The sequence below is a fragment of the Lampris incognitus genome, chromosome 1 (assembly GCF_029633865.1).
Source record: "Lampris incognitus isolate fLamInc1 chromosome 1, fLamInc1.hap2, whole genome shotgun sequence".
Taxonomy (NCBI): Eukaryota; Metazoa; Chordata; class Actinopteri; order Lampriformes; family Lampridae; genus Lampris; species Lampris incognitus.
Genome location: NC_079211.1, coordinates 34,719,783 through 34,863,961, shown reverse-complemented (window position 1 = coordinate 34,863,961; position 144,179 = coordinate 34,719,783).

Below are 144,179 nucleotides of genomic sequence, written 5' to 3'. Positions count from 1 at the left end.
CAACGTTTGAGAGGAGCATTGGGAAGGTAAAACAGAATGGATTCTCTCTTTTCAATAAGTCCGCCTGAAGCATTTGACTTTGGAGACTTTGGTAGTTGGCCTAATTGGATCCGACGATTTGAAAGATTCCGCATAGCAGCAGGACTAAATGCAAAGAGTCAAGAGTATCAAGTTAACTCGCTAGTTTACACTATGGGAGACATGGCGGAGGACGTTCTGAACACGTTAGCACTGACGGATGAGGACAAGAAAAAGTATGACATAGTAAAGCAAGCGTTCGATAAACATTTCATATGCAAGCATAATGTGATCTATGAAAGAGCTAAATTCAACAAACGTAGTCAGGAGCCTGGTGAGACGGTTGAAGCATTTATTACCTCTGTGCATAAACTGAATGAGCATTGTCAGTATGGAATTCTCCAAGACGAGGTGATCAGAGACCGCCTTGTCGTAGGTATCAGAGACCATGGACTTTCAGAGAAGTTACAGCTAGATTCTGAGTTGACTCTCGTGAAAGCTATCACAAAAATCCGCCAAAGTGAGGAAATTAAAAAGCAACAGCCTGCATTGAGACAGAGTAGCACATATGCAAACATGGATGCAGTTAGATTCAAGTTCAAACAGAAATACTCTCCACATGGAAAAAGTGGTTTTAAACCAAAGGAAAGAGTGCAAAATAATGCAAATACTAAGTGTGGCAGATGTGGGAAGACACATGAAAATTCATTCAATACATGTCCCGCGCCAGTAATGAGAGACGGTATCAATGAATCACACAACGCAGATGGTAACGTGCGGCAGCGGCCATTTAGTTGAAACAGGAAGAACAACCTAGACTGCAACGCAGGCAGACCGGAAGGGAGGCTTGGTAACTATAGCAACCACAACCACTACTGGCGTCACCCCTTTTTTTTCAAACTAAGACCCCCCCCTTCACACCGTACAACGATAACACCACAGAACACCAGGAAACATCACAGCTCAGGCTATATAACTAGACTTGTAAAGTAAGACAAAACATTATCACCAGTACACACGAACAACTGGCCTAAAGTTCAAAGTCCTCTAAATGCCGCGGCAAGCGCCGGCGACACTCCGAGCGTCGAGGTGCAGCATCAGGTGCAAGAGCAGGCACACGCTCGCCAGGGGAGCTCCCACCAGGCTCGACCTCGACGGGAGGAACAGTCTCATCCCCCAGCCTCATATCATTATCACAAGGCAGGCAAGGTGCAGGTGGGGGCTCGGCAATGGCTGGCGGTATGCCAGGGCAGTGCGGGGCAGAGTTGTCCAAGTCCTCATCAGACGCGAAATCGTCCGCGAGGGGTTCAGAGGCTGTAGAGAGACCTTCCACTTTGTAGCAGTCACCCAGACTGACCCTGTAGGAGGTGCGACAGAGTTGAGACCCCGTGAACGTCGGGATATTGCACCATGAACCATCCACGCTCGTGACGAGGTATCTGTCACGGGCCTTTGACTTATTCCGGTCACCATACCGGTACACCAGTTCACCAGGTCGAATGGCGGGAGGCTGGTGGCAGCCGCTGGAGACATGTTGCACAGCAGAGTCCATATCCAACGCGTAGAAGTAGCGTTGCACACCTGTCTTCAACTGGGTGCCGGTGGGGTGATCGAGCTTGACATGGAGAGAGGTCAGTATGCCATCGAGGACAGACCGAGGCACAACGATGAAATCCGTTGAGGCTGCGAGGGGTGTGTGCCGGTGAACAACTAGGAGGCCGTCCTTAGCCACTGTGGTGACGTTCAGGTAACGTGTCACATCACGAATGTTAGTCAGCTTCTTGGATGGACGCGTACCCTGACGAGGTGAGCGCGGGTCCGTCTGAGGTCAGAGCATCCTGCCTGTATGGCAAGCCAGGCCGACCTGTTAGTGAAGGGCAGAGGTAGGACAGGTCCCATGTTCACCCTGGCCTGGAACGGACCCACAGCGTCGTTATATCCTTCAAAGTGGGGATCAAACACTACATCAAACTCTCTATGCAGGGCGCGGAACTCATCTCTGATGTCAGCAGGCATGATGTCTGGGTCCAGAGCAACAAGGTCAGAGGACAAGGCTGACATGGTCGTCGGGGCCAGTTTGGGGGGATCAGCTGGCACGGCGGCGTCACTGAGTGATGGGACATATGTAGCGCGGACATGGCATGGGTGGTGGCTTTTCTGGACCAGCCGCGACTCGCCAGTGAGATTTGGAACACGGATCTTCCCGGACACACCCTGTAGCAAAGTTGGGGCAGGCCACTGCTGTGTGTCAGACTGGTCACATGAGACATTGACGTGTGGTTCAACAGCCAGCTCACTGTCCACATTGCACAGCTCAGGAGGCAGCTCGAGCTCGATGTACTCCCCTGGCCACACAGTAGATTTATCCGGAGCGTGGAGCACGTGCGCATGCCATACGGCACGCCTGTCCATCGGTGTTTGGAGGGTGCCGTAGCAGTATATATCCTCGCCCAAGCAGATGTAGTGATTGGCTGGTCTGACGGAGACGTCGTTCTTTTCCATAAAGGGAATTCCAGCCAGGATGTCAGAGTCGAGATTCTCAACGACGAGGCCCTCAAAATAGAGGTCATGGCCATCTCTCTGGAAGTGTGTCCATGTCTCTCCCAATACTTTCAAAAGGTACGAGCCAGCTGCTTGGAATGCGGACTGCGTACTTCGTGTGACGGTGACGCCCAGCCTGGTCGCACATGAGGCCCTCATCATGTTGCCTGTTGCCCCACTATCAACCGTGAGACGCACAGGGCAGTGTTCATGGAAGGCATCGAGGTAAGAGGACTGTTTGACACGTTTCACACTACTAGATGACGCTGGCTCCCCACTAATGCACTCCTCTACCTCATCATCAGTCTCGACCTGCTCTCCCAAAACCTGACGCGACTTTGCCATGTACATTTTATCTTGGGGGGGCAGAAAGGAACATTTGCTGAGGAAGTGATTATCAGGCCTGCCGGCACATTTACAAAGGGGACATGACCTCCTTGTCCGGACAGGGATGGATTACTTTGACTTGGGAAGTTCAGACACAGCTCCGGTGCACTGAAAACCGTAATGTAGACGAATAGCTTGCCATATGCCGTCAATACATGTGGAGTGCCTGACTATGCTGTGACGAGAGATTACAGGACAATAATTGGCTATCTGGCCCAACATTAGCTCTAACATGGCTACCTTCTGTTCTTTATTGCGACGTCAGGGCGAGGGAATATCTTCACCGTCATCTGTGAATCCCCGGACAGGGGACGTTTTAGACTTCTTCTCCCACTCCACGCCATCGAGCAGGAAGGGGGCAAACCCGGCGTCGAGCGACAGTATATAAAGCAGGTTCTGACGCCAGTTCGCAAAAGAGTTCACCGTCTCGGTCTTTGTTAAACACCACTGCTTCGGTGCTCCGTGTGTCGCCATGCTGCCCACTTAGCTAGCACAACTGTGTCTGAGCTAGCCCAGCTGCGTCTGGTGGTAGACGTAACTACCCTGTGATTCCCCTGGAAGGGCTACCGCGATTAGTTCGGTAAATATCAGTCCTCGGGACGTAAGTCTGGTAAGCGCTGCCACCACGCCAGTAATGAGAGACGATATCAATGAATCACACAACGCAGATGGTAACGTGCGGCAGCGGCCATTTAGTTGAAACAGGAAGAACAACCTAGACTGCAACGCAGGCAGACCGGAAGGGAGGCTTGGTAACTATAGCAACCACAACCACTACTGGCGCCGTGCGCACTGCTGAGTGCAAGAAATGTAAGAAAAGGGGGCATTTTGCCGCTGTTTGTAAAACGAAAATGAGAGTGGAAGAAATTAAGGAAAATGACTTGGATGAAAGCGTTGAGACATTGTTTCTGGGCACAGTGAATTGTACAAAATCCAACACATTCTGGCAGAAATCGGTCGCAGGTAATGATCAGCAGACGTTCAAGTTGGACACGGGCGCTGCAGTGAAAGCTATCCCGGCACATGTATTCACAAAAGCGACACGAAAAGCTGTTACCGACAACCAAAAGACTGTGGACCAAGTAACACTCCCATAGAGGTGAAGGGACATTTTACTGCGGATATTAGTCACAATGGAATTGTAGCGAAGCAGCAGGTGTATGTTGTGCCAGGGTTAGTGACTCCTTTGCTTGGCTTACCAGCGATACAAGACCTCTGCCTGCTCAGCCCTGTGCAAGCTATCACCGCAGCTGAGGTAAGCTACAAAGAACAATATCCCAGAGTTTTCACAGGCTTAGGTAACCTAGAGGGAGAATACAAAATTAAATTAAAAGAAAATGCCACTCCCTTTGCCCTCACTGTGTCACGCCGTATGCCATTGCTCTTAAGAGGAAAAGTTCAAGAAGCGTTAAAAAGGATGGAGGAAATGGGCGTTATTTCTCCCATAGAGGAAGCTACAGAGGGGTGCTCAGGAATGGCCATAGTACCAAAACCTAATGGAAAAATTCGAATATGTGTCGACCTAACCCGCCTGAATGAAAATGTGTGCAGGGAGCGACATATTATTCCAGCTGTTAATGAGACGCTAGCTAAGCTAGCTGAAGCTAGGATTTTTTCCAAACTGGATGCCACTGCCGGTTTTTGGCAGGTGCCTTTGCACAAAGATTCAGCCCCACTCACCGCCTTCATCACACCATTTGGCCATTATTGTTTTAATCAGCTTCCCTTTGGAATATCATCGGCGCCAGAACACTTTCAGAAGCATTTAACGCAGATGTTTGATGGCCTAGAAGGAACTTTGTGTCATGCGAATGACATCCTGGTGTTCGGTGCCACACCCAAAGAGCATGATGACAGGGTGCATCAAGTCTTGCTAAGACTGCAGCAGCGGGGCCTAACTCTGAATGGCAAATGTCAGTTCGCAGTGAAGCAGGTCAAATTTCTCGGATACATTGTCAGTTCAAAGGGCATACAAGCAGATCCTGAGAAGATTAGGGTAATTAGAGAGATGCCACCACCCAAAGATGTGGCCGACGTAAAACGCTTCATGAGGATGGTCAACTATGTGGGGAAATTCTCTCCTAACATCGCAGAGCTCACTGGGCCAATCAGAGAACTCCTGAAAGCAGAAAACATGTGGATGTGGGGAGCAGCGCAGCAGTATGCCTTTGAAAAGTTGAAAAACGAGCTCAGCTGATCTATTGTCCTTGCCCAGTACAGTCCAGAGAAACCGATCAGGGAGTCAGCAGACGCATCGTCTTACGGATTAGGAGGGGTCTTATCTCAGCTTCAAGAACCAGGAGACTGGAGGCCAGTGGCTTTCATATCTCGCAGCATGACTGAAACAGAGTGCAGATATGCCCAAATTGAAAAGGAGGCCCTCTCTGTCACCTGGGCTTGCGAAAGATTTCAGACCTACCTCCTGGGCCTACACTTTGTGATGTGAACCAACCACAAACCGTTAATCAGTCTTCTCAGCTCAAGGCTGCCAGATGACGTCCCACCTCGTATAATGCGCTTCAGATAGAGACTTCTGTGTTTTTCCTACTCAATTGTACATGTACCAGGGAAAAATCCTATTGCAGCCGACGCTCTACCAAGAGCTCCACTCCAGCGTACTGCAACAGAGGAAGACCTTGCACTTCAGAACGACGTGACAGCTCAAATCAATGAGGTCATTCAGCAACTCCCGGCCTCACCTGAGAAGTTGCCACAAATAAGAAGAGCACAAGAAGAAGATCCAGTGTGTAAGCAGCTGTCCTCCCTGATCCACACAGGGTGGGAAAGAAGCAGTTCTGCGCCACAGTTAAAGCCTTTCTGGCAATACAGAAACGAACTGTTGATGGTGGATGGCCTGTTGATGAAAGGAAAGAGAATACTGATTCCAGCAAGCATGCAACAGGACATCTTGGACAAAATTCACCAGGGTCACCAGGGAATGGTGAAATGTATGGCCAGGGCCCATGAAGCAGTGTGGTGGCCTGGGCTGACAAAACAGATCAGAGAGAATGTACATCCGTGTGAAATTTGTGCTAAAGAGAGTCAAAATGCCACAGAACCTCTGATGACCACACCCTTGCCATCACGCCCATGGGAACAGCTAGCAGCAGCTGACTTATTTGAGTGGAAGAAGGGTCAGTATTTAGTAGTCATTGATTACTATTCAAGATACATTGAGGTTGCCAATTTAATAAGCGCTTCAGCAACAGCTGTGATTGTGAAAATAAAAGCCATCTTTAGCCACCACGGGGTGCTGGATACAGTCGTCACAGACAACGGACCGCAGTTTGCTGCTGATGAGTTCGCAGATTTTGCTAAAGATTACAACTTTCAAAATGTTATGAGTAGCCCCCGTTACGCGCAAAGCAATAGGGAAGCTGAACATGCAGTAAAGACTGTGAAATCCTTGTTGCAGAAGAGAGAGGACCCTCACAAAGCGCTTATGGCGTACAGAGCAACTCCTCTTGCCCATGGAGTATCACCGGCGCAGATCCTGATGGGGTGCAACATCCAAACACCCCTTCCGGTGTGTCCAAGCACTCTCAAACCAGCATGGCCAGACTTGAGAGCTTTTGAGTTGAAAGACCAGGAGCTTAAAAGACAACAGGCTGAAGGATACAACAGACGACATGGAGCACGGGAGACACCACCACTCCAGCCAGGTCAGAGAGTTTGGATGCGGAATGTTCCGCACACAGGATTCATCTCTGGATCAGCAGGGACACCATGTTCATATGCGATCCAAACCTCAACAGGCAGTCTCCGAAGAAACCGTTCTCATTTGAGAGTAGTGCCTTCACTGTCTGGGAGCCAGCCGGACTGTGCCCTACACACCAGAGTCGGCAGGGCAGTGAAGCCTGTTAAAAGACTGAATTTGTAGTTTAGTGTTGTGAGTATACATGGAGCAGAATCACCTCCATACCACAACAGAGGGGATCAGGTAGTCTACCCTCCCTCTCAGTTAGGTTATGTGCTTGTCTTGATATGTTCATAGGTCCCAAAATAAATAAAAGAAAATGAGATGTGAAATGTCTGGATATGAGATGGGAAATGTGTGTCTAGATATGAGATGTGAAATGTGAAGTTCATTTAACCAGTTTACATATGCTCACGTTTACGGAGATGTTTAAGGTGCCAGCTGTTCCCCTGCCTTGTTGGTAAAATCAGCATTAGGCTTTATTAACATATGATTTAATTTTTCTGTAAAGATCCTGAAAGTATCCGTTTAAAAGGGGGAGATGTAGTGAGCAGGTTTTGATATGTAATGAGCGCACATGCACGAGTGTTAAGACTTGAAGATATGCCTAGTAAAAGGTCAACGTTATGCCTTGGTCTCTAGTCCATTCATTACGAATACAAGTACTATAAAGTACAAGACATCCAGATGAACTGATTCAACCTTCTTTGAGATAATCAGTGTTTATTCACTTACCTGTCAGTGGTTTTGATATTTTGGCTGAGTGGTGTATATATTTATTATTTAAAATGATAAACATAAGTATTATAGTCTATACCAGCTGTGAACTGCTTTGTACATGCATGACCTACCTACCAATCTGGTGGAAGGGATTTCTAGGATATTAGTGCAAAACAAGGCTGAAAGGTCACACACAGAGCTAGATGAAAGCACAAAATCATCAGGGATACTGTTGGCTATATTGTTATTAGCTTTCCTTTCCCCAAAATATTAAAATATGGCATTGAAACATAAATTAAAGTAATATGTTAATGTCAAAATTTCACACAAAACATCCTGAAAGTCACAATATTTTCACTAAGTATTAATTATTCTCTGAATTTCTTGAGGCCTATTTCTCATCCTATCCAAACTATGATAATAGGAGAGCTTTGATATAGAAAGAAAGGTTAAGCATCTTAACCTATTTTCAGTCAGAAAAGATCTCCCAGGGACATTTGAATCATGCAAGATGATTATTTGAGAAAGACCTGAAAATAACATATTTTAGTAATTCAATTCAGACAAAAGCCTGATTTATTTCTCGTGGATCCTACTTCAGATCGTACCTTAGCAGAGAGGTGGACAGCTACACACTAAACTGCAGTTTAGATGCCTTGCAGCTCATTCTTTGCATACCCATACATGTCTCTGTAGGAGTTGGACTTGTCAGAGCAAATTAATGTAGTGCTGATTCACAGAGTATTCACACCAATGTCCTTTGTACCATTTAATGCCTCTCGCTATTCCTGCTCTTTTTCTAATAAAATATATTTGAAATAAATAAAAAAACGTATCCTCTATCCACCACAGTATTTCGTGCCCTCTGAGACAGCCAGGATAAAATGGAGGTTAAGAGGCGAGTGAGAGGTGATAGAACACATAGGAAACCCTGGTGTTTATATTCCTATCCATCCTGACTAGCTGTTCAGTATCAAATACACAGAGATTTATCTCCACAGACACTTACTGTGCAAAAGCACATGATGCCCTTCCACCTGATACCCATATTACATTCACTTGCATGGGCTACCAGACTGTGTACTCTATATTTGTCTCATGTTACAACAAATATGCTTCAGTTCAACAGAGTTGTGTATTTCCGTGGTTTCTCTGAAGCAATTGTATTAAATCAGACTTTATAAACAGTAAAAAAAAAAAAAGTACTGGGTTTACACAAATGAAATGGAGATGCTTGTCAGCTAAATGAATCATAGCCTGGGCTGTTAAAATATTTTTATCAGCTCCGCCATTCATTGCCGTGAATATTTTTTTGAGAAGAAAGGAACTCCGGAATGAAGGAGACAGCATTGCTTTCAATTCCCTTTTTTCTCTCGCTTGCTTAGGATTTTTTTTGCAGAGTATTTCCCTGCCAAGAGACGACATGGCAAAGGGCTAACATGAAACCTATCTTTGGTGACGGGAAAGGAACTAAGAGATGCATTGTGCTGTCACTGAGTCAAGCCAATGTGAAATGTTTCATACAGTCTTCATATTGTAAAATATCATGTGTTTTTGCTCAACAATGAACCGAAAGGCGGAAAATACCGGGCTGTTTCTACTCCTTAGAAGCACCCAGGAGTACATCGACCTGGTTTTCTCTGAGACTGTTCCTTTTGAAGGTAAACACAGTAGGGGGGGGGGGGAAGTGGCTTGGGTCCCTCAGGCACTTTTGAATGAAAAAAGGAACAGTAGTACTTGGCATCATACCCCCTGCTTCTTTATTTTGCTGTGGCACTGAGGCAAAAATGCAAGATAATTAACAGTGACAAGAAGGCATCTATGTTGGGAGATGGCATGGAGGGTTGTCAGGTTTGAGTAGACTTTGAAATCTTTTTTTTTCATCTCTGCTAGCCTGCCCCACCCCCAATTGCTGAGCCAGTAAAGCTAACGCCAGAGGCAACACAGTGTCCTCTGACCACCACCAACAAAACACATTGGAAGTAATTGAAAAAGAGGCAAACGTCTCAGCCAATTAAGGCGAGAACTGCTGTGGAATTGCTGCCAGGCACAGGCTACAACAAAACAGGATAAAAATGGGGAAAGTGTCTCTTTCTGTGTTGGTGCCAGTCAAGTGAAAATGTGAACACCGCCTGCCCTCGCACAGCCATGAACAAGCTGCCGCAGGGCCCCAGGGAGCTCATTACTTAGAAGTCACTCAACAGGCCATCACTTTGTCAAGCCTAATTCTGTAATCAATCACGGTTGGTGTTTCTTGACCTCCTAGCTCCTCCAGCACCATGCCTGAGGAGCCACGAAGAGTCAGAACCATCAAACACATTATGGGAGTATTAAGAAAGCACTGGCCCTATAATTAAATTACAATCCTAACATGATACATTATGAAAACCTTAAAGATATAGTTTAGAATTCTTGAAGTCTATCCCTATTTTACACTCACTTGGTAATGAACCATGGTGAACCTACCACCATGCTACCACCATGTAGCATGGTGGTAGGTTTCACAATCATCCATCATTTTCTTCATAATGGACATGTAGCTCCATTTTGCCTTCTACAGTTCTATGTAATTAACAGGGGACAAAACAGTCTTTGGTTCAGCCAAAGCTAACATGCTACAGCAGTCTATTACTACAAATTTGAATGTTAATTGTAAAACTTCAAAGTAATTTTTACAGTTGGTTACAATCATTTCCTATCCTGATACCTCCTGCAATGCAGACTTAAGTGACCACCAGCAGGAGCCACTTCACCATGGCACAGCAAAGCAAACACCAAGAGGAGATTTAGCAATAAAAACAACTTGCAGATTTTTCAAACGACAGGTCAAATTTGCTATGATAGACTGCTCAAGCATCATGTAGCTTTGGCTGAACTGTGGAGTATTTTTTTTTTTAATTGTAATGAACAAGGATTTGTCCTCCATTAATTGAATTGAACTGCAGATAGCAAGCTGGGGCTGCATGTTCTGTATGAAGAAAAGGATGGATGGTCCGCAGTGGCGTAGTGGTCTAAGCATCGGCTTGGTGTCGATGCAGTTGCCCACTGGGGACTGGGGTTCGCGCCCCGGTCTCGTCAGATCCGACTATGGCCGGACTCGATGAAGCAGCGATCATTGGCAACGCTGTCTTCGGGAGGGGGGCGGAGTCGGCTTGTGTTCGTCATGTGAATGCGTCTGTGTGTGTCGGAAAAACAGTGGTTCGGCTTGGATTCGCCTTGTCACGAAAGCGGGGAGGCGTCTCCTTCGAGACTGCCGGCCGGAGAGATGCAGTTGGCGAACGCATGCAATACGAGGATGGGTGTTTGAATTAAAATAGGGATCAATTGGCCACTAAATTGGGAGAAAAAAGGGAAAAATCAGAAATAGATTTTAAAAAAAGAAAAAGATGGATGACTGTGAAAAGGAACCCTATCTATGAACTACTAATAGCGGCGAGTATGAAATAGGGGTAAACTTGAAAAATTTCAGAATATTCCTTTAAGAACACTTGACTAATTGCAACAGTTTAAAAATATAGTAAATTCATAATTTTGGTCTGAGATCTATGCAAGCTATTTGATCTTATTAAAGTGGGAGAAAAAAATCTGTTCTGACATGCCCTCTTGTGGTGGACACGTATTGGAGACAGAATTCAACCCAGGAACTAAGGGTTAAGTCATGGTTGCCCTGGCAGGTTAACGCAGGGTTAAGTTATGGTTGTCCAGCCAGTTTTCTGGTTTTTCTTGCCACCTCCGCTCAGTCGAGCTGTGGGTTTTGTTTGTCTCGCTGATTTACCGTGGATTAAAGAAAGTTGCCTACACGGCTAAAGTGTGAACCTACGGTCTTCTCCGTTACTTCGGCTCTACACTGGTGACCCCGACGTCGGTTTTCGGATAAGTTTTCTGAAACCACACACATTATGGCTACGAACGCCGTTGCAATTAAACTGCCGGTTCGGGCTGACAGCCATTGATTTCCTCGGGCACCGCATCACTGGGGACGGGGCAGTCCCCCTGCCCTCAAAGGTGGAAGCGGTGGCGGCCTTTCCGCGCCCCCAAACAGCTCGTGCGCTCAGGGAGTTCATCGGGATGGTGACATTCTACCACCGCTTCATTCCTCGAGCCGCCTTTATCATCCGGCCACTGTACGAGGCGCTGAAAGGCATGTCCCCCAACCAGGCGGTCGACTGGACAGCAGAGCGGGACCGTGCGTTCACCGAGACTAAAGCTGCGCTCTCCCAGGCTACCCTGCTAGCGCATCCTTCACCTACAGCGCCTATTTCCATAACCACGGATGCATCGGACTATGCTGTTGGTGCGGTTCACGAACAGTGGGTGGGGGGGGCTTGGCAGCCTTTGGCCTTTTTCAGTCGCCAGCTTACACCCCGAGAGCGCAAGTATAGTACTTTTGACAGGGAACTCCTCGGTCTCTGGCTCGCCGTCCGGCATTTCCGTTTCCTGCTAGAGGGCCGCGAGTTTACTGCGTATGTGGACCACAAGCCCCTCACGTTTGCCATGTCCAAGACGGCCGAGCCATGGTCCGCTCGCCAGCAGCGACAACTCTCCTACATTTCGGAATTCACTACCGACATCCAGCACATCGCTGGTAAGTCTAACCAGGTAGCTGACTGCCTGTCTAGGGCAGTGATTGGAGCGGTCCACCTAGGCCTTGACTATGCACAGATGGCTGCGGACCAGGCCACGGACCCGAGCATCCTCCGTCTCCGGGCCTCCGACACGGGGCTCCGCCTGCAGGACGTTCCTTTCAGCGACACAGGTGTCACCCTCCTGTGTGACGTCTCCACAGGACAGCCCAGGCCCATCGTCCCGCACAGCTGGAGACGCCCCGTATTTGAAGCTGTGCACGGCCTCTCTCATCCAGGCGGTAAGCCATCCGTGCGCCTGACCTCTGCTAAGTTTGTGTGGGAGGGACTTAAGAGAGACGTGAAAGCGTGGGCCGACTCGTGTGTTGCCTGTCAGCGGGCTAAGATACACCGCCACATTAAGGCGCCCCTGGAACGCTTCGCAGTGCCGGAGAGACGATTTGACCATGTCCACGTCGACCTGGTTGGTCCCCTACCCCCCTCCCATGGGTTCACCTACCTCTTCACTGTGGTGGACAGGACTACGCGCTGGCCTGAAGCTGTTCCCCTGGCATCCACGACGTCTGCTGATGTGGCCCGGGCTTTTATTGGGTCGTGGGTCTCACGTTTCGGTACGCCTTCCGACCTTTCATCTGACCGTGGGCCACAGTTTACCTCAGAGCTATGGAATGCTGTGGGTGAGGCTCTGGGCGTCAAGCTTCATCGCACTACCGCCTACCACCCTCAGGCGAACGGCCTATGTGAGCGCTTCCACCGGTCCATGAAGGCTGCGCTTCGGGCTACTCTCAAGGACTGCAACTGGGTTGACAAGCTCCCATGGGTCATGCTGGGCCTGCGGACCGCCCCGAAGGAAGACCTACAAGCCTCCTCTGCGGAGCTGGTGTACGGCACGCCGCTGCGAGTCCCAGGCGATTTCATGCCCAATGCAACGCGTCCCTGGTCAGCTGTGGACCAACGAGCCTCCTTGCTGGACGGGGTCAGAGCTTTCACACCCGTCCCTACCGCCCAACACGGCGCTCCGGTGTCCCAGGTGCCCCCAGGTCTGCAGTCAGCGGACTACGTGTTCATCCGTCACGACGCACACCGCCCCCCTCTGCAACCCCCTTATGACGGCCCCTTCCGCGTCCTGGAACGGGGAACTAAGCACCTGGTGGTGGATTTTGGGGGCACGGCCGAGCATGTTTCAGTGGACCGAGTTAAACCCGCACACCTGGACTTGACGCAGCCGTTGGAGTTAGCCCAACCTCCTCGTCGCGGTCGTCCCCCGGCTCCGCCTCCTCCCCCCGTGGAGGCCCGAGCTGCCTCTTCTGCTCCTCAGGCCGACCTCCACAGGCCCGCGTCAATGCCTCCCACAGACACTCCGGCCCCTGTTATCCGGAGCCGCCGCGGACGGCCTATCGTCCACCCGCGCCTGCCTGACTTCGATTACTAGGGCGAATTCTGGGGGGGCTCATGTGGTGGACACGTATTGGAGACAGAATTCAACCCAGGAACTAAGGGTTAAGTCATGGTTGCCCTGGCAGGTTAACGCAGGGTTAAGTTATGGTTGTCCAGCCAGTTTTCTGGTTTTTCTTGCCACCTCCGCTCAGTCGAGCTGTGGGTTTTGTTTGTCTCGCTGATTTACCGTGGATTAAAGAAAGTTGCCTACACGGCTAAAGTGTGAACCTACGGTCTTCTCCGTTACTTCGGCTCTACACTCATATTACTGCCCTCAATTCTGTGTGTGTGTATATATATAAAATTCAGTTTTCCAACTAAGAATTCTAATATCTGGTGTAGCGGTCTATATCCTTGAGGTCTGGAGTCGCGAGTGTGTCCCCCAACAGTGGAAAGATGCCAACATTGTGGCCATTTATAAAAACAAGAGACAAATCCATCTGCTCCAACAGTAGGGGTATTTCACTGCTGGCCATTGCAGGAAAGGTTCTAGCCAAGATCATGCTCCGCAGACTAACACTCGCAGTAGCCGAACAGGTCATACCAGAGTCACAATGCGGCTTCCGAAAGGATAGAGGGACCGTTGACATGATCTTTGTGACACGCCAGCTCCAGGAGAAATGCAGAGAACAGCACAAGGATCTATACATAGCATTCATAGACCTTTCAAAGCATTTGATACAGTTAACCGGGCCCTGCTGTGGCAAGTCCTGAAGAAATTTGGATGTCCACCCAAGTTTCTTACCATTCTTGGACAATTTCACTCCGGAATGATGGCCCGAGTGGTAGTGGGGAACCGCAGTTCTGAGCCTTTTGGTGTGCAGACAAGGCTGTGTGCTAGCCCCAGTCCTGTTCAATATCTTCTTAGTCTCTGTTACAACACTGTTACGAAGGAGGCTGGAGTTACCATTGACTTCAGGCTCGATGGAAACCTATTCATCAGGAGGTTTCAGGCAACCAACAAGCTGACCTCTGAGACCATTATTGAGCTACAGTATGCCAACGATTGTGCCCTGGTAGCTCACACACCAGAAGCTCTACAAAACACTGTCGGTAGTTGTAACTGCATCAAAGGAGAATGGGACTGATTATTAACACCCAAAAGACAGAGGTAATCTGTCAGTTGACTGCTGGCCTCCCAAACCACCCAACAACCTTCACAGCAGAAGGGCAACAACTGGCCACTGTTCCTGCCTTCAAATATCTGGGAAGTATGCTATCCGACACCTGCAAAATAGACGAGATTCAGCACCGCCTCAACATCTTTTGGCCGTCTAAGGAGAAGGGTTTTCCAAAACAGCAACCTCAATCTCCACACTAAAGTGCTTGTTTACAGAGCAGTGTGCATCTCCACACTATATGGATGTGAGGCACAGACCATGTACAGCCACCATCTCAGAAGCCTGGAGGCCTTCCATGTAAAATGTCTCCAGAGGATCCTCGGCATTACTTGGGAGGACAGAGTGCCACACACAGAGGTGTTGGAGCGGGCAGGCAGCTGCAGCGAGGAGTCTACCCTAAAACACCATCAACTCAGATGGCTTGGGCATGTTATCCGCATGCCCAGCGAACGACTCCCACGAAAAGTCCTCTATGGCCAACGCACTGCTGGTGGGCAGAAGAAGCGGTTCAAAGACCAAATGAAGACCACACTAAAAAGATGTCAGATCAACCCCTCTTCTTTGGAGGAACTTGCTTTCTGCCGCACAACCTGGCGCTCTCACATCTCAGAGGGAGTGAAGTGCATGGAAAACCAGCGCACACAACACCGTGTAGCAAAGCGTGCGAAGAGACATGCTCGCAAAGCTACCCCTACCAGCACCACTTTTACATGCCCGGTCTGCAACCGCAACTGTGCATCCGGGATCGGACTATTCAGCCACCAAAGGAAGAAGATGGTCATCATCGGGCACGATGGACAACCAGCAAGCAATATATATATATATATATATATATATATATAATGTACTTAATATATAAAATTCAGTTTTCCAACTAAGAATTCTAATATCTGGTGTCTGGGTGGTGTAGCGGTCTATTCCATTGCCTACCAAGACGCGAATCGCTGGTTCAATTCCCAGTGTTACGTCTGGCTTGGTCGGGCGTCCCTAAAGACACAATTGGCCATGTCTGCGGGTGGGAAGCCAGATGTGGGTGTGTCCTGGTCACTGCACTAGCACCTCCTCTGGTAGATCAGGGTGCCAATTCGGGGGGGGAGGGGGAACAGCATGATCCTCCCATGTGCTACATCCCCCTGGTGAAATGAAGCAGCTGGTGACTCCATATGTATCAGCGGAAGCATGTGGTAGTCTTTAGCCCTCCCTGGATAGGCAGAGGGGTTCAAGCAGCGACTGAGATGGCTCGGAAGAGTGAGGTAATTAGCCAAGTACAACTGGGGAGAAAAGTCTAAGAAGAAAAAAAAGAATTCTAATATCTGGTCTGTTACGCTCGCGCACCAGAACCTGACCCGTGTGGGGAACCCAAGACAGACACGAGATGACTTCAAAATCTACTAAGGGAGGGAAATGTATGGTGAAAAATAGGCGTTCTGTTAGTGGGATGTGTGAATAAACTATGTGTGGTGTCCCGTGGTTTGCGTGTATAACTATGTGTGAGTGTTTGTAGCCAATGTGTGGTGCGGTATGTAAATGACCAGGAGGTGTTGAAAAAAAAAAGTGCGTGCACCTGGCGAGAAAGTCCAGTCCGTGAGCCAAGAGGGGTTGTCCGAGAAAGTTCAGGTCCGAGATGTCAGACGAAAGGAGGGGTCCAGATAGAGGGACAAGGGGGGGGGGGTCGTCTTGGGAGGAAACAGAGACACGAAGATAAGACACGGGGGAATAAAACAGAATGCAAGGAACGCTTGTCAGAACTTTACCGCAGGGTTCAGTACGTCGAAGCACTGAGAGACGTTCTGGGAGGCTTCTTGTAGAAGGCTGCCTGATGGCAAACACCTGGTGCAGTGCAGCGCTCGTCTTCTCAGAGCGCGAGCCGAGCGCTCGGATGTTTCCGGCACGTCTGAGCTGGGGGAGTGGCTTGAACGTGCCGGGGAGGCAGCTCGGGGCGGTGTAACCACAACAGGACCCCCCCCCCCCTCCTACGGGAGACCGTCCGATGGCGTTGGGGTGGGCCCGATAGAACTCCTCCAGGAGTGCGGGGTCGGCCAGGTAGGACCGGGGAACCCAGCTGCGGTCCTCGGGCCCATAGCCAATCCAGTCCACCAGGTATTGGTACCCACGCCCCCGGCGGCGTACGGCGAGCAGCTGGTCGACATCCCAGACCATGTCACCACCGTCGAGGACCCTGGGGGGGTGGAGAAGCTTGGACAGGGGGCTGGTGGCTACCGGTTTGAGGCGCGAGACATGGAAGACGGGATGGATCTTGAGTGAGGTAGGGAGATGGAGACGCACCGCCGAAGGGTTGACGATGGTGTAGGTCCCGGGCCAGGAGCCATACCCTCTGGCCAGGTCGATAAGCTGGGGCCGGCACTCTCCGCCGGTTGGCGCTGCGCCGGGCCCGGTCTGTAGCTCGCAACATCGCGGCCCGGGCGGTCTTCCAAACGCGCCGACATGGGCCCGCCACCTCCAACCCCTGATGGGGGAACAGAGGGGGTTGATAGCCCAGGGAACACTCGAAGGGGGACAAACCGGTAGCCGAACTCTCCATGGAGTTGAGCGAGTACTCCACCCAGGGCAGGTACGTGCTCCAGGAGGCGGGGTTGCTGGTGGTAACGCAACGCAAAGCCGCCTCCAGGGCTTGATTGGCCCGCTCTGCCTGCCCATTGGTCTGGGGGTGATACCCGGAGGAGAGGCTGACCGTGGCCCCAATCCCCTTACAGAAGGCCTGCCATACCTTCGAAGTGAACTGGGGACCACGGTCAGAGACAATGTCCAGGGGAATACCATGGGGTCGGACGACGTGGGAGGCGAGAAGGTCCGCCGTCTCGGCTGCAGAGGAGAGTTTGGTGAGGGCAACAAAGTGGACGGCCTTGGAAAACCGGTCGACAATGGTGTCATTGCCTTGGGACACGGGGAGGCCAGTTACAAAGTCCAAGGCAATGTGGAACCAAGGTCGTTCGGGGACAGGAAGGGGGCGCAGGAGACCTGCTGGAGGGCGATGGAGAGCCTTGCTGCGGGCGCAGGCTGCCACAAACTCTCTGGTGTCTGCCTCCATGGTGGGCCACCAGAAACCCCTGCGGATGAAGGCCGCCGTTCGGTAGACACCGGGGTGGCAGGCAAGATGGCTGGAGTGGCCCCACTCCAGCACCTGGGGCCGGACAGAGGGAGGCACAAATAGCCGGTTCCGGGGTCCATTGCCTGGGCGCGCTGGGCCCTTCTCACCACTGATTCGATGACCCAGGTGACGACACCCACCACCCGGGCCGGGGGAAGGATGGTGTCTGAGGCGTCAGGGGACCCCTCGGGAAACAGACGGGACAGGGCGTCTGCCCTGACGTTCTTGGTGCCCGGGCGGTAGGTGAGGGTGAAGTCGAACCGGCTGAAGAGCCCAGCGCGCCTGCCTGGGGTTGAGCCTCTTAGCCGTCCGTACGTAGGTCAGGTTCTTGTGATCGGACCATACGATGAACGGCTGCCCTGCTCCCTCCAGCCAGTGTCTCCACTCCTCTAGGGCGGCGTGGACGGCCAGCAACTCCCTGTTGCCGATGTCATAATGCTTCTCCGCAGGACTGAAACGCCGGGAGAAGGCGCACGGGTGGAGCTTCTGGTCCTCCTCCGACCGCTGGGAGAGGACGGCTCCGATGCCCGTGTCCGATGCGTCCACCTCCACGATGAACTGCCTGCACGGGTCTGGGTGGGCGAGCACCGGAGCCGTTGTGAACAGCCTCTTCAGGGCCAAGAAGGCGGCTTCTGCCTCCGAGGTCCAGAGGTTGGAGGTGAGTGCAGTGAGGGGGGCGGGCACACGGCTGAACCCCCTGATGAAGCGCCGGTAGAAGTTTGCAAACCCCAGGAAGCGCTGGAGTTGCGTCCTGTTGGTGGGTCGTGCCCACTCCTCCACCGCTCGGGTCTTCCTGGGGTCAGTGCGGACGAGCCCCTTCTCCACGATGTGGCCAAGGAACTCCACGGAGGCGGAGTGGAACACGCACTTCTCGGCTTTCACGAAGAGCCTGTTCTCCAGCAGCCGTTGGAGGACCAGGCGGACATGCTGGTGGTGTTCCTCCTCAGTCCTGGAGAACACGAGGATGTCACCCAGGTACACCACCGCGAACGTGTTCAGCATGTCCCGGAGCACGTCGTTGACCAATGCCTGGAAGACGGCCGGGGCGTTGGTGAGGCCGAAGGGCATAACGAGGTACTCGAAATGCCCTAGGTGGGTGTTGAAGGCCGTCTTCCATTCATCCCCTTCCCGGATGCGCACCAGGTGGTACGCGCTGCGCAGGTCCAGCTTCGTGAACACCGTGGCGTGAGTGAGTGGCTCGAACGTGGAACTCAAAAGGGGGAGTGGATATTTATTTTCACCGCGATATTATTTAGCATTCGATAATCTATGCAAGGCCTCAGGCTGCCCTCCTTTGCCACAAAAAAGCCCGCCGCCACCGGGGAAGACGAGGGCCTTATTATTCCTGAGGCCAGGGACTCATAATTGCGCATAGCCTCCTTCTCCGGGACGGAGAGGTTATACAACCGACCGGTGGGAAGGGCGGTCCCGGGAAAGAGATCTATGGCACAATCATAGGGACGGTGAGGGAAAGTGCACTGTCTTTACTAAATACAGGGGCTAAATCGTGATAAATGGAAGGAACACCAGTGAGATCCGTGGGAGGAGGCACGGGTCTGAAGCCGCTGGAAGGGGAGTGGGCGGAGCGAAGGCAGTTGGCATGACACGAAACGCTCCAACCCAAAATCCGGCCAGTAGACCAAGAGATGTAGGGATCGTGCCGTTCCAACCACGGTCTTCCTAACACCAGGGGCGCGCAAAACCAAGAAACGGATAGCTTCCACGTGATTACCCGAAAGAGTGAGGGAAGCAGTGCTGTGTGTGATCTTACCAAGTGAACGACCATCTAGGGCTTGGCCTGTGTCTAGGGGGACGAGTGGAATGCCGGCCTGCCGGGCCAGCGAGATGTCCATCAAACACTCGTCCGCCCCCGAATCCAGGAGTGCACCAACAGACAGTGAGTGGTTACCCCAGGTGAGAGTGACCAGAAAAAGGTGGTTGTGCTCCTTCTTGGGCTGGGGCTGAGGAAGGGTCGTCAGGCTCACTAGTGAGCCGGGTCTTTTTGGGCAGGCCTTGATGTAGTGGCCCGACCTCCCGCAGTAGAGGTGGTCACGCATCCTCTGCTCCCTAACCTCCAGCGGGAGCCGTGACCGACCCAACTGCATGTGCTCCTCCTCCGGCCTGGATCCAGAAGCCACCCAGGGTTGCGAGGGGGAGTGTGAGGGTGGAGAGCGCCCACGGGACGCTGACCCAGGAAAGGCACCGGTAGGACGGACGGGGGTTAGTCTATGGGAGGGGCCAGCGCGCGGGGCGCGTTCCTGGCGCCGCTCCCGCAGCCGTTCGTCCATCTGGAGGGCGAGGGTGACGAGCTCGTTGAAGGAGGCAGGGCGGTCCCGAACGATGAGATCTTTGATGGGCTCGCTCAGCCCCCTCCTGTACGCGCTCTTGAGCGCAGTGTCATCCCACCCACTGTCTGCCGCGAGTATCCTTACCTCCAAGGAATAATCTGCCACCGACCTGGCTCCCTGTTGGATGGAATGGAGGCGGCCGGCAGCGTCCTGCCCGTCAGCTGGGTGGTCGAACACCAGATTGAACTCGCGGCGGAAGGCACCATAGTCCGAGGCGAGCTGTTCGGTATGGCCTACCGCCGCCATGGCCCAGCTGAGGGCTTTGCCGGTGAGGAGGGACATGACAAGGGCTACCTTGGTCTCTCCTGTCCTATACCTAGCTGGCTGGTGTTTGAACAGGAGCTCACACTGACCAAGGAAACCCCTGCACAGCTCGAACTCCCCACCGAAGGCCTTGGGGCAGGGGAGGTTAGGCTCGCACCGAGGGTTGACTCGGAGGAGGGGGAACGTCGGGACCAGAAACGGGGAAGCCGGAGGCCGAGCTGGGGGCAGAGACCGAGGCCAGGGCAGGGTGGTCGCTCATCCTGGAGACCGCTGTGGAGAGTGCAGCGATCTGCGCGGTGAGGGCATCTAACGCGCTCGTCGCGGCCTGGGAGCCGGACTGAAGATCGCTGATCTCTCCGGTGACAGGGGTGAAGGCAGTAGTAAGCTCTGAGCGGAGAGAGGCAAGTTGGCAACTGTGACTTCTTACTACTGCCTCTAGGGGGACGGGGCTCTGGGGCGTCACAGGGACCGTCCGCTCCTTGGGTTTGCCTGGGTCCATAATGGCTCCGACGTTCTGTTATGCTCGCGCACCAGAACCTGACCCGTGTGGCGAAACCCAAGACAGACCGACACGAGATGACTTCAAAATCTACTAAGGGAGGGAAATGTATGGTGAAAAAAAGGCGTTCCGTTAGTGGGACGTGTGAATAAACTATGTGTGGTGTCCCGTGGTTTGCGTGTATAACTATGTGTGAGTGTTTTTAGCCAATGTGTGGTGCGGTATGTAAATGACCAGGAGGTGTTGAAAAAATGTGCGTGCACCTGGCGAGAAAGTCCAGTCCGTGATCCAAGAGGGGTTGTCCGAGAAAGTCCAGGTCCGAGATCCGGGAAGTCGAGTCCGAAAGGAGGGGTCCAGATAGAGGGACAAGGGGGGAGATCGCAGGAGAGGTCCGGGGAGAAACGTGAAGGTCGCTGGGGACGAGGGAGACGCGGGGAGCCGTGGAAATCGCGGAAGGAGAGTCTTGGGAGGAAACAGAGACACGAGATAAGACACTGGGGAATAAACAGAATGCAAGGAACGCTGGAGGGCTTGTCAGAACTTTACCGCAGGGTTCAGTACGTCGAAGCACTGAGAGACGTTCTGGGAGGCTTCTTGTAGAAGGCTGCCTGATTGCCACAGGTGTGCCTGATGGATGATGGCAAACACCTGGTGCAGTGCAGCGCTCGTCTCCTCAGAGCGCGAGCCGAGCGCTCGGATGTTTCCGGCACGTCCGAGCACGGGGAGTGGCTTGAACGTGCCGGGGAGGCAGCTCGGGGCGGTGTAACCACAAGTACATTTCAATAGGCAGTGCTTTATTAAAATGAGCTCAACTGTCATGTGTCTCTCACTTAACTTTCATATATGTACTCACCGCTGGGACTTTACTTCCTTGTGTTATATAGTACATGTAATCCACCTGGCATGACTTACAAGCAGGACTACAGTGAAGATATTGCCCTTAATTTTTTTTTAATATGGTACAGTTAGAAAGGTCGCCCATCTTTACCTATTTTTGATTGCATCATGGGCTAATACAAGACGGTCTAGTATGTGGCTGAAAGTTCACGTCTTCAAAGGCTTTTTTTCAGCTTGTTGCTTGAGGGGGATTTCAGCAACAAGCTTCCTACAGGAGCGAGGTCTGCCCTGGGTGTCTCATCTCTGCACCGGTCTGCATACCTTCAGGCTACATATCCATATAAGACTTGCCAACAATCTAAGTTTATCCCCGTCACTTGTTGAGAAACAAACACTGATTAGATAGCAGAAATAATACATAGTAGTAGAGGATGTACAAGCACCCAAAGCCGAGAAAGGGGCAGATGTCCAAAAGCATTGCTGTATTGGATACACACCAAAGTTTTATTTGCAATGTGCAGTATCACGGGAGCAGAAAACAAAGTTACCACAACACAATCGATATGAGCCGTCATTCCTTGCATGAACTGAGGTGAATGATATGGCAAATGGAATGGAATTTTAATGCCTCTGTACTTTCTCCATCTCAGCGTGAAGGTAGTCTAGTCATTAGTCCATTGCATCGAGACCAGCCCAAGCTGAGAATTCTTTTAACACACCATCATTCAAAACCACTGGCCCTCAGTCATTCCTCTTGTAAGATGTTGCATTGTTTATGATCATTAGACTTCTCCAGAGCCTCATAATTGTATAGAAAAAGCTCTTGACCAATGTCATAACCCTGCATCACCATGGCAATGATTTGCTATGGCTCTGAACCTAATTAAGTAAGTGCGGGACAAGGAGGAAGTTGGGTAAACAAACTGAATCTATTCCATTAATGACTGTAGGCTCCCCTGCCACCCCAACACTAATTATCTGGTCTTACAGCAAGATTAGGGGAGAATAAAACAACAGGCCAAGTACCAGATTTTACTGACTGGAGGTTTGCTGACTGTTTAATCACAGGCCTATGGATCATACTGGATGAAAGTTCTCTACCACAAACAGCTAACATTAATGAAATTACTTGCAAAGACAACTATTTTTCAATGTGGCGGCTCTGCTTCTGACAGACTTGGCAACTGTTTATTATCATCGCTCTCTCTCCTTCCTCTCTCCATTCAACCATCCATCAGGCCAGTGAGACAGGCCAGCTCTGGTGCTCTTTGCTATATTATCCAGACTGCAGTATGACATAGGGAAGAGGAGGCTGGATAAGGGGATGTTGTGAAAGGGAGGTTATGATTTTGGTGTTTTCTTGTTTTTGTTTTTTTTGTTTTTTTTGTTTTTTTCACTTGAGCAAAGAACTAGTTGTATTAAAACGCTCCTCCTCCTCATCATCCTTCACCTCCTCCTTCCTGGATTCGTTCCTCCACTCTCCACCAGGATTCAAACAGCTGAAGGGACAGAAGTTGATCTTTGGAGGTCTAGCACTTCCCTGCAATTAATCTTTAATCTCTCAAAGCAGGACAACAAAAACATTTGATCCCCAGAGAGATGATTGATGTGGAGTTGTCACAGCCTCAAAGTCAGTGAGTCAGTGGTATACCTTATCACATAGACATATGGTATGTCCGGGTAAACCCACAAGGACACACATGCACACATATAGAAACTGAAGGTCATCTGTAGAAAGGGAAGCACAGTGTGTGCAGGTGCAATTGTGTGTGTGTGTGTGTGTGTGTGTGTGTGTGTGTGTGTGTGTGTGTGTGTGTGTGTGTGTGTGTGTGTGTGTGTGTGTGTGTGTGTGTGTGTGTGTGTGTGTGTGTGTGTGTGCATGTTGAGTGAGAGCTTAACTAATTTTATTGGAAAAAGCAGTATGGATACCGATGTGCCTCAGGAAATAGGGAGTGTAAGGTTTGCATCGGATGGAGTAATATTAACATGAGAATAATAAAGCGTGTCAATTGGAGATCACATCGGTGTGGCTAAGAGGTGTTGGGTGGGTTGTTCAGCCTACCCCAAAAAATAAAAGGTCCAAAAAGTCCATCTAAATTGTATTCATGAAACCAAGGAGCAGTTAGCATTGGAACAAAATGAGCTCATGACCATGAAATTGTTTTTTTTTCCCCCACTTTTTTCTCTCCAATTGTATTTGGCCAATTACACCACTCTTCCGAGCCGTCCCAGTCGCTGCTCCACCCCCTCCACCGATCTGGGAAGGGCTGCAGACTGCATGCATCCTCCAATACATGTGGAGTCACCAGCTCCTTCTTTTCACCTGACAGTGAGGAGTTTCACCAGCGGGATGTAGCGCATGGGAGGATCACACTATTCCCCCAGTCCCCCCGAACAGGTGCCGCAACCGACTGGACAAGGCACTAGTGCAGCAACCGGGACACATACCCACATCTGGCTTCCCACCCACCGACATGGCCAATCGTGTCTGTGTGGACGCCTGACCAAGCCGGAGGTAACACAGGGACTCGAACTGATGGTCCTCATGTCTGTAGGCAACGGAATAGAGCACCACGCCACCCTGATGCCCCTAAAATGTGTTTTAAGCCAGAAACACCCATTATTTGTCAATCCTGCAACTTAGTTTTCATATGTATTATAGTGTGATCGTAGCCATAGTAGGTCAAAGGCCGGCTTGCATAATATATCCTGTGCTTAGAATAATAGACCCACCCGATTTAGTAGTCTGGCAACAGCGCTGGAGGAGAGCTCTGTCTTGCCATTCTTAAAAACAAGGTTCGTCTGTTTCCGTTCTCTGTTTTAGAGAGCGTGAATACTGTTTGTCATTTACTGAGCAACAGGTCAAAGGAAGGCACTTCATCTGTCGATTAACTACATCATCACTGACTTCTCTGTCGACAAATTTCTCTCATTGATCTCTTGTGGGGAACTGTTGTATCCAAGGCAAGTTTTGCTTAGCATCTACACTCTTTTTTTCAGCAATGCCGTATTCACACTGACGAAGAAAGACCATCCTGCGCAGACACTTTGGATCTGCTGAGTACAATCAGAGCCTTCTGTTTTGCTCCCCATCGGACAAGTTGGTGCTTTAGCGGATGCTAAACCTTAACACCGAGAGGAAGAATACTCCCTACTATGCAACGAAAGCACACACCAAAGGGTGAATACACTGCAAGCATAAATTCTGTTGGATATCATGACAGCATATCTTAAATATCTGGGAGGCTTCAACTGATTATGTGCAACAGATGCTGTGCAGAGATAGGCGCAGAGTATCTCTAATGAGCGCTTTGATCTAAACACGAGGGGAAACACTTCTTGGGAACATGAACTCAAAGAATCAGCGTCTTTAAATATTTTATTGGCTGAACTAGAGTATCAGTGTCGTCACAAAGAATCCATCTCATTTACGTTTGCGCTACACACATTTGAGTTGAAATCATATTAAAGAGCTGAACTGGTATTGGCCACAATGAATATTATAAATGCACACCTGTGGAGGATTCAACTCTATTCAAGGCTAAAACTGATAAATAACTGAGTTTTAAGTATGCATGAGGAGATTATATGTGGATGAGAAAATAAGGCTGAACAAAGATATTGTTTGACTTTGATTCTTCATTGACACAATTATTTTACATTTTTTTCTAAATGGTTCAGAAGGGAGTGAATTAGGGCAATGCATGTTTCCTGCCACTGTGTTATTTCCCATTATTTCCATCACCCCACTGTAATTCATCAAATTAGATGGCCCTGTACTTACCCACACTGACATCATCACCCCCTTGACATTGCAAGGGGCTTTTTCTGGTCCAAAACTGCATTAGTATGAGACTCTTAACTCACAACTAATCATTTTTTGTTTATTTATTATCTTTTTATAAATCAAACCAGCTATACTCATTTGCTCCAGTGGCCCTCAAAAACAGAATTTATCATTCAAATGTTGACCAAATCTGGCTAAGCGCAGGCAGTATGGGCCACAACAGGGGAGGGCATACGTAGTTCCACACTGCTGATTTATTGTCATGATGCACAAGACATCAGTGTTTCACACGGACTCAAGCCATTTATCTTGGAGTCTTGGACTCACAAACCAATCTTCAGTCCTAGGAAAAATGGACATTGAAAAAGGGAAAAAATAGTATGTTGACTGAGTAAATAAAAAAATTGCCCTCAAGGCCTGAATTCATTGCCTCTGAGCATAAAGATGAGTTGATATCTTGAGAAATGCTGCGAGTTTCTTTGCGTACAGTGTATGGTGTGGTCTGCGCTGGGGTTTGCTCTGTGTTTCCGCAAGCTTGGCTGAGTTAAGATGGACTGCCATGCGCCGCTGCTGGAGTCCGGCCCAGTTCTGATTTCACCACAGTCAGAAAGCAGACTAACATGCTTAAGCCAACACGCCTGGAGGAAAGGAGCAGGTTTTACCCAGCATATGGGAGCTCACTGGGGGACTGAAAAGCGGGCTGTCTCTTATGCCCTCTGTACCTGCAGTCAACTATTAATCCTCATTTCTCTCTGGCTAAGGGACTCCTTTTTGGACCGGTGTCGGCAGCAAACAGAGAGACAGGGCTAGCGTGAAAGAGGAAGGTTGACAGGAAGAATTAGAAAGATGCAATGATTTTCCCTAGCTACTGACCACACAATGTTGTTGTGTTCCCCAATGACCCAGGAGAATTCATACAGTCTATCTCTGACAGGAAGAAAATTCTGCTCACTGTACCATATTAAAGTGGAGAAAATCGAGATGGGTGAGAAAGAGGTTGGTCATCTCACATGGTGCTGGGCCATATGCTCTGACCTCTCCATTCAATCTAGACAGCTTTGGGCTTCTTCAGTACACAAAATTCTATAGCTGATATTTCATTTTCTGTCTTATCTTATCAGCCCATGTATCAGAAATGCTGTCAAGGGACAGAGCTTGTTGTTATTATAAGTTGAGTGGAGGGGCAAATGACCTGCATCGACACGAGGAGCCAACCCAAATCAAAAAGCCACTTGACACATTTTGATGTGCATCTTAGAATTGCTGAAGCCCATCAAAAATAATATACCCTGATCTTACTTTCTATAATTTATTTCTGATTTTTTCCCTTTTTGCTCCCAATTTAGTGGCCAATCGCTCCCTATTCTAGTTCAAACACCCACCCTCGTACTGTATGCATTCGCCAACTGCATTTCTCCAGAGCCGGTCCAAGGCTTTATGGGGCCCTAAGCAGAATTTGATTTGCCCCCCCCCCCCCGCCTCACCCAATAACTGTCGCAACTGTTATATTTTGTTAGCTAATGTTAGATTAAAGCACTAGCCATATAGCTAGCTAACTATGCTAGCTGACGTTAGCTCACCATACCTTGGCTCGTTTGAGGCATCTATTTAACTAATGTTATTGTTAGTGAATGTTCATGATAACATGCTGTAATTTGGTCATGGAAACATACCTTTATCATGCTGTTTTTTTGGCCTCCTCTGCTTTCCTCCTCTTTCACTTCTCTGCACCAGACAGATAAACCCTTTTAGGTGACATACTGCCACGATGTACTTGCTTACAGTTATAATGCGCATGAGCCTGACCCCAGATCTGATATAGACAGCAGAAATGATTAAACCAGTAGCATTAATTTGTCAGTCTGTTAACAACATGATATCAAAATATTTGGTTTTTGTTTTTTGGTGATTACTACTGATATGATATATCACACACACAAAAATATATATATTTATCAACCTGTCGTGTTTGACATTTCAAGTGCTCTTGGGGCTAAGTGACTGCTTAATTCGCTTATGCCTTGGGCCGGCTCTGCATCTCTCCGGCCAGCAGTCTCAAAGGAGACGCCTCACCACTTTCGTGACAAGGTGAATCCAGGCCAAACCACTGCTTTTTCCGACACACACAGACGCATTCATGTGATGAACACAAGCTGACTCCGCCCCCCTCCCGAAGACAGCATTGCCAATTATTGCTGCTTCATCGAATCCGGCCATAGTCGGATCTGACGAGACTGAGGCGCAAACCCCGGTACCCAGTGGGCAATTGCATCGACACAACGCCGATGCTTAGACTGCTACACCACTGTGGACCCTTATACCCTGATCTTAATACTAAACAATATGTCAAAGGCTTAATCACATTCAAATACAGGTATTGTTATGGTCAGTGATGTGGAGCTTGTTTCTTTGGGGTTGAGTGGCATCAGTGACTAATTGTCCATCAGTGTGTTTTTTTTCCAAAAGCTCTTCTGGGGTGAGAGATGAATGCTGATACTGTCACACCTCCCCTCTGGTACCAGTTCATCATCGCCTTCAAACCCCCAATGACAGCCAAACCCCCTCCCCCTCCACCAATTGGTGAAATATGACCCATAAAACTCCATACCAATATAAACACATGGCTGTCAGCTGATATGTGAATCCAATTGTATCCTTCTCTGTAATGGGTGTGTTCAGCATTATGATATTAAGGCAGCTAGTGACAGCATCAGTCCCCACGGCTTCAACCTCCACAGAGCAAGTTTTAGCATCCAGGGTGGACCACCTTAGCACTGAATCTCAACACACACACCTGGGCAAAAGCCCAACACCTCATCTTATCTTAGAAATTTACCGACACCATGAAGAAAAATACAAATTTTCATGTGAGGCTGTGAACTGACCAGTCTTCCAATACATAATTTAAATATTAAACAGGTTGACTGGTTGTATGTTTTCTGGCAGATTTTCTATAGGTGCAAGCCATATTTAAGTAATGTCTATTTCCACATGGCCTGAGAATAACTTTCATCAATTCACTTTACTCCCAGACCTGCTGCAGCCATACTGTTTACCATATACCTACAGAATTGATGGGCCAAGAACAAACTAGGCTCTCGCTTGTATTGTGGATAGACATATTTACTATTTAATGTTAAATTCAAAGTATGTCTAGTCCCTCCAGCCTAGGGGTTTCTGATGTGTGGGTGTTTTTGTACTCATAACTGTGTATGGTGCATGCATGTATGCATACCTGTGTCATATGACACCTGAGACGTGTCAGAGGTGTGCATACATTAGTGGTGCTTTTATGTTAATGCGTGATGGCATGATAAAAAACAGGCATGGGGGCAGTGGTGGGGGATGAGCCTGTGCTGATAGCACTGTGGGAGTGAGCGGTGTAGGTACATGAACAGTTGGCATCAGTTGAAATCTGGGAGAGAGACAGGCTGCTGACAGGGAGATTATTTCCACCAGCTCAGTAGGGACTGTCCACTGCGGCTGCATGGCTCCTTGGGGACAAGAGGTCCACTCAGAGAGGCTGTTATGCTGGTGCAGTGGGGTTTGACGTGGAGTGTGCACATTCACATTTCACTTGCTTATCACAATGTGTCACACAAAGACACACATGGCAGTAAGTACCTTCATCATGTGATATGTAATGCAGGAACACAGTGATGAAGCTCCCACATGTGTCGTTTTTCACCTGAGGAAAACTGCGGGCTGGCCCTGTTAAGTGTAAAATACTCCATTTGGTGAGTTAAAAACATGGAACATGGGCAGGAGTGTAGGAGAAGAAGAAGCGAGAGATGAGAAAGCAAGGAAGGAGCAATGAGGATCTTACTATGTGTCATTGATTGTTTTGTTTTGTTTTTTTACTCCCTGACACCTCTGGCCCTGTATGAGTTCATTATTATTCTCAGCTCTCTTCAAGATGCTATAATTTACGTATTAAAATCCTCAACAGTAGCAAACTGGTAATTTTGAGGTAATGCATTGAAGATACCAGGACTCTGGAAGATACCCCTCTACCTTCCTGCTGAGCTGATGAATGCCTTGCCAAAAGCCACAATCACTGTGGCAGATTGTGACGCTATTTGCACATAAAAATAGTGGACTTTTTCATTTCATCATGCTGTTTTTATTTCCTCAGGGTTCACAAAATAATCGACGGGGGCATGTGAACTGTCTGAGACCTCAGCCTGCGGCCTGAGGAATGGCTCAGATTGGGCTGGCCCAGGTAGAGATTTCCTCAGCGCACAGACGAGGCTGAATCAATGAGCAGTGCAGTGAAATGCAGACAGCAAGTCCCATTGGGAAGGTGTTTGGATGCAGAGCCACAGGCGGGGCTGGGATGTGAATATAGATGAGGACTCGTATGGTGAGCAGGCTGCAAAGGCTCAAACTAGCATGAGGGTGATTAAATGAGCCCTGACAGCAACCATAGGGGTCGATGTCTACCAGTGTTTTTCCATCACCCCTATTTTTGCGTTATAATTTGCCCCAATTGATATTAGTGGTCTTGTGATGGACTGGAAACCTGTCCAGGATCTCTCCCTGCCTTCCATCCAATGCCTGCTGGGATAGGCTCCAGCCACATCTGACCCTAAATTAGATAAAGCAAGTTAAGATGATGGATGGATGGATGGATGGATGGATAGATGGAAGGATGGATGGATGGACGCATTGGATGGAGGAGAGTGTTGAGTGATGGCATCAAGGAGGATAATTTGAAGCCTTGTGGACATTCAGGTAAACAACAGTAAGACAGGATTTGAGCATGAAGCATGTGTAGTCCAGCTGACTGACATTTCAAAATCCCGTCTGAAAAAAAGAGTGCCAATATTTTCTTACACCTTCCTCAAATCTCCTCAAGCTCCACCTAATCTCGGAATATTAGAGATGAGCAGAAATAAAATAGACCACTGCTCCAAAGTGAGTGCTCATTCAGAAATCATGGACTTTTATATCATAGCATGTCATTGTCTTGGCAAGACAGGGAAAGAGAAAAAGATATTTTCATCAGTAAGATAGCCAGCAAGTATACAACTGATCATGAAGAAAAGGAGTGCAGCCCCTGTTTCAGAGAACTGAGAGAAAATCATGTTTAAGTGAAAATTGTAGAAAAATCTGAAGAAATTAAAACATATGATTGCAATGGCATTAGACGTTTAAATTTCAACATTTCAGTCACTGAACTGCCAATGAAATGAACCGAAGGGCTAACTAGGCATATTTTAATTAATCTTGTATACTCCCAAACATCTCATATTATTTCACTGGTAAAAAAGAGTCAAAGCAATATAGCATAGAGTCTAGTAAAAGCTGTTTTGCTTTTCTCTTGAAATGCTACACCAGTGATGTATCACTTCCATACAATTGCTGACCACCATCAATTCCTCAAGGGGAAACTTAAAAAAGAAGCTGAAAAAATGCTGGTCAGAATGATGTGCTGATTGCAGAAAAATCCCCCCAGTCATCCAGCAGCACACGCATGGCTCTAGCCAAGCTTGGTGCAGTAAACATGCTGGTACAGGGTTTCCTTTAAACTTGAACAGTGGATCGTTCATACTAGATAGAGCTGTTTTATTTGTTTATGAAAAATTCTGCATAGTGGGCATCTTTAAGTGAGTGTGTTTGCACTAAATGCAGTGAAAATCCCCACCTACCATTTACAGCAAAGTCCCTATGAAGGAAATGGAAAATTACAAAGTTACTAGGAGGTTCCTCTTCTCAATGCATAAGTTATTCTGAAGGAACCCAAGCTTCTAATATAAAGTAGTCCTGGGACCAAATGAATGAATGAACACCGATTTTTATGTCAAGTCAAGTCAATTTTATTTGTATAGCCCAATATCACAAATTACTAACATGTAACAGAATACAGCCCATCAGGACAGACAGGAATTGCAAAAACACATAGAGACAGACACTCATATCCAGGGCCACCCATTAAGGGGGGAGGGGGAGGGAAAAGCTTTCTGGGACCCAGCTGCTATGAGGGGGGGGGGGGCAATGGAGGCCAGCAATAATCATGCTTATCCTAAATATAAGCAATGGTAATGGCAATACTTGCCATTGATGTGAACTGGCTAAACAGATGGAATTTTTAAGACATTATAAAGGACTTTGCATTCAGTAACACAAAGATGGCTGTATCAGAGGTAAAGATGAAGCCATAAGGTAAGAAACTGTATTTTATACTAAGAAATATGTGGTGTAAGTGTAGCAGATCTTTGTTGACCTAGGTGTATCGGTGTCAAAGAGTTCTATTATGCTGTGTGTGTGTGTGTGTGCGTGCGTGTGTGTATGAGACAAATAACCATGCCTGCCCCCACTAACTCAGACTTCATATGCCCAACGTGCAATAAATCTTGTAGATCAAGACTCTACAGTCATCAAAGAACACACCGTTAACGAGGAGGAATGTCATCATCGTACTCGATGGACTACCAGCAAGCAAGTGTGTGTGTGTGTGTGTGTGTGTGTGTGTGTGTGTGTGCCTATGCCTATTTAGTCCCCATTACTGAGTAAGTCTCTCAGTTTACATGTATGTGTTTAATGGGAGAGAGAGAGAGAGAGAGAGAGAGAGAGAGAGAGAGAGAGAGAGAGAGAGAGAGAGAGAGAGAGAGAGAGAGAGAGAGAGAGAGAGAGAGAGCACATGCATGCAGTGATATGATTAAAGCAGGTTGGGGGGGCATTCTCTTGACCTTTTCATGGGCCCAGCCATTTCTGTGGGCGGGCCTGCTCATATCCAGTGAGACTTAGAGAGATGTCCTTTTATTCAATGCCAGAGTCTCCCAATAGATAGGGATCAACTAGCCAGGATGCCACCTTATTAATAATAGATGTTTGGTTGCAGAGGTTTCATCTTGTCATTTTGTTTTGTTCGTCATTATTTAAGCTATTTTTAGTCATAAAAGTGCATTTTTCTTTAGTAGAAGCTGGAATGGGGACCCTTCAGGGTACTCCATCTCATTTACAGAAGAGTAATGGCTGCTTTTTCAGACAGGCAGTAGTTACAGATGTCCATGTACCCTGTACCAAACCACTGAACCACAATTTCAGCTCCCTCCATTCTCTCTACGGGAAATATGCTGAATATATCAATCTCCAGAGTGATGGGTAAGTTTGTGAAGGGGGTTTAAAAACTGCATATTCGGATATCTATACATCAATCATTGACAAAATTGAATAATATCACTCGCTCTATTATTGATTTCTCATTAAAATTATCATCAAATGTGACCTTTTAAATACTGGAAAGTTGTTATGGGAATGCTTAGTGTCAACAGGCATTATAGATATGAGATGAATACAAATTTGTGGTGATACTATTGTCAGCTGCAGTATTCAAGGCTGCTCTCAGAAGCAGCAGTAAATACAGTAAATAATGATGTTTGCTGCATCCCTCAAGTAATCCTTCATGGCTGGTACTGTGCTTCTTCCAATTGCTTTCCCTGGCATTGCTGGAAAGAGAAAAATGCCAGAATCACAACAAAACCTGAATATCACTTTGTCTCTCTCCGGAGGTCACCGTAGAGTGGAGGTGATATCCTACAATAATACTGCTAAAATGATGCATCTTCCTGCTGCTGTATGGCCAAGAGTCCTTTGCCTCTGCCATCCATTGTGCCCATGAAAATGGATAAAATGGATAATGGATAATCACAATTTATTGAATACTCTTCTTGTATTCAAGCCCAAGATTTCCCATCCTAAAAAGCATATGAGTGAATAAGAGGCCTGAGGTTTAGCAGGGACGCTGCTATATGTTCACATCTTGGGCAGAATTCATCTATCCTTCTCTGGCTCAGCATGTCCAAACTCTATACAGGGGTTAAATAGCCACAGGCAGGCTGATTAAAATACTGATACTGTAAGGAGTGAAGGGTTCTTTTTACTAATGATGTGAAAACAGAGAGTAAAAGGAAATAAAAATTAGAGCGCATAAATCACAGATGCGTTACCTGCTGTGAGGTGGAATCCTGCTTTCTCTATCTGCTCTTCTCACATCCTCTCATGTCTCCTTTTACAAGCCTTTGTTTTGCTCATTGTCCTTTAAAGGGGTTATGAAGAGTTTGGGATTTTTGTTGTCTTTTTGTGCCCCAGTGGACAAAAGCAGTAGTGTGCACCCATCTCCTCTCATTAGCTTTCAACTAGTCGTTTTATCTCTTTGATAGTTTTTGACTTTTCTGAGCTTTGTCAGGACTATCCTCTTTCAGGAGGATCTAAGATTCAATGTATATATAGCTGTATGTCTTAGCAGTAATTTCTTGGTCTTGTCCTGTCAACAACAATGTTCCCAAACTTTTCTGAATGCATTCCGCCATCATAACCTTCTGTTTGTATCTCTAAGCACATGCATGCCCATGTTGTGCACCCACCCACCCCCTCACTCTCTTTCTCTTCCTGTCTCCATTTTGCTCTCGTCTAGCTTCCCAGGACTAATTTTTCTTCCTCTATTGACTGTCTGACAACCATGAATTCTCTCTCTCTCTCTCTCTCTCTCTCTCTCTCTCTCTCTCTCTCTCTCTCTCTCTCTCTCTCTCTCTCTCTCTCTCTCGCTCTCAGCGGAAGTGCGAGTGAGCGTGCGGTGCAGACGCTCGAGAGCGGTTGTGAGCGTTTATCTATCTTTTTTTTGCTATTTTTTCCTTGCAAATATTGCACATAGTGTGTTTTGTAGGGGTACTGGTTTGGTTTGTGTATATAAGGAGGTTTCGAGACGTCTTGTGTGTGCGTGTTCGCGGCCGACCGTGCTAAACGCCCCCAGTGGCGCCCCCAGACATTTTTCATAGGGGTGGCCAAATGGGGCCACTGAAAATCTTGGGGTGGCACACCAAAACCAAAAGCCATGACTGAATTTCGGGAATTCTATGATGCTGTTGTAGTATACTGTATAGGCTAGTTGAAAACTGTCAATATGAGAGTTAAGAAAAATATACATTATTGATTTAAATGAACGGCACCTAATGTAAAATATCAGATAGAAGCATATTATGCATAATCAGAAGCATATTCTGCATATGCGACTCGTGGCTGGGGGGGCCAGCGGGGGGGCCAGGGATAGTATCAGGGTGGCCGTGGCCACCCCTGGCCACCCCTTGGGGGCGCCACTGCAGAGAACATGGGCTTAAAGTGTCGCCCAGTCTCCCGTGTTCAGTGGAGGACTGTGCTTTGGCAGTGGGAGAGGTTGTGGGTCACAGCAGCTGCTAGGATGAACGGCGCTGTGGTGATTTTTGTCGACGCTGTAGCCAAAGCAAACAAAGTGGTCGAGGCCGGCGTTGTTGTTAATGACAGCTTCGTGTCGGTGTCGCCGCTCACCATGCCATCGACAAGAGTCACCACGCCATCAACAAGAGTCACCATTTCAAACATCCCGCCGTTCATCCCCGATGAGTTTTTGTCAAGACAGCTGTCGAGGAACGGGAAAGTAGTTTCATCCATCAGGAAACTGTCGCCTGGCTGCAAATCGCCGCTGGTGCGACATGTAGTTTCACACAGACGACAGGTTCAAATGATGCTGAACAAAAAAGACCAAGACTTGGATGTAGCTTTTAGGGTGAAGGTAGATGATTTTGACTATGTCATCTTTGTAAACTCTGGGACCTTGAAGTGTTTTGGCTGTGGAGGAGAGGGTCATTTGGTTCGGGCCTGTCCTGAGAAACACTCCTCTGAGAACAATGCGCAGCGTGAAGGACAGAGAGGAAATAAACAGGGTGAGACCAGGCAGAGCAGCGAAGAGACAGCAGAAAAGGGACAAAACGGAACCACCCAAACAGAGTAGGAAGTCTACAAAGGAAAACGTAAACATTGAGAAGGATTACGAAGTGAACAGGCAGTGGCATCAAACACTACAGGTGGAGTAGCAGAAGGTGTAGTGTTGAGCAGCGATGAGGATTTGGTGGAGGATGACAAAGTCTGTAGTTCTCCTGCACTAAAGAGAAAGCAGTCGGCTAAAACGAGTGGCTCTCAAGCCAAAAGAGGAGCATTGATAAGGGAGAGAAGCAGGCAGTATGAGGAACAACTGTCTGAGGTTGAGTTGGGTATGGAGGAAGAGGAGGATGACGGGGACTGTTGTATAGACAGCCAGGTACCTGTATTAAAGGAAAAACAGCGCAAGGTACAAATGTCGGGAGATGAGTCTAAGGAGGAAGGTGGTGGTGTAGACAGCCAGCCTCACACTTCCTGCCTGTTGTCAGGTGCAACGTATCAAGAATACTATGATGCCCGCCGAATCAAGATTTTCTTGCAAAAAACAAAAAAAAAATTGAGAAATGTCAAAATTGAGGACTTTTTTGCCGACAAAGAACTGTTTATGCATTCTGTTAAATCTCAGATGAGAAAAAAAGAAGAATGGGGCTACACTGATCAGGAGATGTACAGGTTGAACAAAATGGTTCTGAAGCTCAAACAGGAATTACAGTATGAAGAGTCAGAAGCAGTATAAGACAAGTAATTTCCCGCTCTGCTCAATGTTGTTCTTTTATCATGTGTTGTTTTTTCTCTCATCAGTCTCGATGGCCACCTTCAAAGTCTCAACACTTAACCTGAATGGAGCAAGAGACGTGAGAAAGAGAGCATGTCTCTTTGAATTTGTAAAACTAAAGCTCGCTGACGTCATGTTTGTCCAATAATGAATGCCACTGACTGGAAGAAGGAGTGGGATGGTGATGTTGTCCTAAGCCACTTGAGTAAATGTAGTGGAGGAGTGGCTCTCCTCTTTTCGAAAAGTTTTGTACCACAATCTTATGTGGTTGAGGAAATAGTGGGGGGTAGATTGATGGTAGTTAGAGCCAAATATGAGTCCTTCACTTTTGTGTTTGTAAATGTAGCTCCGAATGCAGGGCCTGACAGAGTTCAGTTTTTAACTGACCTCAGTGCGGTTTTGAATCAGTGTGGACCTGAAGAGTTTCTGTTTCTGGGAGGGGATTTTAACTGCACAGAAAATGATAACATGGACAGGAATCATATTGAACCTCATGCTGCCTCCAGACGTGCAATCAAGCAGTTGATAGTAACTCATAGTTTGGTTGATGTATGGAGAGAGATGCATGAGGATGTTAGGCAGTACACCTGGGTTCATAGTAGAGAAGCATCTTTTACTATGGCACAGCTGGATCGTTTCTATTCTTTCAGGCATAATTTCAGTACTTTTAAAGAATGCAGGATTAAGCCTATAGGTTTTTCAGATCACTCAATGGTGACATGCAATGTTTTTATTGCAAAAGTAAAGCAAAAGTCTGCTTATTGGCATTTTAACATGGCTCTGCTACTAGATGCACACTTTAAAGAAACATTTAAATTTTTTTGGGATGTTTTCAAAACTAGGAAAGGGGAGTTTACGTCTTTGAAACAGTGGTGGGATTATGGGAAAGTGCAGATCAAGCAGCTTTGTCAACAGTACACTCTCAATGTCTCTCGTGATATTACCAAATCTATGAGGGATCTAGAGACTGAAATAGTGGAACTGCAAACTTCTGCAGGGTCCAAAGGAAACCGAGGCTATGTTGAAGACCTCAAGTCCAAAAAAGCCTTGCTGACTGACTTGCTGGGTGTTAAGGCACAGGGGGCATTGGACCGGTCTCGTTTTCAGAGTGCCGCCCTGATGGACTCACCTTCAAAGTGTTTCTTCAGCCTGGAAAGGAAGAATGGACAAAGCAGGTTCATTCATGCCCTAATGTCAACAACAGGACACCTGCTGACTACGGCCAATAACATCCAGAAGAGAGCTGTGGATTTTTACTCTCTTCTGTACAGCAGTGAGTACACCGAGAATGAAGGGGCATTTGACTCCTTCTGCAGTGGGCTGCCCAGAATCTCAGAGGAGAGTAACAAGGAGTTGGCGGGTCCTCTGACTGCAGAGGAGCTGTCCACAGCGTTACAGAACATGCAGGGGGGGGGGGGGCTGGGATTGATGGACTCCCGTCGGAATTCTACAAAGCTTTTTGGTCTGAGCTGTGTGACGACATCATTGAGGTCTTCACTGAATGTTTTAATGACTCCTCCTTGCCCCAGAGCTGCAGGAGAGCTGTTCTAATATTGTTGCCAAAAAAAGGCGACCTGCAAGATATCAAGAACTGGCGTCCGGCCTCTCTTCTGTGTGCAGACTACAAACTGCTTTCCAGAGTCCTGTCCAACAGACTGAAGAAGGTGATAGACCAAGTCATCCATCAGACCCAAACCTACTGTGTGCTCGGCAGGTCCATTGTTGACAATGTGTCACTAATTCGGGATGTTTTGGAAGTCTCTGGTCCATTGGGCTTTGATGCTGGTCTGGTTTCATTTGATCAGGAAAAGGCGTTTGACCGGGTTGAGCACCAATACCTTTGGAAAGTGTCCGAAAGGTTTGGCCTCAGCCCTGGACTTGTTACCAAGATTGAGGTTTTGTACAAAGATATTGAGAGTGTACTGAAAATAAACGGTGTTTTGTGTAAACCTTTCAAACCATGTAGAGGTATAAGACAAGGCTGCTCACTGTCGGGCATGCTCTATACGCTTTCGATTGAACCCTTATTACACAATTTTTGCTCTTCTATTGGTGGTTTGTGTTTGCCTGATCTTGGCACAAGAATTGTCTTATCTGCGTATGCAGATGATATAGTTATCATCATAAAAAGTCAAGATGATGCTGATCTGATTGAGAAACTTGTGGAAAGGTTTGGGAATCTTTCAGCTGCCAAAGTAAACTGGGCAAAAAGCGAAGCCTTAACGGTTGGAAAGTGGTCTGCAGGTCTCCCTCAGCTGCCAGGGGGGCTAAATTGGAAGGGGGGGTTACAAGTACCTAGGAGTGTTTCTGGGTGATGACCAGATGGTTTGGAAAAACTGGGAGGGGGTGGTGGAAAAGGTGGAGGGGAGATTACAGAAGTGGAGATGGCTGTTACCACAGATGTCTTATAGGGGAAGGGTTTTGGTTGTTAATAACTTAGCAGCCTCCACCTTCTGGCACAATCCAACCGTTCTGGAGCCCCCTGCCGGATTGCTAAAAAAGGTACAGTCTATCTTTGTGAACTTTTTTTGGGATAACCTGCACTGGGTACCACAGAATGTGCTATACCTACCAAAAGAGGTGGGATGGCAGGGTTTGGTGCATCTGGAGAGCAGAGTAGCAGCCTTTAGACTACAAATCATACAGCGCCACCTCACAGGGACTGATGATGTGCTGTGGAGACCTCTCATGAGTACAGGATTTGGGTCTAGGCGCTTCTTTGTTTCTAACAGACTGTGTTTTTAAGAACATGCATGACCTGCCACCTTTCTATCAAAGATTGTTTAAAGCTTGGACTCTATTCAAGTGGTGCAGACTGGAGCCTACAGCATCTCTGTTTTGGCTTCTGGAAGAACCCCTAATCCATGGGGCCAGACTGGACGTTCAGGATGACAGCAAATAGGCTCCAAAGTGTTGTTGATTTACGTTGATTTATTTAGGATATTTTAGCAAGTATGGCCTGGCGGCCTGTCCAGGGTGTCTCCCCGCCTGCCGCCCAATGACTGCTGGGATCGGCTCCAGTATCCTCGCGACCCTGAGAGCAGGATAAGCGGTTTGGATAATGGATGGATGGATTTTAGCAAGTAGTTTTGGGGTTATGTTCAATATCGGAAATGTTGCTTTCCAACAATTTCATGGCGAGACCTAAAATAATCTTCGTAATAACTTGCAAACTAAAGAGCATTTAAATTAACTGAACGAAGATCAGGGAAATAATAATAATTTCAGTGCCTTAAAATGTTGTATTTTCCAGAGAATAAAAGGAATATCGGCCATTTTTATTCTTTTTGCTGACAGAAACTTGACAGTTACTTGATGTGGACGCAGGCTCTACCAACGTGTGACGAGCCACATGACGACTGGCTTGTGGGGGTTGCCTGCCTCTGGTGATGGGTGGGCACTTCATCGGTCGATCAGTGACTGTCAGGAATTGTGGACCTATTGGAAAGAGAGGAACGGTGGCAGAGGGCGGGACTTGAGTGACTACGGCGGGAAGAGGAACATGCCGGCGAAGTAAGGAGGACGGTGAAAGTGTGGATGAGAAGTTGATGTTTGATTGTGATAACGTAACCAAAAGGTTAGTAGCTGCAAAACGGAGTTGTGCGAGTTCGGATAGGCTGTCGAGACACAAGGAAATGGTCGATGGCTGCTGTGTTTTAGGTGAACGGACCGTGCTGAAGTAGGAGCGGCATCATAAGCGAATCTGTTCGGCAAGTTTGGATGTTTCTCCTTCTCTTTTCTCCCACCTCCCGCCTGTGAGTATTCCCTGCCACCTGGCTTCGTCCAATGTAAGCACTGGGTTTAACTCGTTTTTAAAACAAAGCTTTCGGCTTTTTGTGCGGCGAGCCGCGGCGCTGTCGTTCTGCATCGAGCGGAACGGACACTGTTAACGGTTTAAATGAGTGGACATTTACGAACTTTATACGAACTGTGCAACGGAATGTATGATGACTGTGCAATACCAAGGTGAAGTGTATTGTTGTGAAATGTTTGTTTTATTGCTGGAAGAGCAGATTGAGTGAGGTTGCAGTCCGGTTTTGATGTAACATTCAACGTCTGTTTTTCAGGGGTAATCGGGGCATCCTTCACCTGTTTTTCTCAATAGCAGCGTAAATCAGTTTAGGAAGTAATTTCATACCGAAAATAGGAATAAGGTTCCCGGGACACTTTGGAGAAACTCCACCGGTGTGAGAAAATAGTGTGCATTTATTGATTTGAGTTATACTGTGTCAAGGTATTTAGAGACACAGTGAAGGTTTCTTTTTCACCCCCCCCCCCCGGAAACTAACTGCTGGGTTAAGTTTAAATAAATTTATTATTGTTCCAGTTCACCATTCTACCAATTCTGTCTGCTAGCTAGAGAGAAAGGGGTGAGAAGCTGTGAGGTGGGTACACATTCACTTAGGCCTATACTACTACTACTACTACTACTACTACTTTCAGCTGCTCCTGTTAGGGTCGCATAGCGGATCATCTGTTTCCATTTCTTCCTGTCCTCTGCATCTTCCTCTGTCACACCAGCCACCTGCATATCCTCCCTCACCACATCCATAAACCTCTTCTTTGGCCTTCCTCTTTTCCTCTTCCCTGGCCGCTCCATATTCGGCATCCTTGTCCCACCCAGCATCTCTCCTCCACACATGTCCAAGCCATCTCAATCTTGCCTCTCTTGCTTTGTCGCCAAACCGTCCAATCTGAGCTGTCCCTCTAATATACTCGTTCCTAATCCTGTCCTCCTTCGTCACTCCCAATGAAAACCTTACCGTCTTCAACTCTGCCTCCTGTCTTTTCGTCAGTGCCACTGTCTCCAAACCATATAACATAGCTGGTCTCGCTACCATCATGTAAACTTTCACTTTTGCTGGTAACTGTATGTCGCAAATTGCGCCTGACACTCTTCTCCATCCACTCCACCCTGCCTGTGCTCTCTTCTTCACCTCTCTTCTGCACCTTCCATTACTTTGGGCAGTTGACCCCAAGTAGGTCACTTAGGCCTATACCAGCAAACAAAATGCAACACCCTGCTACATGAGTACAGTTTACCCGTTACATTTTAAATGTGTTTTTGGTTCAGAAACCTCGAGATTTTAATGTATCTGTGGTTTGCAGAAATGTAAAATACCAACATTTTATTGTAGCAACTGGGTTGCCCCCCCCCCTTCTAAAATTGAAGAATGTGGATTGCGGATCGGCCTCTACAGCCATCTGAAGACCCACAAGTAGACAACCCAAATGGAGAGGATAGTCATACTCACGTTGAGTGACCACTGGTGATGATGACAGTCAAGGAAAATATCCCCATTGAAATGCATTGGTGTAAATGTCGTTCAGTCAACATGAAAAAAGTCTGAGAAATGCTCCCATTTAAAATGCATGGGTTTAAATTTCATTCTGTGTACCACAAAAAAAGTCAGACACGATTCAATAAGTTTTGTGACTATGAGCACAAAAAAGCGTGATACCAGGTTGGAGGGTCATCTATATCTCAGGCCTGGAATTAAGTCATTTTTAGGGCAAGGCCACTTTGCCCTTTTATGAATACAAATTTATTGGGACATCGTGGCCAAAATGTAGGGCACCAAGGCCAAAACCAATGGTGCAATGACAATAAGTGATAATTACATTGTATGAAGACAAAACAGTATACAATCAAAAATTAGGAGTCAGTGAGTTGAGAAACAGTACTGAGTTTATTAAAACTGTACACTGAATGTTTGACTTCCACAAAATGCTGTCTGGGTCCAAATCAGACAGTCCCATCAGACCATTGGCACAGCAGTGAAGTACTCAGTGAATGGTAAAATGGGCTAAGGGTGATCAAAATTAATCTGAACAAGTTTCAACACACCCATGCAACTATTAGCATTTGAGTTTGAGATCATAGGAGCAGTCACAAAATTGGTAATAGGGAAATGGCTGAGGCCACATCTCAAAAAGATTCCTGTTCCCTATATAGCTGATTAGCCTAATTGCTGAACTCCATCTCTGATTCAGAGGAATCCTCCTCAGGTGTTTCAGAACGACTCTGTGGGCCATAAGGCTGAACATTTGGACGCCTCTTTATTCTGCTTGTCCACCATTTTTTTACTGCAGCTTTCCTATCAAAAACTTCAGGCTTAGGACCTTGAGTGGTGGTGTGTAGCAGATCCTCGATTGTTGAAGCTTTTAAGCTCAAGCACCAGTCACCCTGAAACTGCTTCACAGCAGAGAACTGACGCTCAACCTGTGACGTTGATATGGGAAAGACCAGTAGAATGCACACAAGGTGCAGTAGGTTGGCATACATTTCTTCTTTCTCACAGAGCATTTTCTACCTGAGAGGAAGGAACTTCTCTCGCTTGTGGTACCGATTGATGTCATCTTTACTTTCTTCCATTCTCTCTCCACATGTGCGGTATTGCATCCCCTCTGAATGAGCAATGGTTCAAAATGGTCACACAGGGTCTGAATTTCCTGTGTGCCATATTCTTAACAGTGCTGCATCGTCAGTGGAGAAGTTGACGGGGTCAAAGATTTCTGCCACTAGAAGAACTGGATCACTGCTGAAAGTGGCAATCCAGTCTCCAACACAAGAGATGCTCTTCTCCACGATTGCTTTCATCTGTCTGTTGAATGCGTCTGTGAGCTCAGCACGGACTTCTATGCCATGGTAGGTGAAGGCTGACTTTTCACCCCAGCAGCCAGCACAGGTTGCAGGTAGGGACCTGGGGATTGTGTCTGTCTTCTTAATTGGGCAAGGACCACTTTGCTCCTGACAGAAGATATTGGTCGATCATCTTTCTGGAAATCCAAGGAGAGGTCTGCCAGGTTGTCCACCAAATCTTGTTACAATGCCAGGTAGAGAATGAACTTGCGATGTAATTTCCTTCATGTATGTCTTCATCTTTGCTGAGTCTGCAGCCTGGATGTTCTGACATTGGCTAGACGCATATTCTTGAAACTGTGTTACCACACTTTTGAAGTTGATGGTAAGGCAGGTCAAGGCCTTCCTTCAATGGTCGATCTATCTGGTGCCCTGGCAGCGTGCTGGTTTGATGACATGTTCATGGAGGATGGCTGCCACTTCTTTCAGCTCCTTCCATTTCTTTGCTGACCTTCTGTAGAGGTAGTAAAGGCGCATCAAAAGTTAATCAATTTGTGCGAAAAAGGTTTCCTTGAATGCATTTTTTAAGCACAGCTCAAGCCGATGGGCAACACAGTGCACCTTCACCATCCATGGTGCATCAGACTGCAATTTTGTAAGTACCCCATTTACTCTACCAAAGTTAACTGATGCTCCATTGGCTGCAATAATGCTGGTGCTGAGGTCAAGCTGATGTTCTTTACATTTTGATGGCCCGGTGTATTCTCTCTGCATCACATGTGGTGGGTTCTGCTATTCCAAGCAGTTTTATTTTTGGATTGCCGTTCTCAATTAACTTGACACTGATCACCTCTTTCTCTGATGTTGACTTATCAGTGCTACCGTCAAATAGCACAGAGCAATAAAAAGGCTCACGACGGAACAACTGCTCCATGTCCTCTTTCATGCTACCAGCAATATGCCCTATGAAGGCACAGCAAGCCTTGGTGTTTGCATACATTTCACCTAGCTGAACTCCATGTTTGCGTTCCATGGAAACCAATGTGCTGTACACCGTAAACGGCTGTTCACAATAAGCTACTGTGTACGCAATGTCAAACAGTTTGCACATTTTGTCCTGCGTCTTGACATTTAAGCTTTGCAGTTTCTGGACTGCTTCTGTTGAGGCTGGTGGGTTTAACAAAGCCTTTTCTGCATCAGTGTGAATTTTTGAGTTATTGTGCATGTTTGCAGTATCCTTTTTGATGTTACTGGTTCCGGTAACGTACGCCTCTGCAATGCAGGTTTGAACAAGCCCCAAATTTAACTCCCTCCTTGACCCTTTTGCGTAGTATTCTCTTCATGTGCGACACCAAGCTTTTGTAATGTACCTGTAACCCTTCTTTAATAAGGATAGAATTTTACCTCAAGGTCATGTATAGTATGAGTTGACTGTGAGTGAATAATCTGGATGAGGCACAAGGTAAGTAGAGTTGCATGGAATTATACTTTAGGTAGATGTAGATAGGGAATAACAGTATGTACCAATATTCATATGATGGTTCACTAATGCAAAAAAAAAAAATACTATATATGCAAAATACAAGTATAAATTATACACTGATAAGTTGCAGCGCTGCAATCCCCCTGTTGTGTACAACACCCAAATAAACAAAATAATAAACAAAAGGAGATATCTCGTTGGGGCCCTTAACTGGAAGTTTTACTTGAATAAATCCAGGAAGTGAATGTCTACTGGAACAGTCTTACTTGAATAAATCCGTGAAGTGTTTCCTGGCTCACAGTGCATCGAGTTCGCCAACAGGAGGCGCTAGGCAGTCAATGATGGACGATTTAGGACGGATGAATCTGCTGACCACATCCGGTCCCAAAGTCAAATAGCGGGAAGACGCAACCTTAATGGCTAGGTTGTGGGCCGTGTCCAAACACCAGTTCGCTGATATAAGAAATAAAAATGCTCAGGCTTGCAATCACGGTAACGACTGGTGATTTGCCAGCTCGCATAGAATGTAATGCAGAAGAGTACAAGTTTAACTGCTATTGTAAAATACATACTATGATTGAAATTAACATTAAGAAAATTACCGCCTACAATATTTTCTACTCACAGAACAAAACGAAGCAAACCTAATGTGAACATTTGTAAACATTTCCGAAATACATCAACCTCTAGAACAGGGGTGCCCACAATTTTTTGACTCGTGAGCTACTTATAAAATGACCAGGTCAAAATGATCTACTCATATTAAAAATAATAATAATAATAAAAATACTCAATACATGTTTTTACATATATATGAACATTTATATGTAGTGTGTGTATTTATATACATGTTGTGTTACATATACAGTATTGCAGTGGATTTGCATTTATATTGAACCTTACACAGGCAATAATCATACCAAGCATTTGCTACTACACTATGTTGAAATTGCATCACTGCATGAACCTTTACAGCTGTGTTAAATAGATTTGTGATCTCTACCTCTCTACTCTGAGGATGACCTGCACTGGAGGGAGTCAGACAGGGTTGCGTAGTTCGGACAGTAGCTGCTGGTAGCCAGCCTCAAGCAGGCCTCCAAATGATCATCTGTCATGGTGGAACGGTATTTGGACTTGATAATCTTCATGTGAGAAAAGGCTGACTCACACAAATAAGTAGAGCCGAATAATGCCGTCAAGGAGGTTGCGCATTTCCTCATGTTTGGGTACTTGTCCTCTGTAAGTAAGTTCCAAAACTCTCAAATGTGCCCTAGACTTAAGCTGAATGTCAGCCTGTACTGTCAGCATCTCATCCTCCACTGCAGACGAGTTCAGGTGAAACAGTGTTGCCATTTTTGAGGTGAGGGAATCCACCTCTGTATCTGCCCCAAATGGGTAGCACATAAATGTAGCGATTGGCTCAAGCAAAGCAAAGTCTTGAAACCGTTTGTCAAAGTCTGACTGGACATTTTCAATCTGCTCTGTGTAGCGTGCACTGTCAAGTTGCGCACATGCCCTCCCTTGCTTCTCCTGCTCTGCTGCGAGGTTTCGCAAGTTTCCCAAATCACGGCGCTGCAACTTTGAGGACAGAAGTTGCATTTTCCGTTTGAAAGCGTTAACTGAGCTGATCATGTTTACCATGCTTTTGTCTTTTCCTTGCAGCTCTAAATTAAGCTCGTTCAACATGTTGGTTAAATCAGTTAAAAACGCCAAGTCTAGCAGCCACTGATTGTCATTAAGTTGCTTGTGTTCCGCATGTTTAGTGATAAGGAGAAACTCCTTAATCCCCGGACAGAGCTCTCGAAATCTCTGCAAGAATCTCCCTCTACTAAGCCATCTCACATCAGTGTGTAGCAAGAGGTCAGAGTAGTTACAGTCGGCCTCTTCCAAATGTGTACCAAACAACCGTCTTTGAAGAGACCTCGCTCGAATAGAACAGGCGATTTTGGTTGCCACATCCATGATCTCTTTCATGTTTAGCATTTTTGTGCATAATGCTTGTTGGTGTATTATGCAATGGTAATTAAGGAAGTCCGGGAAAGCATCGTCCTCCCTGCACTTGGTAATAAATCCATTCGAGCGACCCACCATAGCAGGCGCACCGTCCGTGGTGATTGACACCAGTTTACACACTGGGAGCTGGATTTTATCCACAAAGTTTTTGAAGATCTGAAAAATGTCCTCTCCCCGCGTGTGTTCCTTCATGGGTAGTATTGTTAACAGCTCCTCTTTTGCGGTCATATCTTGAAACACCATGCGAATGAAAATGCACAATTGGGCCGTATCACTTATGTCCATAGACTCGTCCAATTGTAGTGAGAAACACTCGCAGTCCACGATGTCCCTCCAAAGCTGCTGTGTCAAATCATCGCCCATCACTTCACAGCACCTTGTGACAGAATTTCTTGATAACTGGAAAGCTTTGATTGAAGATATTATTTCTGATTTGTTTTTAAAGTCCCGAAACAACGAATCTGCTGCCTCAAGGAAGGCCTCTTTCATCATCTCTCCATCTTGGAAGGCTTTCTTATGCTTAATGATGGAGTGACTCACCCGTAAAGATGCTTCGGTGGCTGCCTTTGCCTTTGAATTCGGCTGCGTGAAAAGTGACTGCTGGGCGATTAACTGCGATTTTAGTTCCCTCACCTTTCTCTTTCTCAGCTCGCTTTTCGGAGGGAAGTCATTGTCATAGTTTTTATGAACAGTTCGAAAGTGCCTCTCCACATTTCCTTTCTTTGGGATAGCAATGCTAGACTGACAGATGAGACAGACGCATTTGGAATAAGACATGGTGAAAAAAAAGTCCTCCTCCCATTCCACATGGAAATGGTACGTTTTTTGTTTCTTGCTAGGTCCGGCTCCCCCACTCATTTTTGTTTTGTTTCACTTTTTAGTAGAGTTTTTTTTAGAGCGTTGAACTAGCTAGCTCGATGCAGTTCTGCATTAGCTCACGTTGTGGGCATGTGAACTTCAAGGTACGTTAGAGAAGGGCTCTGGTTGTTATGGTAACCTAATGTAACAAAGTTTTAGGTTCCGCTCTAGAATCTTTGGTTTTAGGCAACAACAGGCTGGCCGTCCTTTACGTCAATCAAAAGGCAAATGCCAAATGGAGGACAGACGATAGGCTAATGTCTTGGAGAAAAAAAAAGTTTTTTTGGAATGTCATGGAGATCTACCAGCACTGCCTTCGCGATCTACTGGTCGATCGCAATCGACGTAGTGGGCACCCCTGCTCTAGAAGATATTAAAACCACAGTATAGCAAATAATTACATTCACATGCTGTGGCTAACGCTAGCTACACATAGTGTGGTGAAGGCTAGTAACCATAGGCTAGTCACATCAACGTTGCAAATATATTTATGAACCACGACATTTAAACTTTTACTTTTCAGGGTACTTAAGATATTCAACACAAAATATGTTACACAAAAATGTTCAGGCTTGCAGTCACGAATGACTGGTGATCTGCCAGCTCGCATAGAATGTAATGCAGAAGAGTACCGCCCAGCAAGCCTGACGTAGGATCACGGTCTCTTAAAATGACAGTACCGAATTAGGCATAAGTACCCATAAATGTAAATTAACTATTGTAATATGATAGGGGGTTACATACCCACTACTCTGTTCATACCAAAGCCAGTCATAGCCCCATGACTCCAGTATGGCTGGCGTTGTTTTTCTTTTTTGCAACAGAGGTGCTGCTGCATTTGTGGGGGCTGGGACTGATTCAAGCCGAGGCCGCTGAGGCTGGGTCACCTGCACATTCTGATCACGTTGGGGCTTTGACTGACCCTGATCACGTTGGGGCTCTGATTCTGACTGCCCCTGATCACTTTGTGGCTCTTGTGACTCTGACTGATCCTGACCACTTTGGGGTACCTGTGAGTCTTCTTGATCAGTGTGTCCCTGATTTTTGGAAGCCCTGCAAATATATTTATTGTTGAATTTATTAATCAATGGTCTAATCCTTTCATTAATTTATTTATTAATCATTTTAATTATATTTTAAATAATTAATTTAATATTTGATATATTTATTTTTCAATTTATATTCCATTTATTTTATTGATATACATTGGAAATTGAATATTACTGAATGCTGTATACAGATTGGGCTCAACTTACCTAGTGAAAAAGGTTTCCGGTTTATGATATTTACTCACAATTTTGTCTCGATGCCTTTCCATTTCATGCTTTGTGCGCTCCTTTCATGGAAAAGCGCTGAATAAGTAGCAACCCGTCAGATCTCACAGCAAATGCCAAAGAGCTGTCAGCCACAAGAGGGCAAACAACTAAATGTAATGAGTCTAGGATCAGGTTTACCTGTTTTTGACTATTCTACACTGACCATAGACAATATGTAACGTTATCCTATCCCCCACTATCCCTAGCATAATTTTTATGTTTGCCGCAATTAAATACAGTAACGTTATACTTAGCCATAGCTGATGATTAGTTACCAACAATTTACCCGATTTGCAATATAATAACTGTTATGTGGCTGGAAATACCCATTCTGTAATGACTCAGTTAACTAACGTTACTCACAACCTTCACAGGCTGAAAATTACATCTCAATGATCTGGTAAGTTAAATTGAAGTAAGAATTCAAATGCTTTTTCTTGCCATGATTAATGTAATATTAGCTACCGTTAACTGCTAGCTAACATTAGCAAGATTCAAGATGAGTAACGTTAGCTAGCTAACACGTTAGCTAACCCTAATGTTTATACCAGAAAACATCGACAAAGTTATAAACTATGTACGCTCGTAGTTAGCTAACACTATGCAGCAATATCCTGGCAAACTTAAAAACACTCGTGTATTAATATTTACACTGTAACGTTACAGTGTTTAGCTGCTTGTGTTTGTGCTTAGCTGCCACACATATATTTGTGGGAGTGGGAGAAATCTCGCGCAACTGTTGATGTCCAGCGTGATGACAGAGACACTGGGAAACATGAGTTGGTTTATGTGCTGCGTGGCATGTAGTTTTAAATGAGGAAATCGCAACTTTCTTTTAAGGGCACAACGGCCAGTTCAAAACAGAGCATGCCAAACTGGCCGTGTGGGTAGTTCATTTTAGAAGGGGCATTACAGCCACACTCCAGGGCATCCACGGCACTGGCAGTTCGGCCGTCATATAATTCCTGCCCTGATATCTAATTGTGGCTGTGTCAAATCTGTGTGCTGTAAATCGTTTCTTCAGGTTTCGCAGGGAATCTGACCCGGACACAAGCATTAGGAATCATTACACAGCAATATCTAATCTTCTCAGTGATACTCTCATTTGACTATGGAGGTCATATAAAGACTTCAAAATTAAATTAAGACATATAAACAATCAGAGAAAAACTCACTGTAGCAACTTTAACCTCTTCTATTTTCTGTATTCTTTTATTTATTTATTTATTTATTTATTTCGTTAGTTATCATGCCCTTACCTTGTTTTACGCACAATCCTCCACAATCCTGCCTCAAAAGTATTTACAACACAATCTTATACCATATTCTTCAGTTGCACCATTTCCAGTTTTAGTAAAGGGTTTCAACACAGCTAGAGAATTGGATCATCAATGTGCATTTCTCTGCTCACGGTCACCCTGCATTTCTCCCAGCACTTGGGAGAAATGCAGAGAGAAATCCTGATTGGGTCATCAGTCTATTGCAGGGCCAAAGGCACACAATCACTCACATTCCCATCAATGCCTATTGGCAATTTAGATTCTCCAATTCTCTAGACAAGTCGTCCCCTGGACTATGGGAGGAAATCATTGCAATCAAACATGTAGAGAACAGGCAAAATTAGTACACAGTGGGGCTGGCATCAAACCCAGGATCCTCTTGACATAAATTGTTGTCCACCATCGTCACATAAAGGGTTTTTGGTAAACACAGACTTCTGATCATCTGAAGCAAGTTAAAAGAGCAACTTGCACCAACAAGACATGGGGAGACTTGACAGGAGTGGTGAGAAAGTAAGCTAATCTTATTTCCAACTTTAACTCTCATGTAACTCTTGCTACTGCAGAGTCCTTAGGTGCAATTTCAAGGTTTCTTGCATGGCACTTTATCTCTGAAGTGATTAGGGAACAAATGGCTCCATCAGTCAGCCAGTTAGAGATCCTGAGGTGCTCCGGGCTGCCTAACTATATACCTATCACTTCAAACCAGAGGGCTGGCTGTATTTCATGCTACCACTGCTCACTCGGCTGATTCTCCTCATGTTCTGTCACGACATCCTACACACCTCTCTTCAACTCGCCCAATTCCAGCACCACACAAAACCCACTTGTCTGCCTAATAACTGACCTAGAACAGGCCGGCCCACATGAACAGTCACACAGACAAAAACTGGGTTTCTCCTGATGATGCAGACATTGGGAAAAACAGATACAAGCTGAAATAACAGTTATTCTAACAACTACTGTATTTACCCAGATTTAAGTACTATGTAGCTGACTCCATCAATTCCTCCTCTGGTGTTATGCCTAGAGATAAAGTGGATGTGTTAGATATATGGTTTCGGAGATGAATATGTGAATTCAAGATATGTGCATCATCGCACTGACACATGGATAGTGACTCTAAATTCATTTCTGCTGTACACTAGTTTCTTTACATACACAATATGTGTAGTGCTGCTATCAGCTTTATTTTGTGAAACAAGAAATGAATGACATGATAAGGCCCAATGACATCCACTTGGATGAGTGTTGAGTCACAAAAAATACCAAAACTGAAATAAATTAATTAGGTTATACAATACTGCTGCATAGTTTCTGACTAATTCAGATGGTGTTTGAATCAGCCTGATGACTCTCCATAACAAAGCGACAACATTTACAAGATCTGCCAGATTTTTTTCTTTTTTCTTTCTTTTTTTTAGGATCAAAGGAAACAGTGCTAGTAGAATCCAAAATGATTTTTCAGAGCCAGATAGCACCGCTGACATCTCTTTTGTTACTCAAGACAGCGTGCATCCTTCTCGTCATGGCAAAAAATTTCTCTTGAGGAATATACTGAGATGTAATATTTCAGATTTACGTCTCCCACCGCTTTGTGCAAATGAGAAATCAAAACATTAATTAAATACTTATATAGTCCATCAACTGTATGCACATGACCACAGTGTTTCCTAACACATAAGAAAATGTTTAACTATTGGGTATGCAAAGCAGTTAAAGCCATATTGCATCAGATTTTGTTATGATCCCTTCTTTTCTATAATTATTTAGGCAGTTTCCACCATACTGAGCTGAAGAATGGAGATGCTAGAGATGAAAACAGGGTGGAGAGAAGTCAAGTCCAGTGAATTTTATTTGTATAGCCCAATATCACAAATTACAAATTTGCCTCAAGGGGCTTTACAGCAGCACAACATCATGTCCTTCGACCCTCACATCAGTTAGGAACAACTCCCTAAAAAAAAAAACCTGTAAGGAAGAAAAAATAGGAAGAGTCTCAGAGAAAGACTGCAAGAGAGATGTGCACAAGTTGTTCAATGAAATTTGAACCCTGGTCTCTACAAACCTCAAGCCTAAATGGCATGGGCTCATCAGGTTGAATAGTGTTTCAGTTTTGCCCACAAGATGAGCAATGCAAGTGGAGACTGGCTTATCAGTTTGCTGAACAGAAACCAATAGCCAGTAAGAAATATCTTTTGATATTCAAAATTATAACAAATTTCACAAGATTGTTAACTGATTTCCTGTAGCCCAAACAAAGTGTGAGCTAAACCATCGCAGATTTTGTAATGTATCGTGTTTTATTTTTTTTGATTGGATTTTCCCCCCTTTTTCTCCCCAAATGTATCCAGCCAATTACCCCACTCTCCAAGCCGTCTCAGTCACTGCTCCACCCCCTCTGCCGATCTGGGGAGGGCTGTAGATTACCACATGCCTCCTCCGATACATGTGGAGTCACCAGCTGCTTCTTTTCACCTGACAGTGAGGCATTTCACCCGGGGGATGTAGTATGTGGGAGGATCACGCTATTCCCCCCAGTCCCCCCCCCCCCGAACAGGCACCCCGGCTGACCAGAGGAGTCGCTAGTGCAGCGACCAGGACACATACCCACATCCAGCTTCCCACCCACAGACACAACCAATTGTGTCTGTAGGGACACCCGACCAAGTCGGCGGTAACATAGGGATTCGAATTGGTGATCCCTGTGCTGGTAGGCAGCGGAATAGACCACTATGATACCCGGACTGTAACATACACTCACCGGCCACTTTATTAGGCACACCTGTCCAACTGCTCGTTAACAATCAATTTGATAAGAAGTCTTTGTAGAATTTAGATTTATACCCATGTAGATTTTTTTCTGACTATATTATTTGGTAAATGACTGGTGAAGGCAAAATTGTATGCAGTCTCCCATTTCCTCTTTAAGTGAGTACCCATATCTATTTATCTATTCCCTCATTTTACCTTTTGATGAGACAACACACCAGTGTAACAGAGAGGATATTTCAAATTTCAGGAGAAAGCAACACTCAGAATTCCCAGTTGGACCAAACAAAAACTATTGTACCATCTGCTCTGTTAAATCATGTTCCAAAGGACCCCCCGTCACTCTTCCTTTAACAATACTTGCCGCAGCAAAAGATGGTGCCTCTATTTGCTTTATTGTTTCTATATTTGCATCTAATTTCCACTGGGTGTCATGACTTTTGGTGAACGATAAATACACTTCTTTTTCATCACATTGTTGAAACGATCTCTTCTAATAGGAAGCCCTCTATGTAGTTCTGCCAGCTCAACCAGCAAGCCACAAAGCAGCAAAGCTTCACTCATGATCAGGGACATGGAGGAATTTATTGTTGTATCAGATACCAGCTCAATAGCACAGCTCTCCATTCCAGTATAGTAATGGTAATGGATCCGTGTCTTGCATTTATATTGTATTAGTTGTATGACAAACAAATCTACAACCTTTTGTTCTCAAATGTTTGAATGTGAAGTTAAATAATGACACACAGACAATCACAGAGGGGAATGATAGTGATTATGGGGGCAGAAATCCAAGTTCCATTTTTGTTAGAGCGGTAGACGAGACGGAAATCGTGAACATTGTAAACAAATACAAATGCAAGAATAAAAAAAATCTACTGACTGGAATGATATTGATATGACAATAGTTAAGAAAGTAATCCAAGGTATTGCAAAACCACTAATCCACATCTATAACATGTCCTTTCAATCTGATAAAGTTTCAAGCAAAATTAAAATAGCATAAGTCATACCCTTATTTAAAACAGGAGATAGACACCAATTTACAAAGTACAGACCGATTTCATTATTGTCACAATTCTCCAAAATATTGGAAAAACTATTAGCTGCTAGACTAGACAAATTTTTGAGAAGCACAATCTGCTGACCGATAGCCAGTATGGGTTTCGACCAAACAGATCGACATTTCTGGCACTCATTTATTTAATTGAAGAAATAACTAATTGCATAGGCTAAAAAAAAGTTTGTTGTGGGAATATTTATAGATCTAAAAAAAAAGCTTTTGACACTATTGATCACAATAGATTAATAGACAAATTGGAAAGATATGGTATCAGAGGGGTGGCACAGAATCTGCTAAGAAGCTATTTAAGTTACAGTCAACTGTCATGCATGGATATAACTTGTGGTGTACCCCAGGGGTTGGTTTTTGGTCCAAAACTGTTCATTCTGTACGTAAATGATATATGCAAGATATTGAACATATTGAAATTTGTTCTATTTGTGGATGACACAGATATATTTTGTTTTGGTGAGAATTTACGGCAGTTTGGAGGTGACCACAATAGAAATGGAAGAATTAAAACGGTTGTTTGACAAAAACAAATTATCCTTAAATCTGGACGAAACAAAATATACGTTGTTTGGAAATTATTAAATAAACACCAAAGTAAAAGTAGTGTTAGATAATGTCCAACTAGAAAGAGTATATGAAAATCAATTCCTAGGTGTGATACTAGACCACAAAATCTGCTGGAAAGCTCACATAACACATGTGCGAGCAAAGCTGGCAAGGAGCATTTCATTCATGGGAAAAGCAAGACACATTCTGGATCATAAATCATTGTACACTCTGTATTGTTCATTTATTTTACCATATCTGATCTACTGTGTGAAGGTTTGGGGTAACATCTACAAAACCAACCTACAACCATTATGTACCTATACTACAAAGAAGCGCCATACGGATAGTTAATAATGTAGGATATTGTGAACACACCAACAAGCTATTTTCAAAGTCAAGTGCCTTGAAGTTCAGGGATTTAGTAGAATTTAACACAGCACAAATAATGTTCAAAGCAAGAAACAGTCTACTACCGAGTAATATACAAAAAAATATTCTCAGATGGAGAAGGAATACAATTTGAGAGGGAAATTAAACTTATGTGTTGGTACAACTTTGAAGAGCATGGGCATTTCAATCTCTGGGGTAAAATTGTGGAACAGGCTGAGCATGGAACAAACAAAGTACAAACATTATGCAGTTCAAGAAGAAGTATAAAGGACTGATTATCAAGAGATATAGGGATGATGAGGAGTTGTATTAGCTGTCTAAAAATTGTATATCTCTCACCTTTTCTCATTACCTTTTTTTTTTCTTCAATTTTCTTTCCATGACACCAAGTGGCTATTTGGGTTGTACATAGCATTGCAATCTGTTTATTCTTGGTACATGACATTAGGATGTGTTTTTCTTTTTTCTCTTTCATGTTTTGACGTTTGTTTTTTTTCCTCTTATTGTTCACAGTAGTTGAGTTTGTATTGTGCAGCACAACTTTCATTGAATTTTAACTATACAGTACAGTGAGAATTGAGTTTGAAAAGTATGGTAGCTGAATTAACTTGAGTAGGTGAGAAGAGGTAGGAAAAAATAAGTGTATACTTCCTCCTGCTTCTTTTCGAACATATCAAATAATCTGATGCATATGGAGATTTGTTCGCTGAGTTTGATATGTGGATTTGTTGATCATTTCAGACTATTGGCAATGGCTTATCTGTATGTTATATCCTGCTTATTTACATGTTTGAAATAAATCATTCATTCATTCACTCAAATAAATAGGCAAAGTCTAACTCAGAACATGTGTCCATTATTCCCAAAGCCTTTTCTGCACCCTCAAATGGGACTAAAGAAAGGAATAATTTGCAAATGCTTGCACTCGTGGATGGGCCATCAGTTCACCAATAGTGCGGAAGGTACATGATGTTGAGCTCAACTGCTATTAGATGGGCCAAGCGAAAATCACTAACTAAATTACGGCCAAAGAGCACATAACAAGACAACCTCGCTGCTTCTCATCAAATCATCAGACATGTCAGCCTTCTCTTCTGCTGCACTATAGTAGCAAATTGATCCACATAGGTACTCTAATGAGCTTTGAGGACAAACGTAGTGCGATCTGATCCTCAATTATTGTCTCTCAGAGAGAAAATGGATAAAACTTGTGAAAAGGTTCAGATGTTTGGGACTTCAATTCACCTTCTGGCTAAGACTGCCTAGTAAAGAGACCAATATCAGTAATTACACAGAGTTGGGTGTACATCAGCATTTGCCAAGTTATCAATGTTGCCATCACATGGAAATAATACATTGCCTTGCAAATTGATCATTAACCTTGAGGATCAGCTGTGGTGGTAGGATAGCTCTGGTTTCTCAAAAGCCTTCTTAAGTGCTTAAAATACTGATTCAAAACGCCTGTCGTCATCCAGAGGGAAAATCTCACTCATCCTTCATCAAACACTTTGAACATGACTTTAAAAAGCCTCCCTGATTAGGTTTCACCTTAGTATGATTCAGTGCTAGGATGAAGAAATTAATCCTGAATATGTTTATATTACAATTTTAACTTTCCACTTCTTAATACAGAATCATCTTATTTCATTTAGATTTGCTCCTGCAGTAATGGTCAAGATGTACAATCAGCATGTTTACAATATTGATACGTGATTAAAATAGTAAAGCAATTGTCATTTTCAGTTCAGTTGTGACCATGCTGCCTATCCAGTACACAGATTCATAGTTTATGAAATTTATATTTCAGATTCACCAAGTCACTGAATTGAAGAAAATAAACTAGTCTGGATATCTTACTGTTTTTGATACTGTGATGGACAAAGGTTATGTTAAGATGAGAAACAAGTGTCTCTTGAGGTTTCTTAACCACAGAGTCTGAAAGGACAAAATGGGACCTATGTAGCAACACTAAAAAGTTTATAGGGCACAGTTTGGCAGAATCATTTATTTGGCCTCTCTCACTGCCCCTTGATAGCAATACTAGCAAATGACCACAAAACTGGAAAAATTGCATGAAGAGCAGCTTGTAGCCGGAAAAGCCAATAGATTCCTTCCCTTTTTCTGGGCCTTAAAGGCTCCGCTGAATGATCCATAGCCAGGTTCCTAAAGTTGGCTGAGCATATCAGCCTTTCTGCAGTGTACACTGCTCAATCCTCAGTTCCCAAACAGCTATATTGCCAGCGGTGTTTGAAGAATGAAGCTTCCTTTATCTCTGACTGAATTTTCACATTGCATTATACAATCCTACTTTTCCCCATAGCCATCAGTATGAGACATTCACTTAGTGATGCTGAATTGTTAGCAAAACTGAGCCTGTACTTCCCTATTTAAAAGAAGCTGACAAATCTCTTTATACTCTACAATATTCCACTCTGCATTCAGTCATGTTTTAATTTATGCTAAAGCACCAATATCCTGGGGCCGGTGTTGGCTCCCAAAGATCCAGTACTCGCTCTCTTTATTCTTCTGGTTCTCTCTCTCTCTCTCTCTCTCTCTCTCTCTCTCTCTCTCTCTCTCTCTCTCTCTCTCTCTCTCTCTCTCTCTCTCTCTCTCTCTCTCTCTCTCTCTCTGTATTTATATTTTCCTTGACTATCTCCTTCTTGGGTTTCTCTCATTTCTCTCTCCTTGCATCCTCACTCTCTAGGCACTCTCCTGAAGCGCTATGTGCCCTCCTCCATTTACCACAGTCTAACAATGCACTGCCCGTTGATCAGAGAGGATTGGTATACTAGTGTTGAGGTAAATGTCAGACACATGGCATGATGGACCTTTACTCAACCACAGCAGGAAGGGTTAAGTTAAGTGATTCCCTAAACCATTCTATCATTTGGAAAGGTCAAATTGAGTTGTTTGTTTTTAAGTCAAAATCCCTGGTATCATTTAATTTGACTTTTTCTGATATGCACTGATGGTCGAGACTATAGTATATAGTTGTAGTGGTTATGGGGATACATAATTCCCCTTATTGAGCTAGTAGGAACGTTAGTTTACAGCTGCTGTTTTCTCGGTTCGGGTTTACAGTGGTGCACTTCCGCTGCGCAGGTGTTTTGTTGTTGTTGTAATGGTGAAAGGAATAAATGGTGCTTGTTGTTCAGCCGAAAGAGAAAGTTGTCACGACTCCTGCTTGAGCTCTTCCACACTGGTGACCCCGACGTTTGTCTCTTGGTAGTTATCAGAGACAATCTTTCGAACGAACATGGTTGACGAAATCAACGCGGTTTCTCTCAAATTGCCAGAGTTCTGGGAGTCATCGGCAACGACATGGTTTGCCCAGGCGGAAGCGCAGTTTGCTATCCGCAAAATAACAGATGATGCTACTAAATACTACTACATGGTATCGGCGCTCGGGTGTTCGACTGCAACTAGAGTGGTGAGTCTCCTTACAAATCCTCCGGCGGCAGACAAATACAAGGGGCCCAAAGACCACCTCTTGAAGATTTTTGAACTTTCCGACGCCGAGAGGGCCCACCGTCTCTTTTCTCTGCAAGGCTTGGCTGACAGCAAGCCATCCGAGCTCATGGACAGAATGCTGAATCTGCTGGGACCGGCGCACACGCCTGATTTCCTCTTTGTACAACTGTTTCTGTGACAACTCCCTGCTCAGGTGCGGACCGCTTTGGCTAACACCAGCATTACCGATTGCCACAAGCTAGCTGAAGAAGCTGACAAGTTCTTCCTGGCCAGCCAACAGCAGCACTGCGCGTCCGCGCTCACCCCTGCCCACCCCCACACGCCACCACCTGGTGACTCAGTAGTGGTCGCCGTGGCAACCCCCGGTCGGCGACAGGAGCCTGGCCTGTGCTTTTACCATGCAAAGTTCGGGGCCAAGGCGAAAAAGTGCACCTCCCCATGCAATTTCAGCTCGTCGGGAAACGCCTAGGCCGGCGCTTACTAGTGGCCATAGGCGTCAGTGTGGAGGACAACAGGCTACTTTTCCTGCGAGACTCCATCTCGGGGCGGTGTTTCCTATGCGGCACTGGGGCGCAGAGGAGTGTCGTACCTGCATCGAGTGTGGACGCCCTGTCGGGCGCTCACGGCCCTCCCATGGAAGCTGCTAACAGCAGCTCTATCCGTACGTACGGCACGAGGCACATTGACATGTGTTTTAACGGACATTTGTGCTCATGGGCTGCTGGTGGACGTCAGGAATCAACGCCTGATTGACGCCGTCACCTTCACTTCACACGCGTGTGCACTCAGCGATACAGGCTCCGTCAGGCTGTCCAGCATGCTCTCCAACGAGGACGTGTTTCTCCATCTTCTCTCCGAGATCCCTGACCTCACTCAGCCCACATTCTCGTCATCTACGACCAAACACGGGGTTGAGCACCACATTGTCACCACCGGCCCGCTGGTGCACGCCCGAGCTCGGCGCCTCGACCCGACTAAGCTCTCTGTCGCCAAGGCGGAGTTTGAGAACATGGAGCGCCTCGGCATCATCTGTCGCTCCAGCAGCCCATAGGCTTCACCCCTCCACATAGTGCCTAAGCCTGGCGGTGGGTGGCGTCCATGTGGTGACTACCATCGGCTCAATAACGCAACAACACCGTACCGCTACCCGGTTCCTCACATCCAAGATTTCTCCGCCCACCTGGCTGGGAAAGTGATCTTTTCCAAGGTAGACCTCGTCCGTGGATACCACCAGGTGCCCGTCCATCCCGCTGATGTCCCCAAAACGGCTGTGACAACTCCGTTCGGACTGTTCGAGTTCCTGCGCATGCCGTTTGGGCTTAAGAACGCTGCACAGTCCTTCCAACGCCTCATGGACTCAGTGTTGCGGGACCTGCCTTTCCTCTTTGTGTACCTGGATGACATCCTGGTCGCTAGCACTTCCATGTCCGAGCACTTGTCCCACCTCAGAGCCCTTGTCGAGAGACTCAGCCTGCATGGGTTGATAGTTAACCTGGCCAAATGCCAGTTTGGTCTGAGCACCATCGACTTCCTGGGCCACCGGGTCACCAAGGACGGGGTGGCCCCCCCTTCCATCTAAGGTGGAGGCCGTCGCAGACTTTCCACGCCCACACACGGCCCAGTCCCTCCGGGAGTTCATTGGCATGGTGTCCTTCTACCACCGGTTCATCCCCTGTGCTGCCGATCTCCTCCGCCCCCTATATGAGGCTCTGAAGGGCACAGCCCCCAAACACACTGTGGACTGGTCTGCAGAGAGGGACAAGGCTTTTAAGGCTGTGAAGGCCGCCCTGGCTGACATGGCAATGCTGGCACACCCTGTGTCTGGAGCACCCATTGCCATCACGACAGATGCTTCGGACTACGCTGTCGGCGCGGTTTACGAGCAGTGGGTGAGCGGCGCGTGGCAGCCGCTTGCCTTCTTCAGCCGGCAGTTGAACCTGAGAGAGCGCAAATACAGCACCTTTGATCGTGAGCTGCTTGGCCTTTTCCTCGCTGTTAGGCACTTTTGTTTCCTACTGGAGGGCCATCAGTTCACAGCTTTCGTCGATCACAAACCGCTGGTGTTCACGATGGCCAAGGTGGCAGAGCCGTGGTCAGCCCGCCAGCAGCGACAGTTGGCCTACATCTCAGAGTTTACCACCAACGTGAGGTATGTCGCTGGGAAGTCCAACCCAGTTGCCGACTGTCTCTCCCGGGCCATTGCTGGTGCCGCCCATTTGGGACTCGACTACAGCCAGATGGCGGCTGACCAGGCCGCCGACCAGGAGTGCAGGCATGCAGGACCGCCGTCACAGGGCTGCAGTTGGAGGATGTGGCTTTTGACGACGCCGGCGCCACGCTCCTGTGCGACGTCTCTACGGGTCAGCCCCGACCCGTCGTTCCGACTGCTTGGAGGCGGCGGGTCTTCGACGCAGTCCATGGGCTGTCTCACCGTGGCAGAAAGCCTTCACAGAGTTTGGTGGCGACAAAGTTTGTCTGGCATGGACTCAAAAAGGATGTGAGGGACTGGGCTGACACCTTTGTGGAGTGCCAACGCTCCAAAGTGCTCCGGCACATCAAAGCGACCCTGATACCTTTCACGGTACCTGAGAGGAGGTTCGACCACGTGAATGTGGACCTGGTAGGCTCCCCCCCCCCCCCCCGTGGTTTCACATACCTGCTCACCATGGTCGACAGGACCACGCGATGGCCAGAGGCCGTCCCACTTTCGTCCACAACAGCGCCTGAGGTTGCCCAAGCGTTCATCGGAACCTGGGTCGCCCGCTTTGGCACCCCATCTGACCTCTCCTCGGACAGAGGGCCGCAATTCACGTCAGCGCTCTGGGAGGAGATCGCCGCGGGTTTAGGGGTGAGGCTCCATCGCACCACAGCGTATCACCCTCAGGCGAATGGATTGGTCGAGAGGTTCCATCGCTCGATGAAGGCCACATTGCGGGCTACCCTCAAGGACAACCGCTGGGTCGACAAACTGCCTTGGGTCATGCTTGGGCTCAGGACGGCCCCCAAGGAGGACCTCCAGTCCTCATCCGCCAAACTGGTCTACGGACAGCCACTTCGGGTCCCGGGGGATTTCCTTCCCACCGCCACAGCTCCCTGGTCCACCAGCTGCCAACGGACTGCGCTGCAGGAGGAAGCCAGGGCTTTTGCACCGGTCCCCACTTCTCAGCATGGCGGCTCTCAGTCCCTATGTCCCCATGGAGCTGCGGTCGGCGGAGTATGTTTTCATCCGTTACGATGCGCACCGCGGTCCCCTGCAGCCACCCTACGACGGCCCATTTCGGGTACGGGACACTGGAGATAAGCACTTTGTGGTGGAGGTTGGCAGCAGGCTGGAGCGGGTTTCTGTGGACCGCCTCAAGCCTGCTCACCTGGACTTAGACTGCCCTGTTGGTCTTGCCCTGCCCCCACGGCGGGGGCGCCCCCCGGCCCTGCCCCCCTCCCCCGGCGAGCCGCCCCCTGCTTCCCCAGCCCCTCCCTTTCCCCGGTCCAGCTGTGAGGACTCTGCTGCTTTGCCTACGGTTAACCAGCCCCCAGCTCCTGTTCAGCGGAGCCGTTGGGGCAGAGAGATCCGCCCCCTTCGCCACACTGACTTTTCGTATTAAGGCGAATTCTGGGGGGAGGTGTGTAGTGGTTATAGGGATACATAATTCCCCTTATTGAGCTAGTAGGAACGTTAGTTTACAGCTGCTGTTTTCTCGGTTTGGGTTTACAGTGGTGCACTTCCGCTGCACGGGTGTTTTGTTGTTGTTGTAATGGTGAAAGGAATAAATGGTGCACGTTGTGTAGCTGAAAGAGAAAGTTGTCACGACTCCTGCTTGAGCTCCTCCACATAGTAAAAATTTAGGAATCATGACCCACATCTGGAAAACATTAATTTTCAAGTTTAGATAAAGATGTTTCAGAGTACGTTGCCATTCCCTTGTCTGTTCAATAACGGTGAAACAATGCAACTTTTCACCACCAAGTACTTGCATTACCACTTCTAAAAACATGGAGGATAGGAAAGGTTGATGACATGACTGACTCCCAACGTCTACAAGACAGTTGCTTACACAGTTATTGCACAGTGCTGCTCTGCCATCAAATGTTTTCTTTGCATTGCCTAAGCTTGCCAGCTGGACTGACCCCTTCCTAGGGGAGACTGAGCACATTAAGAATATTTATCGATTTATCAATTTATTAATTAGATCAATTGTGAGAGAATAATCCAGCCACTGAGGATGCACAAGCCAGTGCCTTCTTAGTGCCGGTCCCAAGCTCGGATAAATGGGAAAGGTTATGTCAATAAGGACATCAGCATAAAACCTATGCCAAATTAGATATGTGGATCATAAATCAGATTTTCATACCGGATCTGTCGAGGCCCGGGTTACCAACGGCCGCCACCAGTATTGTTGGCCAGCAGGGTGCTGGTGGACACTATGCTACTGTTGGTGAAGAAGAAGGGGGGGGGGGCATATCTGGATGCAGCGGGAGAGGAGGAAAGGTATGAGTGTGGAGCTGAGAGTCGGAACTTCGGATGTTGGAACTATGACTGGCAAAGGGAGAGAGCTGGCTGATATGATGGAGAGAAGGAAGGTAGATATGTATACCTTGCTGCTTTCAATAATCAGTGCCGCATGAGCTTTGATGAGCTCACATCAGCAATTTGGATAAGAGGCACTGACGCACAGAAACAAATGAACTTCACAGCAGGTGCCAAAATCTGCAAGGAAAATATTAAAACAGTCAAGGTAGTGCTATGAGAGTGAACACTGGATATGCTCGCTCTCTCTCTCTCTCTCTCTCTCTCTCTCTCTCTCTCTCTCTCTCTCTCTCTCTCTCTCTCTATGTCATATATATTAACAAAATAGAGCTACACGTGTATTTATGCATGCTCAATAATCCAAGTAAGGAAATCACAGAAAGTTGAATCAGTTCATCAGGGCATGTTTATTGGTGGGAGAAACGTTTCATTACTAAGTGACTTCTTCTGTCTCAACTGACTGCACATATCCCCACCCTTATGAATGGCACAGTTGCGTAATGACTGAACCAACGATCGCTTTCATATGCATATTGCTGTGATCATTAACTAGAGTTACAATGGCCATGTGTACTATTCACAGAGGATTTGGGAATGGTTGCAATCACAGCATTGTAAGATGGTGACAGAAGTACTCTTAGCCCCCTGCCCCATTTTAGGGATGGTCATTCATTCTTCACATTGATGGCCTTCTTGACATCCCGTTCAAACCAGCATTCCTTCCTATCAAGGATGTGCACATCCATCCTAGACAGAGTGGCCACTGGTGTGTAGATGGGTGTAGACTGTGGAGTCCTGGCCTGACGTGTTAGCTCTTCTGTGTTGTGCCATCCTCTTGGCCAGCGTCTGTTTGTTTACAAGTTATGGCAATCCTCCAGGCACTTAACAGCATACACTATATTGCTCTGTTTGTGCTGGGGACCCGATCTTTGGGATGCACCAATTTCCGGTGCAGCATGTTTTGTGATTTGAAAGCAACTGAGATGCGGTGTTTGGAAACTTTTTTTTTTCATGTTGACTATTCCGAAACTCCCACCACATACAGAATCACCACTGGTTTATGCTTAGACAGCTGTTGTCCTTCTCTCTTTGATCAGCTGGTGGCCTGTTTGGGCGTTTTCCTGGATTTGACAAATGCCCAGTTAGGATAACCACACTTAACCAGGGCCTGTTTAATGTTGGATTTCTCCCCTTTCCCGACCGTTGTGTTGGTGGATACATTGTTGGTTTGGTGGTACAGCGTCCTGATGACTCCTAATTTGTGCTCCAGTGGATGATGAGAGTCAAACTCTTTTTATTTATTTTTAAGGAACACGGACAACAGAGCAAAATATACCTTACAATTGAGAGACTCCATATTATATTTAACATTTTAACTTCCCCAAATCCCATTTACCCAGGTCCCTCTCCCCTCCATCTACTTCTACCCCATCCTGCAGACCCTTCCCAGAACAGAATTGGACCACATTACTGTAGGTTAGATATAAATAATCACAAAAACAAAAAATAAACAAATAAACAAATGAAAAATAAAAACAAGAAGACAAGTAAAAAATAAAAACAATACGGTCCGCGGTGGCGTAGCGGTCTAAGCATCGGCTTTGTGTCGACGCAGTTGCCCACTGGGGACTGGAGTTCGCACCCCGGTCTCGTCAGATCCGACTATGGCCGGACTCGATGAAGCAGCAATCATTGGCAACGCTGTCTTCGGGAGGGGGGCGGAGTCGGCTTGTGTTCGTCACGTGAATGCGTCTCTGTGTGTGTCGGAAAAAGCAGTGGTTCGGCCTGGAGTCGCCTTGCCACGAAAGTGGGGAGGCGGTCTCCTTCGAGACTGCCGGCCGGAGAGATGCAGTTGGCGAACGCATGCAGTACGAGGGTGGGTGTTTGAATTAAAATAGGGATCGATTGGCCACTAAATTGGGAGAAATCAGAAATAAAATAAAAACAAAATAAAATAAAATAAAAACAATAAAAAGCAAAAAAACAAAAAAGTAGGTAAATAAATGAATAGCAACTCTATTTTGTTTGCTAGCATCCAAGCCATTGTACTGGTCTTTTTGGGCTTTATTAGGTAACAGTTGGTTCTGTACATTGTGTGCAGGCCACAAGGTACTCGTTGACCCGAGGCTGCCTAAGCCTGATTTCTACAGCATCACCTTGCCAGGAGGAAGGCAATCAACATATTCAATCAGTGGCTTCCACTGAGAATAAAACCTATCGGAGGAGCCCCTCCGTGTAAACTTTATTTACTCCAGTTTAAGTAGAAACAAAATATCCTGTAGCCAGGCTTTAATAGAGGGTGGCTGAGAGGATATACAAAGAAGTATTTTTCTACAGGCGATTAAAGAGGCAAAGGCAATAACATTAGATTGGATAGCTCTCGTAGTGATTTTGTCTGGGGGTCTACCAAAGACTGCTATGTGAGGGGAGGGACAGATTCCCAACTTCACAATTTCTGAAATCATGTTAAAAATGAAATCACGTTAAAAATCATGTTAAAAATGGATATCCTAAACTAATCGGCTTCAGGCCGGTTAGTTTAGGATATGACCAAAACGAGTCAAATGGGGCTTGGGAGCATCTTTCACAATTTTCATCCATTTTGCTTGGATAAATTTTGGAGAGTTATAATGGAGTCTATGAACTACTTTGAATTGTATGAGGCTGAGCCGAGCACAGCTAAAGGAGGAGTTGATGGCTTCCAGGCCTTTTTCCAGAAATCATCTGAAAAAGGGGTCTGCAGTTCTTTTCCTCTGCAAACTCTAATTTTATTAACAACTGACTCATCCGCTGGGGATAAAAGGTCATAGTAATAGGAGACATGACCTTTGGATAAGGTTCCTGCTTTTGGTCACAAGTCTATGCTACTGGGAGGGGGGATTTGAAGGAAGAGGGGGGAGTGTGTTTTACCTAAGTTTTGTAGCTGAAGGTATCTGAAAAAAAATCAGAACAGTCTAAGTTAAAAGCTGCACGTAGTTCGTCGAAACTGGCAAATAGACCATCTATATACAAGTCTCCCAGGTGGCAAAGGCCCCTCCTTTCTAGTGAGAAATATGAAGGATTTGTATTTATTTGTATAGCCCAATATCACAAATTACAAATTTGTCTTCTATCTTAGGATCTCTCTTAGCTGGCGTAAACAAGTGATTGTTACACATCGGAGTCTCTTGGGGGGGGCAACCAAAATGATGCCTGACCTGTGCCCAGATCTTTAAAGTGCCTATTATGATGGGGTTAGAGGTGAATTGTCTGTGTGTGTGTGTGTGTGTGGGGGGGGGTGCTACACACAATAGCTTGAATGGAGAAGAGGAGCATGACTGCCTCAATCTTACACCAGCTGCTGTGAGGCGACGTGAACCACAGCATGATCTTGTGGGCCTTAGCAGTCCAGTAGTAGCCTATGATGCTGAGCAATCCAAGTCCCACAGGAGAGTGGAAACAACTCGGACCATTGAGTATTCGTACATATCGCCGTGTGAGGAGCTAAATGGGGTAGCTTGATCCAAGAGATGAGGGCCAGTGCCAAAACCAAACTGCCATAGGGAAGAAAATAAATAACCCCACTCCACCCTGTCAAAAGCCTTCTCAGCATCAAGGGACACAACCAACTGTGGCTCAGTAGAAGATGATGGAGTATGAATGACGCTGAGAAGCCTTCGAATATTTGTAAAGAAGTGCCTCCTTTTTATAAATCCAGTCTGGTCCTCCCGTATGATTAAAGCCAGGACTGATTTCAGTTGCCAAGTGAAGATATTTGTGAGTATCTTGATATCTACTGGTCGGAGCAAGATCAGGTGAAACGAAGCACAACTCAACGGGTCTATGCCTTTCTTAAAAATCAGAGAAATTGAGGTCTGTGTGAGAGTGGGTGGTAGGGATCTGTGATGGTGTGACTCATTGAACATTTCTAATATTAATGGGGCTAGTTGGTGTGAAAACTTCTTATAAAATTCAACCAGGAATCCATCAGGCCCATGGGATTTGCCACTTATTTTATCTCGCAAAGTTTTAAAGGGGTGTCAAGCATCTGCTGGTTGCTAGTCGAGATCTTGGGCAAGGTTAATGTCTCAAAAAATTAAGCTAGCTGGGCATCATCATCTGGGGATTCTGAAGCGTATAACTGGGAAGTTTTTAAAGATGTTGTTAATTGCACTCAGGTCAGATACAATGGAGCCTGTTTTATCTCATATTTGAATAATTTGATTTGAGGCTAACTTAGCCTTTAATTAATGGGCCAGGAGTCAGCCTGCTTTGTCTCCCAAGTTCGTAAATGGACCCCAGCGAGTGGAGGGGGAGTTGTTTGGCCTCTCTCATCAGTAGTAGGTCAAGCTGAGTTTTAAGTGTCATCCTACCTTTGTATAAATCGAGTGATTGACTGGTTATGAGCAGAGAGTCGAGATTCGCGGTGGACGTTTCTAGTTCCTTCTGGCATTCTCTACGGAGTGTATTAGCATGAACTGTATGTGAAACAATCTCACCTCTGATAAAAGCCTTAAGTGTTTCCCACAACAGGGATGCGGAAGTCTCTTCATTTTGGTTGTTCTTACAGAAAAAAACCTAATTGACTCAGAGATGTGTTTGCAGAAGTTTGCGTCGGTTAGTAAAGGGGCTCTAAACACCAGAATCTAAATCCCTTAGGCTTAAGGTCAAAGTGGAGATCCAAGATCATGGTTGAATGATCTGACACGGTTATTGGAGAGTATTGAGTGGGGACTATTGGCGAGAACAGTGATTTATCAACAATGAAGTAGTCTATGCATGAAAGTGAGCGGTGTGTGTGTGAGAAAAAGTTTTGGGAGTACCAGTTGGGAGCATAAACAGACACTAATACACTTGGCTTCTAATTGAGTATGCTGGTGACAATAACATAATGGCTGGTTGGATCTGTGACTACATCCTTAGGCACAAAATTCCCATATTTCCTAATCAAAATGGCAGCACCCCTCGTTTTCAAGTTACATTTAGAGTGGAAAATCTACCAATCCAAGGCCTGTTCACATTCCGTAAATGCATCCCCTGAATAAACATTGTGTCTGCACTTAGGTTTTTAATGTCAGAATTTTTGTCTGTTTAACCAAGGAATTCAACCCACCAATATTTAGTGAGATGATCCTTACCATCTGCCCACCAACAGCCACCACACCAGTCACATCTGACATGATATAGCCCACGACCTCAGAAGCATCTGACCTGACTCAGGATGCAAGGAATAAATAAAAAGGAGAAATGAGGCACTTGAGAACAATATGGCAAAATGTAAGCAACATAATCAAAGTGCTTTTTTTGTACAAATAAAAAACAAACAAAGAGGTCCTCTCCCACACACAACCTCGGCTTACTCATGCCGTCCCAACCCCCACCTCCCAGGCCAACTGCCCACAGGTTGACCACCCCTTCCCTGTGTCCCCCCCCCCCGGCTGTTTGCCTCCCCATCCCCCAAATACAAATCATAAATGCCAAAGACACTGGCGTGACCTTCCCTTCCTGCGACGACTTTCTGTATTGTATTTTATACCTTATACAGCTTATATTTTGCACTTACATTGTTTAGACTTGGTACTTTTTATTGCTGATATTTGATATTTTCCTATCTTTTATGTATGCACCATTTTGAGGTTGACACAACTGCAGTTTCGTTGTGCTTGCACAATGACTATAAAATCCTTGAATCTGTAGGTGAAATTCAGGAACCCATAACACACCCATGCTTCTGCCTATAGTACTGCCCCCTGTATGTGAACTACGTGGACTGAAGACAAAGCTTCAGGAGCAGACACACTTGGTCAGTGTTAAGGGTTGTCCTATTGCTAAAGGTAGGGTCGTGCTGTAATTTCATATGGACCACCTCCACTGCTTCTTCAACAGGAACTTACTTGAAGAGAGACGTAACATCATAAGAGACCATTGTTTCATCTGCCTTCATAATGATGTCCCTCATCGTATCCACAAAATCTATTGAGTTCTGAATGTGATGCGATGTAATGTGTATATACTGCCTACCAACGGGTTAAGAAATAGATGCCAAAAACTTAGACATTATAGGTCAAAGATTTTCACATCCTCATCCTTGAAGACCGTCATTGAGTCAGTTGAGACTGAAGAAGTCACTTAAATGAATGATGAAACGTTTCTCCCAATAAACGTGTCCAGATGTGTCCAGATGAACTGATTCAACTTTCCATGAAGTGTACTGGTACCGATTTTCAGTGGCGTTTTTAACTACATTGTTTAACACAATCTTGGAAAGTGAGAGGATGCCTGAGGAGTGAAGAAGAAGTATACTGGCACTGATTTTCAAGAATAAGGGTGATGTACAGAGTTGTAGTAACTACTGAGGTATAAAGTTGATCAGCCACAGTATGAAGATATGGGAAGGAATAGTGGAAGCTAGATTAAGAGGAAAGAATGATTAGCTAGCAGCAGTATGGTTTCATATCAGTAAGAACACTACAGATTTGATGTTTGCTTTGAGAGTGTTGATGGAGAAGTATACAGAAGGTCAGAAGGAGTTACATTGTATCTCTGTGGGTTTAGAGAAAGCATATGACAGGGTGCTGAGAGAGGGGGTGTGGTATTGTATGAGGAAGGCAGAAGTGGCAGAGAAATATGTAGGAGTGGTGCAGGATATGTATGAGGGCAGTGTGACAGTGGTGAGGTGTGGTAGAAGTGACCATTGGGTTCAAGGGTGGAGGTGGGATTACATTAAGGATCAGCTCTGAGCCCTTTGTTGTTTGCAATAGTGATGGACAGGTTGACAGACGAGAGATCAGGCAGGAATCTTAAGGGACTATGATGTTCACGGATGACATTGTGGCCTTTTGTGAGAGTAGAGAGCAGGTTGAGAAGAGCTTGGAGAAGTGGATGTATGCACTGGAGAGAAGAGGAGGTATGCACTGGAGAGAAGAGGAATGAAAGTCGGTAGGAGCAAGATGGAAAACATACCCGAGTGAGAACATTCACAGACATACCTGAAAGAGGACGCAAGGAGTACAGGTAGCGAAGGTGGATGAGTTTAAATATTTGGGGTCAACCGTTGAAAGTAGCAGGGTGTGCAGAAGAGAGGTGAAGAAGAGAGTGCAGGCTGGGTGGAGAAGAGTGTCAGGAGTGATTTGCGACAGAAGGGTACCAGCAAGAGTGAAAGGGAAGATTTACAAGATGATCATGAGACCAGCTATGTTGTATGGTTTGGAGACAGTGGCACTGATGAAAAGAAAGGAGGTGGAGCTGGAGGTGGCAGAGTTGAAGATGCTAAGATTTTCACTGGGAGTGATGAAGATGGACTAGATTAGGAATTGTGTATATCAGAGGGACAGCTCAGGTTGGACGGTTTGGAGACAAAGCAAGAGAGGCGAGATTGAGATGGTTTTGACGTGCAGAGGAGAGATGCTAGGTATATTGGGAGAAGGATGCTGAATATGGAGCTGCCAGGGAAAAGGAAAAGAGGAAGGCCAACGAGGAAGTTGATGGATGTGGTGAATGAGGACATGCAGGTAGCTGGCGTAACAGGAAGCTGCAGAAGACAGGAAGAGATGGAAACGGATGAGCCGCCATGGTGACCCCTAACGGAAGCAGCCGGAAGTAGTGGTAGTAGTAGTAACAGTCGTGGTGGTGGTAGTAGTAGTAGTAGTAGTAGTAGTCGTATCTTGAAATTCCCAAAAAAATATTCAACTTGAAGCAGAGACTTAAGTGGATTGAAACCAATAAGATCCGGCTCTGGAAAATAATCAGTATCCTTTTTGTCTGCTCTGAAAACAACATTTATATTTCCGAACTTGCTCATATTTATCCAAATCTTCTGGAGTTTTTGAAGGTTTTTGTAGCACGTATCACTAAAATTCAACTGTTCAATATACAGGTGGGTGACAAAGTAGAAGAAAAACTAACATAAAACGTCTTAGTAAGGTGTTGATCCACCACCACAAGCCTCCAGAACAGCTTCACTGCTCCTTGTCATAAGATTCTACAAGTCTCTGAACTCTACTGGAGGGATGGAACGTCATTCTTCCAAAAGATATTCCCTCATTTGGTGTTTTGATGATAGTGTTGGAGAGCATTGTCTAACATGTCGGTCCAAAATCTCCCATAGGTGTTCAATTGAGTTGGGATCTAGTGACTGTGAAGGCCATAGCATGTGATTTTCATACTCATCAAACCATTCAGTGACTCCTTGTGTCCTGTGGATGGGGGGCATTTTGATTCTGGAAGAGACAACTCCCATCAGGATTGAAATATTTCGTCATAAGACAAAGGTGATTACTCAGAATCACGTTGTATTGATTTGCAGTTACCCGTATCTCTAAGGGGACAAGTTGACCCAAATCATGCCACGAAAATGCCCCCCACAGCATAACAGAGCCCCCAGACTCCCTCGCTGTAGGGGTCAAGCATTCAGGTTTTTCCTTTAATTTGTCATCCATCTGTATTCTTTTTGAGGCAATAACTGTAATGATTGAACGTACACTGCCATGTTAAGAATGTTTGGTGAATCCACTACTGATTTCTCCTACCATACATTTTGCAAAAACAAATTTCAGAGAAACATAAGAGAATGCTCTTGTACAAAGTCCATTGACCTCAGATGAAGACTAAGGGGATTGTTACCCCACTGATATGCGAGCCATCTAAGATAAATCCTTGTATGCGATAAATGGCATGACTAGATAAAATTGAACTGTGCGTTAGCCAAGGTTGTACAGTTGTCATCTGCTTGATACCAAGCAATAAAGAGACAGCTGTTTGTACATGCAATGTGCTGGGGGAGTCCGATCCCAGAATGGGAGCAGATTATTTGTACCTGGGGTTTCATGAATTGGATACATTTGAATTTTATCATATCTACCTCTATCATATCATTTTGGCATACCTGTGACAAAACTCTGATTATCTATCTCTATCTATCTATCTATCTATCTATCTATCTATCTATCTATCTATCTATCTATCTATCCGTCTGTCTGGGTGTCTGTCTTATCTAAACTGCAGTAAAAAACAGTTCTAACACTGAAAGGTTTCAGAAGCCAATACACCATATTCATTCAGTGTATGGTGCATTCACTACAAATGTTACCCTAGTCATGTTATCACAATCAATTTTACTGTCTTTTTACAGGCCAGTCTGCCTGCCCATAGAAACTGATAAACAAAGCACTTTAACATGCAGATTCTAAAACACTGATGCAATAGAACAGAATGAACTCGAATGTATCATACTAAGTTCCTGCAATGCTTGTGAAGAGGACCCCATTCAAGTGACCTGAACATAATCAGAGGCTGGAGCCACAAGTGTTTGTAAGTGACATTTTGGATGGAAATGGGGTTTATACTCTCATATCACAGGTTTTAATGAAATCTCTCTAGCACCAGTGCACTTGGATTAAAATTTTGAGCAATGATGAATGATTCAACCAAATACCCAGTTGTTGAGATAATTCCATTTTCTAGCAATGATGTAAAAACAAAGGAATATGTATTTTGGTTCATTTGCAAATCCTGATGAAACCTACTGACATCCTTCTGGCTTCAAGGCCTTGATAATGCCTTAGTATATGAGGAGGCAATGGAATGTGTGATGGCAGTAGGCCACTTTGCTATTCATCCCAAACCTCATTAGCATTACTTAATGGTTTATAGACCGTATTCATGACGAAGGTAATCTGAAGAATAAAAAATGGAAAATAATGGCACATTTGTTTGACAAGTGATGTTTCATTCCACAATTGACCTCTTATGAAAACTGATTTCAGCTTTTGTAACATTTTTCAAAGGTGATCTAGTAATTGCTTGTAAAAATGGAAAGAACTTATCCAACTTTGGAGTTTTGAGCTCTGGCAAATATGTGCTACGATGGGTGAAATCATTTAAAAGCTTTTGACACTACAATGTGAGATAAATGCTAAGGTAATGGTTGATCCACTAGTGTTCTCTCTTTTCTATGTCTTAAATGTGATTTTTTTTCCCCTCCCCCACCATTTACCCACTGACATCAGTGTCACCCGGAGAAATTATTTTGAATTACTGTCCCTTTGCCCTTGAACTATAAAAAGGTCAGAGATAAAAAGAGAAATGTCAGATAGATCCTAAAGTGGAAAAGAATGAGGCCCAGTGATAATTCACCATGCATTGTGAAATGTTCTCTGCATCGATTTTAAACAACTCTGATGCAATTAGAGAAATAAATGAGGCATCCACCGTTCACCGAGTGATGATGTTGATTTCTCAATCTGTGCAGCCATTTTCTGGATATGGAAATTGCATGTTTACAGCCAGTCGCTGCCACAGAATGATTAGATGTCAAAGCCACACTGCGTGGGAAATGCATTAAAGTAAAGGATTTGATGCGTGAATATGTTAAAAAGTCAAACAGTGCTCCTGAGACTCAATCTAGTTTATTATGGAAACAGTAAGTCATTTATCTTCTGCTGGAGCAGTGCTGATTAAAATCACCACAGTCTGTCTTTGCAGGTGTTAAACACAATGCCCACAGGGCAAATAAAAAAAAGTATGGTTTTTGAGCTCACCTGTTTGTCTTTTTGTTCGTTGTAAGAGTTATCAAAGCATGTTTGACCTTTGGCTTTTAAAGCAATTTGTTATTCTTACTGTGCAGTTTTTTTTCCTTTTCTTTTTTGCTCAGGAGAACTTGAAGCTTCAAACAGCAAACTATACAATTATGAGGGCCTCAAACAGTTGAACAACCTTTATTTATCCTGGAAAACTTGACTGAGCACACATGGTCTTTTCCAGCATCTTTAAACACACGAACATATTTTCATATCTGGCAGCTGCCCAATATCACGATAGTGGCTTACTCAAGAGCATGTCAGCTGCAGCCAAGAGCCATACTCCTTGATTTTCCCAAATATAGTTTCCTAGCCGGGGCAAGATTTCACTCTGGTAACCTGCAAAACAAATACGTATTAGACCAGTAGACTGTACATATACTTAAGTTCAGTGGTCATCAAAATTGAGCCATTGAGATATTTAAGTGCACAGGATTTCATTCAAAGCAAACACTACGCCACCTTATCTCTACAATTCACCAGTTAAGTTGCCACTTCTTCACTTTCACTGGAACATGATCTGAAACAAACCTCTGTTGTAGGATATACACTGACTAGGTGGTGAACAATATCAACACCGTGCAGATTTTTGACAGCCATGTCAGCATTCATCTCCAGTATTCCTCATCACAGGTTGAAGTGTGCTTGAGGTATGGGAAGATAGCAGCGTGAATTCACGTTTGCAGCGGCCTCACCCAGTACCGTCCATGCAGTGTCTTTGTCCACGTCTGCATCTAAGTTTGTCTTTGTTTGATGACTGGGAGAGCCCAGGGACCACAGCTGGATCGGCTGGGAGAGCTTGGTCTGCTGCATCCTGTGGGCCCAGGGACCATGGCCCTGCCCGTAGCTGCACAAAGAGAGGTAACGAGGGCAGTCTGACAGGATGCGAAAGCGGGGCAGGCTAAGCTAACTGCTAACCCATGCAGACTGCCAGTTCTGATAACACCGAGGACGGTCTGGCGGCGGCCTCGCCTAGTGTTGACTGTGTTTTTGGTGTCGTCGTGTCGAGTGCGGGGAGATGTGTCAAGGGTGTCTGGCTGGGAGAGCTGGCGTTGGATCAGCTGAGGGAGCCTGGTCTGCTGCGTCCGGTGGGCTCAGGGACTGCGGCCCAGCCTGGAGCTGCACCCGAGGAGGAAACATCGAGTGCAATCTGACAGGATGGGTAAGCCAGGCAGGCTAGGCCAACTGCCAGCCCATGCAGACCGGCAGTTCCGACAGTCATCCTGGCTGGCGTTCGTTCTCTTGGACAGTGATTTTTTTTTTTTGAATATATGTGTTAGTTTGGATTTAAGGGTTCTTGTAGTTTTTGGATATGTGTTTTTGTCTTTGTGTTTCACCGCTGTGGGCTGGGGGAAACAATTTTTCATTTCATGGTTGCAAGTACATGAAATAAAATGACGAAGTGTTCCTGGTTCCTGACGTGTATAACGTTCGTTCAAGAGTAGATGGTGATACTATTGTTAATGTTTCTGATGTCACAGCGCAAGAGCAGGCAGGATTTGGCTGAGCTGACAGGCACACGTAGCAGAATTTAAGAAAAACAGAGTATTGGCCATGTAAGAAGTCTTGAATTCACAGACAACCTACTTAATTGTTTGCATAAAAAATTGCATTAATTAAGTTGTCTACGGGTCAAAAAATGACCCATAACAGTTTTAACAGCAGAGAAAAGACTAAAAGACTCTAGACAAAGACTCTAAAAAACCTTTTTTCAACCTGGAATTTCATGACTTCCTAGACTGACCCCAACATTAGAAAAAGTGAAACATTGTTTTTGTTCATATTTCCATAAAAGCTGTACACCACTAGGGTACTAAGATTGTCTTAGTTTGCTCCTAAGACAAAAACTACTTTCTGCACATTTCTGCTACTTTCTTAGGCTGTACAAGTGCTATATTTTGCTAAAAAGTTAACTTTTACCCCTATGCAGTAGCTTAAGCAATAATAATAATAATAATAAACATCTACTTTAGTAAAGAAAACAAGTATGATAGGTGTGTTGTAATAAAAACGAATAGTGTCCACTGATTGAATTCAGTCTTTCTGCACTGTGAGGGGGGAAAACCAAGATAGTCACAAAGTTTGTGATGAATGACAGGTTGTTTCTTCATGCAAAATAGATTTGGGGTTTAAAATTAAATTAGGTTGCTTTGATTTAGAGGTTTAATGAAGGTGGGTCATAAAATACCCTTAAAATAAGGGCAGTATAGAGAATGTGTAGACAACACAAGGGTTGAAATGCTCCAAAACTACCAAAAGAGAGATCTTGAAAGCAAAACTCATGCGTTGAATGTAATTGCCTCAGTGGTTCAGCAGAAATGTATAGTCAAACAGGGTTCTCTTTTGTTGTCAATGTTTTCACCAGAAGAAGGCAGTCATAAATTATCTTAATGGTCTCCAGGCTGAATTCAATTACCTGTGTCACCCAATGGAAATGAATAAAAGTCAGTCTGTGCTCTTATTCAGTTTGTGTTTCTCTTGGGGACAATGCTTGTTTTATTTCAATTTCCAGACAGTCGTTTTCTTTCCATAGTTTTCCTTGTCAGAATATGTATCTAATCAAATCCAAATTTTGACGTAATCCCCAACAGATGCAAGAGACTTCCCTCGGCTTTTATAGATAACATTGTATATTAACAACAAAACAGTTCTCTTTGGCAAAATGAACCGAGTGGCTTAAAAGCAGAGTGTGATAAATCAAAGTTATTCTCTCCAGAACAGTTTCACTTCCTTAGGAAATGAGGAAAAATCTTCGCCCTCACAAAAAAGTCCACGGGAGCAAAGTCCTCAGTCAGAGTCCTGAATGTAATTATGAAACAAAATCCATCTCATTCCAGCTTCAGTTATTAAAGGCAAAAAATCCAGCACAGATGACCACTACTGAGGGCCACATCCTAATGCTTCGAATTGTTTAGCATCTCTGATGGTGAAAGGAAACCCACTGCATAGGGAGAAGATATAGATGTCTTGACTGACTCTAGTATATTTTTAATGTCTAATCATCTGCTGACACAGTAAATCACCTTATATCCCCAATGTTACATACATTTATACAAATACAGGCCTCAGACAGAAAAGTTAATGATTTATGATTCAAGCATTCAAAATAAACAAAACTCTGTTTGGTTAGGTTGTGAATCACAGCTGGATTTCCACTGCCCACCAAGCATTCAATTCCTCCACACAGCAGAGAAAAGGCTTAAGACTGCATTTTGTTCTTGTTCTTTGGTCTGCACTTTGGCATCTCACGATCGGAAAAAAAAAATTAATGATGCTCCACACAGCAGACTGTCTTGTAGAGTAAATAGTGAAGCCGCCACACCAGTATGCCCTTTCCAATCAAACATGAGGTTTCAGGTAGCTTTGCTTTGGAAAATAAGGAGGGGTGATATTTAAAGGTTCTGCTCTGCAGAAAATATGTCGTTTTAAAAGACTGCAATGGTATTTGTTATCAACCATTCTGAGATCACTGAATGGTGAAGTTATAGTTCAGACAGGAGTAAATAACAGAGTTGCATGGAGAGTTGATTGTGTTTTCCACTAACCTACAGAAAGGGTATATGGCTCATTGAGGGTTCTAAGCAAAAGAAATGGGGAAATATCTGCATCAGAGGCTTTTAAATGAATCCTTCCCATATCTCCCGTTTGCTTGGCTTTCCATTGTGTCCCTTCTCATCTATATTTTCCTTCTCTCCTGCCATCTCATGCTCTCATTTGGCCATTTCTCCTAAGCTCTCACCATCATTATTTCTCATCATTCATTCAGTGCTTGCCCTCTGTATCCTCTCGTTGATTAGTGATTAGCCGGTGATCATCTGGCCGGAGAAGGTTGAGGCGACCCCTGGGCCCATTGGAGCCACACCTCATTAACTGAGCTCCACGTTGTGAGAGTGAACAGATTGACTGATGGCAGTTCAAATGAATCCATGCATCAGGAATGGAAAAACAAGGGACCAATGGAAAAATCTTAGCTGAGGTGTTCAGTATCCCAGAACCTTGTGCTGAAGTCACTTGTTTACCAAGAGTAGGAAGGGAGAGATTGGAGCCAGCGTTCTGTAAATTGGATTGAATCAATTGAAGGCCAGCAGGTCTCAAGAGAGATTCCCCCCAGCATGAATATTGATGGAAGTGGGTTTCGTACAGAGGACATAATAATAGCGCTTAGCCTCTCTATAGCTGAAGCCCTGTCAATGACAAGGGCCTTCCTCTATCATTCAAAGCTTGGAGGTCACTTAAATGAAAATGCTATCTAGGTCCAGCACCATCAATATAAACTCAGGGAGGAAGTGAGAAAAATTCTGTTTGTTTGCATCTCATGAAGGGCAAAATTCTCATTAAAATGCCAAAATAGGCTGTTGTGTAAACAAGTGGTCCATGACAGTGAGTGGGCAGTCTAATGTGTCTTGGCAACTGAGTCGTGCAACTAGCTGGTCATGATATCTGGCAACAAATATGCAATATGTGCAGATAAGCATCAAATACACTGGCCCTTTGTAGCACAAGACTGACGGGCTCAATCTTTACCCTGCTGCTGCGTTTTTTTCCCTCATGGACAAAACATCCCAAAAAAATATAACACAATTTTAGCTGAACTCAACACAAGAATATTTATGTTTAAAGCCCACAAGCCTTGAAAGAGCAGACAGTAATAATGGAATTAGAGCCTGTTGAGACCCAATGTTTTTCTTTGCAGCATGGTCATTATGCATAAGAAACACTCCACATCATTAGTATCACTTTTCTTTTCTCTGAACACAATAATTCAATGCCAGTTAGAACTTGAGTGGAAACTATTAAGGCATTTCAAATCCTGCCCTCCACCTCACACGCTCACCAATTAAGAGGGTGTGGTTTGCGGCTCTAACTTCACACATTTCTTTTCTCTCTCCCTCTCACGCGCACACGCGCTGAGGCTTGGCTGCACAGTGTTTGCACTGCTGCCTCACAGGAACAAGGTCCTGGGTTCGATTCCCACCTGGGGTGGGTTTGGCACTGGGGGAGTTGCATGTTCTCTCCAGGTCTGTTGGTGTGTGTGCAGTCGCTGTCTGTTTGTACTCTGCATGTTTTCCCTGTGCTTAGATGGGTTATCTCTCAACTAGGGGTCTTCTGTGTGGAGTTTGTATCAGGGATGGCACGGTACCACTTTTTCCATGTCTGATACCGATATCACAGCCTTGAGTATCTGCCGACACCGATACCTATCCGATACACCCCCCCCCCCTCTTAAACAACAACCTTTGTTTAACCTAGCCATCTATAAAACATCATGCTAAAACTGTGAAAACAAATATCCTACTCCCCTAAAGGAAGAAATACATAGCACACATGACTGTTATGCAATAGTGCTGCTGCTTTTTATTTTGTTCTAATCTTTTCACACAGAGCTTAGCATTATGATTGTCAGCAGTCAGCACTGCCCAACATTCAAAATGAAATTTAAAGTGCAACTTTGTGCAAAAGTTTAAACTTGATTATTTAGTAACAAAGGAATTATTAAAATTCCAATGTAAAATAAAATACTGGCTATAACTCAACACTCGATGAATGTAGCCTATGCCTCAATAGCATAGCAAAAAATAAAAAGTTGCATAGACCATAATTTGCATGACTATAACTTGACATAAAAAATAATAGCATCCAGTATGAAATGTACAGTGGAACACAGTATGATAAACATGGCATCTTAAGGCACTCACAACTCTAGGCTTTTCCACCTGATATCATGCTAGCTGCATTGGAAAAAAAATCTAAGGTAGAAAAACTGCAAGTTCTAAAGTTTCTTTCACATGTAACCTCTAGGATTAAACTGTATGTAAAACACCTGAATAAAAGTAACAAAACATTAGAGCACAATTCCAGTATGAAAAAAATCATTGAATGTAAACTAAAATAGTTGGCTCAAGTTTTCCCTTAAGGCATAGCAGTAGCTGCATGGCCTTTAAAAACAGTCCAAAAATAAAACATTGGCTCATCTTTTTTTTTTTTACAATTCAGTATGAAATGATAATTAAAATTTAAACTAAAATATTTGGTTCAAGTTTTCCTTTAAGATGCTAAGACATATCAGTAGCTGCATGGCCTCTAAAAACATTCACAAAAACCACTGGCATCTTTTTTACAGTCCTTTGACTTAAGATTGTTCACTTTAACATGAGAGGCAGATTCTTCTTTAGAAAGATTAACATTTCAGCCTTCTCAGCTGTCAGCCTGCTCCTCCTTTCATCAATAATAATGGGGGCTGAGCTGAAGAGCCTCTAGCTCTCCACACTTGTTGAAGGTGCACAGAGAAATTTAGTTGCCGTGACCGCCAGGGAGGACACTTGTTGTGGTTGTAAGGATCAGGTTCTGCTGTGCTTTCCTCCAGGATCTCATCAAAAACACTTCCAAGTTTGCTCTTGCCTGCAGCCTCCACCCATGGAGTCTTCTTTACTGGCTCTGAGGCTGCTGATTCAGACGAGGTCCCCTCTGCTGGGTCTGATGCTGATGTGGTCCTCCTCAACCATTCGTCCATCTTCCTTACCTCTGCCATTAATGCATCTTTTGCACATCTTGAGGTTTCTGCATTTGTGAAGAACTTGGAACGATAAAAAACACATATAGCTTTAATATCAAGTGATTAATCCCATTCTGAAGAATGATGCTCAATATGAAATGCTGTCATGTGCAAAAATAAAAATTCCACCCACAGACTCTCACTCACACAGACTAATTCTCTCGCCCTCTCTCTCTCTCACACACACACACACACACACACACACACACACACACACACACACACACACTTTCTCTCTCTCACACACACACACACACACACAAATCATATTAAATAAAGTTAACAGAAACCCCACATACCTGTCTTTTATCTTGGATCCAGTACCGTTGCAACCAAGTATAATGGCTCAGATTCCTTGTCTCTGAAACATCTGTTCACAGCTTCAAGGAGGGTGCCTTTCATGGTCTTTATTCCCTCGTCGGCCTCGCTTTCTCGGCTGAGAATGCGTTTCAGGACACTGGTGATGGGGATAACATCAGACGCAGATGAAGATGAGGAGCTCACCTCCCTTTTCAACTCCTCAAAGTGGGCAAGAGCTGCGACGGTCTTTTCCAGTAACCCCCACTGGTTTGCAGTCAATGTGGCTGGCTGAATAGGCACACAGGGCCCGTTTCTGTGCAATGAGGCTCTCGATCGTGTAATACGAAGTATTCCACCTCGTTCGTACATCCTGTTGGAGATGCTTGACCGGCATATTCAGCTCCACTTGCATGTCCTCCAAGCGTGAATACGCAAGTGGTGAGTGCTTAAATTGACCCACAATTTTTCTGCAGATAGCCAGTGCATCACTTACACTACGCTGAGATAACAGTCCCTCGTTCACAATACGTTGCAAAGTATGGGCGAAGCATCCCAAACTGGTGACTCCAAGGCGATCCATTGCTTTTATTACGTTAGCAGCATTGTCTCTTAAAATGACACGGACTTGGCTCTTCTCTATTTTCCACGCATTTCACATCTCCTCTGTTGCTGTAGTGATGGACTCTCCCGTGTGTGAGCCACGAAACTGCTTAGCCTGCAGCACCGCTTTTTGCAAAATAAAACTCGAGTCAATTCACTGAGCTGTCAGACTTTAAGTAAAGACAGCGGGCACACGTCTGAGCTCCAGATGTCAGTCGTGACACTCAAGGAGGCAATGTTTTCCAAGTATTTAGAAATAAACTCGCACACTTGCTTGTACTTGTTTGGGATAGCAGTGTCGGAGAGAAAATGCCAGTTTGGCAACATGTAGCGAGGCTCCAACCGTTCAACCAAGCGTCGAAACCAACATTTTCAGCAACAGAAACGGGCTGGTCATCCAGCACAATAAATGTGGTTATTTTCTCCGTTATCAGCTTTGCTTTGGTGCCGTCTGTAGGGGGTTTCTCGCGCTTCTGAATGGTTCCCAGCAATGTTTGCTGTTGCGGCAAACTTTTCCTCTTGACCTTCGTTGCACGTATGAACTCGGCATACTCCTTTCCATGATGCATCTGCAAGTGTTTAATTAAGTTCGTGGTGTTGAAGTTTCCAGTGTTGGTGCCACCCCTAGAAATAACTTGCGTTGCAGATATTACACTCGGCTGGATTGCTTTTTTCTTCCTTGAGCTTAAAATAATTCCACACAGCTGACACGACCGCGGCGCGCTGCTAACATGCTCACTCACGTTCAGCTAACGTTGCCGCTGCTACTGTTCACGTGACACTGCTCGCTTTACCGCATGTCGTAGTATCGGATCGGAACACACTTACTTGTTTTTCTGATACCCGATCCTGTGAATTTGGCCAGTATCTGACCGATAACGATACTGAATATCGGATCGGCGCCATCCCTAGTTCGGGGGACAACGCAACCACAGGAACTGCCGCGGCCGGTACGCGAACCCGTATCGCCCGCACCGCAGGAGGCATCGCTAACCGCTCGACTAAAGGGTCACACCCGCGAGCCAGTGGCCAGCGTGTCTTCTTATCCGTGCACGTTACACCACCCCCCTCCTTCGGGAAGCGCGTCCCCGCGCTTAAGCATATCAGCTCCTTCACGCCTCAGGGCGCCTACGCTTCCGATGGCCTTACGGTCGCTCCATCCCACTTCTGACACCAATGTAGCGAATTTGGGGGGCAGTCCGGGAGACCGTCACCACAGCCTGGACGCGAGCGGATAGCGATGTCTCCTGCGGTGCGGGCGGTACGGGTTCGCGTCCCGGCCGCGGCAGTTCCTGTGGTTGCGTTGTCCCCCGAATTCGCTACATTGGTGTCAGAAGTGGGATGGAGCGACCGTAAGGCCATCGGAAGCGTAGGCGCCCTGAGGCGTGAAGGAGCTGATATGCTTAAGCGCGGGGACGCGCTTCCCGAAGGAGGGGGGTAGTGTAACGTGCATGGATAAGTAGACACGTTGGTCCGTGACTAATGGGTCGGACCCTTTAGTCGACTGGTTAACGTTGTCGCTTGCGAAGCGGGAGATACGGGTTCGCGTCCCGGCTGTGGTGACGGTCTCCCGGACTGCCCCCCGAATTCGCTACAGTATGTTCTCCCCGTTCTCACATGGGTTTCCTCCGACATCAAAAGGAACCCCAATAAAAACTCTCCTGTCCTGTCTCTGACCATGACATGGATGTCCAACTGGAATTGGTCCCTGGGTGCTGAAGGAAAGAATCGCTCCTGGCTGCCCCTGAAGGGAGGACAGCAGGATGGGAAAAATGCACAAGGAACATTTCTTCAGCTACTACTCTCTGCGTACATTTCTGCTGTGTGTAGCTGTAAGAGGAGTAAAGTCTCACTCTCACTGCCTCCCTTTAGTTAAGTCAACAAAATGCTTCTTGTTCAGGATCCAGTTAGTCAACAGAGAGAGGGATATGACATCACATACAGATCAGAGTCCATCAGAAAGAGCCAAAGACCGCACAGAGCAAAGGACAGCATTTACTGGATTGACACTTCCTTGCTGCTGGCAAACAAATGAGGCGAGAGTAAAAGTTGAATGGTTGAAAAGAGGGTGAAGGAGCCAAGATTTAAATTATATTACATACAGTGTCAGAGAATAGTTATTTCATGGTTGATTAATGGTAGACTAACAAGTAAAATAGTGGGACAATCAGACGTTGATGTAGAAAGATAGTAGTTAGAGCCCTATAAGGTAAAAATGAGCTTGGCAAAGTTTCCTCATTAGAAGTGAGATGCTGCCTCATTAAATCAATTAAAAAAGGGGTCTTCTCCCTTGAAAAGAACTGATGGACAGGCAGGTCAGCAGAGGTGGAGAGGCCAGAGGTAGTAAGCAGGCAAGATGTGGCGGAGAGGCCAGAGATGCTAGGTAGTCTAGTGGTTGATGAAAGTCCAGCTGAGGTGGGGGAGAAGCCAGCTGAGGTGGTGGATGTGTGTCTAATGGATGAGGGTAGGTCTCCTATATTAAGGGATTTTATATCAAGAGATTTTCGTGTGTACAGCCCCCTTTCAGTCAAAAGTTGTTTTTTGGACATGTTAACATAAAGCAGATTCCAATTAACTATATTTGCGCTGTACTGAAAATCGTGCAGCCATGTTGCTTCACATTGAATCATTAATTCAATGAATTGTCACACGCCCAACTTGATTGATCGAGATGTATCTGCATATGTCAACAATAAAGCCAGGAGTGAAATTACCTGCAGCTCTGGGTCCAACCTGGATAGGGTTGAGCTTAACGGTCATGGCCTCATCAGTGAACATGTCTGTGGACCCAAGTGGCTGAAATAGTCTGTCATTGGGAGTAACAGCTCCTTGTCCCAGTAAAAATTCATGTCAGCATCTACAAAAACTGAATGGGACTAAAAATTAATCAGATCACACAACATGAAACACTTAGCCCATTGTAAACATGCATAACATAGCGTTACAGTCAGCCAGTCTTGCATAATAAGTTACTCTGACAGATACATCTCCATGACCAATGATAATTATAGTAACGTTGTTGTAGCACGTGGCTTCTACAGTTTGCGGCCATTACTTATAGCTAAAAAGCACATTAGCTGATGTTAACGTTACTGTCGGCGTCTAGAAGCCACCGATGCTAACAATTTAACAAGCTAACGAGCGGATAACGTAATGTAGGAAATGCAAAGGCATAATGAAAAGATGAGGCCGTTGGGAATATTGTGGTGACCCACATCTATATAACGAGAGACATTCACCTAAGAGGACGGTGTACCTTTAAGGGAAGAGGCGAGGGGTCAGATAAGGCACTTCCGCTTCCGGTTCATAGTTGAGTGTCGTTGTCGAATGTATGACATGCTAAGTTGGAGCTAGTAAACTACCTCGACTATGTCTACTCTCACGTCTCCTGTCTCGTTGTTTTCTCACTCCACATTGGTGACCCCGACGTGATCGAACTACTAATACGAGTATGTCTGACAACGAAGACGCCGGGAATAATGCTGCCGCGGTACCCGCTCCCGACGCCGGTGCTAACAACATGGCTATTGCTAACGCTAGCATTTACGCCGCTACTGTGAAGCTACCCGACTTTTGGCAGCATAATCCACGGCCGTGGTTTCAACATGTGGAAGCCCAGTTCCAGCTGAGAGGGATAACGCAGGATGCAATGCAGTACTTCCACGTAGTGGCGGCGTTAGACGCATCGACAACGGCGCGAGCAATGACGCTGTTGGAAGCTCCGCCAGCTGCTGGCAAGTACGATGCTATAAAGACATTCCTCCTGAAACTATTTGAACTGTCGGAGCTGGAGAAGGCAGACCGTTTACTGTCCCTGAATGGCCTCGGCGACGGCAAACCGTCGGAGTTAATGGAAAAAAATGCTGTCTGTGCTGGGATCGGCTGATCCGGCCTTTCTTTTCACACACATTTTTCTGAGGCAGCTCCCCGCACCTGTACGCACAGCACTGGCCAGTTCTCCTCTCGCCGCCTCCAAGGACTACCGTTCTCTGGCTGCTGAAGCAGACAGCGTTTTCCTGGCCAACCGGCAACAGTTTGTGCATGCCCTGCTACCCCACCAGACCGCCCCACCACCACCTGTGTACGACTATATGGACACCGCGGCTGCGGTGACAGCCCGCCGCCAACCTGACGACGGGCTCTGTTATTACCATGCCAGGTTTGGGGCAAAAGCAAAACAGTGTCGCAAACCCTGCAGTTATAAGGTTCAGGGAAACGCCAAGGCCGGCACTCGTTAACGGCTATGGGCGCCGGCCGTGACTGCAAGCTGTTGTTCATCAGAGGCTCCTTGTTGGGCCGGCGGCTGCTGGTTGACTCTGGCGCTCAACGCAGCATACTACCAGCACAAGCTGTGGACACGATGACCGACGGTCACGGCCCCCAGATGGACGCCGCCAACGGCACGTCCATTCGGACGTACGGTATCAGACATGTGGACGTGTGTTTTGGCGGCCGACGTTTCGGCTGGGACTTTGTGATGGCTGCTGTATCCACCCCGCTCCTAGGTGCGGATTTCCTCTGTGCTTTCAACCTGCTGGTGGATGTTAAAAACTGTCGCGTGATTGATGCCGTCTCTTTTGCGTCATACCCCTGCACGCTTGGGGGGGCTGGAGCGCTGTGCGTCGCTAACACACTCTCCACCGGGGATCCATACCAACGCCTGCTCGCAAATTTCCCCGAGCTCACCACACCCACCTTCTCCTCGGCGGTGGCCAAGCACGGCATGGAACATCATATCACCACAGTGGGCCCCCCAGTTTACGCCCGGGCCCGACGCCTCGACTCGGCCAAGCTCGCAATAGCCAGGGAGGAGTTTTCGACTATGGAGCGCTTCGGCATTGTCCGCCGTTCTGACAGCCCGTGGGCTTCCCCTCTTCACATGGTTACTAAGGCCAACGGGGGTTGGCGCCCGTGCGGGGACTACCGTCGCCTAAACAATGCCACGACCCCCGACCGGTACCCCATACCGCACATACAAGATTTCTCTACCCACCTAGCGGGCGCTGCCATCTATTCCAAAATCGACTTAGTGCGGGGGTATCACCAAGTGCCGGTCCACCCACTGGATGTCCCAAAAACGGCTGTCATCACACCCTTTGGGCTCTTTGAGTTCTTACGTATGCCTTTCGGCCTTAAAGGGGCAGCGCAGACGTTTCAGCGCCTTATGGATTCTGTGCTCCGCGACATGCCATTTTTGTTTGTGTACTTAAGACGACATCCTCGTGGCCAGCGCGTCGGCGGAGGAACACATGACGCACCTCAGACAGCTGTTTGACAGGCTCAGCGAACACGGCCTCATCATCAACCCAGCTAAGTGTCAGTTCGGGGAGTCGTCCATCACCTTCCTCGGGCACCACATCACTCCACAGGGGGCCGTTCCCCTCCCTGCCAGGGTTGAGGCTGTCACCATGTTCCCCTGCCCCCGCACTGTACAGTCGCTGCAGGAATTCCTGGGCATGGTGAACTTTTATAACCGTTTCCTGCCCCGTGCCGCCCACATCATGCATCCCCTGTATGAGGCCCTGCGGGGTAAGAAGTCTAAGGACGAGCTGGACTGGTCTTCGGGGATGGACGAGGCTTTTGTGGCCGCCAAGACCGCGCTGGCCGACGCTGCGCTGCTAGCTCACCCGTCGCCTGCCGCCCCCATAGCCCTTACAACGGATGCCTCCGACTACGCCATGGGGGCCGTGTGTGAGCAGTGGGTGGGGGGGGCTGGCAGCCGTTGGCGTTCTTCAGTAAACAACTCCGTGAGAGCGAGCGCAAATACAGCACCTTTGATAGGGAACTGCTGGGTCCCTTCCTCGCAACCAGACACTTTAGGTTCCTATTGGAGGGCCGACAGTTCACCGCTTTCGTGGACCGCAAACCGCTGACGTTCTGTATGGCCAAAACCTCAGAACCGTGGTCTGGGCGTCAGCAGCGCCATCTCGCGGCGGTTTCCGAGTTTACCACGGACATACAACACGTGTCGGGCAAGGATAACTTCGTCGCCGACTGCCTTTCACGGGCGGTTGTTAACGCCGTTCACTTGGGACTCGACTACGCCGCTATGGCAGCGGACCAAGCCAAGGACGCGACCGTTCAAGACTACCGGTCGACCCCTACGGCGCTACGGCTGGAGGACGTGACGTTCGACACGGCCAACACCACCCTCCTCTGTGACATCTCCACCGGTCAACCGCGCCCCCTGGTGCCTACTTCCTGGCGGCGCCGAGTTTTCGACACCGTCCACGGCCTTTCCCACCCGGGAGTGAAGGCCTCGACCAAGCTGGTGAGCGTCAAGTTCGTTTGGCCTGGGCTCGGTAAGGATGTTAGAGCCTGGGCCGGCTCGTGTGTGGCATGCCAACGCGCCAAGGTGCACCGCCATACCAAGGCCCCTTTGGTGCCGTTTGTGGTTCCAGAGAGGCGGTTTGACCACGTCAGTGTTGACCTGGTGGGTCCCCTGCCCCCCTCCCGTGGTTATACGTTCCTCCTCACTATTGTGGACAGGGCCACCAGGTGGCCAGACGCTATTCCCTTGTCCTCCACGACGGCAGCAGAGGTAGCACGGGCGTTCATCGGCTGCTGGGTGGCCCGTTTCGGCGCGCCTGGTGACATCACGAGCGACCGGGGCTCCCAGTTTACCTCAGAGCTCTGGACGGCGGTCGCTGAGCACCTGGGGGTGAAGATCCACCGCACTACGGCGTACAACCTGCAGAGCAACGGACTTTGTGAGCGGTTCCATCGGGACATGAAAGCCGCTCTGCGGGCAAGCCTCACTGGCTGCGACTGGATGGACCGGCTCCCGTGGGTCATGCTCGGCCTGCGTTCGGCCCTGAAGGAAGACCTCCAGACCTCCTCCGCTGAGCTGGTGTATGGCCAGCCCCTGCGGGTTCCGGGGGAGTTTCTTCCGGATGCTACGGCTCCCTGGTCGGCCGCCTCTCACCTCAGTGCGTCCCGAAGCGCTGCCGGTGCCTTCGCTCCCGTTCCGATGTCTCAACACTGCCTCCCCCGGTCCTACGTCCCCAAGGATCTGCCATCGGCGAGGTACGTCTTGATTAGGCACGACAGCCATCGGTCCCCGCTGCAGCCCCCATACGACGGGCCTTTCCGCGTCCTGGAGGCGGGGGATAAGAACTTTGTGGTGAACATGGGGGGCAGGCCGGAGCGGGTCGCTATAGACCGTCTCAAGCCCGCTCACTTGGACATTGGGGAGCCAATGCAATTGGCCCTACCCCCGCGGCGGGGGTGCCCTCCTAGGTCGGCCCCGGCACCTGCCTCTGTTCCTGCTTCGGCCCTGCCTATGGCCCGGGTTTCGGCCCCATGTGTTTCCCCTCCTGTGAAGCGCAGCCGTTATGGCCGCAGGGTCCACCCCCCGACTCGTCACCTGTTTTCCCCGTGACTTTGCACTATGTCATTGACTGTTCTGTTGTAGAGTCTATTTTTATGTTCATGACTTGCACTTTTGCTGTTTTGCATTGTTTTGTGTAGGTGAATTCTGGGGGGGCCTGTGTGGTGACCCACATCTATATAACGAGAGACATTCACCTAAGAGGACGGTGTACCTTTAAGGGAAGAGGCGAGGGGTCAGATAAGGCACTTCCGCTTCCGGTTCACAGTTGAGTGTCGTTGTCGAATGTGTGACATGCTAAGTTGGAGCTAGTAAACTACCTCGACTACGTCTACTCTCACGTCTCCTGTCTCGTTGTTTTCTAACTCCACAATATCAACATTTTCCTCAGACATCAAATTACGAAGAAAAACTCTATCCGACTAAAATTACAATACATTAACTTACCATCCACCGAAAAATGGACTTCCATGGCCTCCGCCATTTCTGAAAACGTCAGCAAACACGTCATAACTCGTGAACTCGGGGCTTTCTTCTCATGAACACGGTAAACACGACCCCATTTGAAGGCACTGACTGATACTTTATACCTAGTACTTACAAAATGGCGTCTCGGTGGGGAGTGGGTGAGGAAATTTTGCCCGCTTACAATATGTATTTTTTCGTCACAGATACACTAGACGAGGAAAATTAACGACTTCTATAAAATATTAGCTATTGTGGTATTGAGCTGTTATTTGTTTCGCCTTGTGTTTTTAAACGACACAGGCCGTAGAGTTTGTGTATGTGAGCAAGCTGCCCAGCCACTACACAAGAAAAAGTGGCACCATACAACCGCAGTGTCAGTAAATTTGGGAGAAATAACCAGTCGTATTGTTAAGATTGTGTTGTGGGACTACTTTATTGTTCACATTAATACAGTGGCCTATAAATGCTACGTTGCCGCTAGAGGGCATTCAATGTAGTGACAGCGCAACTGATTGTAGTCTTCCCATGTACCAGTCGTTCTCTATTAAACCAGTAAACTTATATCTTGCCTCCTCGTGATACTGCAACCTACTATACATGGTGTCAGAAGTCTACGTACCCATAGCCACAGAAGACAATCGGACGAAATGGCGAAATTCTCACCGCCAGAAAACTTTGATTTCACTCACCCAGAACAATGGCCGGAGTGGCGCCAACGCTTCCAACGTTACAGGACTGCAATGGAGCTCCATAAGAAAGATGGAGAGGTACAAGTCAGTACGTTGCTATATTCATTGGGCAAAGAGGCTGAACAAGTCTACAAGACATTCACGTTCGGGGGGGGGGAGAAAAGGAAGATGATTATGAAACGGTGTTACAGAAACTAGAAAATTATTATGTGCCCAAAGTCAATGTTATTCACGAACGCGCCAAGTTTCACCAGCGGAAGCAAAGGCAGGGTGAGTCTGCAGAAGAGTATATTAGGAGTTTGCATGAGCTGGCATCCACATGTTCATTCGCAGCTGTAAAGGAGGAGAATATCCGAGACAGACTGGTCGTAGGGATTTTAGACAGAGAGCTGTCAGAGAAATTACTGTTGATGCCGGATTTGACTCTAAACAAAGCAGTCGAGCTAGTGAGGCAGTCAGAGCAAGTGAAGAGTCATGTTAGTGAGCAAGGAGCTGCAGCTAACTGTAGCACACAGCTAGACGAAGTGGCTAGCAGCAGATACACACCCCATGGTGGTGAGAGAGGGAGAACATCAGGCTACGACAGGACTGGACAAAGAAGAGCTACAAATGCACAAGGAACAAGAGGTAACACAAATGGATACAAGTGTAACAGATGTGGCAGACCTCATGGAAAAGCAGACTTTTGTCCTGCCAGAAATGTAGACTGTAGAAACTGTGGAAGATAGGCCATTAAGCTGCAGTATGTCTCACCCGTGTGGTCAAAGAAGTAACCACACCGCAAGAGGAGGTAGAAGTGAGACATTTTCTAGGAGAGATAAACCAAACAACTGACTCAGACAAAGCATGGACTGTGAAGCTGCCAATAAAAGGGACTAATGTAAACTTTAAACTAGACATGGGAGCTGACGCGACTGTCATATCTGAAAGCACCTTTCAAAACCTAAAACACAAACCCCAACTGCAGAATGCTACGACCAGCCTAGTGAGCCCAGGAGGCAAACTAATGTGTGTAGGGCAGTTCACAGTCACAACCAGAGTAAAAGGCCGCCAGTTTATGTTTACAGTATATGTGATAACAGGGTCAAATGTTAACAATCTGCTAGGCAGGAACGTAGCAGTCGCCATGGGCTTAGTGAAAAGAGTAGAGGAGCTCAGTAGTGCTTGCCCACCCCAGATAGGTCTCTTAAAGATAGAGCCAATCAAGATAGCCTGAAAGAAGATCCTGAGCCGTATAGTGTCAATACGTCTCGGCATGTCTCGGTACACATGCTTCCTAAAGTGAAAAAGGAGCTGGACAGGATGGTTAAAAGTGGCGTGATAGAGGAGATCCAAGAGCCAACACCTTGGCGTGCAGCCATGGTTCCTGTCCCAAAAAAGAACGGAGAGGTGAGAATCTGTGTTGACCTCAAGCAACTTAACAAGGCGGTCAAAATAGAGAAGTACGTCCTACCTACCATGGACGACATTCTTCCAGAGCTAGCCAATGCACAGGTGTTCTCACTCTTAGATGCAGCCAGTGGCTTCTGGCAACTGCCACTAGATGAAGAAAGCGCCAAGCTCATTACTTTCATCACACCGTTTGGAAGGTACTTTTTCCATCGGGTCCCATTCGGTATTACTAGTGCTCCAGAAATATTCCAACGAGAAATGTCAAAGGTCCTGCAGCACCAGGAAGGCGTCATCGTCTTCATGGATGACATCCTGGTGTATGCAAACACGCCAGAGGAACACAAGCAAAGACTTCAGAACACGCTCCAGATGCTCGAAGAGGCAGGATTACAGCTCAACAACGAGAAATGTCTCCTGCGCCAGACACAGCTCCGCTACCTAGGACACATCATAGACAAGGAGGGGGTCCGCCCAGACACAGCGAAGGTCGAGGCCATCACACAGCTGGAGCCACCAAGGAACACCACAGAACTCAGACGGGTGCTAGGGATGGTCCACTACCTGGGCAGGTACCTTCCACATCTATCGGAAGTGACAAAACCACTCAACGACCTACTGAGAGGTGACACGGCATGGGTCTGGAGTGCAGTACAAGACAAGGCCTTCAGAAAGGTGAAGCTGCTCATCTCAGAAGCACCAGTATTAGCCTTCTATGATACCACCAAGCCCACAATAGTCAGTGCTGATGCTAGTAGCCACGGCCTAGGGGGGGGGGTTTACTACAGGACCACGATGGACAGTTAAAGCCAGTAGCATATTGCTCACGAACCCTCACGGACACAGAGGTGCACTATGCACAAATAGAAAAAGAATGTTTGGCAGCTGTGTGGGCATGTGAAAAGTTATCTAGGTTCCTCTATGGTTTAGATAGCTTTACCCTTCACACAGACCATAAACCACTCGTACCACTGTTCAACAACAAAGACCTTGATTCAGTGCCGTTACGCTGTCAGAGGCTACTTATGAGGATGATGCGGTTCAATCCAATGGCAGAGTATGTTCCAGGCAAGCTGCTGGTTGTTGCTGACACTCTCTCCAGACATCCAAGACCGGCAGTCACCCAAGAGATCGCAGGGCTCATCAGCGACATCGGGGCACTTGAGGAGGCAGTCCACACTGCGTGGCCCATATCACCCACAAAGCTAGACTTGGTCAAAGAGCAGACCAAGCAAGATGAGGAACTACAGATGGTGAAGCAGTACGTGTGTGCTGGGTGGCCCAGACACCCACCAGGTAAAGCCATACTACACCGCACAACAGCACCTCTCTTACTCCCAAGACCTGTTGTTACACAGAGAAAGAATAGTCGTACCGCGAGCTATGCGCAGAGAAATACTGCAGCGCATTCATGATGGCCACTAGGGTATCGTTAAATGCAGGGAGCGTGCCCGACAAAGTGTCTGGTGGCCTGGGATAGGGAAAGATATTGAGAACATGGTCAGTAGTTGCAGACACTGTCAAGAGTCAATTCCAAGTCAAAGGAGAGAACCTCTCATGACAACTCCATTACCAAACCGCCCCTGGGAGAGGGTAGCTGCGGACATCTGTGAGGTAGACAAGAAACATTACTTGGTAGTTGTAGATTACTTTTCCAGATATATAGAAATAGCCTACCTACAGAACCTGTCAGGAGAGACTACCAGAGCACGCTTAAAGAACATGTTTTCACGCTGGGGATGCCCTGATGTTCTTGTAACAGATAACAGCCCACAGTTCACTGGACAAGCCTTTGACCAGTTTGCTACTGACTTTGATTTTCAGCACATCACCTTGAGTCCCCACTATGCTCAATCCAATGGAGAAGCAGAAAGGGCGGTGCAGACAGCGAAAAAGATCCTGAAACAGCCTGACCCCTTCACAGCTCTGATGAGCTACAGAGCAAAACCACTTCAAGCCACTGGAGTGAGCCCAGCACAACTCATGCTGGGCAGGCAAATCAAGACAACGGTCCCCACACTCAAGTCAAACCTACAGCCGGCATGGCCAGACGTCGAGCAGGTGAGACAAGCCAGTGAAAGGGCAAAACAAAGCTACAGACGTAACTACAATAGGAGAAACAATGTCAGAGACTTACCAATACTCCATCCGGATGCCAGAGTGGCTGTAAAGCTGGACAATGAGCAGGGATGGGTGAGAAATGCAACAGTCATACGACAATGTGACACACCTAGGTCTTACCTTGTACAAACAGAGAGAGGGGTCCTTCGCCGAAACCGACGTCATTTGAAACCAATCACTAGCACTGCCGCGCTTCCACCTGAAGAAGGACAACCTGAAAGCGATGTACCATACCCACCTGCTGGCAACGACAACGTGCCAGAGCTACCTGCTTCCCACGAGGATCTGCCTGCTGCAGCAGAGGTACCACAAGCCCAAGAGAAAATGACATCTCGTGGCCGAGTTGTTAGACCCCCAGAGAGATTTAAAGACTTTGTTCCAGAATAGTACACAGTATGCATTGAGTGGCAGAATAATCCACTGCAACTGTGCTGGTGACTGGCAGTCTACCCAGATCATCTTAGAGTAGGACTAATTCTTGTTTAATGACTTGTTGATGTTCAGTTTGGAAATGCAATCATTTTGAAATGTTTCCTAAGTTAACTTTAACAAAAGGTTTCCTTATAATATGTTCATATAGAAAGCACTGTCTCAGACTCAAAGGAAAGGAGATGTGTTGTGGGACTACTTTATTGTTCGCATTAATACATTGGCCTATAAATGCTACGTTGCCGCTAGAGGGCATTCAGTGTAGTGACAGCGCATCTGATTGTAGTATTCCCATGTACCAGTCGTTCTCTATTAAACCAGTAAACGTATATCTTGCCTCCTCGTGATACTGCAACCTACTATACAAAGATTAATACTCATCTCACATATTTTGTTACTAGAAAATGAAGCAGTTATGAATGATACAGTTGTAAAGTCACAGGATGTTAAATATGTTAGGCCAACGGGAATGTTGATGGTAGCAACTGCTGGTTGACAACACATCTGCAATAGTGGCTCACTAGTCAGCAACGTAATTTATTCGTCAGTCTGTTTGACTTGTTGAGTGACAACCGATTTTTATGCATGTGGTTGGCCTGGCATGCGCTGAAATGATCAAATCTATTCGAACAGTTAACATAGAAACCCATTTGGCCATGTTAATGTGCAAAGCCTGTGTGCTATTCAGAGGCTCTGATTCATTCCACATGGTAATAATGGAAATGGCAATGTTAGGTACAGGAAAATAACTGTAGTTTCTGGAGACAATTCCACTGCTGTCGACAATCCATTATTTGCATACCGACTAAGGTCTGTCACTGGTCTGCTTAATCCCAATAGTCTCCCATGGCCCATGTCAAATCTTTTTGTAATACACGTGTGAATAAGTTAATCATTGTAAATCACATTTCGGTGGCCTTACGCATACGAAATAGATGGTGATTGTACAGAAAACGGCTTGTGTTCTACTGTAACAGGTGTCTGAAATTCAGATTTGACCAGAAATGTAAAGCGCTTTGAGTGGCTGTTGCAGCTAGAAAAGCGTTATATAAAATGCAACCTGATTGAACTTGATTGATTAAATTGTTATTTTTTTAGTAATATACGGATATTTTAAAGGTACGCCGTGTTCAGCTAATTGCACTTGTACACATTTTACATATATCAGTTCTAATCAATTTTCTTTTTTCATGGGATGAATCTTTTCCTTCCAACAGCCCCTTTTTGCTTCACCTGGGAGCTCTGCTTGCCAAGTTTTCTTGTGCTTGTAGGCTTCGTCCACTGATTTTTACCATGGTGCCATGAGTCTGATGATGTACCAGGGATGGGCAACATGACCCAGAAAAGGCTGGTGTGGGTGCAGAGCTTTGTTCCAACGAAGCAGTTACACACCTGATTCTAGTAGTCAACCAACAGTTTTGTTCCAACCAAGCAGTTACACACCTGGTTCTAGTATTAGTCAACCAATAGTCTTTGCTAAGGACCTTGATTTGTAGACTCAGGTATATAACTGCTTGGTTGGAACAAAGACCTGCACCCACACTTGCCCTTTCTGGATCATGTTGCCCATCCCTGATGTAGACAGTCTGCAGGGAGCTGGACCAAAACACAATTTCTGGCCTGAGGTTAGTAGTTGCAATCAGTGGTGGAAATGCTAGACGCTGGTCGATATCTGCAAAATTTCCCATTTGCTTCCTGAACTCAGCTATACTTGTTCTGGTTTTAGAATAGAGTTACTTCTTCCTCCTTTTTGCTTAATCTTCCTTGTGTCAGGTGAGTGAGCTTTTCTGTGAACATCAAGAAAACCAAAACGCTTGCTGTTGTGCCTCAGGATACCCCAGGAGTTCTGCTTCAAATCACCATCCATGGCCAACCTATAGAACAAGTTCAATCCTTTCAGTACCTTGGAAGTATCCTTGAAGAAACATGCAGTCTAGAACTGGATATCACCAACAGACTGAAAGCTGCCCACACTGCCTTTGGCCGACTTTCTCGCTGTGTTTTCTATGATTGTGATCTCAAGACATCAACCAAAATCATGGTTGAACCATGCAGTGGTTCTTTCAACCCTCCTATACGGTTGTGAAACCTTGAGCCTCTACAAATACCAAATCCATAAACTAGAATGCTTCCACCGGCGAAAACTGAGAAGTATTCTGGGAATTTCCAGGCAAGAACGAGTCACCAACAATCAAGTTCTCAAAAGAGCCGATCTCCTTTCCATTGAGACGACAATTGAACATCACCAGCTGCGGTGGCTTGGCCACATACAGAGGATGCCAAACGACAGACTCCCGAAACAAATTTTATACTCCGAACTGACTGAAGGTCAAAGAAAAAGAGGAGCTCCAAAAAACCCTACTGTATCTTTGGGTTCGCAAAGCGAACCCTAGTTATATGAACAACGACAAAATGGCTGAGAGGGTTATTGCATTGTGACATCATCCACAATAGCTCGCTGGAAAAAAGAAAAACGATGGAGGTGCATTCCCCGTGCCAATCCCGGACAATATGACCCCCTGTGGTCATCTGTCCTCCCACCGACCCCGTATTGGCACGCCCACCGGAAGCGCTATTCCTCTTTGTAAGTCGAACCATCTCCAACTAAATGAGCACCACACCTGTGGCCCGGGTAGGAGGAGAACGGCTCTATTCTCAGCCATTTTGTCGTTGTTCATATAACTAGGGTTCTCTTCGTGAACCCAAAGTTACGTTTCACGTACTCCAAAATGGCTGAGAGGGTTATTGCATTGAACAACGACAGGATTCGTGCCTCTGTTCCCTAGCCGTCCAATGAACCCTTCAAACCCCTGGTGGGAAGGGGTACGCGTTCTGATGAGAGCATCCTAAGAGGCCTGCTCCAGAACAGCGTCGGCAACCGACCGCACCTTAACGTGCCGGTAATAATGCCGTAAGAAAGTGGTCTCACCACTCCAAACCGCCGCCTGGCGGATGACCTCCCAGTCGATACCTGACAACACAGCTATCGACGTAGCAGTCCCTCGGGTAGAATGCGCCTTCAGCTTAGGAGCTGTTTTACCCGCTTTGGTATACGCCTCCGTAATACCATCCACCAGCCAGTGTGCTAGCCTCTGGGTGGAAAGGGCATAACCTGGTTTGCTCACTCTGTAAGTCAAAAGCAGCCTGTCGGACCTACGAATATCTGCTGTGCGCCGCATGTAAATGCGTAAAGCCCGTACAGGACACGAGAGGTGCAAGCGTTTCTCATCCCTAGTCACCGGTGACGGATGAAACGCGTGTATCACCACCGGGGCCCTACGCTTCAGGACAGACACAGTTTTGGGCACGAAGCTGGGGTCTGTAAAGAGCGTGAACATCAGATCACCAGAAAACACCATCCCCTTGATGGTGAGTGCAGTGAGCTCACAACCCCTCGCTGCGGTGGTAAGTGCCAAGAGCACAGCCAGCTTAGCCGAGACATAACGCATGTCTGCCGTAGACATGGGTTCAAAGGGGTCTTTCTCTAGTGCGCTCAGAACAAGGGAAGCATCCCAAGTTTCAGCTCTCGTAAGCTCCTTAGCTGAGAGCTTCTTAGCACCTAACAGGTAATGCGTCATGAGCGGGTGCGTGAAAACCGTGCTACCCTTGATCTTCCCCCGGAAGAACGTGAGAGCCGATACACAGACTTTGACCGAGGAGAAAGACCATAGTCTTATCACTCCTACAGACCTCCACAAAAGTCAGTATAGGGCCAATCCCTACTGACAAAGGGTCCATGTCGCGTTCAGCGCAAAATTGGTCAAATCGATTCCAGTACCCCTGGTACCTGGAATACGTGGAGTCTTTACGCGCCGCTAAGATGACACGAATCACTTGCGCACTAAGTCCCATAGCTAAGAGCCTGGCTTTGTAAGCATCGACGCCGCTAATCGGGAGCCTCCTATCCAGGGGCCCTCCCGTAGCAGCCCTCCTGCTTGCGTGAGCGCGTCCGCCCACTCCGGGACGTCGAACCGCTCGCCTACTATCCAGGGCACTATTTGCGGAAACCACGGGGTGCTCGGTTTGTACGGGGCCACGAGAACTAACCGACCCCCTGTGCGCTCGAACTTGACCACTAGGTCTAGGAGGCACCTGCGCGGGGGGAATGCGTAAAGCAAATCCTCGGGCCATGGATCTAGTCCAAGCGCGTTGACCCCCAACGGCGCTAGGTCGGACGGGAGCATCGAGTACCAACGAGGGCACTTGTAATTGAGTTTCGATGCGAACAGATCCACTTGAGCTACCCCGAACCTCTCCCAGATCATAGCCACTATGGCTGGGTTGAGGCTCCAATTGTCCGCATGCGGGCCGCCTCTCGAGAGGATGTCCGCTGCTTCGTTGTCCTTCCCAGGAACATGAAGCGCCCTGATTGATAGCGCGTTGCTGTTGACCCAAATCCAAATTTGCATGGCCAGCTCTCTGCAACGCTTGGACTTCATACCGCCTTGGCGGTTGATGTAGGCCTTGGCCGTCATGCTGTCTGTCATTATCAGTATGTGACGGCCTACGAGATCCTGAGCGAAATGCTGGATAGCCAGCCAAATCGTCTCCGTCTCGCGCGCGTTGATGTGGACCTTCTCCCCAGACGGCCACACTCCTCGCGCTGTTTTGTAGCCAAGGATGGCCCCCCAACCCGAGAGGGACGCATCCGTATAAATCGTTACCTCGGGTCCCCTGGGGCCCATAGGGACCCCAGACGTGTCCACGCAGGCTCTGTTCCAGTGGTCTAGGTCCTGCGCTACCACGCGCGGGACCAGGGTACTGGCGTTCGTTGCCGTATTTCAAGAAGTGAACTGCGAACCACAATTGCAGTCTCCTCATGAACAACAGACCTAAAGGAACAACTTGGTGAGCCGATGCCAGAAGGCCCAGCAGCCTCCGGATCATCCGATAAGTGACATATGTCCCCGGGACGAAATGTGCTAACGTGGTCCTGGTGGAATGCCATCTCTCTTGCGTAAGGGTTGCGCGCATGGATACCGTATCCAAACTCAGACCCAGATACGTGGCCTGGCACGAAGGCCATGGCGCGCTCTTCTTTATGTTGATAGTGAAACCCGTGTACTCCATGAATTCCATCAACTCCTGAGTATGGAGTATTGCTTGTTCCGGCGACCGGGCCAACACCAACAGGTCGTCTAGGAACCATGCCAAGCGCATACCTTTGCGCATCAACACTCCGAGCGCTGCTTTCACACACCTTGTGAATGTCAGAGGAGAGAGGCGATATCCGAACGGGAGGCATGTGTACTGGTAACACTGACCCCGGTAACAGAACCAAAGATACTTTCTGTGTCTTTCCGCAATCGGACAATGATAGAAAGCATCTTTTAGGTCGACCGAAGTTAGCCAATCGGACTGTGTCACCATTGACAGCAGAACCGGTGTGCGTAGCATTTTGAAACTGACCTTCTCTACATACTTGTTGAAGGGTTTCAAATCTAGGATTGGGCGCATGCCCCCATCCTTCTTCGGGACCAGAAAGTAACGGCTGTAAAACCCGTCTTCTCTTTCTAGGGGAGGAACCACCGTGATTGCCCCTTTCGAGAGTAACTCTGTGAGTTCGTTGTCTAGGATTTGTGCTTCGGCCACCGACCCCGGTTCCGTATGCACTATTCCCAAGTATGGGGGTACAATACCGTTCTCGAAAAGGATTTGGTGTCCGTTGGCTATCTGATCCAAAACAGAAGCCGACGGGACCAATTCCTTCCACCTGTGTAACATGCGTGACAGAGGTCTCGTTGCCTCCTGTACCTTGCTGTTCAGGTAGCGCGCGTGAGTTGCGCGTAAAGGGTCTGGGGAAGCCCCGCCCGCCATGCCCTGCATCCATGGGGGGGGGGGGGGCTTCGTCCTTGTAAAGGAGACCCAGATGGGGGAATTGGCGTTTTGAACCTTTCCAAATTACCATTTGACCCATCAGAGAGACTAAACATTGTCGCATCATAGTCCCCTCCCAGGGGCTCATTTGCGCTCATGTCATTATTATCCAATATTTCCAGCAGGGATGTTATTACATTGTTATCATCATCTTTACCTAAAGATTCAGACAGACAATCAGACTTGCGTTTCAAACCTTTTAAAACGCAATCACCATCATCACCAACATAAAAACTTTTATTCACATTCACAACCTTTGGAATAGAACAAGTAGACTGTGCATCAGAAACCAAAATAAAAGGCGCAGTGTTTAGCCCTGCGCACGCTGTGTCCCCTGAACAAGCGTCTATATCGCCGGAGACGGCTCTGGAATCAGTCTGTTGGTGTGGGTCGTAACATCCTGCCGAAACACGTCACTTGGCAGCTCCCTTCTTGGAAGTGTCTGTGCTGTCCGGCTTGGCCGCCTTGGCCGCTGGATCTGTGGAAGACTGGGAGTTTGGACGTGAGCCCTGTCCACGCCCGCGCCCCACTTTACCACCTCTTTTTGGATAAGTCTCTCTCCATTTCTGCTTGCGCGCAGGCTTGTCCCCCTGCCCTGTACCCACCGCGGGCTTAGGGGTAGGCGGGTTCTTCATCATCGGGTGAAGCTCCTTGTGCAAGGTTTCGCGCTCGGCCTGGGCGGCCTTGTATTTGCTGATAATGTCCGGGGTCGTTCCAAACAGGCCCTGGTTCCCTGCGCAGGAGTGGGCCATCCACTCCTTGCAGAATTCCTCTTTTACCCCGGCTGTCTCTAGCCAGAGACGTCTGCGCGAAAGGGTGGAGGCAGCTGCGCTAGAACCGCACTCTAGAGCGATGGAATACAGCAGCGATCCCAGGGAGTCAGCTATGCGTTCCATTTCCAAGATGTACTCACAACCTGCTTCGCTGGACACTACGTCACCGAACTCGGCCCCACCGATACTTGCTGTAGCGATGGCGGCTTCTCTTTGCTCGACGTTTGATAGGCTGCAGAACTTGCGCATGTACGCCGTTATCATCCCAGCCGTTGAGACGAGTCCAGCTGCGCGTGTACTGGCGGGCCATGCATCACACACGTAACGATCCACCTGTTGGCCCCACTGCGAAGGGTGTTTGGGAGTATCGCGAGACCACACCTTGGTGTTAGGGTTGAACGATAAAACGTCCCTCTCTGGTCGCGGAATTTTCCAGTCTTTGTAGTTCAGGTTCCTAACCTGGACTGCTAAGACGTCAACCCCCTTCTGACTGAACTTTGAGGACGATTTAAGTTGCGGATCCGCCTCCGCTCGCTTAAACGCTCGTTCGATGTGAGGATAAGGTGGTAGAGTGGAGTCCCTGACCCTCTCTGCCATTCGTGGAAAATCGGCTACCACCGGATCTTGAGGATTGCCCGGCTCGGTAACGATGTCGGCAGACTTGACCGCTCGCGCGAACAGATCGCGGAAACTGGCGAGGAATGTTTCGGACCCACGTTGCATGGCGTCGCCATCTTTGTTTGGTTGAGACGAACTTGGCTGGTCGTCTTCCACGCCCTGATCGTCTACTTCCTCAGGCAGTGAATCCTCGGGTTCCGCACCCGCCGAATAACATGCCACGGATTCACCAGGGAGAGATAGGATCTCATTGGTCCAGTCCTCTCTAACTACCCCGGATGGTGGGATAGCCTCTGGCTCCGGAGGGATGCTAATGCTAGCCGCCGTCCCGTGACTGTAGCTAGGAAGCATCGGAGGGATGTTGCTAGCCTCGCCCCATGGCTATAGCTAGGTAGCACCATGCTAGCCGCCTCATTAGCAGGTGCGAAGGGATCTGCAAGTCCCCATCTTTGACGGTACAGGGCAGCCTACCTTTGGCGCTCCGATCCTCTGATGGTTTTACAGAAATTGCAGTCGATTTCATTACGGTCTACATCCCTCAAGTAGCCCGTGTAGTGAACATGCGGGATATGGGAGACACAGTCCGGATGGGGGTCCCATTGGAGCGTCGCCGGTTTAACACACCCGCACCAAGCGTAGAATCCGGCCACATCGACCGGATTAACGAACATCTTGGCGATAAAAGGTAAGCTAACTAGAAGTTAGTACCTAATATATCAGTATATCACTAGATTACTTGCGTATTTGCAGTTTTATTCTTAATCCCAGCGAGAGAGAAACAGCCATCGACCGATCTCATTTAGTTGGAGATGGAAAGGGGAATAGCGCTTCCGGTGGGCGTGCCAATACGGGGTCGGTGGGAGGACATATGACCACAGGGGGTCATATTGTCCGGGATTGGCACGGGGAATGCACCTCCATCGTTTTTCTTTTTTCCAGCGAGCTATTGTGGATGATGTCACAATGCAATAACCCTCTCAGCCATTTTGGAGTACGTGAAATGTAACAAGGGAACGCTACTGTATCAAGGGAACGCTGACCACCTTCAACATGGACCCTAAGAACTGGGAAAAAGTAGCGGAAAATCGAAAGCACTGGAGAGCTGTCTGCCTGGCTGATTCCATCAAAGCTGAAACAGGCAAACGAACGCATGCAGAAGAAAAGCGCTGCCACCGAAAAATCCGCCAAGAACAGAGAGCCGCAGGAATGGGTCCACCCCCTACTATCCCCTGTCCACACTCTTCCAGCCTCTTCTATTCTCACCTTGGACTGTCAAGCCATCTTCGTTTTAAGCACACACCATAATCTCTTGGAATGGATCCTCGGACACAAGAGACGCCAACGACGATGACGTCAGGTGAGTATGCTTGTTGCCAGTCCTAGGCCTCCTCTGCCCTTGTGAATGCAATATGTCCCATGATGTCTAAGACCATATTTAACTTCTTGCAATGCCTGGGCTGGGGTCCTTTTCTGGATGTTTGACAATGGTGGTGCAGTATAACTGATTGTCTTGTAATGGGACTCTGTCAGCATCATCTGGGCTCTTACTTTGGTGTACTTTGGTGTGCTCCTCTGTCAGACCAGAGAGTTTTAGTTCAAGGACTCCTTTGACATAAAGTCCTGCTGAGACACCACAGGACTTGTAGTCACTTCTTCAAGAATGAAGCGACTGCCCTCTCCATTTTTTCCACAGTAGGGACTAGGACATCATAAAACATCAACAGTCACGTTACTTAGGAGAGGAAGCCAAAGCATCAAAGTTTCAGGTCATCATGCAGTTGGGTCTTGTCAAAATTATCCAGTGTGCTGGCATTGTGCCATCTTCCAAGTCTTTCCAAACATTGCCTGGTAGGCCAAATTGTTGGAGTCGGGTTGTCACCAATGAAGAACCTGGCATCCATCATTAGCCCATTGACTATGGAAATCCTATGTGATTTGCTTGGTTTAATCATCATTTTGGCCCACCAGATGTTTTCATGTAGTTTTCAGCAAAGTTGCTTGGTACATGCTGCAGTGCTGTTTAATGTAGTCATGTCATCCATGTATGCCCAGATAGCTGGAAGACACAGACCAGATTTTGTTTGTTCACCACCCACCACCCATATGGAGGTCCCCATTATGTTTTTCATGGCCAGTGTGAGGGCCAGGGGTGAGCTTGTACATCCTGCTGTGATGGCAACCTCTACACAATGCTGTCCAGTGGTATACTTAAGTGCTGTGAAACACATATAGATGCCAGTCATTGAAGTAGGACTTGACCAGTGCTGTATTTTGGTACCTGGAATAAACTGAAAGCTGTCCAGAGAAGTTAATAGGTAACTGAGCCAAATGCATTGTCTTAGAGAGAGTACGAGTGAATGAAATCAATCTAATTCTAAGTTAAAAAAAATACATAAGGGCACTCTCATTACTGAAAATCTGACAAGGAAACTCATTTTAATTCTTTCTCACAGCTCAACCTATTTTGACCCCGTATTTTCAGTCTGTTGTATTTCTGTAACACCTCTGCACACTCCATCTTTTTTGCTGTTGTCTCACTCATTGACCTGGCCTTAACCCCACCCTGCTTTTTATCTTTCTCTCACTCTCGTTCACTCTCTTACATCTTTTCCCCACAACCTCAGAATCTAACCTTAAAAATATCTATTGTGCCTACGCATGTCAGTCCTGATGTTGTTATCCTGAGGTAAGTCAAATATATTTCAGCTTAAGTGAAATGTTAAAGCTCTTAACACCATGTAATTGCCACTCATTTTTGTTGAGCCTGTAGCTGGTATAATAACACATAGACAGCCTGATCTCTTGACTGTTGGCCCTCAAACAAAGAGCAGATTTAAGGTATTTGCATATGATTTTTGCCAGATGAAACAGAACCCTCTCTTTAATGTGATTTTAAAGTCATGGTGGAAAGGTGTGAATGTATATCTTGCTGCTTTCAACAATCAATGCTGCATGAGCTTTGATGAGCTCACATCAGCAGTTTGGATAGGAGGCACTGACGCACAGAAACAAATGAGAAAATCTGTGCAAGGAGAATATTAAAACGGTCTATGTATATAATATGAATAGAGATGCATGTGTCTTTATGCATGCTGAATAATCCAGGTAAGAAAATCAAAGAAAGTTGAATCAGTTCATCTGGACAGTGTTAATTGAGAGAGAAATGTTTTATCACTTATCTAAGTGAGCTCTTCAGTCTCCACTAACTGCAGGTATCCCCACTCTTATAAACAATACAGTGGCATAATGACCAAAACCAACAATCAGTTTCATATGCAAGTAGGCGTGACCATTAACTAGAGTTTCAATGGTATTACATTACATTACAGTCATTTAGCCAACGCTTTTATCCAAAGCGACTTACAATAAGTGCATTTAACGTAGGAAATCAGTAGAACTACTAGTCACCAGAGGTCATAAGTGCATCTAAACAAGCATCTAAGAGCAAAACCAGTGCTACAGTAAAAGCGCGAGAAAGAGTTGTTTTTTTTTAATGAGTGAATACAATAAGTGCTAAGAACAAGTAACAGAGTAGTAGTTCTTAAAGAGGTGAGTTTTCAACCTGCGCCAAAAGATGGGCAGCGACTCCGCTGTCCTGACATCAGTGGGGAGTTCATTCCACCACTGCGGGGCCAGGACAGAAAAGAGCCGTGATCGGATCAATCGGCAGCAAGGGCCTCTGAGCAACCAGGCGTCCCGAGGCAGCAGAGCGAAGTGGTCGGGCGGGGGTGTAGGGCTTGACCATGGCCTGGAGATAGGAAAGCGCTGTTCCTTTCACTGCCCTGTAGGCTAGCACCAGAGTCTTAAACTGGATACGAGCAGCTACTGGGAGCCAGTGTAGGGACATGAGAAGGGGAGTTGTGTGGGAGAACTTAGGACAGTTGAACACCAGACGAGCTGCAGCTTTCTGAACAAGCTCCAGAGGTCTGATGGCCGATGCCGGGGCGCCAGCAAGGAGGAAGTTGCCGTAGTCCAGCCGGGAGATGACCAGAGCCTGGATGAGCACCTGTGCCATCTCATCGGTGAGGAATGGGCGAATCCTCCTGATGTTATAGAGGATGGCAGTGTGTACTAGTGTGTACTAGTCAGAGGATTTGGGAATGTTGCAATCACAGCATTGTAAGATGGTGACAGATGTCCTTTCACTGCCCTGTAGGCAGTGAAAGGAACAGCTCCTTCCTATCTCCAGGCCATGGTCAAGCCCTACACCCCCGCCCGACCACTTCGCTCTGCTGCCTCGGGACGCCTGGTTGCCCCGTCGCTCAGAGGCCCCTACTGCCGATCGACCCGCTCACGGCTCTTTTCTGTCCTGGCCCCACAGTGGTGAAATTAACTCCCCAGTGATGTCAGGACAGCAGAGTTGCTGCCCATCTTTCGGCGCAGGTTGAAAACTCACCTCTTCAAGAACTACTACCCTGCTACTTGTTCTTAACACTTATTGTATTGACTCATAAAAAAATAAAATCTCTTTCTTGCACTTTTACTTTAGCACTGGTTTTGCTCTTAGTTGCTTGTTTAGATGCACTTATGACCTCTGATGACTAGTAGTTCTCCTGATTTCCTACTTTAAATGCACTTATTGTAAGTCGCTTTGGATAAAAGTGTCAGCTAAATGACTGTAATGTAATGTAATGTACTCTTAGCCCCCCTCCCCCCTCGGTTTAAGGATGGCCGTTCCCTCTTCACATTGATGGCTTTGATTCACTGTGCAAGCCAGCATTCCTCCCTATCAAGTATGTGCACATCATCATCCTTGAAAGAGTGGCCACTGGCCTGTAGGTGGGTGTAGACTGTGGAGTCCTGGCCTGACATGCTAGCTCTTCTGTGTTGTGCCATCCTCTTGGCCAGCATCTGTTTGGTTACTCCGATGTACGACAATCCTCCCGGCACTTAACAGCATACACTATATTGCTCTGTTTGTGCTGGGGGACCTGATCCCTGGGGTGGACCAATTTCTGGCATAGCGTGTTTTGGGGTTTGAAAGAAACTGAGACACGGTGTTTGGAAAGTATGTGTCTCAACTGTTCCGACACTCCTGCCACATACAAAATCATCACTAGTTTACGCTTAGACAGCTGTTGTCATTCTCTCTTTGATCGGCTGGTGCACTGTTTGGGCGTCTTCCTGGCTTTGACAAACGCCTAGTTCGGATAACCACACTTACCCAGGGCCTGTTTGATGTGGGATTTCTCATCGCCCTGGCCGCTGTGTCGAGGGGGACATTGTCAGTGTGGTGGTAGTGTCCTGATGACTCCCTAGGTTTTGCTCCAGTGGATGATGAGAGTCAAACCCTTAAGTACTGATCAGTATGTGTTGGTTTACAATAAACATCAACAATCAAATGTCCCTCATCACCACTTGCAATTTCACAGTCTTAAGAAGGCTTACCTGTCATTTTCATTGTCACACTGTGTCCAAATGAACTGATTCAACTTTGAGAGATACACATGGCATACGCATGCATAAACACACAAAACATATTCTCACAAACATGTTCTTATTCATAGACATACACATGCAGACTTGTGTCGCGCCGGGAGCAGGAAGATGACCCAAATGCAGTCAGGAGAGAGACTGGGCTAGAACAAAGTTTTTTTTTCTTAATCCAGATGAATTTACTGACAGCAGGAACAGATGCTACAGACAGCAGGGAAGGCTCGAAACAGGACGTGGTGCATCCAGCGACCAAGAGTCAATATGTGTATGTGTGTGTAACGATACAAAGCACCAAGGCAACCGGGGAGAATATATAACACTGGGGAGCCAGTCAGGGAGATTGGGTGCAGATGAGCAGGGCAGGAACAGAAAAGACAATCAAGGAATGGGGAACAGGTGAGCAGGGCAGGGCAAGAACAAGGGGGCAATCAGGATTACTCAGGTGAACAGGGTGCAGGTGAGCAGAAACACCAATCAAGGGATGGGGAACAGGTGATCCTTGATGGCCTAGACCACACAACCGTGACGGAACGGATTTCAGATGTCCCAAATGAATGGCCCAGGAGCATCAAGCAGGGTGGGCAGGAGGGGTCCGGGGAAGGCGACCGGGTAACAGGACTGAAGGCGAGCTGCATGTCTGCAGCTCCGGCAGACAGGCAGGTGGATGACCTGGAGTTCGGTGACATGGACAGGACCGCCGGTCGGTAACGTAGACGAGGGTGGCATTCGGGAAGCCGCCGGCATGGACAGGACAGAGGCAGGGCGTCAGAGGCAGCGCAACAGCCGCTTGGGGCACTAGCGGCGGGACAGCCGCTTGGGGCACAGGCGTCAGAGGTGGCATGACCACCGCTCGGGGCACAGGCGTCCGAGGTGGCGTGACCGCCGCTCAGGACACAAGGGTCAGAAGCGGCGCGACCGCCGCTCAGAGCACAGGCTTCGGATGCGGCACGACCACTCGGGGAACAGAATGGTTGTCGGCAGAGGTGGCCGACGGCTTGGGTACAGGTTGGGTATCGGCAGAGGTGGCCGACGGCTTGGGTACAGGCTGGGCATCGGCGGAGGTGGCCGACGGCTCGGGAACAGGCTGGATGTAGGCGGAGGCGGTCGACGGCTCAGGAACAGACGACGTCAGCAGAGGTAGCCGACGGCTCGGGAACAGGCTGGGCATCAGCGGAGACGGTCGATGGCTCGGGAACAGGCTGGGTGTCGGCGGAGGCGGTCAACAGCTTGGGAACAGGCTGGGCGTTGGCGGAGGTGTCCGACGGCTCGGGAACAGGCTGGGCGTCGGCGGAGGCGTCCCGACGACTCGGGAACAGACTGGACGTCGGCAAAGGCAGCCAACGGCTTGGGAACAGGAAGGGTCTCCGCAGCGTGGTGCTGGGCAGCTGACACTCGGAGAAGCTGGGCAGCTGAGACTGACAGGTCGGTTGGGGTAGCTGACTGCACAGAAACAGGTGCAAAGCATCAGCCGGTGTGGCTGGTACACGGACAGGGTTTTGGCCGGGGTGGCCGGCGGCTGGCTGGAGCTGACTGGACAAGCTCCGAAACAGACTGGTCTGGTTGCAACCTCGCCCAATGAAATGCTGGGTCTCCTGCCACAAAGCCTGGGAGGCTGGCGGAAACTACGAGGAACTCACCTGGCCAGGTGAGTTCCCCAGCCCTAAACCCGTTCTGGAGATAGTGTGTAACAGGGTTATCCCAGGTTAGAACTCACCTGGCTGGATGAGTTCCCCAGCCCTAAACCCGTTCTGGGGATGGTGGTTTACTGACCGGTAGACAGGCTGGCGGCTAGCAGGGCCAGAGTCAGCAGGCTGGGAGACAGGCTGCTGACTAGCAAGCCAGACAACCCCCAGCCGGAGGCTATTCACACCATATACAGGGTTGGAAAGAGGCTTACGTCGTCCCCAAAACATTGAACTATCCGCTGGGTCCATATTTTGGTCAGATCGTACAGTCGTGCCGGGAGCAGGAAGAAGACCCAAATGCAGACAGCGGAGACAGACTGGGCTAGAACAAGGTTTTATTAAGCCAAATGAACTTAGAGACAGCAGGAACAGACAGCAGGGAAGGCTCTAAAAAGGATGTGGCGCATCTGGCAAGTCAATATGTGTGCATGTATCTGTGACCATCCGACAAAGCGCCAGGGCAACTAGGGAGAAAATATAACATTGGGGAGCCAATCAAGGAGATTGGGCACAGGTGAGCAGGGCAGGGCAGGAACAAAGACGCCAATTGGGGAATGGGGAACAGGGAGCAGGGCAGGGCAGGAACAATGGGGCAATCAGGGTTACTCAGGTGAATGGGTCGCAGGTGAGCAGAAACCAATCGGGATGGGGAACAGGTGACCCAGACCACACAACCATAACAACTTGCATAAACACAAAAACACATATAAACATACACATGCAGAAACTGTCTTCCTGGAGATGCAGCCATGGTTTTAAATTGTCTTGAGCCAGATAGGTTGACTTGAGACCAAGGTTAAAATTGTAAACTGAAACTGATACTAAAACGGAAACGACAGTTCAAGAACGACCAAGATGGTAATTATGACCGTTTTGGATTTTCAAAGTTTAATAACTTTGTGGGAAAAATGTCTGTGAAGGTTCTCATTCATCCAGGTCATGGCTATCCAAAGGAGTTGTATCAAGTGCAACTGGACTTGGTATACACTCACTGGCCACTTTATTAGGTACACCTTGCTAGTACCGGGTTGGACCCCCTTTTGCCTTCAGAACTGCCTTAATCCTTCGTGGCATAGATTCAACAAGGTACTGGAAACATTCCTCAGAGAGTTTGGTCCATATTGACATGATAACATCACGCAGTTGCTGCAGATTTGTCGGCTGCACATCCATGATGCGAATCTCCCGGTCCACCACATCCCAAAGGTGCTCTATTGGATTGAGATCTGGTGACTGTGGAGGCCATTTGAGTACAGTGAACTCATTGTCATGTTCAAGAAACCAGTCTGACATGATTCGAGCTTTATGACATGGCGCGTTATCCTGCTGGAAGTAGCCATCAGAAGATGGGAACACTGTGGTCATAAAGGGATGGACATGGTCAGCAACAATACTCAGGTAGGCTGTGGCGTTGACACGATGCTCAATTGGTACTAAGGGGCCCAAAGTGTGCCAAGAAAATATCCCCCATACCATTACACCACCACCACCAGCCTGAACCGTTGATACAAGGCAGGATGGATTCATGCTTTCATGTTGTTGACGCCAAATTCTGACCCTACCATCCGAATGTCGCAGCAGAAAGCGAGACTCATCAGACCAGGCAACGTTTTTCCAATCTTCTATTGTCCAATTTTGGTGAGCCTGTGCGAATTGTAGCCTCAGTTTCCTGTTCTTAGCTGACAGGAGTGGCACCCGGTGTGGTCTGCTGCTGCTGTAGCCCATCTGCCTCAAGGTTCAACGTGTTGTGCATTCAGAGATGCTCTTCTGCATACCTCGGTTGTAATGAGTGGTTATTTGAGTTACTGTTGCCTTTCTATCAGCTCGAACCAGTCTGGCCCTTCTCCTCTGACCTCCGGCATCAACAAGGCATTTTCGCCCACAGAACTGCGGCTCACTGGATATTTTCTCTTTTTCGGACCATTCTCTGTAAACCCTAGAGATGGTTGTGCGTGAAAATCCCAGTAGATCAGCAGTTTCTGAAATACTCAGACCAGCCCGTCTGGCACCAACAACCATGCCACATTCAAAGTCACTTAAATCACCTTTCGTCCCCATTCTGATGCTCGGTTTGAACTGCAGCAGATCGTCTTGACCATGTCTACATGCCTAAATGCATTGAGTTGCTGCCATGTGATTGGCTGATTAGAAATTTGCGTTAACGAGCAGTTGGACAGGTGTGCCTAATAAAGTGGCCGGTGAGTGTATATCCGTGAAGACGTTTCGCCTCTCATCCAAGAGGCTTCCTCAGTTCGTGCCTTTCTGACTAGACCAAGCTAGTCTGACTGGCTGGTGATGAGACTCAGAATTTATCCTCTAGGAGTCGTTGTCAGAGCTATTGATATGCGTGGCTCTTTGTGATCCGATGTTTACCAACGCCCGTCGCTAACAGAGCCATAGATATGAGTGGCTCTTTTGTGGCCCTTTTGTGTGTCTTTTGGGGAAGACAGGAGCCTCCACGTTGAGGTTTACAGGAAACCTACACACACAGACCAATATCTACTTTTCGACTCACACCACCCGCTGGAACACAAACTGAGCGTCATCAGAACTCTGCAACACAGAGCTGACAATGTTCCCAGCAGCACTCAGGCTCAACGACAAGAAGACAAACACCTGAGGGGAGCTCTAAAAACCTGCGGCTACCCCAGTTGGACCTTTGTGAAAACTGCAACACGTTCCAAAAAGACCAACCAGGTGAGCGACGAGGAGAAAAGGAACAGAAGGAATAGCACAGTCATCCCGTATGTTTCTGGGGTCTCCGAGAAACTCAGGAGAATTTTCAACAAACACCGCATCCCGGTATACTTCAAACCCAGCAACACACTCCGACAAAGACTGGTTCATCCCAAAGACCGTGTACCACACACCCGTAAAAGCAATCTGGTGTATGCTGTGCAATGCAATGAGGATTGCACTGACCTATACATAGGAGAAACCAAACAACCACTACACAAATGGATGTCCCAACACAGAAGGCCAAACTCCTCAGGGCAAGACTCAGCAGTCTCTACACCTAAAGGAGAAGACACACTCCTTCGAGGACAGCAACGTAGACATTTTGGATGGAGAAGATAGATTGTTTGAAAGAGGGGTGAAGGAAGCCATCTATACGAAACTGGAAAAACCATCCCTCAACAGAGGAGGACGTCTGCGACACCACCTATCTCCCACTTACAATGCCGTCCTTTCATCTCTACCCAGGAGACTCAAGAAGCCTAGCCTCCAAGAACAACAGTCAATCACTAACGGCTCCAACAACTCTCATGACCACTGAACAATGAAGTCGAAACTAACACCCCCAATGACCATCGCTGCTAAACAAATGCAATTCAATATCTCCAATGGCGACGGGCCCGGCTGGACATCGGAGCACAGGAGAGCCACGCATATCAATAACTCCGATAACGACGGGCGCTGCCATAACATCGGTACACAAAAGAGCCACTCATATCTATGGCTCTGTTAGTTTGTGGGAAAAAAGAACAAAACAAAAGATATAGACCTGCCGCTCCCTGAATTCTTCTAAAATGGGTTTTAGATTAATTGCACAAAAAAAGTTTATGATAAGATCTACCTATAACGACCATGAGCGGTCAAAATGGCCGCTCATAATTTGCGTGTGATCTTGCGCGTTATGTCACGATTTATGACGTGTTTTGGTCGCATCATTTCCTTCGCGAAGTTTATTGCTCTGTCCTAGATTTAAAAAAAGCCAGCATTGTTCAATGCAGAGAAATAATCTAAATTTGGTTTTTGATTATTGCCAACATGTGGTTACAGATACCGCTGCAGACGCACCATTACTACCACCGACTAGTTGCAGTATTTACAGGCGTTGGACAGTGGCCATTTTAAATTGTTTGAAAAATAGTATTAAAAGTTGTTAAAATGTTAATTTTGGTATCAGTTTCTTAACAGACATACTAACATATGTAATGCATTAATATCTCAACTGGGTATTTATCTTGACAGAATATAGAGTTTAAAAACCGTGGATGTCAAAATGACCGCTCACGGTCATTCTAGAAGTTTTTAAGTTCCATCGTTGTTTGGGACTGTTTCAGTATTTATTTTCAGTTTTTTTTTTACATTTCACGTTTTATAGGCCTTGTTGCGTTTGTTAGTTTCGCAATATGTGTTTTCCGTTTTCATGAATCAGGAACAATTTATTGTCATTTCTTTCATGTCTGTGAAGGAGAAATCTGACCAACTACTCCAGCAACTAACATCCCACTTTCCTGGTGCAGTCTTGGAGAAGGTCACTGATTTCACCAAGAAAGCCCAACTACCTCAACACCACAAAACCAAAGAAAGGCAGACAAGGAAGTTTCAAAACTTAAAGCGACGAACCAACAACACTAGCCAAGCGGATATACTTACCTGGAGACAAAAGACAGAACATCACACACAAAACGAAACGCAGAACAGATGGATCAAAAATCTGTCGGACAAGGTACTTACCCAGTCAGAGAAGGAGGTCTTAGCCAAAGGACTGAACTTGGCCATGACACCCAAACAACTACCTATAGTTGACCTCATCACATCCACAGAATCAGCTATAAGGAAAAACAATCTAACGGAAACCGAAGCAGAACAGCTTAGGTTAAAGGTGTCAGCAGCTCTGTCCAATGCGAAACCCCCTCCTTCCAACCTAACCATGGAGGAAAGGAAAGCCGTGACAGCCCTGAGCAAGGATGAAAACATCACTATCCTTCCAGCAGATAAGGGGAGATGCACGGTTATCCTCAACACAACAGACTACCACGCCAAGATCACGTCATTACTCAGCAACACCGACACCTATGAACCGCTGAGACGCGATCCAACTAGTGGTTACAAGAGGAGAATAATAGAATACCTACAGAAACTACAGAAAGGAGGAACCATTGACTGGATACAATACCACCTTCTCTACCCACAAGATAACATTCCATGCATATATGGACTCCCTAAGATCCATAAAGATGGAGCCCCCCTCAAGCCCATCGTCAGCAGCATAAACTCGGTCACGTACAACATTGCCAAACATATAACCAACATCTTGACCCCTTTAGTGGGCGAAACACCTCGCCATATCCAAAACTCCATTGACTTGGTGAACAAGGTCCAAGGTGTAAGACTGGAACCTAATGAAACCATGGTATCCTACGACGTAACCTCATTATTCACCTGCATCCCAACCATGGAGGCTTTGGAAACTGTGAGGCAACATTTGCTACGTCACAACACCCTCCACAATAGGACCAACCTCAGCCCAGACCAGATTTGCCAACTACTGGACCTTTGCCTGAACACTACATATTTCCAATTCCGGGGCCAGTTTTACAGACAGAAACGCGGCTGTGCAATGAGCTCACCAGTATCTCCCATTGTGGCCAACTTATATATGGAAGAGGTAGAACACAGGGCCCTGAACTCCTTCAGAGGAACACCTCCGAGCCACTGGTTCAGATATGTGGACGACACATGGGTCAAAATCCAAACACAAGAGGTGCAAGCATTTACCAAACACATCAACTCAGTGGACAAGAACATTAAGTTCACAAGGGAAGATGAAAAGAACAACAGTTTGCCCTTCACATTGGGGAAGACAGGAGCCTCCACATTGGGGTTTACAGGAAACCTACACACGCAGACCAATATCTACTTTTCGACTCACACCACCCTCTGGAACACAAACTGGGTGTCATCAGAACTCTGCAACACAGAGCTGATAATGTGCCCAGCAGCACTCAGGCCCAACGGAAAGAACACAAACACCTGAGGGGAGCTCTAAAAACCTGCGGATATCCCAGTTGGACCTTTGTGAAAACTGCAACACGTTCCAGAAAGACCAACCGGGTGAGCGATGAGGAGAAGAGGAACAGAAGGAATAACATAGTCATCGCGTATGTTTCTTGGGTCTCCAAGAAACTCAGGAGAATTTTTGACAAACACCACATCCCGTTATACTTCAAACCCAGCAACACACTCTGACAAAAACTGGTTCATCCCAAAGACCATGTACCAAACACCCGTAAAAGCAATCTGGTGTATGCTGTACAATGCAATGAGGATTGCACTGACCTATACATAGCAGAAATCAAACAACCACTACACAAACGGATGTCCCAACACAGAAGGCTAAACTCCTCAGGACAAGACTCAGAAGTCTATCTACACCTAAAGGAGAAGACACACTCCTTCGAGGACAGCAACGTACACATTTTGGACAGAGAAGATACATGGTTTGAAAGAGGGGTGAAGGAAGCCATCTATGTGAAACTGGAAAAACCATCCCTCAAAAGAGGAGGAGGTCTGCGACACCACCTATCTCCCACTTACAATGCCGTCCTTTCATCTCTACCCAGGAGACTCAAAAGCTTAGCCTCCAAGAACAACAGTCGGTCACTAACGGCTCCAACGACTCATGACCACTGAATGGAGCACAAATGAAGTCGAAACTAAAAGTCAAAACTAACACCTCCAACGACTGTCTTTGCTAAAATCGGAACACAAAAGAGCCATTGACATCAATAGCTGTGATAAATAGCCGAGTTTCATCACCAGCCAGTCAGACTAGCTTGGTCTAGTCAGAAAGGCACGAACTGATGAAGCCTCTTGGATGAGAGGTGAAACGTCTTCACGGATATATAACCAAGTCCAGTTGCACTTGATTCAATTCCTTTTGATCATTTCTTTCATGTACTTGCACACACAAAAGAAACGAAATTTCGTTTCACCCAGCCTACAGCAGTCCGACACAAAAGATAAAAACACAGATCCAAATCTTCCAAAAACGACACCACCAAAAACATACAAAAACAGAGAGAACAAAGCAAAAAAACAACAACAACACACAAACAGTTAACAACACAGTCGACTCAGTGCAACACAGTCCAAAAGATCACTGTCCAGAGAGCGAATGCCAGCCACCATGACTGTCGGAACTGCTGGTTTCCATGGGCTAGCAGTTAGCTTAGCCTGCCCTGCTTTCGATGGCGCACCGCCCACCCTCGGTGCTTCCTCTTCAGGTGCAGTTCCAGGCAGGGCCTTGGTCCCTGGGCCCACCGGACAGAGCAGACCAGGCTCCCTCTGCCGATCCAGCGCCAGCTCTCCCAGCCAGACACTTTCGACACACCACGCCGCACTACACACGACGACAACAAAACATACTCAATGCTGGGCGAGGCTGCCACCAGACCACCATCGGTGTTATTGGAATTGCCAGTCTGCATGGGCAAGCAGTTAGCTTAGCCCACCCTGCTTCCGCGTCCCGTCAGCTCGCCCCAGGTGCTTCCTTTTCGGGCGCAGCTCCAGGCAAGGCCGTGGTCCCTGGGCTCACCGGACGCGGCAGACCAAGTCTCCCAGCCGATCCAACGCTAGCTCTCCCAGCCATTAAACAGAAAAAAAATAAAATCTAAGATCAAAATAAAAACTTCACAAATGACACAAACTTAGACGAAGACATGGACAAAGACACTGCATAGTCGGTACTGGGTGGAGCCACTACAAATGTGAGTTCGTGCCGCCATCATCTCACACCACCCTCATATTTTGTTTTTCAGGTAATACTTTCACTTTTTCATTTTTGTGATTCAAGTTCGACCATGTCTCTCTGAAGTTTAAATTGTTTAAAAATATTATATATAAATATTATAGTTGTTAAAATGTTAATTTAGGTGTCAGTCGTTTCCTAACAGACATACTAACATAGGCAATGCATTAATATCTCAATTGGGTATCTGTCTTGACAGAATATTGTAACGTGCATGGATAAGTAGACACGCTAGCCGCTGGCTTACGGGTCTGGCCCTTTAGTCGAGCGGTTAGCAATGTCTCCCGTGATAGGGTTTCGCGTCCCAGCCGCAGCAGTTCCTGAGGTTGTCCCCCGAATTCACTACAATATAGAGTTTAAAAACCGGTCGTCGACGACCCATGGTCATTTTAGGTAGGAGTGAAATCCCAGTCATTCTAGTGTTAAAGAAAATAATTTGTAAACTGAAATTAAAATAAAAACTGAATATGCTGAAAAAACTGAAGATTAAAAAAATGGCAATACACGTTGCAAAACTAACTAAAATCAAAATCAAAATTAAGCTATCCATCCATCCGTTATCCAAACTGCTTATCTTGCTCTCAGGGTCGCAGGGATGCTGGAGCTCATCCCAGCAGTCACTAGGATGTTTTAATTAAGCTATCATGAATACTTTTTGTTTAGTTTAGCTTGCAAGAACGTTGAGCTTGCCTACTACAGGCTGTCTAGGGAACTACACATCCCAGAGGAAACATACCTGCAACATGCACAGCGCACTGCCCCCTATTGCTTACAGCACTCTCGCAGTTGCAGATGTGAAATTGTGGGAGCATGCCTGCCGCTGGCCGCAAGCATTACAGCAAAATGTGGGATTCTTTTGAGTATATATTTTATAGTAGTGTCAGACAAGTCTAAGTGTCTTGCCACTGAAGAATCTCAAGTTAGTGGACTGCTGATAAAAGGGAAAAACCCAAGAAATCTCAAGGTCTACCTTTCTTCAAAACAAAGGAAAGTTTACCAAGAAATATTGGACAATGAGAAGCCAAGCAACATCAGATCATGCAGCTCTGATACAGACAGCATGGACCTGACACTGAGGCGGGCTGGAGAGCAAACTTTAACTAGCTGTTTCAAAAAAGTCAAAATCTGGCCAACTACGTGGCCTGTATACCTCAAACGAGAGGATACCCTGATAGTCATGTTTATTCAGACAGGGCTCTCCATCAGGCTATGTGAGTTGCCGGCATTTCGCAAGTTCACAAACACGTTGGAACTTAAATTCGAAACACCTGGGCCAGCCAGGGTGAATGGGCTTATCTCATAAAAAATTAATGAGGGGAAAACAAAATTGGCAAAGATTGTGGAAGATGTCAGAAAGTTGACTAAGTTTGGAGCAAGCGAGGGCTGCCTGCATCCTTCCTGGGCATCAGCCTGTTTCTACCACCCTCCATCGGCTTAAAACGGCTAGAGCATCCTCCCACTGATGAGGCTCTTGCATGATGCATAGCTGATTCATTGGAAGAGTGGTGTATTCTGGAGAACAAGGTGAAAGTTGTCATCACCGACAACAAGACGAATATGATAAAGGCTATCCGGCTGCTGGCAAGAGGAGCCAGAGGACACAGAAACAACTCAGAAGTGGTTGAAGAAGATGATGCCCAACAATCAGAGGAGGAGGACGTTAGTGTTGGAATGCCAGGGATTTTGAGAAGTTATCTGCAATATAATAGACACCGTATAAATGCTTGTTTCCGCTCAGCAGTGTCTGATCAGCTCAAGGCTGTATGGTAGCAGTAGCTTAGCAAAAGCTGCTAACCTCTAACTGCACAGCAGCCAGATGTTACAATGCGTCAAGTCGATGATTACAAGGCCATCATGGCATCATTTTCATACAATATATTAGAAAAAATACGTTGTAGCAATAAAGACATTAGGTTGTCTTTTGCCCTGTATTTATTTTTTATGCAAATCAGAAAAAGCTTGTCACCGGTCCTATTTACCGTACATAGATGAATTGCAAACATTACACAAAATTAGTCTTTTTTCCCCAACATATAAATAAAAATGAACAATAAAAATAAATAGCTAAATTGAAATAGAAACTACAATTCATGATAAAACTAAAACTAAACTGAAACTTAAAAAGACACTGAAAACTAACTGAAACTAAAATGAAATGCAAAACCTGAAACTATAATGACCTTGCTTGAGACAGGTGCAACCGCACCATTCCAACACGCACACACGCACACACGCACACACACACACACACACACACACACACACACACACACACACACACACACACACACACACAGACATATAGCGACCATGTATTTAAAACAAAAACAACCTTACAACACTGGTACCTTGACATCTCTGGCTTGCTCAAGGACACCAGGACAAGTGGGTAACGAGGGCTGCAATATAAAACATTTTTGTGAAGAAAAGGAGAAAACAAGCAGGGGAGAATGTAATTCACCCACTGCTCTGAGAGGCACGACACCCCTGCTTTGTGGAGCAGAAGCTCATCCGAGCCAAAGAGACAGCTCTGAGGCTCAAGGGGGTCCCGTTGACTGCATTATTGATGCTCAAACTGGGGAAATGACCTAGAGGAAAAACAAAATGCTTCCAGAGGCACATTGCATTGAGAATACTGTGATCAACAGAAGCCCCAAGAGTCAGGATCAACAGAGTAATTGGATTTCTCTTGTTAGGATAATCTGCATTGGTCAGGCCATGCCATGCCATGCCAAAGTATTATCAAGGTCCGAGGGAGGTCCGACATCCCAAAAGTTTCCCACTGTCACCAAACAAACTGTATGTACAACCACAGCCGTGCAGAGACCTGTAAGGAGGCAGGTGGTCAAATTTAAAAAAGGGGCACATGGATCAAGTTGTTAGAACACAAACTACAGCATAACCTCCCGAACTATAGCAATCAATACTCAAAAGAAAATGTAAGATGGAATATTATAACAAACTGCATCACTTACACTTCAGAAGAGTTTGGCATTTATCGAAATGTAGTATTGTAATTATTTGAAGATTACTCGGTTGCAGACCACTCTCACAATGTTAGAGGACATGATCAGCTGATGTACCTGGACATTGATGTTTCTTGTCAGTGTCTTCTGGGCAGTAAGCATACAAGAATGCATACCAGAAAGCACTGTTGTACAAAGAGCAGTCCCAGATAAGTTAAGTAAAGCTGGGAATGTGTAAGTTAAGTTTCCTTTATTAATCCCCTTGAGGAAATTCAGTTACTGCAAATTAACCCATCCTAGCTGTGATCTGTGTAGCTAGGAGCAGTGAGCTGCTGCCTTTATGCTGCGCACGTGGACCAATTCCAGTCCTTTTCCCATTGCCTTGGTCAGGGTCACAGACAGGAGTATTAACCCTAACATGCATGTTTCTTTTGATGGTGGGGGAAACCGGAGCAGCCGGACAAAACCTACTGCAGACACGGAGAGAACATGCAAACTCCACACAGAGGACGACCTGGGATGACCCCCAAGGTTGGACAACCCCAGAGTTCAAACCCAGGACCTTCTTGCTGTGAGGCAACAGTGCTAACCACTGGGCCACCGTGTCGCCTAAGGCTGTTTGAGCTGTTCAGTTATGAATTTGTACTGTATGTGTAATGTATCATGAAGCAAATACAACGTGATAATATACACTCACTGGCCACTTTATTAGGTACACCTTGCTAGTACCGGGTTGGACCCCCTTTTGCCTTCAGAACTGCCTTAACCCTTCATGGCATAGAATCAACAAGGTACTGGAAACATTCCTCAGAGAGTTTGGTCCATATTGACATGATAGCATCATGCAGTTGCTGCAGATTTGTCGGCTGCACATCCATGATGCGAATCTCCCGGTCCACCACATCCCAAAGGTGCTCTATTGGATTGAGATCTGGTGACTGTGGAGGCCATTTGAGTACAGTGAACTCATTGTCATGTTCAAGAAACCAGTCTGACATGATTCGAGCTTTATGACATGGCGCGTTATCCAGCTGGAAGTAGCCATCAGAAGATGGGAACACTGTGGTCATAAAGGGATGGACATGGTCAGCAACAATACTCAGGTAGGCTGTGGTGTTGACACGATGCTCAATTGGTACTAAGGGGCCCAAAGTGTGCCAAGAAAATATCCCCCACACCATTACACCACCACCACCAGCCTGAACCGTTGATACAAGGCAGGATGGATCCATGCTTTGATGTTGTTGACGCCAAATTCTGACCCTACCATCCGAATGTCGCAGCAGAAATCGAGACTCATCAGACCAGGCAACGTTTTTCCAATCTTCTATTGTTCAATTTTGGTGAGCCTGTGCGAATTGTAGCCTCAGTTTCCTGTTCTTAGCTGACAGGAGTGGCACCCGGTGTGGTCTTCTGCTGCTGTAGCCCATCTGCCTCAAGGTTCGACGTGTTGTGCGTTCAGAGATGCTCTTCTGCATACCTCGGTTGTAATGAGTGGTTATTTGAGTTACTGTTGCCTTTCTATCAGCTCGAACCAGTCTGGCCATTCTCCTCTGACCTCCGGCATCAACAAGGCATTTTCGCCCGCAGAACTGCGGCTCACTGGATATTTTCTCTTTTTCGGACCATTCTCTGTAAACCCTAGAGATGGTTGTGCGTGAAAATCCTAGTAGATCAGCAGTTTCTGAAATACTCAGACCAGCCCGTCTGGCACCAACAACCATGCCACGTTCAAAGTCACTTGAATCCCTTTTTTTCCCCATTCTGATGCTCGGTTTGAACTGCAGCAGATCGTCTTGACCATGTCTACATGCCTAAAGGCATTGAGTTGCTGCCATGTGATTGGCTGATTAGAAATTTGCGTTAACGAGCAGTTGGACAGGTGTGCCTAATAAAGTGGCCGGTGAGTGTATTTTAGCTGTACTTTATTATTAAAATAGACTCAAAACCCAGCCACTGGGGATGCACAAGCCAGTGCATCCTTAGTGCCGGTCCCAAGCCCGGACAAATGGGGAGGGTTGCGTCAGGAAGGGCATCCGGCGTAAAATCTTTGCCAAATCAAATATGCGGATCATAAATAAGACTTACATACCGGATCGGTCGAGGCCCGGGTTACCAACGACCGCCACCGGTACTGTTAACCAGCAGGGTGTCGGTGGAAACTATGCTACTGTTGGGCGAAGGAGAAGGAGAGGAGGAAAGCATGTCCAGAGGCAGCTAGAGAGGAGGAAGGGTAGGCATGTGGAGGTGAGAGTTGGAACTTTGAATGTTGGCACTATGACTGGTAAAGGGAGAGAGCTGGCTGACATGATGGAAAGAAGAAAGGTAGGCATACTGTGTGTGCAAGAGACCAGGTGGAAGGGGAGTAAGGCCAGGAGTATCGGAGGTGGGTTCAAACTCTTCTACCATGGTGTGAATGGGAGGAGAAATGGGGTAGGGGTAATTCTGAAGGAAGAGTATGTCAAGAGCGTGCTGGAGGTGAAGAGAGTGTCAGACAGAGTGATGAGTATGAAGCTGGAAATTGAAGGTTTATTGCTGAATGTTATCAGCGCATATGCCCCGCAAGTTGGGTGTGAGATGGATGAAAAAGAAGAATTCTGGAATGAGTTGGACGACATGGTGGAGAGGGTACCCAAGGAGGAGAGAGTGGTGATTGGAGCGGACTTCAATGGACATGTTGGTGAAGGGAACAGAGGTGATGAGGAGGTGATGGGAAAGTATGGAGTCAAGAAGAGAAATGTGGAAGGACAGATGGTGGTCGATTTTGCGAAAAGGATGGAAATGGCTGTGGTGAATACATATTTCAAGAAGAGGGAGGAACACAGGGTGACGTACAAGAGTGGAGGGAAGTGCACACAGGTGGACTATATCTTATGTAGAAGGCACCATCTAAAAGGGATTGGAGACTGCAAGGTGGTGACAGGGGAGAGCGTAGCCAGGCAGCATCGGATGGTGGTCTGTAGGATGACTTTGGAGACCAAGAAGAGGAAGCGAGTGAAGACACAGCCGAAGATCAAATGGTGGAAGTTGAAGAAGGAAGACTGTTGTGTGGAGTTCAGGCAGGAGTTAAGACAGGCACTGGGTGGTAGTGAAGAGTTGCCAGATGGCTGGAAAACCACTGCAGAAATAGTGAGGGAGACAGCTAGGAAGGTACTTGGTGTGTCATCAGGACAGAGGAAGGAAGACAAGGAGACTTGGTGGTGGGATGAGGAAGTACAGCAAATTATACAGAGGAAAAGGTTGGCAAAGAAGAAGTGGGATAGTCAGAGAGATGAAGAAAGTAGACAGGAGTACAAGGAGATGCAGCGTAAAGCAAAGAGAGAGGTGGCAAAGGCAAAGGAAAAGGCGTATGGTGAGTTGTATGACAGATTACACACTAAGGAAGGAGAAAAGGACTTGTACCGATTGGCTAGACAGAGGGACCAAGCTGCAAAGGATGTGCAGCAAGTTAGGGCGATCAAGGATAGAGATGGAAATGTGCTGACAAGCGAGGAGAGTGTGCTAAGAAGGTGGAAGGAATACTTTGAGGGGCTGATGAATGAAGAAAATGAGAGAGAGAGAAGGTTGGATGATGTAGGGATAGTGAATCAGGAAGTGCAGCGGATTAGCAAGGAGGAAGTGAGGGCAGCTATGAAGAGGATGAAGAATGGAAAGGCAGTTGGTCCTGATGACATACCTGTGGAGGCATGGAGATGTTTAGGAGAGATGGCAGTGGAGTTTCTAACTAGATTGTTTAACACAATCCTGGAAAGTGAGAGGATGCCTGAGGAGTGGAGAAGAAGCATACTGGTACCGATTTTCAAGAACAAGGGCGATGTGCAGAACTGTAACAACTACAGAGGTATAAAGTTGATCAGCCACAGCATGAAGATTTGGGAAAGAGTAATAGAAGCTAGGTTAAGAGGAGAGGTGACGATCAGCGAGCAGCAGTATGGTTTCATGCCACGAAAGAGCACCACAGATGCGATGTTTGCTTTGAGAATGTTGATTGAGAAGTATAGAGAAGGCCAGAAAGAGTTGCATTGTGTCTTTGTAGATTTAGAGAAAGCTTATGACAGAGTACCGAGAGAGGAGGTGTGGTATTGTATGAGGAAGTCAGGAGTTGCAGAGAAGTATGTAGGAGTGGTGCAGGATACGTATGAGGGAAGTGTGACAATGGTGAGGTGTGCGGTTGGAATGAAAGATGGGTTCAAGGTGGAGGTGGGATTACATCAAGGATCGGCTCTTAGCCCTTTCTTGTTTGCAATGGTGATGGACAGGTTGACGGACAAGATCAGGCAGGAGTCTCCATGGACTATGATGTTCGCGGATGACATTGTGATCTGTAGTGAGAGTAGGGTGCAGGTTGAGGAGAGCCTGGAGAGGTGGAGGTATGCACTAGAGAGAAGAGGAATGAAAGTCAGTAGGAGCAAGACGGAATACCTATGCGTGAATGAGAGAGAGGACAGTGGAATGGTCAGGATGCAAGGAGTGGAGGTGACAAAGACATCTGAGTTTAAATGCTTGGGGTCAACTGTCCAAAGTAACGGGGAGTGCAGTAGAGAGGTGAAAAAGAGAGTGCAGGCAGGTTGGAGTGGGTGGAGAAGTGTGTCAGGAGTGATTTGCGACAGAAGGGTACCAGCAAGAGTTAAAGGGAAAGTTTACAAGATGGTTGTGAGACCAGCTATGTTATATGGTTTGGAGACAGTGGCACTGACGAAAAGACAGGAGGCGGAGCTGGAGGTGGCAGAGTTGAAGATGCTAAGATTTTCACTGGGAGTAACGAAGAAGGACAGGATTAGGAACGATTATATTAGAGGGACCGCTCAGGTTGGACGGTTTGGAGACAAAGCAAGAGAGGCAAGATTGAGATGGCTTGGACATGTGTGGAGGAGAGATGCTGAGTATATTGGGAGAAGGATGCTGAATATGGAGCTGCCAGGGAAGAGGAGAAGAGGAAGGCCAAAGAGGAGGTTTATGGATGTGGTGAGGGAAGACATGCAGGTGGCTGGTGTGACAGAGGAAGACGCAGAAGACAGGAAGAAATGGAAACGGATGATCCGCTGTGGCGACCCCTAACGGGAGCAGCCGAAAGTAGTAGTAGTAGAGACTCAAAACAACAAAATAAATAATAATGCTAATAAAAAATAATGCCCACTGGTTTCTTATCTACATCTTGCTAGTATTTTCATCTAATATGCTCTGGTTTCTCATCTCACGCTTACCGATTTCGTATCTAACGCTCTCTTATTTCTTGGTGTTGGTGTCGCAGCTGTCTCACCAGATCTTTGCTGTGGACCAGTTCTGGGTGCATGGTCCCCTGCAGTTAGACCTGTTCCCATGCCTGCCTTCCTACATAGACACACAGGGAGAGAGAGCATGCTATAATGACTTCAGTATTGTGGAATAATGTGAAATAGAATCTTTGCTGCCCATGCAAACCAGCCACACATGCAATGTTACTGTGTGTTCCCTAACATATGATGTTGAATGCATAACAGAGCACATACATACTGATCTGTAGATCCTCTCCACCTAGTTGGATTCACAGCAGAATCTTTCTGTTGGCCATGTCCTGGAAAAATTGTTACGACATAATTGTGGTTGATTGGAACATCTTTCTCAATTGCCAATAAAATAAGTTCTGACAAACTCTCCTCTTTGCAAAGGCTGAAAAGTATGGTTTTCACCAGCTTTAATTTTGAGAAAGAATATTCCACAGTTGCTGTGGACACTGGAAGCATGCTGTGGTGTTCCCAACACAGAATATTAACCAGTGTGGGTTGGTTGGTTTTGAATGTGTACATTCAAATGTGATTGGTGCTGAATGAGGTGGAGGTCAGCTATTGGTTGTTCCTGAAGAGTATATAAGGCAGAATCGCCACCAGGGCGTTCTCTTGGTACTCCGCTCTACTCGGGATAGCTAGGTTGTTACAGCGTAATAATAAATATACTACGTTACTGTCATAAGTCTGCCGTGTGCATTTTCCAGTTATCTACTTAAACAGTTTAGAACAGTATTAGTGTTTCATACACCACAGTTTGGCGACGAGGATGGGATGTTTAAGTTGGAAGTCACAGAGTTAGCATGTCAAGCAGCTCCAGTGAGGCAGAAGTAAACGACGAACAACCAGGGAGAGACGTTCGGTGAGTGAAAGGACCGTCGAACAGAAGAGGGCATTTGGTAAGCCAGAAGACTTCCACTTCGAGGAAAGTGAGGAAAGTTTTGATAGTTATCGCCAGCTGTTAGAGCAGTACTTCACAGCAAATGGATTGGACACTCGAGATGAGAAAACCAAAGTGGTATTTCTTACGGTAGTAGGAAAAAGGGCGCATAGCTTGCTCATGGATTTGTGTGCACCAGATAAGCCATCGGGTAAAACATATGAAGTACTGGTGGGAATGCTAGAAAAGCACTACATCCCGAAAACCAACTTTATTGCCGAGAGATGCAAGTTTCACGGAAGAAACCAAAAGGAAAACGAAACAATAAGTGAGTACATTGCAAGTTTGAGAAAGTTAGCAGCCACATGCAAATTTGGAACATTTTTAGATGAAGCACTGCGTGATAGGTTTGTCTGTGGAGTTAAGAGCAGTGAGCTAAGAGATCGGTTACTCAATGCTGCTCACACAAACGACTTAACGTTACAGCTCGCAGTTGAAATGGCGCTTTCTTTTGAGGTAACAAAAGGCAACAGTGCACAACAGTTTGCACAGAAAGGCTATAAAGCTAATGTGGTAGAAAAGAAGGCTAACCTAAAGCATAGTGAGGCTAGGTAAAGTCTACAGCTAATGGAAAGCCCTGCTATCGCTGCAATGGAAAAGGCCACATACCGGATGAATGCAGGTTCAAGGACGCAGAGTGTCACCAGTGCAAGAAAAAGGGACACATCGCAAAAGCATGCCGTTCACCTAAGGAAGGAAGCTATGGCAAGGCATCGAAAGGGACCAGGCATTTGGAATGTTGCCACGCTCTCAAGCACGTGGACCAGAGCAACGCTCACAGTCTTCGGGCAGATGGAGATCCTATCCAGCCTCAGCTCTGCAGTGCCAGAGACGACTGCGGTGTGACGACAAGGTGCATAGTGGATGCTGTACAGAACATTGACACTGGTCAGACATTGGACAGTGGAGGGGCCGAACTTTTTGCAATGGACACGGGTAAAGGTGACATTGTGAAACCCTACTATGTGTATGTCAGTGTAAATGGTACAAGTGTGAAAATGGAGGTAGACACTGGCGCAGCCGTGTCAGTGATATCTGAAACTCTACTTAAACGCAGGTTAAAAGATGTGAAACTTAGTCCCGCAAATTGTGTGCTGAAAACCTACGGTGAGGAATCATTGCCATTGATAGGAAAATTCACAGCAAAGGTGAAATGCAAGGAACGCTCAGAAAAGCTAGAACTACTAGTCGTGAAAGGAAGAGGTCCTGCATTAATGGGCAGAGACTGGATAAGTCAATTAAAGCTAGACTGGTCAAGAGTCAACAGAGTGGCTCCTGATACAGTGGATGATGTGTGTGCCAGACATGCATCAGTGTTCAAACCTGAGCTAGGCAAGCTAAAAGGTATTGAAGCCAGACTACATGTAGTTCCAGATGCAGTGCCCAAGTTCTGTAAGCCTAGAAACGTGCCTTATGCATTAAGAGAAGCCGTAGAGAGAGAACTGGCAAAATTGGAAGCTGAAGGTGTCATCTCACCCATTAATTACAGTGAGTGGGCAGCTCCAGTTTGTGTGCCTAAAAAGGATGACAGTGTGAGAATATGTGGAGACTACAAGGTCACCATCAAATCATGGTTGAATGTGGAACAGTATCCACTACACAAAACCCAAGATTTATTTGCTAAACTAGCAGGAGGTCAGCAGTTTACCAAATTAGACTTGTCGCAGGCTTATCAGCAAGTTCTGTTAGAGGACAATTCAAGACATTATCTAACTATCAACACACACAGAGGGTTGTATCACTACAATAGGTTACCCTACGGTGTTGCTACCGCCCCTGCTATTTTTCAAAAGATTATGGATCAGGTTCTTCAGGGCATGGAAGGGGTCATCTGCTATTTAGATGACATCTTAATTACTGGAAAAGATACAGAAAGGCACCTGACTAACTTGGAAGAGGTGCTTACTAGACTTGAAACTTACAATCTCAGGGTTAAAAGAGAGAAGTGTGCATTCATGCAGAACAGCGTTTCATACTTAGGGCATGTCATTGATGCCATGGGCATACATCCAATGAAGGAAAAGACAGATGCTATTCAGAGGGCTCCAGTTCCGAAAAATGTAACTGAACTCGGGTCATTCTTAGCTCTGTTAAACTACTATGGGAAGTTTATCCCTAATCTATCTACTCTGATTCATCCAATGACAGCATTGGTGCATAAAGATGCAACCTGGGAATGGTCAGAGAAATGTCAAAGTGCATTTGATAGTGCAGAGAAGTCTCTTCTGTCAGATAAATTGTTAGTACATTTTGATGCAGTTACATTTCATCCTAGCATGTGATGCTTCTCCTTATGGAGTTGGTGCTGTAATCAGCCACAAAATGAAAGATGGAAGTGAGAGACCTATCGCATTTGCATCCAGAATGTTAACTAAAACAGAACAGAATTACTCTCAACTGGAAAAAGAGGCACTGGGTCTTGTTTTTGGAGTTATGAAATTCCATGAGTATCTTTATGGAAGGAAATTCTTGTTATTGACAGACCACAAGCCACTGTTGAAAATTCTGGGGCCTAAAACAGGTGTGCCAACCCTGGCTGCCGCTAGATTACAAAGGTGGGCTCTAATTTTGGCAGCGTATACATACGAAATACAGTACAAGAAGTCAGAGCAGCATAGCAATGCTGATGCTTTATCAAGATTACCTGTGAAGCCTGATGTAGATGTGGTGTCAAACCCAATTTACAGAGTGTCTTACCTGGAAGACTTACCTCTTACTGCTAGAGAAATAGCCAAAGAAACAGACAGAGATCCTGTGTTAAGAGTGGTTAAACAGTTGGTGTTAACTGGATGGCCTAAACATGTACAGGATGAGTCACTGAAGCCTTATTTTCAGAGAAAATTAGAGCTTAGCATTGAGGATGATTGTTTATTATGGGGTTACCGTGTGGTAGTGCCTGATAAACTAAGAGACAGGCTATTGTTGGAATTACATGAGCACCACTGGGGAATAGTTAAAATGAAGTCCCTCGCCAGAAGTTTATTCTGGTGGCCTACATTAGATGACAGTATTGAACGTGAAGTGAATCAGTGTACTATTTGTCAGCAGCAGCGTAGTATGCCTGCTACCGCACCGATACATACATGGAAATGGTCTTCGAGTCCATGGGAAAGAGTACATCTTGATTTTGCTGAGGACCACAAGCAGATGTTTTTAGTAGTGATGGATGCCTATGCTAGATGGCCAGAGATAGTTCCCATGACCACTACTACTTCATCTAAGACAATTGAAGCAATGAGAAATTTATTTGCAGCTTATGGGTTGCCTAAAGAGGTTGTAACTGACAGTGTTGTAGTCGAGTCACTAAACCTCGAGTCCGAGTCGAGTCTCGAGTCCCCAGTGTTCGAGTCCGAGTCCAAGTCCGAGTCACCAAAGAAAAGTCGAGTCCGAGTCGAGTCCCCATTACCTGAGTCCGAGTCAAGTCCCTATTACCCTAGTCCGAGTCCGAGTCATCAAGGTTGAGTCTGAGTCGAGTTCCAAGATGGCTCCAGTGATCCACTCGGGCACAGTCAAAGATCTGACATACAAATAAAAAAGGTCTACATTAAACAAAAATGACACAGCTGTCACCATTTCAAAGGGAGTTTATTTACTTTGGGACACGATAGCCAAACAAATGCACACCCACACACTCGCACACATGCACGCGCAAGCATGCGCGCACACACACATTTTTAGAACAGTCTGAATTTCTTTGACATTCTGAACACTGGATGTGCTTCAAAACACATTGATAGCTGTGAATAGCATGATATTAGCAAATGGTGGAAACAGTATACAGAAGTAAGTTCCACAGCATACAATGCAGTCATAAAAACTAGTCAAAAGACATTGTCTCTCAGGAATAGTTAGGAACAAAAGGCTGATGACTAGTTTTAAGCATACACGTTGCATTTCAAAAACATAAGATCTGACAGCATGGAACTACTCAACCTTGCACGGTGAGGCCTCATCAAAATGCCTCCATGACTAAATACCCTTTCAATGGGCGCACTGGAGGCAGGGATAGAGAATACCTGTGTGGCAATCTGATAGAGGGTAGGGAATTTGGATTTGTTTTGCTGCCAAAACCTGAGGCACGGGACTGAGTCAGAGTCCTGCTCAGCGATCAAGTTGAGGTATGCAGTCAACTGAGCCTGGCCAGACGGCTTCTTCTCGGTGGAGGAGGGAGTCCTCCTATAGTGGGAGAACATTCTCAACTGCTTCTCAGGAGGAGACTCTGAAAGTTCACCTTCCCCTGGTCCTGTTGCTTCCGCTGCATCTGCTGTTGATACCACTTGCTTGTCACCCTCTGCCTTTATATACTCTGAAATGAGAGGGGGCATGGGGGACTCATTACAAATATGTTATTGACTAGGCCTACATGACAAATGACACGCCTATGTGCTTTATTGTAACACCTTCAATGATATAAACATCACAACAATCAAATAGTTAATCACTTAACTAACGTTAATCAAAACATTTCTCACCTTTGATCTCAGTCTTCAGCACATCTTTGACGTCACTGTCCAGCTGCACATCATGTTCTAGCCACTGGAAGCCAAATGCTGGGTCCAACACAGATGCTATGAAGTAGGCATTGGTGAAAGGAAATTTGGTGGGGCCTCTTCCTTCAGCCGGCTCACATCCTGGTATCTTGACTGCGCTGAAAACCTCTGCAAACCTTGTTTTCAAGGAGCTCTCCAGAGCTCTCACCAGAGGCCCACAGTATCTGGCTTTTCCTCTTATTTCCTGCAGGTGACAGCGCAGAGTGAGGACACAGGGCACAATCACACTGACGGTGACAGTAGTCTCACCCTGAGTTAGGTTGGTTGCCTCTAAGAACGGATCAAGAACTTCGATCAGTTCTTTAAGCTGAGCATACTCTCGCGGGGATAAGATAAGGCTTTTGTGCCCCTCTGATTCCAACACACTGGACAGCTTTTGCATGTCTAAATGCACATAAGCCTTCACCTTCTTCAGATTGGAATTCCATCGTGTGGCATTCGCAGTTGGAATTGTTGCATCACCAAAACACGCTTCAAAGCAGTCTTTAAACGAGGTGCCACTGTGGAGGAGGTTGGCTGCACGGGATAGCTTTGCTAGGGTGCTTGACAGCCCACTGGTGTCTTTCAGACCATCTTTTATGACCAACTGCAGTGAATGTGTGAAGCATGATAGTCTCTGCATCTTACAGTTCTCAGCCAAAGTGTCATTGACTGTCTGTTGATCTTCTGGCATCAGGTCTTGCCATATTTCATCATCCTCCTCAAATGAGCTGGGATCATGATCTTCAGCATCACAAGGATCCTCTAGGGGAAAGTTGGCCTGGAAAGCTTTTCTCATGTTGGATGCATTGTCAGTTATGACAAAGTTGATCTTGTCCTTAATCAGGTATTCTTCAGCACAGCATTCAAACATCATTGCAATCTTCTCTCCTGAGTGTTTCCCATGCACTCTTTTGCAGGAAAGAAGATATGACTGAAGGCTGAGTTCCTGTTTTTTTTATCCATTGCCACTGTGTGTGCTGTCACTCCAAGGAATGACTGCATCTTTCGATCACTCCAAATGTCTGTGGTAACAGCAACACTCGATGCTTCTGCCAGCTGGTTCTTTATCTGTTCTTTCTTGACTTCCACCATTCCTGGAATGGTCACAGAGGAAATTGTGGATCTTGCTATGGGCCGGTACTGAGGGTCCAGCACATGCAGGAAGTGCTTGAAGTCCTCGTTGTCAACAATGGAGAGTGGCAAGCAGCACTTAATGATTAGATCTTTTACAAGGGCATCACTTATAGCCTTCTGACGTGGATGTTTGAGGTCGTACATCCTTTGCTGTCCATCATTTAAAAATGATGTGATAGTCTTCTGACCTGAAGCAGCTGGCATCACATCTGAAGCAGTGGAGGCACGGTATTCTTGGAACCTAGGGGAAGATAGGATACACACTTTAGCTTGCTGATGCCAAACTGTTTCAAGTAATCTTTCTCACAGCAAAAAATGTGTAACGTTATAGCTATAACAATATGCAATAACAATACAAATGTTACACATTATACACATAGTGGTTGGAACCATAACCAGTTAAGTTACATATTTAGTTATCTATATAACTAACATTACCATATTAGTAGATTAACTAATGTAAACTAGCTGGATAAATGAAAAGTATGAGAAAAGATACATAATTTATGAGACTAACAGGACAGGGATTAATTAGCAAAACCCAGTCATTTAATTATTGATTTAAGTATGTTACATGCTACCTAGCTGAGCTTTAACTCTCTATCCTCCGTGAGTCTGTATGTTTATTCTGTATGGGTCAGGGAGGGTGTGATTTTGTTAGAAGATAGAGCCAGTTCATAGTACTGTTCAAAAGCTACGTCGCGCGTGTCTATTTTTAGAATTTGGCACACCCAATGCTGCATATATGCAAAGAAAAATATCCCCATATTTACAGTAGCCTATGCGGTGTCACCAATCACGATACGGTTCGGTAGTTTTCGGTACATCGGGGGGGGGGAGATGCCACATCCGTCAAATCTTGTACCGTCTCCAGCTCTCAAGAAAACCAGTGGCGGCATCCACATTAGCTTTCTTCAATTAGTCCATTTAGCGAGTGATAGCCTACAATTATTTTTATTTGCATTGTAAAGTTGTGCACATTTTATCAACATTATTTGTGGATGCATATAGGCTAGACTTCTTCCTTCTCCGCACTTGGAGAATATTCATGGCGGAGATCTGCAATGTGCGGATTTGTTATTGCTAGTTAAGATTAATGCTAACACGGTAGTTCAGAGTGGTGTGTTTTTTCCGTTAAGTGTATGCTACTTGGTAATTAGCTAAATGATAAATAAGAAAAATCAGTTTTAATCTCCCTATAACACGAAGACGCTGCGTGTTACTTACCAACTCATCATTAGTGAGATCGATGGCACGCTCGTACCGAAAGCGAACCGTACTGTGACTTTTCTGTGCAATGCTGCATTAGCATTCTAACAGTAACGTTACTTAACTTACCTATACAATCTCACTTGGTTCTAGTGATATGATATACCCGCCACACGACTTAACCGAACATCTTGGACCAGTGGTTGAGTTACTTCAGAGGCTATTGTTACCGTAGCTAGATAGCTAGCTAGCTAACGTTAACTCAGGGGTCAGGAACCTTTTTGACTGGGAGAGCCATAAAAGCCAAATATTTCTAAATATATTTCATTGAGAGCCATATAGTATTTTTAACGTATAATAAATTAAATATGTCTTACTTTTAATGCGACTTCTGGTGCTGCATGGTTTTGCTGATGGCCTTGTAGTCTGGTTCATACGTGGTGAGGTTGAGCTTCATGCAGGCGTTGAGGCTTCCATCAGTTAAACGTGAGCGTAGGTTGGTCTTAATGTTCCTCATATGCGAGAATGACTGCTCACATGCATATGTAGAGCCAAACATGGTCAATACGGCAATACTCACACGCTGCATTGTGTGGTATGTCACAGGAAGCTCGTTCCAAGTTTTAAGAATCAGCTGGTCTTCAGGTTGAAGATTTTTCATTTCTGTCCACTTGTGTTCGTTCCCTCGCCAGCTCTGCTCGCTGTCGCGCAAGACTTTCCAACTCTCCATTAAGTGACTTGAACTTACTCATCCACATGTCTGATGCCTTCAGGTCAGCAACTTCCAGCTCAAAGTCTCCGATAGAGACCCCGGGGATGCATGTCAGGTCGATTTTGTCCGCTGCACACTCATGTGGATGAGTGATGAACTTGATAAGACCAGTGCGCGCACGCAATTCTCCAAAACGTGCTTTGAATGACTGCAGGAGATTGGACGTAAAGCCAGATAGCTGCTGGAGATCCAGATGTTGAGTGGAGTCACTTGCTAAGCATGCATCTCTAAATTGTTGCAGTCTTTCAAAGTGCAGAAGACGACCTGTTTCAATGTCCCTGAGAAAGACTTCCAGCTTGCTTTCAAATGCAAACACTGCTTGTTGAAGGGATGAGATTGTATTTCCAATACCTTGCATTTTCACATTGAGCTGGTTCAGATGGCCAGTTATGTCCACGAGATAGTGAAACTGCAGGAGCCAGTCAGTGTTGTCTAGCTCAGGATGCTTGACGCCTTTCATTTCAAGAAAAGTCCGGATTTCACTCAGGCAAGCTGCAAAACGGCTGAGCACCTTCCCCTTGACAACCAACGCACGTTGCTGTGTAAAAGCAGACCGGGATAATGATTCCCAACTTCTTCTAACAGAGCTTTAAACTGGCGATCATTTAAAGCTCGGGCAACAATAAAGTTGACCACTCGAATGACCAGAGACATCACCTCGCCAAGCTCCTGGCCGCACGTCTGAGCGCAAAGCGCCTCCTGGTGCAGGATGCAATGAAAACTTAGGATGGCTCTCTTTTCATGTTCACGGAGAAGCGCTACAAATCCTTTGTTCTTCCCCAACATACAGAGTGCACCATCAGTACAGACAGAAATAAGTTTATCCATCGGTAGTTTTTTTTCTTTTGCAAACTCCATGAAAGACGTGAATGAGTCCTCTCCTCTTGTTGTCCCTTTCATTGGCAAAACAGCCAAGCTTTCCTCACGCAGTGTGTCACCTGCAGCATACCTGGCAATGATACTGCACTGAGATAGATGGCTAACGTCTGCTGACTCATCTAACGCGAGAGAAAAGTATGTCCCGGCGTTTATGTCCTTAATTTGTGTTTCCTCGACTTGATTTGCCATCATGATGCTACGATCGTGCACAGTTCTTGCTGACAGGGGCATGTCTTTTATTCGTTTGATTATCTTGTCTTTATTTGGGAAGTCATCAAACAGTTCATTGGCCACATCAAGCATGAATGTTTTGGCATACTCGCCATCTGTGAATGGCTTTCCATTCCTTACTATTGCCAAAGCCCCCGCAACGCTAGCGGAATTCCCGTCACCTGGCTTGGTCCACACACGTAGTTACTGCTGACTCGTCTGTAGCTCCTCGCGTGCCCTTTTCCTGCTGGCCCCCCCTGGAGATTTCCATGCAAATGTGCTTATATTTGACCGTTTCATCGATGCAATTTTATCATTGCATGTTAGACATACCGCAAATCCTGCTCTCTCCACAAATGCAAATTCCTCTGTCCACGCAGCCTGGAATACACGGTAATCATCGTCTTTTTTTCTTTTCGCCATCTTTTCCGTTACAAGGGTTGAAGCGGATAAACTAGTTGGCTATCTGATCAAATTGATTTTTTCACCTTTACAATGACCCGGACATGCTCGCGAGCCATTGGTTCCCGAACCGACCCACGGGTGACCCGTGAAATTTATCTTCAAAACTAATTTCTGTTTACTTTAAATGACACAGTATTATTAAGAAATATCACAAGTATTTTAAAATCAGTTGCAAACTGATTTTTTTTCAACTCAAAATTGTCTGGGAGCCATATGCAGTCACCGGAAGAGCCATATATGGCTCGCGAGCCATAGGTTCCCGACCGCTGCGTTAACTGATCACCAACCATATCATCAACTGACTGCATATCACTTACTTTTCTGGGTGCATCCTTGACTGTTGAAGTTTGAGGTTGTCCCGGTCTTCTCCTCAATAGTTCGTTTACATATCGAACATCTAGCAGTGATCTTGCTGGAATTTGTTGTAAAATCTGTGTAAGCAAAGAGCACAATTCGGGGCGTCTCTTTAGGCATCTTCGCGCTACTGAACATGGCGGTATGCACGCCACGTGAATCCGCATGTAGGTGGAACACACGTGCCTGCCCTTACACGAAATTGAATAATGTTACAGTATTAATATAGCTATCAATATATTTTAATAGGGCCTATTATTTTAAAAAAAATCTAACAAAAACAGTCTTTATCAATTAAAAAGTCAGAGTCCGGGTCTCCAACTTCCGAGTCCGAATGCAGTAAATTCGCGAGTCCGAGTCCAAGTCCGAGTCATCAGTGCTCAAGTCCAAGTCGAGTCACGAGTCATGAAAATCAGGATTCGAGTCGGACCCGAGTCTGAGTCCTGGACTCGAGTACTACAACACTGGTAACTGATAACGGACCTCAGTTCGTATCGCAAGAGTTTGAGTCATTTTTGACTAAAAATGGAGTAAAACACATCAAGTCACCTGCATACCATCCTGCAAGTAATGGTTTAGCTGAAAGATTGGTCCAAAATCTTAAGAAATCCCTTGCAAAGAATAGAGCCATTGGTGGTATGACGCTTGAGCACTGTGTAGCAAATTTTCTGATTGGGTACAGAAACACACCCCATACTAAGACAGGAAAGACCCCAGCTGAGCTATTTCTGAGAAGACAGGTGCGAACCAGGTTGTGTCTTATCAAACCAAAGTTCTCTCAGAGAATGCAGACCGAGTCTGAACCAAATCTTCCCCGTGTTAGGTCTTTTAAGGTTGGTCAACACGTGTTGGTAAAAAATTACAGGGGAGGGGAGAAATGGTTGAATGGAGTTAAAAGTGAAGTGTTGGGTCCTGTCACATACAGTGTTGAAGTAAATGGAAATTGTGTGAAAAGACATGTGAACCAGATGTTGAAATCCAAATCAGACTCAAATGGACTCTTGTGATGGAGCTTCTTGAGAGATTGATGATTTCAATGCAGATACTGATGTGTCAGAACATCCTGAACCACAGGTTGTGGAAGAATGACCTGTAGAACCACCACCGCCAGTTGTGGAAAGGAACACTCGTCCTGTGAGAGACAGACGTCCTCCTGATAGACTGAACTTGTGACTGACATGCAGATTGGTTATTGAAAGAAAAAAAGAGAAAAATCTGTAATGTAATGTATGGTTACGGTTGAAGAAATTCTGTACATGGTTATGAGCTTAAGAGCAAAAAAAGGATATGTTAGAATCCTAGAAAAAAAAAGTTTGAATTTACAGGGGAGGAGCTGTGGTGTTCCCAACACAGAATATTAACCAGTGTGGGTTGGTTGGTTTTGAATGTGTACATTCAAATGTGATTGGTGCTGAATGAGGTGGAGGTCAGCTATTGGTTGTTCCTGAAGAGTATATAAGGCAGAATCGCCACCAGGGCGTTCTCTTGGTACTCCGCTCTACTCGGGATAGCTAGGTTGTTACAGTGTAATAATAAATATACTACGTTACTGTCATAAGTCTGCCGTGTGCACTTTCCAGTTATCTACTTAAACAGTTTAGAACAGTATTAGTGTTTCATACACCACACATGCCATATGCCCTAAGCAGCTCAAACTGTTAGAGAAAAACAAATGTGCATTGTTTTCTTTGACCACTGTACATATGTCCCACTGACTGGTGTGGAGGGCATGAGTATGTGGTATTAAAGACCATAAATTCTTTTTGCAGTTGGCCCACGGTTTCAATGTTATGGAATTTGCAGGGATTCGTTTATAGCTTGGGGTACCTCTGTTGGAATTCTTGCTGCTTTACAGTTGTCTGGGACTGTTGGGCAATCGTGCATCTGATATCACTGTGTTGGTGTTGTTCCTACAACATCAAAATAATGTTGCTCTAAGACCATCATTACAACTGACCAGTCACTTTGTTGTGCTGTTGTGCCTTTGCAAATTGGGTAAAAAGGTCATTGTGGGATTAGGTTGTGGGTTAGTGTGGATTAACTATCAGTTGGGTTAAGGTTAGCTATTGGTTAAGGTTAGGGTAAGGTATAAGTTAGATGAAGGTGAGGTTGAGGTTATGTCAGATTAACTTTGGCATTTTTCCGGTCTTTTTCCCCAATGTCACAAAGGCACGATAGCACAACAAAGTGACTGTTCCGTTGCAGTTATGGTCCTGGTGCAACAACAACACCAACATGCCGATATCAGATCATGTGTCAGGCAATGGAAGGCATTCACAATTTCCCATGTGGAATTATCTTCTCCTTTAAAGCATTTCTGAAGCTATTGTGTCCAAAAAAAAACATTGTATGCTTTAGCTAGGTTGTACTCTTGCAAAGTTGAGAAATCATGGTCTGCAGTAGCTGATTTCACATCAAACTTGAACTTTGCTGGCACTTTTCTCCTCCTAGCTTTTCCGGGGACTTCAGATGGGGGGTCCAGGCTCAATGATGCTGCCTTCTCTGTCACCTCTTGGACAATTTCCTCAAACTCGTACTCTGTTCTGCTGTGGGCCAGCTTCTTCAAAATTCCATCTACAACTTTGTAAACTGCAGCCAGGTCTATGTCTTTCTGTTGCAATGCATCAGAAGGAATTGGGAGATTGTACAGGTGATTTCCAGACAGGTGATATCCAGACAAAAGAACTCAAAATTTATTCTTTTGAGAAGAATCATTGTGTCACCTGATGAGGAGTCTGGGGGAATCTTGCTGGGCCCAGACTTCTCATAGCATGTAGTGATGACCTCATGTAGTCATGCAGTTCCTTGAGCATTTGCTCAAGGAACTGCATGACTGCTGGGAGGACCTTCCTCAGAGTCATGAGGGCAGTTTCTCTGCAAGCCCACCGAGTGTCCAATAGCTCCTTCAGCTCCAGTTCATGCAGATCTGGGTGCATTCTCTTTTGTGTTTCGATAAAGGAAGAGTGTCGATTTAATGAGTTGGCCACAAAAGTCTAAAGTTTTTCAACTAAATTAAAAAAAAAGAAGACAAAATATGTTTGACTTTGCACTTTCTACCAACACCAGATTAAAGCAATGTGCCCGACAGTGCACAATACAAGGCCTTTGGATACTGTTTAAAAATTCTTGACTGGAGTCTGTTGTAGCACCCACTAATGTCTGCAGCCCCATCATAACCTTGACCCCAGGCATTATCTATTTCAAGATTATTTTCTTCCAATAGAGCCATTATTAAATTTTCAGGAGCATCTCTGCTTTTTGAATGCACATTGCACACCTGAATGAAGTGCTCCTTGATTTTCATGCTGTGTACATATCAGACAGCAAAAGAAAACTATTCATTGTGTGAAACATCTATGGTTCCATCCATGAGTATAGAACAATTTTACTCTTTTGAATTTCTGTTCAGATGACACGTCTTATTGATATGGCCAAAGCTTTGAGGGGTCATGGAGGATGTAGACGCGTGTTATGCTCGCTCCTTGGGAATGTAATTCTAATATATTCTGACACTTTTTGTTCCACTAATAACTGATATGACACTTTTTAGTAATTTCCCCCCCTTTTTCTCCCCAATTGTACCCGTCCAATTACCCCACTCTTCCGAGCCATCCTGGTCACTGCTCCACCCCCTCTGTCGAGCCGGGGAGGACTGCAGACTGCCACATGCCTCCTCCGATGCATGTAGAGTCGCCAGCTGCTTTTTACCTGAGCGTGAGGAGTTTCGCCAGGGGGATGTAGCACTTGAGAGGATCATACTATCCCCCCCCCACTTGTGTCATAACATCAGGTTTGGGCTTTGTTACCCCGTGGTGCTTCTTATCACTCTGCCTCGTGGTCAAACCCACATACTGAATGAGCCAGAGCTGGTGATGGATTTTATGGAGAAGAACTTGGAAAAAGGCTGTTAATCCAGACATCGTCTAATGGGACTGGCGCCCTTGGTCACCATGGCAACAGTTGGAGATTCGTCTTTCACTATGGGTGAACAAGTTTAAGATTTTCTTTCTTTCCGACAGGACAATCAGTTTGATCTATTTGACATGTTCCAGGGGTGGGTAGTCTTATCCAGAAAGGGCCAATGTGGGTGAAGGTTTATGTTCAAACCAAGCAGTTACACACCTGTCTCCTCATCAAGTTCTTCAGCAAAGACTCCATTGGTTGATTAGTGGGATCAGATGTGAAACTGCTTGGTTGGAACAAAAACCTTCTCCCACACTGGCCCTTTCCAGATAAGATTGCCCACCCCTGTTAAGACCTTATAAAGTTGTTATCGCTCTAGTTTTGAGGGTGAAATCATTATTGTTTGCAGTGTTTTTTTACCTTTATGCATAAGTGCAATATTACATTCCAGCCAACACCAACAGTAGTTATAGTTGAAATCACTATATTTTTGGGTCAGCGTGTGTTTATTTTGGGGAATTTTGGCTTGCATCCCATTTGGGAGGGTGCTTCTGCGGGGGGTGGGATGAGGGTTCCAGTGTTCTTTCTTACAAGTGTTACGTTGTGGGAGTGCAGGAATGAGGAGACGGAGAGATCGAGTCGAGTCAATCCCGTTTACTCGCCGCACAAAACGACACCGATACAGCACAATCTCTCGTAGCAACCAGCTAACCGCTAGGCTGCTGCAAACACGGCTCACCCCGGAAACTCTAAGCAGTGCCTACGTCAGCACTCTGAATGTCTGCCCTAAAGGAGCAACAGCCCCTGGTGAATCTACCCTGAATTGTGCCACTGAGGATGCACAAGCCAGTGCATTCTTAGTGTCGGTCCCCAGCCCGGATAAATGGAGAGGGTTGCATCAGGAAGGGCATCCGGCATAAAATCCGTGCCAAATCAAATATCCGGATCATAAATAAGATTTCCATACCGGATCGGTTGAGGCCTGGGTTACCAAAGACCGGTACTGTTAACCAGCAGGGTACCAGTGGAAACTATGCTATTGTTGGGCGAAGGAGAAGGAGAGGGGGAAGGCATGTCCAAAGGCAGCGAAAGAGGAGGAAGGGTATGAGTGTGGAGGTCAGAGTTGGAACTTTGAATGTTGGCACTATAAAAGGGAGATAGCTGGCTAATATGATGGAAAGAAGAAAGGTAGGCATACTGTGTGTGCAAGAGACCAGGTGGAAGGGGAGTAAGACCAGGAGTATCGGAGGTGGGTTCAAACTCTTCTACCATGGTGCGAATGGGAGGAGAAATGGGGTGGGGGGTAATCCTGAAGGAGGAGTATGTCAAGAGTGTGCTGGAGGTAAAGAGAGTGTCAGACAGAGTGATGAATATGACGCTGGAAATCGAAGGTGTATTTGTAACCCCCTATCATATTACAATAGTTAATTTACAATTATGGGTACTAATGCCTAATTCGGTACTGTCATTTTAAGAGACCGTGACCCTACGTCGGGCTTGCTGGGCGGTACTCTTCTGCATTACATTCTGTGCGAGCTGGCAGATAACCAGTCGTTACTGTGATTGCAAGCCTGAACATTTTTATTTCTTATATTAGGTAAGCATGTGTAAACCTATCAGTACCATGCGTAACATATTTTGTGTTGAATATCTTAAGTACCCTGAAAAGTAAAAGTTTACATGTCGTGGTTCATAAATATATTTGCAACGTTGATGTGATTAGCCTATGGTGACTAGCCTTCACCACACTATGTGTAGCTAGCATTAGCCACAACATGTGAATGTAATTCTTTGCTATACTGTGGTTTTAATATCTTCTAGAGGTTGATGTATTTCGGAAATGTTTACAAATGTTCACATTAGGTTTGTTTCGTTTTGTTCTGTGAGAAGAAAATATTGTAGGTGGTAATTTTCTTAATGTTAATTTCAATCGTAGTATGTATTTTGCAATAGCAGTTATACTTGTACTCTTCTGCATTACATTCTATGCGAGCTGGCAGATCACCAGTTGTTACCGTGATTGCAAGCCTGAGCATTTTTATTTCTTATATTAGCGAACTGGTGTTTGGACACGGCCCACAACCTAGCCATTAAGGTTGCGTCTTCCCGCTATTCGACTTCGGGACCGGATGTGGTCAGCAGATTCATCCGTCCTAAATCGTCCATCATTGACTGCGTAGTGCCTCCTGTTGGCGAACTAGATGAACTGTGAGCCGGGAAACACTTCGGATTTATTCAAGTAAGACTTCCAGTAGCCATTCACTTCCTGGATTTATTCAAGTAATACTTCCAGTTAAGGGCCCCAACGAGATATCTCCTTTTGTTTATTATTTTGTTTATTTGGGCGTTGTGCACAACAGGGGTATTGCAGCACTGCAACTTATCAGTGTATATTTATACTTGTATTTTGCATATGTATATATATTTTTTTTGTATTTGCGAACCATCATAAGAATATTGGTACATACTGTTATTTCCTATCTACATCTATCTAAAGTATAATTCCATGCAACTCCACTTACCTTGTACCTCGTCCAGATTAGTCACACACAGTCAACTCATACTATACCTGACCTTGAGGTAAAATTCTATCCTTATTAAAGAAGGGTTACATATTGCTGAATGTTATCAGCACATATGCCCGGCAAGTTGGGCGTGAGATGGAAGAGAGAGAAGAATTCTGGAGTGAGTTGGATGACGTGGTGGAGAGGGTACCCAAGGAGGAGGGAGTGGTGATTGCAGCGGTCTTCAATGAACGTGTTGGTGAAGGGAACAGAGGTGATGAAGAGGTGATGGGTAGGTATGATGTCAAGGAGAGAAATGTGGAAGGATGTGTCTGCGGTGGTATAGCGGTCGGAAAAAGCAGTGGTTCGGCGTGGATTTGCCTTGTCATGAAAGTGGCGAGGCGGCTCCTTCGAGACTACCAGCTGGAGAGATGCAGTTGGCGAACGCATACAGTACGAGGGTGGGTGTTTGAATTAGAATAGGGAGCGATTGGCGACTAAATTGGGAGAAAAATGGAAAAATCAGAAATAAAAATTTCAAAAGAAATGTGGAAGGATAGATGGTGGTGGATTTTGCGAAAAGGATGGAAATGGCTGTGGTGAATACATATTTCAAGAAGAGGGAGGAACACAGGGTGATGCACAAGAGTGGAGGAAAGTGCACACAGGTGGACTATATCTTATGTAGAAGGCGTGATCTAAAAGGGATTGGAGACTGCAAGGTGGTGACAGGGGAGAACGTAGCTAGGCAGCATCAGATAGTGGTCTGTAGGATGACTTTGGAGACCAAGAAGAGGAAGCAAGTGACGGAAGAGCCGAAGATCAAGTGGTGGAAGTTGAAGAAGGAAGACTGTTGTGTGGAGTTCAGGCAGGAGTTAAGACAGGTACTGGGTGGTAGTGAAGAGTTGCCAAATGGCTGGGCAACCACTGCAGAAATAGTGAGGGAGACATCTAGGAAGGTACTTGTTGTGTCATCAGGACAAAGGAAGGAAGACAAGGAGACTTGGGGATGGAATGAGGAAGTACAGCAAATTATATAGAGGAAGAGGTTGGCAAAGAAAAAGTGAGATAGAGAGATGAAGAAAGTAGACAGGAGTACAAGGAGACACAGCGTAAAGCGAAGCGAGAGGTGCCAAAGCCAAAGGAAAAGGCGTATGGTGAGTTGTATGACAGGTTAGACACTAAGGAAGGAGAAAAGGACTTGTACCTATTGGCTAGACAGAGGGCCCGAGCTGCAAAGGATGTGCAACAAGTTAGGGCGATCAAGGATAGAGATGGAAATGTGCTGACAAGTGAGGAGAGTGTGCTGAGAAGGTGGAAGGAGTACTTTGAGGGGCTGATGAATGGAGAAAATTAGAGCAAGAGAAGGTTGGATGATGTAGAGATAGTGAATCAGGAAGTGCAGTGGATTAGCAAGGAGGAAGTGAGGGCAGATATGAAGAGCATGAAGAGTGGAAAGGCAGTTGGTCCCTGATGACATACCTGTGGAGGCATGGAGATGTTTAGGAGAGATGGCAGTGGGGTTTTTAACTAGATTGTTTAACACAATCTTGGAAAGTGAGAGGATGCCTGAGGAGTGAAGAAGAAGTATACTGGCACCGATTTTCAAGAACAAGGGTGATATGCGGAACTGTAGCTACTACAGAGGTATAAAGTTATTAGCCACATCATGAAGATATGGGAAAGAGTAATACGTAGAAGCTAGGTTAAGAGGAGAGGTGACGATTAGCAAGCAGCAGTATGGTTTCATGCCATGAAAGAGCACCACAGATGCGATGTTTGCTTTGATAATGTTGATCGAGAAGTATAGAGAAGGCCAGAAGGAGTTACACTGTGTCTTTGTAGATTCAGAGAAAGCATACGACAGGGTGCCGAGAGAGGAGGTGTGGTATTTTATGAGGAAGTCGGGAGTTGAAGATAAGTATGTAGGAGTGGTGTAGGATATGTACGAGGGAAGTGTGACAATGGTGAGGTGTGCAGTTGGAATGACAGATGAGTTTAAGATGGAGGTGGGATTACATCAAGGATCGGCTCTGAGCCCTTTCTTGTTTACAATAGTGATGGACAGGTTGACGGACAAGTTCAGGCAGGAGTCTCCATGGACGATGATGTTCGCGGATGACATTGTGATCTGTAGCGAGAGTAGGGTGCAGGTTGAGGAGAGCCTGGAGAGGTGGAGGTATGCACTGGAGAGAAGAAGAATGAAAGTCAGTAGGAGCAAGACAGAATACCTATGCATGAATGAGAGGGAGGACAGTGGAATGGTCAGGATGCAAGGAGTGGAAGTGATGAAGGCACATGAGTTTAAATACTTGGGGTCAACTGTCTAAAGTAACGGGGAGTGCAGGAGAGAGGTGAAGAAGAGAGTGCTGGCAGAACTAATAATATAAATTCAGATTATTTTGATTTGTATCACTTCACTAGACAAGGCTGCCCACTGAGTCCTTTGCTATTTACCATCGCCATTGAGCCCCTCTCAATTGCACTTAGGACCAACCCCAACATGTCTGGCATATGTAGGAATGGAGTAGAAATAAAGGCCTCCTTGTACGCAGATAATATACTTTAATTTATTTCCAACATTCCCTGTGTATCCCCACTGCTCTAGAATAGTTCAAACCTTTGGTGAAAAATATCTGGGTGTATTGAACCTCAGTAAGAGTGAACTATTTGCTATTAATAAGGCAGCCCAAAATTACTCATTGTCTGATTTACCTTTCAAAATTGCTCGACATGCGTTTGTATATCTGGGAGTCAGTATTACCCACAAGATGGGTCCCCTTTATAAGGAGAATTTCGCGCCTCACCTGTCATAAACTCGTAACTATTTTGCTCATTGGTCTCTGCTTAACTGATTGGTAGCTGCAAGGATTAATTCCATTAAAATGAATGTCCTCCCTCACTTCTCCTACCTACCTCTTTCAATGTATCTCACTCTTCCTCCCTGAAACCTTTAACTGGAAATTGGAAAGTTTACTTCTAGAATTTATCTGGAACCATAAAATTCCATGGCTGCACAAGCAATATTTGAAGAGACCTAAGTCACTAGGGGGACTGTCTCCACCAAACTTTCTGTTTTAATGTTGAGCCGCCAATATTAGATCCTTGAATTATTGGCACCAATATGAGAGCTTGATATCGTCACCTTCTTAAAATAATGGCCTAAGTCATATTTTCAAGTTTTTCAAAAAACAATAAACTGAAACAAATAGTAGAATATATATTTGTTTCAGTTTATTATGTTTCACACCTTTTTGTGTGAAATGATTAGGAAATATCATATAGTCTATATTTGTTTCAGTTTATTCTGTTTTTTGAAAAACTTGAAAATATGACTTGGGCCATTATTTTAAGACGGTGACGATATTCGTCCTACCTGGCTAATCATTGAGGCAAACTCGGCATCACTGAAAGCCCTTTTGCACACTCAAATTACTTCCTCTTTATCCCTATATACAAAAAAATGCAATTGTGAAGTCATCCCTTGAGATCTGACCTGTTTAGACATTACTTTGGTTAACATTTATTTTCTATTAATGTCTCCATTTCTAATCATGTATTTTCTCCTTCCGTAGTGGATGGTGCTTTTTTTGTGTGATCCAATGCAGGTGTCAAATCCTTCAAAGATTTATACATCAAAAATGTTTTTTCATCCTTTCAGCAGCTGTCAGAACATTTTCCACTTCCTAAAGAACACTTATTCAGATACTTACAGGTCTATAGCTTTGTACGCAATACCTTCCCTAGTTTTTCCAGTCTGCCAAAGGATTCTCCTCTTGATGATTTTTTTGACTTCATCTACATCTCTGAAAGGGGTCATCTCTAGAATCTACAGTCAGATTCATAACTTAAGTATAGACTCATTTAATTTGAGTATGTTATTATGGGAGACAGATTTGAAGAAGGAAATATCACATGAGGTTTGGGCAGAGATTCTGGGAAGAGTGCACAGCTACTCTATTTGTGTGAAGCATGGTTTGATACAATATAAAGTGGTGCACCGCACATACTTTACCAAGGCTCGTCTATCCAAGATTTACAAGGATGTCTCCCTGATCTGTGACAGATGTCATCAGGCCCCTGCCAATCTTATTCATATGCTCTGGCTCTGTCCATGCTTGTTCAACTTCTGGACAATGATTTTTAATATTTTGTCTGAATTACTGGGCTGGGAACTTGACCTTAAACCTTTCACTGCTCTTTTTGGGGTGTCAGTCTCTTTGCCCTCTTTCTCTTTATCACAAAAGAATCCAATTGCCTTCACCGCTTTGGAAATCTCCTACACCCCATCTCATATACATTGGATTCAGGACATACTATACTTTCTTAAATTGGAGAAAATACGACTGTCCGTCCAAGGGAGGTCCTAGTAATGCAGACATTGTACCTTTCTCAAGTAAATCAAGAATACTAGGTTTTCAGATATTCCAACTTAATAAAATCAATGTGGAAGGGTAAGGTGTTGTAATGTGAGCTTTCTTTTTCTTTTCTTTCTTTTCTTTTTTTTTTGCTTTGTTTTAATGAGTAGAGAGATAACAATGTGCTGTTG